The sequence below is a fragment of the Dendropsophus ebraccatus genome, chromosome 11 (genome assembly GCF_027789765.1).
Source record: "Dendropsophus ebraccatus isolate aDenEbr1 chromosome 11, aDenEbr1.pat, whole genome shotgun sequence".
Taxonomy (NCBI): Eukaryota; Metazoa; Chordata; class Amphibia; order Anura; family Hylidae; genus Dendropsophus; species Dendropsophus ebraccatus.
Genome location: NC_091464.1, coordinates 48,578,034 through 48,682,676, shown reverse-complemented (window position 1 = coordinate 48,682,676; position 104,643 = coordinate 48,578,034). Strand labels below are relative to the sequence as shown.

The following is a 104,643-nucleotide window of genomic DNA, read 5'->3' as shown; positions in this document are numbered from 1 at the left end:
TCCCTGCAACCTCAGACAATTACATTACTTCACTGGCTGACAGATCCTTGTTATATCTGTTACTGAAAGGACACTGAGCTGTTATCTCCCTGCAACCTCAGACAATTACATTACTTCACTGGCTGACAGATCCATGCGTATCCCTGCGGTCAGCCACATCCACTAAATACTCTGGCTGCCTGCTTCTGGAAAAACACGGCGCTACGACAGCACAAAGACATTGAACTCAACACATTCTACAGTCGCTGATAACTGCGCCACACCTCGGATTGTCTGAACCCAGACGACAGCTGCGTCCAACTTTGACTGCGTGTTCCCGAAAGATCACAGTGAGGCCACATTACAAGGCCTCTGAGCCACACTCAATCTCTCACCGGCAGTCAGACTTCTATACCCATCACACCCTCGGGCTACCCGCTCTCGACAGTTTGGAGTACGGCCCTTGCGGCATCCTCATCGGTGACGGGGCGCCGAGAGAACCTGGCTCCCATATGTGTGACAGTGATGAATCCGGATCCTCTAAACATCTAATCTTCATGTAAAAGATCACCATTCGACGCCTGGGCGTGTCCCGCACACGCTAAACTTACCCACCCCCCGTAGGGACATGGACAAATTCCTCTTTAAGCAAACAGTGAACAAACCAACCCTCAGACGCCGGACTTTCTCTGAATCCTCACCCGACCACCCTGCTACAATGGCCTCCAAACAAATGTCTAAAAACAAGAAAGACAGAGTGCTACCTAGATCGTCCACGGTGTCTTCCCAACGCTCGGCAAAGGACTTATTCAGCCCTCCCTCCCCGGTGAGGGATGACATTACCCCTCCCAACATGTCCCCCAGTGACAGTCCGGCCCACATGTCGGAACATGAACCCATCAATGCGACTTCAGTGGCACAAGAGGTCTCCCGCTTACTAATGCCTATGATCGACAAACGCCTTGATACATTGCACGTAACAATCACCTCTGCCCTAACGCAAATCACTGAAAATTCGCAGAAACTGGCTGACTTGGAGGGGAGGATAACTTCTTGTGAGATGTCCACCTCTACTCTGGAACAGGCTGTTACACGACACCGTGAAGCCGAGACAGCCTTGAGGGACAAACTAGATGACCTGGAGAACCGAGAGCGTAGGAATAATCTCCGGTTTGTGGGCATTCCAGAATCCTATGTCGGCCCGGCCCTCATGCAGCTCCTCACATCCACTCTCCCGGCAGCACTGGGGATGGAGGGCCCGGCGGACGCTCTCTCCATTGAACGGGCTCACCGCATTGGCCCACCTAGACCATCGGGAGATAGGAACGCTCGCCCTAGACCGGTCATCGCCCGCTACCAAAATTGGACGGTAAAAGAGAGCGTCCTACGCGCCTTCAGAAACAAGAGAGCGATCAGGATCCAAGATTTTTCCGTCCTGGTTTTCCAGGACTTTTCTGTGAGCGTTTCACTAAAGCGCAAAAGCTTCACCCCCATATGTCGGTACCTGCATGACCGCGACATCCGCTTCCAGCTCCTCTACCCAGCAAAACTACGAGTCCAATCAGAAGGGAGACAACTTGTCTTTGAGGACCCCGCAGCGGCCCGACATCACTTCCGCATGGGGGAGGGGGACCACCCCGGTTGATTGCATTGAGGGACTGCCCAGGCGATAGATATTGCCTTCCCACATGGGACGGAACGTTTCTTGTTATTTCATGAAGATTTCTCAGTTAACAGTAGTCATGCTGCTAAAAAGTTTGTTAATGTTTGTTCTTTGTTGTTTTTTCTCAGTGAGGCTCACCTGTATTCTGTTTTGTAGATTTTGCGATGATACTCCTCTTCTCGCTAGTGGGATCTCCGGCTCCACCCCTTACGGTTCCCGGGTGGTCTCTCGTCGCTTGCTGGGACGACGGGGGATACACAACTGTATGTCTTATTGCATCATACATTACGCGATGCTTGCACCCTCATGACCACCCCCGACACATATACCACCCCACCCTCTCTGCGGTTCCTGAGCTGGAACGTGGCAGGACTTAACACGCCTATTAAACGTAAAAAAATCCTCACCCACCTGAAGCGCCTGAAACCGGATATCATGTTTCTTCAGGAAACACATTGGAAAAAGACCTCTCCTTCTGCTCTACGGGCGGCTTGGATTGGGTCTTGTTACACAGCTAGCTTCTCTTCAAAATCTAGAGGAGTGGCAATTCTTTTTCGTAGGGGCCTTCAGGTGGTGGTGGAAAAGGAAATCGCAGATGAGGGGGGCAGATATCTGCTGCTATTGGTTAGGATTGACAACATACAATACACCCTGGTAAATGTATATGCACCCAACCAAACTAACACTTCCTTTTTCTCCAAACTGAATACATTCCTACTTCAAGGTAGTTACTCCAATCTGATTCTGGGAGGGGACTTCAACACAGTACTGTGCCCCACATTAGATAAGACTTCAAGTAGACACCACCCCTCCCCTTCCACCAGGGACCTTTTGCACCTTGTTGAATCCCATTCTCTGTACGACCCGTGGCGCCTGGCTAACCCTACCGCTAGAGAATACACATACTACTCCCCGGCCCATGACAGCTTCTCCCGAATAGATTGCTTCTTGACCTCCTTCTCTCTCATGGACTCCATAGTGGCGGGCACACTTCATGCTATCACCATCTCCGATCACTCTCCGATAACAATGTCCCTGCAGGGTATCGCGTCTCACACCAGGACCAGGTTTTGGAGGTTCCCCACCTATCTTTTACACTCAGAGGACTTCCGGGACTTCTTAAGAACGTCTTGGGCTAACTTTATAGACGACAATCTAGATCACATTGATGACACCCCTCTGTTGTGGGCCACCTCCAAGGCGGTGGTCCGAGGCCACATCATGAGTTATATCTCATCCAAACGCAAACAGGCCCACGTGAAATTCCACTCTTTGTATAGAGCTCTGCTCCAGGCACAGCAAACCCACGCTCATGACCCATCCCCACTCTCCAAAACACTAGTTACGGAAACACAACAAACTTTAGACGCGTTCGTCCAGGGACAGGCGGCGTGGCTAGTGAGAATTGACCAAAATAAATTCTTTAGACAGGCCAATAAATCCGGACGCTTACTGGCCCGCCTGACTTCCTCCAAAAACAAATTCAACCCGATCGCGTCCGTGCGAGACCCCGACACAGACGCAATTTTTACCAGAACTAAGGAAATCAGTGAGGCAATGTACACTTATTTTGAAGACCTTTATAGGGCCAACCCCACAGACATGTCCAAAATTGACTCATTCCTAGATAGTCTGACCCTGCCATCCTTGACAGAAGACCAACAATCCCTCCTCAATGCCGAGATAACGGAGGCCGAGGTGACTGATGCGATCAAGTCCTCCCCTTGTAACAAAACGCCGGGCCCGGATGGCTTCGGCAATGAATATTACAAAATGTTGCAGGTGGACTTGATGCCAGTACTCACTCGCCTATATAATGACGTGTACATCCGTAACGCCCCGGTGGATCTTTTCCTGGACTCGAGAACTATATTACTCCCGAAGCCGGGACGAGATCCTCAGCTGCCTCAATCATACCGCCCCATCACCCTGCTTAACAGCGACTATAAATTTATGGCAAAGATTTTAGCGACTCGCTTGCAGCAGTTTCTCCCTTCCCTCATACACCCTGCTCAACGAGGCTTCGTCCGGAATAGACAGGCAGTCCGCAACATCCGTACTGCTATCTCTTGCCTGGTGGAAGCTCGCAACCCATCCTCCCCCCCGACCGTGTTGTTAAGTTTGGACGCGGAAAAGGCCTTCGATAAAGTCTCCTGGCCCTTTCTCCACTCCACCATTCGGCGTAGACAGGTCGGCCCGACTTTTTCTAACTTTATTTCATACACCCAAACAGACGCCTACTCCAAACTGACGGTTAACGGACTCAACACCCGGCCTTTTGACATCTTTACGGGAACCAGGCAGGGCTGCCCTCTCTCCCCACTTCTCTTCAACCTCTCTCTGGACCCCCTTCTATACTATCTATCTCCTATTACTCTCTCGCCAGCGGCCCCCCCTTACTCCCATGATCTCACTATGGTGGCATTCGCGGATGACATCCTTCTCGCGGTGAAAAACCCCTCTTCTGTTCTCTCCCCTCTGCTGGACGACCTCCAGACTCTGGGCCGGCTTTCTGGGTATGTTTTAAACCTAGACAAATCGGAAGCACTGATGCTTCGAGGACCTGTACGACCACGCTGGTCTTGCGTGTATCCGTTTCGTTGGTGCTCCGCGGAGATCAAATATCTTGGAATCACCCTGACAAAACACCCTGCCCTTCTATATAAAGCTAACATTGCCCCGTATATTTCTTCTTTAGAACTCTCGGTAGCGAACTGGCGCCACTTGCCCTTGTCTTATGTGGGCAGGGCACAACTCCTTAAGATGATAGAGTTCCCTCGGCTCCTCTATATCCTGCATTCCCTCCCAGTGTTCCTTCGCCCCGGGGACGAAAAGAAAATTAACTACTTGTATCGCTCTTTCATTTGGAAGGGGGGACGCCCCAGAATACCCTTTCACCTTCTGAAACAATCTAAACTTAATGGGGGCTTGAACTTCCCGGACATCCGGGCATACAACATTGCGACTCTTCTGCGCATCGCCATGGACTGGCTCTCTCATACCAATCACTTCACTGACACGAAGAGAGATCAACAATTTCTCCCTCGCCTTTCCCTGACCAACTTTTTACACCAGCCCTTCCACTCTCTCCCAGAGCCTTGTAGGCTCAATCCCCTACTAATGGCCACTTGGAAGGCATGGCGCAGGATGAGACTACTTAAGGGACTGCACCCTCGCTACTCACCATTTCTCTCTCTTACTCACAACCCTGATTTTCAGAACGGCTCCCCCCACAGAGATTTTTTTCACTGGCAGAGAGGAGGGCTTAGTTCTGTCTCGCACTTTCTGAAGCCAGATTCCCAGGCCATTCTCTCTTTCCCTGAACTTAGAGAGAAGTTCCCACACTTAGATATTCACGTCTTTCCATATCTACAGGCCCGCAGCTACATATCTAAGGTAACTGCGGAAATACACTCATTAGACTGGTCCCCGTATGTTAGAAAAGCCTTGACACACCCCCCCACCATGCGAGGCCACACCTCCTTCTACTACAAATTCATTCACTCCCCACTGGACTTGGGAAACTCCTCGGCCCCACTGAACAAATGGTCACAGGACATACCAGGTCTGTCCACTCCTACACTCCTTCGTGCCCACGTGAGAGCCCTTAAATATTTACCCCCCAGCCGCTATCTGGAGATGCAACTGCAACTGCTCCATAGATCATATATAACCCCGCTTAGAGGATGCAAAATGGGTATCTACCAATCGAGTGCTTGTTTCAGATGTCGGGAGGAGGGAGCAGACATCTATCATTGCTTGTGGGGATGTCCGGTGATTCGCTCCTTTTGGGAGAGAGTCGGGTCGTTCTCTACCACCCACCTGGTCAACTATATTCCACTGAACCCACTCTGGGCCATATTTGGTTACATAAACGCAGACGACTTTCCTTGCTCGGTGGGTGGCAGAAAACTTTTATACATGCTCTCTGCTGCGGGTGTGAAAACCATACTCCACACATGGAATCACACAACGGCCCCGCCATTCAAGCTGTTCTTGGAGAAACTCTCCTTCATTATGAAAATGGATTGGGTGGAGGCCTCGCAAAAAAAGGAAACTCAGGTGGAAAGATTCTTTGATTGTTGGGAAAGTTACATAGCAATATTACCATTACAGATTAGACGCTCCATTAAGGAATGTTTTTGCATGACCAGCTGGTATCTGAAACGTCTGGTGGCGGAGGACCCGCCTATTGACCTGGGGTGAGCCGGAGTATCCCAAACACATGAATGCGGAGCTTACTCCATATTTCATGTAAGAGCTTCACTGATTGGTTTTTGTGCGTTGTTTGTTTTTCTTGGGGAGGGGAGGGGAGGGGGAGGGGTTGGGGAGGGAGGGGGGATTAGGGGGGGGCACAGTTGATTTCCCTTGCTATTTCTTTGCTCGTTTATACCTCCAGTACTCAATGGCAAGTTATGTTCTTGTTGCCCTTTTCGGTTTATGTCATGATGTGCCTGAAGTTTCTTGCTTGCACCTATCAACAACGCACAGCGAGTATATGTGTCTGTTCTGATGTTTTATGTGAAAATTTAATAAAAATATCTAAATACAAAGACAAGTTTACCTCAGAAGTAGATAGCCGAGGGATAAGCTGGGAACCAGGTGACATTTTTTTTTTATATGGCCGTAATATTGCTTTAATGCCATATCCTTTACTATACCATGCATGAGCACTGCCACCCTGTACTTAAAACTTAAAGCAAGGATGAGATCTCATTGTCACATTTACCTATGGACACAAGGAAGAACACATGAAAGTTTGTGGAGGCTACTCCATTTTTAACTCTAAAGAGGCTAATAGGTTTGGGAATACAAATTCATGTACAAGATATAGAATGTGCTTCAGAGACAGTGGGGACATTAATTCTCTGAAATAACAATGCAGCCTAGCTACCTAGATAGATGGTGTGCAGCTTTTTTCCCCCCAACCCCCCATACATAAGTACGCCTGACCTGGCACCTATAGACCACATGAAAAGACTGTGTTCTGTCTGTTTGCTGGCCATATTTCACAAACAATGGTACAGATAGGTAAGGAGGCCTTGAAACTGCAATCCCCTTAGGCTTGACATTTTAGAAACAAAGAAGCTTTTCAGGTCAGGACAAAATTTACACCCAGGAAGTCTTGGGAAGAATTGCATAGAAACCGGGAATACGCAATACTGGTAGTCTTTGGCAACTAATGGACTATAAACGTGGCCATACATCTTCAATAACTGTCAGCTATCTCTCCCGTCATCCCCACATGTGAATGTTCGTCACAGCCTGTGTTCTCTATGGGGTGGGGAGGGGTAAACCAAAGCCAGACAGCCCTGGAAAAGGGAAAACATAGGGGTTGGGCACTAAAATTACATCACACCTGACCCCTATCTCTAGGACATCATCTGTCAGTAGAGTCTCAGGATACTTGTAGCCCAATCCACTATGACCAGTAGGTTGAGCCCACCTATGTAAAATGTATGGGGACCTTAACGTGAGATCATGCAGTCAGGAAAAGCTGGGTAGCTACTACTTAATTAGACTAATTAGCCACAGATCTGCAGTGATTGATGGTCCATTAACACAGAGCGATTATCGTTTACATTTTCGTGATAATGATCGCATTTGAGCTATAATCGTCTCGTGTAAACACTGCAAGTGACAAGCGATAAATCGTTCATCATGTTCTTTCAACATGTTCTCAAATCGCTGTTTGTCGTTCACTAAAAATAAGCAGATCGCTTCTTCTTAACAGTCTTTTAACGTTTCACCCTATGTGTGAGATGGGCTTAAGCGGTCTTAAAACGATCGCAATAACGATTTTTTCAAACGATATATCATTCTGTCTAAATGCTGATTGTTATTATCCTCTCACTGTAAAAGGACCATGAACCTAGCCCTCTGGATTTAGAGGGTTATGGTCCTATTACACAGGATGATTGATTAATGTGCAAAAAATCGTTATATCGTTCGAATTTAAACGCTAATCATCCTGTGTAATTGCAGGCAACAATTGAAAAATTGTTTGTGTGCCGTTGATTGTTGATTTAGATCTGAACCTAAAATCATTGCTAATGGTTCGCTGTAATTCCACATTTGTTCGCTGTAGTTCCGTATTTGTTCACTAATCGTTCAGTGTAATTGCACATTGTTCATTCTTTTGCTGGGGTTAGATGGAGTTAATGATCATAATAACGATCGCAATAACGATCATAGTAACGATTGTAACTAATGACCATTGTTTTGTGTAATATGGTGAACGATTTCAGGTTAACGATAAACAGTCTAATTTGCAATCGTTTATCGTTAGTCATTAATCGTTAAAAAACGCTTCGTCTAATTATCTAATAGGACCCTTAGGCTAAGGGATAATTCGCCTTTACTTACACGTTCTAGGGACACCCCCTAGCATCGTCAATATCCAGCATCCTCACCAATCAGGTGTTTGTTTAGCACTGGCATTACACAGTGAACGGGAAGCAGTTGTCTGTGTATTTTTTGCGACATGTAACTGCAGCAAGAATAACATAGGAATGACAATATGTGTTGAATCATTGTCTTTTATTAAGAGCTAAACCCAATGGAAACATATTGTATATCTTTTAGAGTCCTTTTTCAGTACCCTACAGCTTAGAAAAAAAGCGGCATGGCTAAAAATATGCCAAACTCCAGGCTTGCATTGAATGTCAGGTTTTGGGTGTTCAGACCCCCACAATCACTATAATGAGATTGAGGAGTAACTCATAGTAACTCTTTTAAGTTATCTGTAAAAAACACCAAAACCAATCCATCACACATGAGTACATTCCAATATGTATGTATAATTAGAAGGTAAATGAATCAGATTCACGAGATTTTGCTTCATTATATCTCACTGCTTTAGTAAGAGAGCAACAACAAGTACCCATTATTGTTCACGCTTTCAAGAAACTAGTTGTTAGATCTACAGCCTATTAGAGACTCCGACATTCTGACCACTTCTTCTGTAGAACAATATAAGCCAGTAAAACGTGTTCTCAGGGGACTTGCCCTATCCTCTAAATTTCCTGAAACTCTGGGACCCCAAGCTTCAGTATCAGCACAATAAAGGGGCTCCTGGCTTCCTGGTAAAGCTGAGTCCTATGCATTGCCTATATAGTCACATTGGCTCATCCATAGGGGCAGTGTATCTGACAATGTAGCTCTGTTTTATTCCCTTGAATGCATAATGACTATGAATGTAACCAAATCAGAATAGTAAATCCTTGACCATAACCCTTATACCAGGATACATACCATACTGTAATGTTAGAATCCATAGGTCTGGAAAGCACAAGAGCAGAAACAGCAACAGGAGAAGGTGCATTGTCCAGAATTTCATCCGCTGAGATCTCAGGAGTCATTTTGTTGACTAGTAAATCCAGATAGCACATGTAAGACTATATACCAGTCAAGAAGCCTCAGCTTGTTGTAGTGAGCAGTCCATCTCCAGCTCTGCATATTACAAGAGCTCTCCAGACTGTACCTGATAAAAGTGGATAGAATTACACACAGGAGGCATGATGACTTGGAAAGGATCAGCCTCTTACCCACCTAACCTGTTTATGGTCACACCCGAACATAAAAGACTGCTATCAGTCTCCTTGTCTTCTGGTCAGCCCGGCAGATATGGAAGGCAATGATTCCCAACCTGTGGCTCTTCAGCTGTTGTAAAACTACAACTCCCATCAAGATGGGACAACCAAAAGCTGACCAGGCCTGATGGGGGCTTTAGTTTTGCAACAAAAAAAACAGAAGTTGTTATATTAACTTTAATAATATGTTATGTCATATTAAACAATGTGTTCTGTAATATAATAAAAGCATTGCTAAGTTCTTGTGACTAAATCATTTTCAGAAATGTCCAAAAATAATAAATAATAAAGGGAAGAGGTATACTCCATCATCTTCTATCATCTTAGCATTATTAAAAGAAAAACAAAAAAAAACCCCAGTAAAACAATAAAAAAAAAACAAAAAAAAACTTTATTTCATTTTACTAAAACATTGTAGAGGGTGGTATAAAGAAATGTGAATATATGCATTATCTATAGACTAGGAGGGATGCAAGAAGTTAAAAAATGTGATTGGTGTTCTTCCCCAAAAAAGTGCTCGACATAAAAGTGTTAGATTGGTGTCTGGGGTGTGGGAGACGGGATCCTCTGTGACCTTCCACATCCTGTAATTATTGGGGAAATGCTACAAACAGTGATGTGTGGAAAATAACACCCTATGAACCAGACTGATGCATAATGTTTTTTGTTTGTTTTTTAAGGCCATGGCTACACTGCTACTTTGTCTTGCAGCTTATTATTGTAACAAGCTACAGCTGCGGTCTATAGAACAGTAATACATAAATCCCGAGAGCGCTGAGCCTGTCCATGAGAACAAAGTGATACCTACGCCAGCTCAGAGCTAGCATAGGTTTTCTGCCAGAAAAATGATAAATGCGCCACACAAATCAAGCACCAGAAAATGCCTTTTGCGCCACATGATAAATGTCCCCCATAGTGTTTAATTAGCGTTATTTTACAGCAAATTGAGCAATTCCCGACAAAATAGTGCTAAATAACGCTTTGGGGGCTAAATAAGTGTTTGGGAGTTCTCAAATCCGAACTTACTTTAAGTTCACTCATCTCTTCTTCTTATCACTTCTCTGTATGTATACATTAACAAATTAAAGGGGTATTGCCAATTCACATAGTCTGTGTATGGGGAATTAAAAGCTGATTGTGGAGGTTGTACTATTGGGACCCCTACTGGTCACAAGAATGGAGGACAACTGTTGTCTGAATGAATGTACACCATGCGCTGAGCCTGTGTTCAGAAGCCTTATAAAGAATGAATGGAGCTCTGGTCATGCGCATGTGGTGTGCTCCATTCTTTTTGGTCTGTTGTCATTATCAGTGGGGGTCTCACCAGTTAGACCCCCACTAATCAGCTTGTTATCTCCGGATAAGTGTCCTGTGGATAGGAGAGAACTTTTTATGTTGCAAATACCCCCTTGAATCTGGTATGCAAAGAAAATCTGATTTACTAACAAAGATATAGCTAGAGGCCTGTGGCAGTGTTCACACAATGAGATGATATGACAGACTGCTACATGTATATGTAATATGAACTCATAGGAACATACTCAAAGACAGAGAGAAAAGTTAGTGCATAGTTTATGTCTGTATGATACGTATGCGTAGAACAAGCAAAGATGAAAGTCCAATAAATATAAATAAAAATGCTAAAGCAGTATGCTCGGGTACTCCCTAGGGCTGCATCCAACTTCAGCAGCCACCGCTGTTGACGGAGGCTGCTGAACCAGAGCGTCTTGAAGTTTACTGAACTCTAGGCACTTACTAAATAATTTAGGCTTTATTTCCAAAATTCCATAGTAAAAAGTAAGTGAGAGAAGTAAAGTTGCAGCCCTCAGCTGTTTCATGCACTGTTCAAGGCCTTGATGAAGAGCAACAATGTGTGAAACGGTCATATAATACCATTATAATAGTGGAAAGTATTCTGGAACATACTTTACCTGTGTGTGGGTAGAACACTTAGAGGGAATGTATCACCTAGATTTTCTTTTACTGCTTAAAGTCAGATACAAAACATTGTTCTTTTATTCTAACTTGTTTCTATTTTCTGGTTGTATTTTTTTTTTTCATTTAACTTTTTGTACATTGTTATGGGGGCTGCCATCTCGCCTGAGCTGTTTTTAACAGCATTTAGAGACAGTCTTTACAGCAAGCCTTTATGGACCTAGATGACAATAGACAGAGTCTGTCCCCTCGAGATGAAAGTGAAACATTACTGAGCACCCTCTGTGAACTTTGAAGAGGTCATTACATAGGATGCTGCTATTGTCTCCTCTATCTACTGGTGCCATTGCTGTATGGATCACTGTACAACAGCCTCCTCTTATAACCACAGACAGAACAGGAAGTCTAAGATCCACCTAGTGGTGAGAATAAAAATTGCAAGATTTTAGGATTATTTTATAATATAAAAATGGAAAATTAGAAAAATCACTAAAATTATTTACAAATAAATTTAATATAAAAACATTATTTCAACAATAAGTCATTTGATGACACGTTCCCTATTTAAAGTGGGGGTGGTTGGTGGCGGGACACGGGAAGGGGGCGATTCACAGACATAACATACATTACAAGGCTGGGTTCACACTATGTATATTTGAGGCTGTATTTGTGAGGCTGTATAGCAACCAAAACCAGGAGTGGATTGAAAACACAGAAAGGCTCTGTTCACATAATGTTGTAATTGAGTGGATGGCCGTCATTTAATGGCAAATATTTGCTGTTATTTTAAAACAACGGCTGTGGTATTGAAATAATGGCCGTTATTTACTGTTATATGGCGGCCATCCACTCAATTTCAACATTGTGTGAACAGATCCTTTCTGTGTTTTCAATCCACTCCTGGTTTTGGTTGCTATGAGGACCTGACATGAGGACCAAATACAGCCTCAAATATACATAGTGTGAACCCAGCCCCCAGTTGTATAACTTTGTAATGTGTGTTATTCTGTGAATAATTTTTTAGCGCTGCACTACCCCTTTAAGAAACTTTTTACATGATCTATACAATTCTCTGTATTGTATTGGTTGGTCTGGGTGGTCTGGGTGTTCAAACAAGAGCAGATCAGAGCATCTGCCAGCAGTGACATCACTGTGCTTACACTGGGCTGTAAGTACAGGCTTTTACCAGTTAGACTAAAGTCTGTGGACATATACTGGCGGGCCTGGGGATATTGTGCTGTATCTTGGGGCTGGAGCAGTGGAATGCAATAAGAGTGACCTCTATGGATTCAGGGAAAGAAGCCGTATTGTGCACTGCCTTTAGTTTAGGCATTGAAAAGCTGCTGAAAGTTCTGCTTTAAGAGGTAAATGTGAATAAAGTCACAGGGATTGAACCTTTGTGAAACTTTGCGACACTGTTGTTTGCTTTATTAAAATTGCATGAAAGAATTAAGCCCCTATTACAGGGGGCAACGGAGGGGAGCAAACGAGCGCTGTCAGCACTCGCTTGCTCCTTGTTCCCACTCGCTGCTGCCGCTAATACACACGGTGGTAGCGAGCCGGTAAGTACAGGGGGGGACCGCAGGGAGGGGCTACCCAGGTGATCGCTAGATAGGGCAGCCCATACCATATAGCAGCGGTCTACTGCCACCGCTCCTATTACACTGGGGGATGGCAGCAGATCGTTGCTATATTAGTTGTTTGTCTTTCAACATGTTGAAAGACAAACAACTGTATCGATCAGATGACATCGTCTAGTCGGCTATTCGTTGTCTTCTATTACACAAGATGATTATGAGCCGTAATGGCCAATAATCAGTTCGTGCAATAGGGTCTTTAGGCATCCTCCATGCTTTCTGGATATGTGGCAGTGAGCAGTGTAAGTATCTCCTCTTGTTGTGTATCATTGATATGTAAATGTTGCTTGAAGTTTCTTGTTGAACTTTATCCAATTTTCCCACATAATTTATACATTAAACTTGACAAATGTGAAACCTTTTATATCAATTGGAAGATATCATTCCATAAAAGTATTTCCACAATTCTATCTTTTATTGTTTCGTGATCCTGCTATGCAGATAATACAGGGTGGAAATATAACATTCTTTTCTGTTGTTTCATTATGTCACGTCCCAGGCTTCCTGAAAGGACTCTACCTTCCCATATACAACACAGCTATAGACTCCATGCATCCATGATTCATCCATAACGTGTCTGTAAACAGAAAAGAATGTCTCCTAGCTTGTCCTCTGTAGGGTTCAAGAACATGCTGGGCACAAGCAGGGTGTCACACCTACTGTGTATAAATATACTGTACACATACTGCACATGTGTGTACAAACAAGTGAGGACGCAAATAATGTATCATACTTATATCATACCTAGTGGAGAGATAATATTTACCCCTTATAGAAGTTTCCAGATGTTACTAGTTTGCTTAGATGTGAGAAGCACAGAGGAAGAGGAGCCCTGCAACCTGGATAGGTATGTATTCCTCTTTGCATATCATCAGCCGTGCACCGCTATTACACGTAGTGGTGCACGATCGGCGCCCGATGTTTATAGGTCAGAACCTATATCAACTATCAGCCGATGGCAACGATCATCAGCTGATCGTTGTCTTTATTACACGGAACAATAATCGGCCAGATAGGGCCGATTCGGCCGATTATCGTTCTATGTAATAGTACCCTAAGATGTTTGTCTCACAGATTCAGCAGAGAAGTGTGTTGTGACCAGAAGACGTCACCATGAGCGTCTAAGTGAGAAGGTTGATGAAAAAGGAAAACTGATCAGAGAAGACATCACTTGCGAGTGACTGGATGTACCGTAGCTGTGCTGTAATCATTATATGGTCACTGTATAGGGGTCTGGTATATAGTATATATAGTGTCTTGTATACAGTGACAGTATGATGATACCAGTCATTAGGTGTGGTGATATGTGGTCATGATGTCATATTATTTGTCCCCTGTATAGTGTTGTTATAGGTAATACAGTGATTCCTCAACTTACAATAAATAGTAAGAGAAAAAACTCACAGGAAAATACTCTCAGTGCCAGCGCTGACCGTAAAGGAACGTTAAAAAGCAGCTCCAAACTAGAAGAGCAAACACAAATTTAATAAATAAAAATATGATGAAAAAAAAAAATTATATTACAGATGTATATTGAGTAAATGGCACTGTATACACACTACTACAGTAGTATACACACTACTACAGTACTATTTTCCTGTGAGTTTTTTCTCTTACTATTTACTGTTTAATATACGGGCCCCGTTTGGGAGCACCCCGTCTTTCATGGTACAGCCAGCTTTGCAGACCTATGTATTCATATACATTTTTGATATATTCTTTCTGACACACTGCTTTAACACTGGTGGATTTGGCATTGGAGGATCCACCCGTTCATCCGGTGCAGCGGTACCCCTAAAGGGGTGATATGCATGGTTATCAAGTGGCCATCAGGTGAGTGGCCATTTGTATTATTCTCTACATCTGAATCCCCGAAGGTATCACATGAGGCGCCTGTGCCCCTCTTTTTCTGTCATATTTTCTCCTCAACTTACAATGACCTCCGGATACAGTATTTTCAACATACAATGTTCCTTTTTGGACCATTGTAACTTGAGACCAAACTCAATATTAGGGTGATATTTTGCAGCTTCAGAACCAATTACTAGTTTCCAATAGAGTTATGGACTCAACATACAATGGTTTCAACATACAATGGTCGCCCCAGAACCAATTAATATTGTATGTTGAGGGACCACTGTATTGGCTTTGGTATACTACAAAGGCATCTCAATAAATAAGACTATCATCAAAAAGTTTTCCCCAGTAATTTAATTCAAAAAGTGAAACATCTATATTATATTACAGAGTGAACTTTTTTTTTGTGTTTGGGAAAACCCACAATTGATAATCTCAGAAAATTAGAATAATTAACCAAAAACACCTGTAAAGGCTTCCTAAACGTTTAAAAAGGGCCCTTAGTTTGGTTCAGTAGGCGACACAAGGAAGCCATTGACACACTCCACAAGGAGGATAGGCCCCAAAAGGTCATTGCTAAAGAAGCTGGCTGTTCACAGTGGCACTCAGGATAACCGCAGCCTTGATAAGATTCTTTAGATAAGGCCATTTAAGAAATTAGGGGAGATTCACAAAGGGTGGATTGCTGCTGGAGTCAGTGCTTTGAGAGCCACCACACACAGAGATATCCAGGACATGGGCTATAGGTGTTACATTCCACGTGTCAAGCCACTCTTGACCAATAGACAATGCCGGAAGCATCTCACCTGGGCAAGGAGAAAAAGAACTGGACTGTTGCTCAGTGGCCAAATGTGTTGTTTTCAGATGAAAGTACATTTTGCATTTCATTTGGAAATCAAGGTTCCAGAGTCTAGAGTAAGAGTGGAGAGGCAAACAATCCAAGCTGCTTGAGGTCTAGTTTTCTTTTACAGTTGGTCTTATATAATATTCTAATTTTCTGAGAAAAGTCATAATCATCAAAATTAACAGAAATAAACACTAGAAAAAGGTCAATCTGTTTGTAATGACTCTATATAATATAGGGGTTTCACTTTTTGAATTGGATTACTGAAAAAAATAACTTTTTGATGATATTCTAATTTATTGAGAAGCACTTGTACTTGATTTAGTAGGAGTATGGTTGTAATATGTAGTCACTATGTAATGGAAATATATGGTCATGGTTAGGCAATATCATGTAGCCTTGATATAGAAGTAGTCTCTGTAATCGTATGATGATACTATTTGGTAACGGCATGACTATAGAGGCATATAGTAGTTTGTGTAATTTTCTGTATGAAAACCTGATGCTGAAAATTTTTTGCATCCCCATTCCAAGGTGAACTATAGATATGGCATAGGGAAGACATTTTGTGAACAGCTGGGAGCCCATGGTATTAATCTTTATACACCATAAACTGTGTACAGTAATGGTAGGCACCCAGACAGGCATCCTGAACAACCACATTCTGGAGATTTTGCAGAATACTAAATAAGGGTATGTTTCCACTCCAAAATAAAGGTGGTAATTTCAAGCGGAGGCCACATGGCCTCTGCTTGAAATTTCCACCTGTATTCCTTAATGGGAACATACCCTAAATGATGTATGCCGTTCCTGTACTTGAGATCATTCTGTAGGTTTGCTTTTTGTAAACTCAATAGTAGTAAAGTCTGACATTGACAGTGTTGTGTCTTTCAGTAGAGTAAGGGCCCTATTCCACAGTAACGATAATCGTCCGGATCGGCCCCATTTGGCCCGATTCTGCCGATTATCGTTCGGTGAAATAGAGAGAACGATCAGCCGATGATCGTGTCATCGGCTGATCATTCATTTAGGGCCAGACCTAAAATCATCGTTTCCCCACTGCGCATCGCTACGGTTGAATAGCGGTGCACGGCGGGCGACAGACGATTTGACAAGCAGCAGCAGCAGCATACATTACCTCTCCAGGCTTCTCCGGGCTGTCTTCATCCCAGGGTCCCGCGCTCTCTATCTTCTGAATGGCCGGTCAGCTGACAGAGCGCTCAGCCAATCACAGGCCGGGACCGCCGCGACCTGTGATTGGCTGAGTGTGGCCTGTCAGCTGACCGGCCATTCAGAAGATAGAGAGCGCGCGGGACCCTGGGATGAAGACAGCGCGGAGAAGCCTGGACAGGTAATGTATTACTGCTGCTGCAAGGGCTGCAAGGACATCGGTAACGATGTCCCTGCAGCCCTCGCTCAACGATCATCGGGTTGTGGAATAGGCCCAGTAAACGATCGGCGATCTAGCAGATCGCCGCTCGTTTACATCGTTGATCGGACCATCCTCGGCCCGTGGAATAGGACCCTAAGACAATGTTGAGTAATTTATTTGCATTAGTCCAGCATATATATTTCACCTTCTGCTTTATGTTCTGTCAACGTAAAGGCAATGTATTTTGGTCTTAACATACAATGAGGAAGAGCCCTAGTTGCATTGGTTGTCTATGTTGTAATGATCCTGCAGATCACAATAAGAACATATGACACAGGATGTGGTTACACCAGTCTATCCAGTCTACACTTCCTTAGCTTTCCCGTCCTCATGGGATTCCTGTTCTGTTACATCCTCAGATATAGGTTGCAGGGATACATCAGTCTCTCCTGGCTCTTTGACTCTTTTCCCTTTGATGCTGAATTCTCTGATATGTGGTACCAAGGCCTTCCATGTTTTTGCTGAAAAAGACAATAATAAATGATGAAAATAATTATTTCTGACATGAAGAACATTATACATCCTTTATGACCATCTAGCAGATCATAAGCTACATGGCAGAGATAGCATGTTAAAGGTCTTGTTCACATTTGTGCCATGGTTTCCATTTATAAAGTAAGCCATAACTCTAGAGATGAGTGACCTGACTCAAAATAACTAGAGATGAGGGAACCTGGAGCATGCTTGAGTCCATCCGAACCCGATCGTTCGGCATTTGATTATAGCGGTGGCTGCTGAAGTTGGATAAAGCCCTAAGGCTATGTGGAAAACATGGATATAGTCATTGGCTGTATCCATGTTTTCCAGACAACCTTGGAGTTTTATCCAACTTCAGTCGCCACTGCTAATCAAATGCCAAATGATCGGGTTCTGATGGACTTGAGCATGCTCGAGGTTCACTCATCTCTAAAAAAAACATTATGGCAGAAAGGAGAAGGGCAAGGGTCACATGACCTTGGGATAGTTCATGATGCCTTGCAAGCAGTTCTCCCAGTGTAGCCAGTGTAGGGCTGATGTGAAAGCCGCCACAAAGCCTATGCATATACAGTAGCTTTAGCAGCCAGAGATAGCAGGTGTTAGAAGAAATGCAACAAACCTGAATGTGTAAACACAGCCACACTTAGTTATAGACATTTGTCTTTTTTCAACCTTATAATGTAACTATAGGTGTCTATGGTCATGTTGTCAATCAAGGTACAGCATAGTTTGCTAATCTTGCCATTAAAAGTGACAGACACCTTACAGGGAAACTATTAGCAGGTTAGTTGAATCTAACCTGCTGATATCTCCCTATATGACATGTGACTCTGAGGAGGGAGGTAAGTTTGCCGTTTAATCCCTAGGCTAATAAGGCAGTTTGGTTGGGACTACCACCCCTGTGCACTGATCTGGCTCACTTTCTGCCAGCCTGCTCTGCTGATATTTATTAGAACAGATGTACTCCTGCACTAGTGCACAAAACCACCTTAATAGCTTAGGACAGTGGTCCCCAAACTACGACCCGCGGGCCACATGCAGCCCCCTGAGGCCGCATCCACGCCGCTGCCGCCGCCATCCCCAGGCCTCAGTTCGGCGAAGCGCTGACAGCAGGTCCTGCGATCAAGTGACAGTTACGTTGCTCATGCACGGCCTGCTGCATGACAGCACTTGTCTCAGCCTGCCACAGCGGGACGCGCATGAGCTCGGCTTGCCTCACTTGCCTTGTCATCCTGACAGAGCTGCCTCCTCCAAGCAGAACAGATAGCACCCGGTGTGGTGAGTATTCCTGCAGGGGGCCTGGAGTGCTGGTTGAGGGGGTAAGGGTGATGTGATGGGGGGGGGGGCTGAGAGGGAAGTTGAAAGTGGGAAGGGGGGTGAGGGGGCTGGTTGAGTGGGTGGAGGGGGAGTGAGAGGGGCTGGTTGAGGGTGTGAAGGGGGAGTAAGGGGGGCTGGTTGAGGGTGTTAAGGCGGAGTAAGGGGGATGGTTGACGGTGTGAAGGGGGAGTAAGGGGGGCTGGTTGAGGGTGTGAAGGGGGAGTAAGAGGGGGGCTGGTTGAGGGTGTGAAGGCGGAGTAAGGGGGATGGTTGAGAGGATGAAGGGGGAGTGAGGGGAGGCAAGAAAGAGGGATGCTTTTACTTTTTTTGGTGGTGGTGGGGGGTGCAATAGGGATGGTGTTAGGGACAGTGAACTGTGAAAAGTTTGGGGACCACTGGCTTAGGATTTAAAGGAGAAGCCCAGCCAAAACATATTTAGTATGTTATTGTCCAACAAAAATTATATAAATATAGAATCTAAAGCTAGCCATACAGATCTGAATTTGCGTATTTTGGCAGGACCATCTGACCACCTAATGTGTATAGTGGAGTCCCGGACACAGATTATGACGGGGGAGAGAACAATTATGCACTTTCTACTTCACTATTGAAAACACATGCTTGCTGATGGTTCTGTCATTTGTTCTGAATCAGATAAACTATATTATATGGTAGAAAAAAGTACCATATATTCTCAAGGTATTCTGAAATGCTGACAAAAATGAGTACGTTAGACCATATTATTGACCTCTATAGACAATAACCACATGAGATTCTAACCAGCCAAGCTGTTCCCTTGTCAATGCTTTTTCCTTGAGCTGGGCCAGCATGTCTCTGCTCCTATTTGAGGAGTCATGGTAAATGTAGAGCATGCTATTATACAGGTGACACTGACATGTTTGTATCTTATACTAACGTTATTTGCTTTAAAACTGACAATTATATAAACTGCAACACATCACATGTGGTATATAGAGCAGCTTGAGAGGCACGCAAGAAACCATATGTCAGGGCCACTTAAAATCTGCATTAGAAGACATTTGTTGGATGTCAGTACTGACAAGGTGAATGTCTCTGCACTTTGTCCATGTGGGGGATGTAATGAATGTCCTCTTTGTAGGCATAGAAAGAGTCTCCAACCAGTAAAAGGTGGTGATGATAGAAAATTAGTAATTACCAGGGCGCCACATGATTTCATGAAGTTATTGAATAAGAGAGTATAATTATCTAATGTTATGTAATATACCTTTAGGGTAGCTTCACACGTACCATATTTTCTGCTGCGGATCCGCAGCAGATCCGCAGCAGATTTGACTAAATGAATGAACACAACATTAAATCTGCACTGTAAAATCCACTGCGAATCTGCTGCAGATTTTACAGTGCGGATTTAATGCTGTGTTCATTTATTTAGTCAAATTTGCTACTGATCTGCTGCGGATCTGCAGCAGGAAATCAGCTGCGATGTGGTACGTGTGAAGCTACCCTTATGGGGAAAAAAACTAAGAACAGAGCCACACATTAACATATTAGACCGTAATCTACTTCTTTTCAGCCAAATTTACCAAAACTAATACAAGGGTATAGATTTTGATCAAATGATATAAGTCCACTTTCAACTTCACAGCCAGCTCATTGCTCTGTTTTGTGTTTCTGTTCTTCCTGGTTTGGCATTTACCAGAATGCAATGCTTTCCCTCATGTGATCATCACAGCCCCCACCCATTACAATCAATAAAATTAGTGCAGCAGCTGCTTCTGGCCGGTCAGAGATAGTGAATCAGTCAGGGGATTGGGTTATCCAGCCAAGCCTCCTGGGACATCACGCCCTGCCTCCTGTCTGCATCATCAGCCTGTGCTCAGCAAACACACACAATGTGAGATAGAGGTGAGAGGAATGAGTTAATCCATCCAAAGTTTGAAAGAAAAATAAATCCTTTTCCATCCAAAGTTTGAAAGAAACAATAAGACTTTTTCTCATGGAACTTTCACTGAACTTGTTCAAGGATATACAGCTGGTTTCGAGATTATGGAACTCTCCTATGTGACTGAACCTGTTCCCAGCAGATAATAAATGTTATTCTATAATTCTCATAAGCAGATAACAAATGTTTTTTAGCATCCTTATGTATGTATCAACATCCTTATGTAAACAATTTATCTGTCAAAATATATCCGTAGTTATTAGTTTTTGAAGTTGATGACGTATATAGTGTATGACTTTGCATTTTACATTCATATCCATTGGTTTTTTTCTGTATAAACAAAGGTGGGTTCTCAGAGATAGTTGGAACATTGCTTACCTTAGAAAACTTCTGATATGACACTAGAAAGAATGTTTTGTCTCAAGAACTATTTCCCTCAGAGACATGTTTATCAGTGTTTAAGGACATTCTCAGAGGAAAGTTGCCTGTCTGTTACAGTGGGAATAATGTGAAAGTATTATTGCACAGAATGTGTTGTTCTAACCTTTTTGAATAATAATAATGGATACTAATATAGATGCTATTGCGCATGACTGAATATCTAAATCACTAGAACCGCCTCATCTATGTCTTATTAGCATTTGTTACCACCCTATATTTTATCTGTCTATAAAATGTGATCACCATAATAAAAACTGGGGCCATTTACACCAGACTTGTTTGCAAGATACGTTGTCTGTGTCCTCATTCTAAGTGCATGGTGTGGGAGAGGGGATCCGGACCCATTCTCCAACTCAATTAGGAAACAGCCAACAACAGTAGGCCTTCTTTGGGAAGGCACCTCGACATTATTGGCGCCCTTTGAACAGGGACACGCCCATTACATCGGGAGATCGGATGACCTGCACTGCTGTACCAGGAGAGAGAGGGGTGAACAAGGAGACCACAAAACCTGGCCAGGTAAGAGTAAAAATTTGTTTGCTCTTTTCTGTGCTCTCCTCCTTCACATCTTTCTTACCTACCTCTGCAGAGTAAGTTATCAAAGTGAACTCACGATAGGCGTGTTAATTTGAACTTTGTTCTCCTCTTGTTGGCTGTTTTATGTCTGTTTGTCCTAACCTGTGAGGGATAGTATATAGTAGGCGAAGAATTGCTCATTCAGGCTAAAACTGTTACTCAGGGCCCGGCCGTGGTTGTCACACAGATCCTCATAAACACGGAGCGTTGTGCAGTGGGAACAGTGCCAGTGCTAAAACCACCTTGGAATGAGCCTAGTAGCCTAACTATACAAGGACGCTGGACAGTGGTCTGGTTGTTTCCAAGGGAAAGATCTGTAATATGCTAATTACTGTCCTCTGTATACTTGGGGTAACTTGTTTTGCAATCTACATAGCAGCAAGAGTGTATTTCAACATAAGAGAAGGGAGCCCTGAACCGTGGAATATTCTAAGTCCCAGCTTTTGGTAGTGATCCGTGGTCATAAGTGTACAGGACACAAGAAAGAAAATCATCAGTTGATTATTCTGGGTGCCTCCTGTCATAAGTGTACAGGACACAAGAAAGGAAATCATCAGTTGATCATTCTGGGTGCCTCCTGTTATACGATCACGAAGTAATATAAAATGGGACACACAGAATCAAAAGGGGTTTCTGCAACCCACATAGTGACCTGCCGATATGGCAAAGAACAAGCAAAAAGGGCAAAAGCAATGTTGAAATATTTTAACATCCAACACGATGCTGTTTTTAACCCCAATACTTGGACTAAAGTCCAAGAAACAAGGGGAGGATTAATAATTGATAATGGATGGGAAATGACAGTTACCCATATGAAAGATCTATCTCAACAGGCAAAAGACCAACAATGGATGTATGACTGGACAGAGGGAACCTGGGATATAACCCAGAGGGGAGATAACAAAAAGGGACTGAGCCTTACTTCAGCTCCAAATCCCCCCCCCTTCTTACACAAAAACAGTAAACGGACCCCCGGGATGGGTATGTGTCAATTGTGGTCAACAAAACCCAGACTGGGAAGACACTTGCTTAGCATGTGGGGCACACAAGCCTCATCCTGATGCTTTGCACCCTGTGATTGAGAGAAGGATATTTATTAAGGAACCAATAGATCCTAATAATCCTGATGCTCCACGAGATTACCAACTAAGGACATTTGATGAATATAAACCCTGGCAACCTGGGGATCAAATGTCCCTGTTGCAGAATGCACCAAATCCTGGAATAGCTCCTGTTAGTTTCTGGAGGTACCTAAATCAAATTCAAGGTACATATAGAGCCGCTTGGATAGACATGATGGATCTCTGTAGAATGAAAATGAGCCCGGTTCAATTTTCCCAACTCCAGGCACATATTGGCAATCGTGTACCTCATGACATAAGGTCAATGGCATCAGGAGAACAGTTTATGCCACATTTAAATGTTTTTTGCCAAATGCAACAGAGACAAAAGGGATCCGCAGGACCAGTAATGCAAGGTCCTCAGGAATCAGTGACTGATTATTCTTTCAGACTAAACCAGTCATATCAAGATGAGGGATTGGATCTACAAGATGCAGCAGTCAGAAGATTGCTAACAAGAGCTTTCATAGATGGTTTAAGACACCCAATTGCAGATAAACTGAAATTATGTTGCCCAGAGTGGAGACAGGCAGATAATGTGGATGATATGGTTACAAAAGCATGTGGAATCCAATTGGATTTGCAAGAAGGAAAACAAAAAAGAGTAGTGGTAGCTGCGGCCAATGAACAGCAACCTGGCCAGAAACCACGGAGAGGTCCCACTTGCTACTATTGTGGTAAGATAGGACATATGATCAAGGAATGCAGGAAAAGAAAACGGGATAATAAAGAAGAAGAAAAGGAGGAGTCAGAGCCAAAGAGACAACAATGACTATATGTGGCAGAGGATAAATACACTAGAGGACCATTTGTCAAAATACCCATACAAGTCTCTGGAGTTCAAACCCAAGCTCTAGTAGATTCAGGAGCCTCAAGATCAATGATACCCTCTGATAAGTTGTCTCCCAATGATATATCAAATGATGCAGTGAGTGTAGCTGGCTTTGATGGTCACCTACAACAAATTTCTCTTACCCACCCACTAAAAACAAAAATAGGTCCACATATATTGGTATCCAGATTTCTTGTGGGTGGATCTGGGACAATGGCACTTTTGGGTGCTGATCTTCTGTCCCGCCTGCAGGGGAACATACAATATATGGAAGATGGGAATGTTATGTTGAAAATTCCCTCAGACCTACAATCTGAGGCACTGTGTCAAATACTCAGCCTTGAAGAGCAGAATGACAGCATTCCTGCTACTTCACAGTCTGCACCCCTTGATTCCTTACCTCCCATTTTATGGGCTAAGGATAAAATTGACGTAGGAGACATGCCAGTAGCACCAGTAAAAGTGAAATGGAAAGAAAATATCACACTGCCTCAACTTCAACAGTACCCTCTTAACTCTGCTCAAGAAAAGTCATTATCTGAGCAAATAGAACCATTGTTGCAAAGGGGGGTACTGATTAAATTAAAATCTGCAGCCAATACTCCATTATTCCCTGTTAAAAAGAAGACCATCAAGGGACAACCAACTGTTTACCGAATGGTTCATGATCTAAGAGCCATAAATGCAATACTGGAACCCCTTACTCCAGTAGTCCCAAATCCCCATACGCTGCTCAATCAAATACCATCTGGAACACAGTACTATACTGTCATTGACTTGGTCAATGCCTACTGGTCAGTGCCATTGCACCCTGATTGCTATCACCTGTTCACATTCACACATAAGGGTGTCCAATATGCGTGGACGAGATTGCCACAGGGAATGGTTCACTCACCAACTTTGTACTCTGCAGCAATGGCATCTGTCCTAGAAGCCTTTCAGCTGCCACCAGAGACAGTGCTCTTACAGTATGTTGATGACTTACTTCTTTGCTGTCCGACAAAAGAAGTTTGTGAAAAAACAAGCATGGAATTACTGAATTTCCTTGTTACAATACACTGCAAAGTGTCCAGAGACAAATTACAATTTGTCCAAGAGAAGGTCATTTTTCTAGGACATTGTCTATCAGCTGGCCAGAAACATCTGAGTCCAAGTCGCATACAAACTGTACAGCAAGCTAAACCTCCAACCAATGTGAAGAAGCTTCGTGCTTTTCTGGGACTCGTATCGTACTGTAGGCAGTGGATACCAAATGCTGCAAAACTAATGCAACCATTGTATGACTGCACAAAAGAAATTCCTTTCAAATTTCCAGCAGAAGCAGCAGCTGCATTTCAAACTCTCAAGCAAGAATTGTTGAGAGCCCCTGCCTTGAGTTTGCCAAATTACGAGTATCCTTTCTTTCTCTTTATTAGAGAAATAGATGGGTACGCTTTGGGAGTCCTTACTCAGAAACATGATGGCAAACATAGACCTCTGGGGTACTATTCAGTCAAATTGGACTCAGTGGTCAAAGCAGCTCCCACTTGCCTAAGGACTGTTATATCAGTACAAATCATGGTGGATAAAGCATCAGATGTATCTTTAGATTATCCTACCACCATTCTAACTACTCATGACGTCTATGCCATACTAACACAGGTCCAAACTAAGCATCTGTCAATGGCTAGACAAGTCCGTATGCAATGTGCACTTCTCCTTCCTCCTAATTTCATCTTTCAAAAACTCACAAGTCTAAATCTGGCTGAACTTCTCATATTCACAGATTTGGACAGGGGGGAAAAGGACAGTGACAATGGTGAAGAAACACTTGAAATCATGGAACACGACTGTGCTGAACTAATAGAAGCAGAGTCACAACCTATTCACAATATTTCAAGAATCCCATTGCCAAATCCTGTGCATGAATTTTTCATTGATGGCAGCAGGTTTGCTGATGAGCATGGCAAATTCCATACTGGATATGCTGTGGTAACCCTGCATGAGACAGTGATCTGTGGCCCTTTGCCGCCAGGCTGTTCTGCCCAGGTTGCAGAATTAACAGCACTGAAAAAGGCCATAGAACAAGCAGGAGATGATGCCACCAATATCTACACTGATTCAGCATACGCACATGGCGTAATCCATGACTCAGGCCACATTTGGGCAGTGAGAGGGTTTTTAACTGCAGCAGGGAACCCTATTAAGCATGGGACTCTGATTAAAGAACTCATAGAGACAGCTGCAAAAACCAGAGATCTTGCAGTGATAAAAGTGGCTGCTCACACACGAGCAGATACCAAGGAGGCCAGAGGGAATGATTTGGCCGACAAAACTGCAAAGAAAGCAGCTCTCCTTCCACTAGAACCTGATGAAGAAGTGGATACTGTGAGTGATCAAACAGAATTACAAAAAGTCATTCAGTCTATGACGGAGGAAGAGCTTGACGAATGCAAAAAAAAAGGGGTGTTGGTGGATGGAATATGGCATATTGAAGGGTTACCAGTTTTGCCAAAAGCCTGGTTTCCAACCCTTTACTCAACCTTACATCTACCTAGCCATGTCAGTGCAAATGTGATGTTGCAACAAAGCAGAAAATTCTGGTATGCACCAGGATTCAGGCATTATGTGAATGAACGCCTAAGGGTATGTCACATTTGCCAGGCCAATAACCCTGGACAGACAGTAAAAGTCCCACAAAAACATTTACCAAGGGCTTATTATCCCTTTCAGAGACTGCAAATTGACTACATCCAGATGCCAAAGTCTGGTCCACATGAGTATGTACTTGTCTGTGTGGATCTCTTTTCTGGATGGCCGGAGGCATATCCGGTAAAGTCAGCCAATGCCAGAAATACAGCAGCTAAGATTGCTATGGAACTGGTTCCAAGATTTGGCTTACCAGAAGTCATTGAATCGGATCGAGGAACGCACTTTACTGGTCAAGTGTTCCAAAATGTGTGTCAAGCTTTGGGTATAGACTCAGCACTACACACCCCCTACAGGCCACAGGCCTCAGGAAAGGTGGAAAGGCTGAATGGTACCCTTAAGCTGAAAATACAAAAAACAATGCAAGAGACACATAAACCATGGCCACAGTGCTTACCAATTGCTTTGTATTCAGTGAGAACAGCTCCTCAGGGCAAGACTAAACTCTCTCCATATGAAATATTGTTTGGGCGGGCACCACAGTTGGGGTGTTATCTACCACAGCAGTTGGAAATGAATTGCGATAACCTATCTGCATATGTTATCAGTTTGCAAAAGCAACTAAATAATAACCATTCTCGAGTTTTCTCTTCCCTTCCAGACCCTGAGGCTGATACTGGAAGCCATAAATTACAACCTGGTGATCTTGTCTATGTAAAGAAGCATACTCGAAAAAGTCTTGAGCCCAGATTTGATGGTCCATTCCAAGTGCTTTTGACAACACCTACATCTGTCAAGTTGGAAGGAAAGGAGACATGGATCCATGCCAGCCATTGCAAACTTGCATCATGATTTTGATCCTAACTGGGTTGAGTATATCCTTGTTAAAAAAATCTGAGTCTCGAGAAAACATGTTACTAACACATCACAAATTACTTAACATGGAACTAAATGTATCTGACTGTTGGATATGTACCCACTCCCCAGTAACTGCATCTTCTCTTGCTTATCTAGCTATTCCTGTCCCATTTGAAGAATTTCTTGATGTTGATTCCTGTTGGGACCAATTAGCTAATAATGATACACAGTACAGTAGTCAGTGGAATGTCAGTGTCACAATTCCAATAGTAGGGTGGATATCTTTTCCATGGTGGGCAGGGGAAGTGAGGTCTCCAACCAAAGGTTACCAATACCTAGCATTCAAAGGGGGTAGTTGGGTGAGGAGAAACTCTACTCAAATAATACACATGGGAGATGTGCCCTTAGAGAATGTAAAAATAATATTCAATAGGACAGATGCTAGTAAAGGGACATCAGATGTATGGAAACCATCCCTACTAGAGAGAAAGATCATAGATTCCAAATGGGAATGGTCATATTTATTCAAAGGTGGTAATGAGACAACCTGTCAGAATGAACAACATAATTTGTGGTGTGATGATTCATCGGCATACAGTCCAAACGATCCTACATGTGGAAACCCAGATGCTGGATATTGTAGCCCTTTGGGACAAGAACCTGAATGGTGTGCAATAAAGAGTGTAAGCAAGTTGATTGATCTTGCCCATCATCTAGTTTTACAGCATTTTCACCTATGGGACCTCCCAGGAGGAGTGTATTGGGTCTGTGGAAGGAACGCCTACAAATGGCTCCCTGTGGGGATAAATGGTACCTGTACAGTGGTAAGATTGACACCTGCTACCTTTATAGTACAGACTGACGACCTCCCAATAGGTAAAATCCCTAGACATTCACTGACAAAAAGGGCCAAGGACAATAAACCGCGACATAATGGAAGACCTCATCTAGTGCAGATGTCAATGGCCAACAAATTCTTTAGTACTTTATTTCTGTATCCTATGGTGATGCAAACTTGGGACAAATTAGTTGAAGCCACAGACTATTTAGATGATCAGATATTTGACATACTGGATATACTTAACACCTCAGTAGCAGTGCAGAGGCAACTTATGGTAGTTACTAACCAGCACACTGTGGTACTTGATTTTCTGACTGCTGCTCAAGGGGGGATGTGTCAGGTAGTTGGCCCTACATGTTGTCATTATGTAAATGATCAGGGAATAGTGCAAATCACAGCAGGACTGGATAAAATTGCACAACTAAGGAAAAAACATGATGAGATGATTCTGTCAGACCAGGATAAATGGTGGTCAGGGGCATTAGCTAGCTTAAATCCTGCAAATTGGTTCAATGGTATGGGAGGATGGTTCATGGGAATACTACAAACAGTTTTTCAGATCATGTTGTTTCTTTTATTGGTCTATTGTGTAATCAAAGGATTATGCTGTTGTTGTCAGAAAGTTACAAAGACTAAATCTTATACTCTATAAGTAATGATGTTTGTTTCTTTTCCTTCTAGATTGGCGTTATGATGAGGAAATTTCTTGGAGGAGGATATGCCCATGTGGCTCTAGGTGATGGTGTTGGACCCAGAAGCATCCGCACCCTGACAACCCTCGCCGGTCAGAGAGTGTTTAGGGTGCATACTGGGATTTAATCCTGTCCAGGACCCAGATTTCTTCATCATCGCCAAAAAGGGGGGACACTGAGAGGAATGAGTTAATCCATCCAAAGTTTGAAAGAAAAATAAATCCTTTTCCATCCAAAGTTTGAAAGAAACAATAAGACTTTTTCTCATGGAACTTTCACTGAACTTGTTCAAGGATATACAGCTGGTTTCGAGATTATGGAACTCTCCTATGTGACTGAACCTGTTCCCAGCAGATAATAAATGTTATTCTATAATTCTCATAAGCAGATAACAAATGTTTTTTAGCATCCTTATGTATGTATCAACATCCTTATGTAAACAATTTATCTGTCAAAATATATCCGTAGTTATTAGTTTTTGAAGTTGATGACGTATATAGTGTATGACTTTGCATTTTACATTCATATCCATTGGTTTTTTTTCTGTATAAACAAAGGTGGGTTCTCAGAGATAGTTGGAACATTGCTTACCTTAGAAAACTTCTGATATGACACTAGAAAGAATGTTTTGTCTCAAGAACTATTTCCCTCAGAGACATGTTTATCAGTGTTTAAGGACATTCTCAGAGGAAAGTTGCCTGTCTGTTACAGTGGGAATAATGTGAAAGTATTATTGCACAGAATGTGTTGTTCTAACCTTTTTGAATAATAATAATGGATACTAATATAGATGCTATTGCGCATGACTGAATATCTAAATCACTAGAACCGCCTCATCTATGTCTTATTAGCATTTGTTACCACCCTATATTTTATCTGTCTATAAAATGTGATCACCATAATAAAAACTGGGGCCATTTACACCAGACTTGTTTGCAAGATACGTTGTCTGTGTCCTCATTCTAAGTGCATGGTGTGGGAGAGGGGATCCGGACCCATTCTCCAACTCAATTAGGAAACAGCCAACAACAGTAGGCCTTCTTTGGGAAGGCACCTCGACAGAGGCATGGAAAATTTGTCTCCTAGGGGGGATAGCAGCAGGAGCAGGAGACAATGTGGATTGGCCATTTTTTTCACTTCCTGGATTTCTATCAGCTACCAATGTGGCAGAACCGCATAGATACAGTAATACATTGTATAGACACATCTACTGTATATAACTTTTAATGTACTTTTAATAGAAAACAAGTTTTTCTTTTCCCGAGTTCCCCTTTAACCTTAAAAATGCAGCACTGTGCAGTGACCATGTGCACCCTCAGAGCAGTCCAGCAACCCTACAGCTGCCAGACTAAAGCCTGTATTGCACGTGGTGATTATCATTCAAGGATTTGCTATAACGATCGTTTGCTAGTGATAACTACCGATTTTGTAGCAAACAATTCTGATGTTATTACATTCACAGATTACTGTCATGAACAATCATTTTAATGTCCTTATATCATCATTAATTGTTCCTCAGGACAGCCCCCACAACATGTTTTATTGGCGAACAACTTATTACACAAACAAATATGCGAACGATCGGCGAGCTACCAATGACAATTTTTCAACATGTTGAAAGACAAAAATTATCGATTGTTAATTAGTCGTTTGAGTGTTGGGTGTTATTACACGGACTGATAATCACTCATTTTTTATCGTTTTAGTGAATTTTTAAGCAATAATTGCTCCATGAAATGGGGCATTAAAGGACAAGTGCCATGAAAAACTTTTTCCCAGTAATTGAAGCACATTACAAAGTTCTATAACTCTGTAATGTGCTTCAATAACCTATCTGCCTCCCTTCCCTGTCTTTTCCCCCCTCCACCCCCCACCAGGAAGTGTCCTAGCTCACACAGACCTGATTACTGCCGTCACCGTCACCAGGCAGCTCCTTCTTGTGAGGATGAGTCATCAGCAGGAGGGCTGCTCTAGGTCCTGTTACACCAGCCTCCCCCTCCCCAGTCCAAGTGATGGCTTGCAGTTGTTCAGCCAATGGGAGCTGAGCAAGCTGAGTCACCTGACAAGGCAGGAAAGGGGGGGGGGACTGCTGTAACAGGAGAAGGAGCTGAGAGAAGAGTCATTAGGTCTGTGTGAGTTAGGACACTTCCTGGTGGGGGGTGGAGGGGGGAAAAGACAGGGAAGGGAGGCAGATAGGTGATTGAAGCATATTACAGAGTTATATAACTTTGTAATGTGCTTCAATTACTGGGAAAAAGTTTTTCATGGCACTTGCCCTTTAATCCCCCAGCTCCTGCCTATGCCACTGTACATGTACAGCACTGCAGCAACAATGGCCACTTACAGCACCGTTCATTTTAGGGATTGCGAAAGTCTCTGGACCTGGACCCCCATTGATCAAAACTTCTCACATCACTATGTTCTTATTTTTATTTTTTTTAACTATCATTTAACCTTACCAGTAATTGTGAAATTTGGTTCTTATAACAAAACAGTATAGGGAATACTATACATATAACAAAGAAATATGCCCATTCTGCAAATCAGTGGCTGCAGTGGGTCACTGCCATGGACAAGGATTTGCTATGTAGGCACTTACTTGCATTGAGAGAAGACACGGACAAGTGTGGCACTGTTTCTGCAACAATCAGTCATGTATCCTAATCCTAGATAACCCCATTGTCATATATGACTAGAGATAGGAAATATTTTAAAAGAGTACAGAACAGTGGCTTGGTAACAGAGAACATACACTTCACGTACTACATTCCACTGAGAAGAACATGATGGTAATGGTGAAGGATCTAATTACTACCTAGTAGACTTTACAAGCTGTAACAGGACATCACACTTTACCTCTGCGTATTCTCATTGAAGAGTTATTCGGATTATTTTTCATGAGTCCAGAATTTCCAGGGTCTTCATTGATTATCCCTAAGTTTGTGTTCCATCTGGTCCAGTTAACCTCATCAACTCTGCCAGTAATAAACATGAAATGTTTAGTCATCTAAAAAAATTATGCAGTTACAGTAATTTAGAATGGAAAAAAAAAACTGTTTAATATGTACCTATACATGAAACAGCCACAACATAATTGGGGTATGGTATATCTCAACATGTTATCCCCTATGCATAGGATGCAGGATAACAAGAGATCCCCATTCTCTATGGGACCGCTGAGCGTTTCGTCCAACGACTTGCCATCTTCCCATAGTGTTCACACAACGTATATTTTCGTAAAATCATAGCAGTTGAACAACGGCCATGATTATTACGAAAATATACGTTACCTTGCTGTCTATGGGATCCCGGCCCGGCCGGAGCGTATACACATAGGGGGGATTTATGAAGTCTGGCGTTTTGTACGCCGGGCTTACAAATTTTCCCGGAGCTCAGGGGATTTATGTAGAGGCGCATTGCCTCTACATAAATCCCGATCACTCAGAGCCCGTCCGTGCGGAAATTTTTAAACCTACCACAGCTCAGAGCTAGCGTAGGTTTCAGTATCATTTTTCACTGAAAAAATGATAAATGTGGCGCACACAGAGGCCGTGCCCCTTTGCGTGCAGTTGCCCTCCCCCACCCCCCACCTCCCGTAACGCCCCTTTTCACCACACTGGTGAAGGTGGCGCAAATGGGGCAGATGCGAAAAAAATATTCACAGAAATACCGTTTGCGAATATTTTTACGCCTTTTCATACATGTCCCCTATAGTATATGCTCCGGCCGGGATCCCTAGTGGCGCCGCAAACAACTGACATGTCAGTTTTCTGCGGCCACTATTCATTGAATATCGGCCGTAGAAAACCCTGTCAGTGCACACTATGGAGCGAGCGGCTCGGGCCACACGCTCCATAGCGTACAGTGGAGAGTTCTGATGCGGGTGCGCATGAATGCGCCCGCATCAGGACTCTGCGGCCATAAAGATCATCCGGCCGGTACTGCATTTCCGGCCAGGATGATCTTTTCAGAGACCGACCGCTCCGTGACCGCTACGGAGCGGTCGGGTCACGGAACGGCCGGTCTCATACGTTGTGTGAACATAGCCTAAGGATGTTGGAATTGATTGTAAATTCCTCCAGAGTGGTGACATCAATTGTGTTGTCCATACAAGTCCCATACGGTTAATTAGTCATTTTTCAAAATTCTTGAGTGCACATCCCTTTACCCATGCAGCAATATGGAAACTGTTGATGTATTGCTGCCTTACTAGTTGGAATTGTCATTCAGAACTGTGGTTTGCAATAAAACATAAAAGATTGTCAGCAGAAAAAGACCACTGGGTCCATCTAGTCTGTCCATTTAGTATTTCCCTTCCTATTATCTTAGTATAGATATATGTTTATCCCAGGCAGGTTTAAATTCTGTTCTTGTACATTTACCAACCACCTTACCATCTGCTAGAAGTTTATCTACTACTCTATAAACTACTATAAACTTTTGCTATTGAGCAAACAATTGCAGAGTCCTAGAAGAACCTGTCGATTACTCCTAGAGGTCACAATGAGAAATGTGTAATAAACTTACATTTTACTCATTACCCTCCTGCTTTTACCTATGACCCCTTCACTTGTTTTTCTGTATTCCTGCCTGACTTTCACTTTCACTTGTAATCTCCTGTTTTTCCTAAATTTCTCCACTTAATCTGCTATATAAGGGACAGTGATCAACTACTACTTTCATGCGTAAAAGCTTTATTTTCCTACTATATAGGATTGTATGATTGTTGGATTTACACAATAAAGCTGCCTTAGGGAAATTAGGCTAGCAATGCCATCCAGCAACCATGTGACATATATATAAAGCACTACTGCACCCAGTTTGGCCAGTACCACATAACACCAGTTACGACCCCCTTGGTCATCACAACTACATCTAGATTCTTAAAGCGACTCTGTACCCACAATCTGACACCCCCCCCCCCCTGCCAGACCACATGTACCTTCGGATAGCTGCTTTTAATCCAAGATCTGTCCTGGGGTCCGTTCGGCAGGTGATGCAGTTATTCTCCTAAAAACAACTTTTAATCCCACAGCGCTGTGTCTAACAGCCGGGGCTTACATTTGTATATGCATTAGGCTGGCACACCTCTCCGTCCTTCCACCCCACCCTCTACATTATTAGGAATAATCCATGAACATTTACTGCTGTTTGAGCTATGCACAGGTGTATTAACGATCCAGCCCATGTGCCGGGCTGCCATAGGTGGGAAATAGGAAGCAATCTGCCTGGAGTATTCCTAATGATGAGTAGGGTGGGGAGGAAGGACAGAGAGGTTGTGCCAGCCTAATGCACATACAAATGTAGGCCCCGGCCGTTAGATACAGCGCTGCCGGATTAAAAGGTGTTTTTATGACAAAAACTGCATCCCCTGCCGAACGGACCCCAGGACAGATCTTGGATTAAAAGCAGCTATCCGAAGGTACAAGTGGTTTGGGGGGGGGGCAGATTGTGGGTACGGAGTCGCTTTAAGTCAATTGATCTAAATGACTATAGGGTTTAAAGAGTCACTGTCGTATTTTTTTTTTTTTGCAGAAATCAATAGTCCAGGCGATTTTAAGAAACTTTGTAATTGGGTCTATTAGCCAAATCTGCCATTATCTGCATGTAAAAAGCCTTTTCCCAGGTCCCCCCCTCCTTCCTCTTTTTCATCCACTCTGAAAAATCTGAAAATTGTGACTTGTTGCAGGAGACGTACCCTGTCTGCTCTAGGGAGAGGGGAGGGGGGAGGAGGAAGGAGGGAGTTAGCCGGCAGCAGAAAGCAGATAACAGAGGATTACAGGCACGGAGCTGGGTGACAGCTGTAATCTGAGCTCAGACAGGTCACTGGTGATGGTCAGAACAGATAACGAGTGAGGGATTTGTAGATTAACTCTTTGTTGTCCTGTTTTGGTCTTTTCTTTAGCTCTCTCCATAGGAGAACAATGAAGACAGGGGGGAGAGCTTCAAACTGCTTTTTCATGATAAAAATGCATTTTTCGGATAATAAACCCAATTACAAAGTTTCTTAAAATCGCCTGGACTATTGATTTCTGCAAAAAAAAATTTCACGACAGTGACACTTTAAAATCTGAGGTCTGGATTCATTGGGGGGTCTGTAGGAGGATTCTGAGGGGCTGATGAAGGAGACATAGACAACACAAAAAAGTTTGGCTCAGTGTTCTATAGAATTAGAATTATAGTGCTGCTGTTGGTTCAGTTATACCTAGTAATACAGCTCTACATAATATCACCACCAGGTTAGGGGGGTATGTGGTCTCTATTAGGCAAACCTAGAGAAATATACAGTAATGTCAAATTCTCTTACCTGAAGCAGCATCTGTAATCCTCCTTTCCGTCAGGTGTCAGGCCCACCAGGACAGATTTTCCTGACCGATACCTATTTGTGAAGTAGGTCAGGAAACTTTTTTCTATATCAAGAATAGTAATGGCTCTCTGGAAAGTAATGAATGTCATTTAGGGCCTTGTTGCTGATACCATGTATCTGTACTGCGTCATTGCTTCTCACTAGTTCAGTCACTTCCAGAGCATAAAATTGTATCATGTAACAAAATATATGGCATCAAAAGAAGTATAAAAATATTCCTCAGCACTTTACACAGCCTGTATTCACTCACACCAGTCTCTTTCCTCAGTGGTCATTACAATGTAATGTCTCCAACACATACATGAAAAGCCCCTATTACAAGGGCCGATCAGTAGGAGCAAGTGAGCGACGGCCTGTCAGATGAGCGTTCGCTTGCTTCTCGTTACCCACTTGCTGCCAGTGCTATTACACATGCCGACAGCAAGCCGGTAAGTGGGGGGGTACGGGGAGCTGTGGGAGGGGGCAGCCCATAGGAGATAGCGGCGGTCTGCTGCCACCTGCAGAAGGCCATTGTTATAGTTGAAAGACAAGGATCAGCCAACATCATGCATGTCGGCTGATCGTTGCATTTTAACAATAGCTATTACACCAAGCGATTATAGTCCGTATTTGGCCGATTATCAGCCATTATGTCCGATAATCACTTGGTGTAATAGCCACTGTTAAAAGGCAACGACCAGCCAACATGCACGATGTCGGCTGATCCTTGTCTTTTAACATGTTGAAAAATTTTTCAATGATAACAACGGTCTGCTGGCCATCACCCTATGCAATAGGAGTGGTGGCAGCAGACCGCCACTATCTCCTTTGGGCTCTGATGGGCTTTCCCGCAGCTCCTAGCAGCCCCCCGCGGGAATGAGGAGCGAGTAAGCGCTGATCTGACAGGTCGGCGCTCGCTTGCTCCTCCAGATCGGCTGTTGTAATAGGTCCTTTAGAGTTATAAAGTGTAGCAGCTTATGGTCCTAGTTTCATGTACTTGGTGCACTGATGTATTATGTATATTAAATCCTCATAAAAAGATATAGAATAATAACCACATCAGGCACTTGGGGATGTGAGTAAAATATATCACCCAATATAACCAACCAAAAGAATTTCAGTTGTATCCTAATACATATCTGCATGCTAGCTGTTATTCTGTGTATTCAGATGCATCTGACATGCTTTCAGATGATTATATCTTTACCTTGGAGGCTATTGCTGTTATTGTTGTTATTGCTTCTAGTGTTATTAATTTTAATAGGATATTTTTTTTTCTCACATCCCCAAGGGCCCAATATGGCTATTATCCTACATCTTTTTATGAGGATTTATCTAATGTATGTAGCCTAATAAGACAGAGCATTTTATGTGCCATGTGTGTCCAGTATAATCTTTTATAGACGTGTTACGGTTAGTTTCATAGGGAGCCAATTAACCTTTCTTATGTTTTCACATCGAGGGAGGAAACTATAAAGCTGGAACAGAATAGGGAGAGCAAGGAAAGGGTTTTTCTTTTCCTTTTTTTTATTGCATCCTGGTCAGCAAGGCAGAAATGTTTTAAGCCGTCACTTTTTTTTTTTATACTTATTCTTTTTATGGAGTTTCTGGCTATAATGTTTTATGACCTATCAATAGGATAGATTACAAAACATTGATGACCTCAACATAAAAAAGAAGGGAGGATATAAAACCTTTCTAAAAATACCAAACCAAAGAGTCAACTTCACAAAGTGAAAAGTTTCTGATTAAATTAATGTTCTGTCTTCAATAGTAAGAAATAAGCTGAAATCCCACATTTAGTTTTTGATGCAATTTTTTGGGCCCGAATTAGAATTGAAAAGGAATGGCCCGGAGAATCATCTATGAACAGGCCACAGAGCATGCCCTAAAACCAATATAACTAAATAGGGTCTATGACAGTCTATTGTACCCCAGTCAGCAAACCCAATAATTGCTGTAAAGCATATTTATAAATCCTGTTAAAGAGAATCTGTGAGCTGCAATTCAGTTCCTGAACTGCTGACACTGTTAGACAGCTGTTAGGTCTAGAATACACATGGTACCTTTTATATATTTTAAAGCAAATATTGGTGATCTAAAGCGCTGTAACTGGTACGGGGATATTCTATTCCAGAACAATATATATATGCATCATACAAGAGAAGGGAATATGATGTGGGGACCAACAAAGCCAGATGGATGCTTGGTGTGTAACTGTGGTATTATCTTGATAACGGTGTACTGGTACTGCACGTAGCAATGCACAAGTGTACTGGTGGATTTAAGGTTGTGGCGGTGTCCTACCTGTATTTCACCATGTTTTCTTCCTATGGTAATCTTGCTGTAGAGTCCATCTTGTGAAGTGTAGAAAGGAAAGTTCTTGCTATCAGGGTTGGGAGCGAGCCCCGGCCGGCGGCTCTGCTGCTACCTAACACTCGGCGCGGTGGAGTGAGTTCAAAGGAGTCCACGTTTGAGTGACGTCACTGTAGTGGATACGGAGGCCGATGTAGATCTCTGACGAGGGCGACCGCAAGTTCACTGAAACGCGTTAGATGTCTTTTTGCCATACATCGGCCTCCGTATCCACTACAGTGACGTCACTCAAACGTGGACTCCTTTGAACTCACTCCACCGCGCCGAGTGTTAGGTAGCAGCAGAGCCGCCGGCCGGGGCTCGCTCCCAACCCTGATAGCAAAAACTTTCCTTTCTACACTTCACAAGATGGACTCTACAGCAAGATTACCATAGGAAGAAAACATGGTGAAATACAGGTAGGACACCGCCACAACATTAAATCCACCAGTACACTTGTGCATGGCTACGTGCAGTACCAGTACACCGTTATCAAGATAATACCACAGTTACACACCAAGCATCCATCTGGCTTTGTTGGTCCCCACATCATATTCCCTTCTCTTGTATGATGCATATATATATTGTTCTGGAATAGAATATCCCCGTACCAGTTACAGCGCTTTAGATCACCAATATTTGCTTTAAATTTTCACATCACCATAGAGGACTCGGAACCCTCTAGATCTATATAGCAGCACAGTAGCCAGGTACCTGCAGTGCAGCGCCGTTTAGTGTGAACCTCTAGGAAGCACACACTTACTGTATTATCCTTTTATATATTTTCCAGAACATAGATGAATGTTTTCATTCTCCCACGCAAAGTGTTAGAGAGGTGTTCCCAAGCCCCTAATCTGCCGAGAGCTGGAATGTCTCCTTGCTCCCCTTCTCAGACCTATCCCTCCTTGTCAGTAACTCAGCTTCCAGTTGACTGACATTCAAGCAGGGATAGGGATTAGAGGGGGAGCAAGGAGGCATTCCAGCTCTCAGCAGATCAGGGGATTGGGAACACATGTTTAACCCTTTGCACTGGAGAATTAAAGAATTTCTCTATTTTTTGGAAGCACAAAGGGATACAGCATAGGCAATAATAGTGCATAAAAAAGGAAATAAATTAAATACTAACATCAGAAAAAGAGACATTAGAAAAAAATTGAAAAAAAATTACAATCTACAATATAACAATATAATTTAGGTAGGGACAACTTCAGTCTAAATAAAGCTATATAAAACTTTTTTTTAGTTTTTAGGTAAATGATAAGGGTGCCACATCTTAGAATCCCAGCGGGCAGGGACTGAGGGGAACATAATAAAGAATTTACTTACCTGCCCCCGGGCCCCCACAGAACTGCGTCATCGTTCCCATACCCTCGCCAGCCCCTTAGCTCTCGCAATGTTACGTCCCAGCTGAAAAAATGTCTATTGGACACCGCTGCAGTCACTGACTGGCTGAGCGGGTACTTACTGCCTGGATGGGACAATGCAGGAAGCCAGGAGAAACTGAGGACTGTAATGCAATCCCCAGCCGGTAAGCCAATGAGAAAATATTGATAGACTGAACCGCCAGCCAGGGAGAGGATATTGCTGTTGCGATCTCTCCCCAGCTATATCTTCAGATCACAGCGGGCCTCAGCAGTGGGACCCACTCTGATCAATAACTTTTGACATGTCTGATGATCCCATTTAAAATGGTATACAAATGAATTATCTACATATCTATTTAAAGTGTTTTACAAATGAATCCTATACATATCAAACATTGTAAACAAAAAAACACAAAAAAAAATGAAAGAAGAAAATATGAAGTTCAGAAAATGTATATGTCAAGAGTTAAATTACCTGTAACTTCCAAATGCCTTTGCTTTCCTGAGCAATCTTGTTTACGGTTTCCCCCATCAGCGCTATGAGCATGTTAAGCAGGAGGATGTAAGTGAGAATGACATACGTAATGAGCAGAAAGATAAATACAGTCTTGTACTTGTAGTTCTCAGTGAACTCCAGATCTCCCATTCCAATGGCAAACTTGAAGAGTTCTTGGGATGTGAAATATAAACTATTATATAAACCTGGATCGGCTTTACAGCAACGTTTAACAAAACAAGTACCATTATTTGCTTCATTTCTTCCGTCACCGTCTTCTATAAGAGTAACCAGGGCTGCCAGGCAATGTGAAAGCAAAATTACATTTAAGTAACAGTAACAATAACAATAAATAAATCTTTGGTGGAGGTGATTGTCAGGATTCTACAGGTTGTTAAATTCAAGGGTTACATTTTTTTTCTCCCTGCACTGTAGATGTTTAGTGTGTACTCTGTGTGTTATTATATGTGATTAGTATAGTGATAGGAGATAGGAGTTGGGCATGTAGGATGTTCACTGTTGGACCCCTATGTTCTTGGAGAGATAAGCTGGTGCTAGAGCTCTCTGGCAGCAGCTTGCCCCACCCTTCCCCATAGGCAACACATAAAGGTTTGGCTGTGCTGAACATACATGCGTACAGGGAGGAGGGGAGATATAATTGTTGGCCGAATGATCACTTGGATAACAGTTATTGAAGGGGTATAGACACTTCTAGTCTTTTTGAACAGTTCTAAGATACATTTTTGTGACACATACTGTATATATTGAAAAGAGATCTCCACTGCCACCTACTGGCATATTTAAAAACAATTTCTCAGTCAAGATTGTTCTAAGGCTTCAATATAATGAGGGAGATTTATCTAAGGGTATAAATATACACCTGGTATAAACTGCCCATATCAACCAAAATGGTTGCTGTGGACAGTTTACACCAGGTGTATATTTATACCCTTAGATAAATCTCCCCCTATGTGTATAATTTATATTACTTTTATGTTATTATTCTGCAGAGGAAGGATGTGTCATCTTATCAATAAGGCTGACCGGGCTGAAGCCTGGGGCTCTGCATGGTGTGGGGCCCAACCTAGTTTGCTAAGGCACTGATACTAAGAATGCATCAGCAAAAACAATGTTGAAGTGTTGTATATATGTACATATATTGCTATGGTAAAAACGCCTTAATGTGTAAGTAATATACTGGTACCTGCACCCCAGGTCTCCAGTGGTTAAAGACATTTTACTCTACATGTTCACATATATGTATCCACCACCAATCATCCTAAAATGTAGATTTTTGAGGCACCCAGATGGTTAAAGGGGTTATCTAGGATTAGAAAAACATGTCTGCTTTCTTCAAGAAACACGACTATACCTGTTTCAGGTTGTGTGTAGTATTGCAGCTTGGTTGCATTTAAACAAATGGAGGAGAATTGTAATACCACACACAACCTGAGGACAGGGGTGGTGCAGTTTTGGAAGACAATAGTCATGTTTTTCTGACCGGAGATAACAACCTTTAACTGATATCGGTTTTCTAGTTAAGTTATCTAGCAATGCAATGGTATAACTGCTTGCTGCAGTGAGAGATCCTAGGGTAGATTTACTGCTACTGCTAGGCTAAGCCAACAATGGCGGCATTTCCTCAACAGGATGAACACCATCTTGATGAATATATAGAACTAATCAAAATTCTGAATTGCTGACATTTTATATGTGTCAAAAGTCGATTAACATAATTACTTGCTACATTATATGTATATGGCTCTAACATATTCTGCAGTGGTGTACAGAGATTGACATCACTCCCACCAATCCCTCCACTAGAGCCCAGAATGTAAATTCAACCTCAAAGTCAGACTCTTAGTATGTGTTTGGAGTGCGGAATAAAACCGAGCACCCAAGGCAAACCCACACTTACATAAGAACATACAAACCTCATGTAGATGTCGCTCTTGGTTAGATTCAGACCTACAAACCCAGCGCAGTAAAGGCAAACACTGGGCCACTGTGCTCGCCAATGTGACTAAATCAATGTCACATGTGATTATTCTATAAAACCTGTAGTAAACTATGGCAGGGCAGTCGGATGGAGGAACAGATGAATTTTCAGTAAACAGAATTGTATTTTATACAGTACCTGTTGCAAACCCAATAAGGAACAGAATGTACACAAACATAAAGCGAAGCATATCCCGAAGAATCATCTATAAAACAGAAACATTTTTTTACATGAAAATTAATCTTGTCATTTCAGATTAAAATGTATAATGTAAGAACGATGAAGCCTGCAACAGAAAGGCAAGAAACACTGAAATGTAATACCTTTCATCCCATGGGTACAAAACAGAACATAAAGAATATATACTCACCTGTCCTGTGCCCCTGCAGCGTGGCATTACCACTCCTGGACCCCCACCACCCGGGTAATGGATGAGCAGTCAATACATCAGCCTGGTCGTAATGTTGCAGGATCGGGAGCTGCAGGAAAGGGGAGGGGGTCCAGGAGTGGTAGTGCGGTGCTGCGGGGGCATGGGAAAAGGTAAGTATACATTCTTTATTATGTTCTCCCCACCCCATGCCTGTACTGTAGTTTTTTACTTCACTGGACTTCTCATTTAAAGGAGTGCTAAATTTTGTTTTTAATACCTATACAAGTGAGGCTTATATACATACTTATTACATCTATCACATATATAAGGTAATGGTTCTCAGGAGTGGAGATATGTAAGATAAAGCAGGAATCATGGGGGCTGACATTTTCCCTGACTTCATGCACACTTCAATTAAACCATGGCCACTTTCTTGTTATGTCATGGCTCAATATGTATTGCTACTTGCTACACTGCCCTGTAAGCAGCTATTCCAAGCTGACACCTATGAGGACATCTTACATGTGTAATGAATGTAAAGCTGACCACTTGGATTCTCGTTACAATCATAACATAGCCGCCATCATTCCTATCTCAGAAAAACTGTAAGCAAGTGGATAGAACAAACGTCAACTGGCACGTCACTGACCTTCTCAATCATCACAGCGTAAATTCCCATTTGCTGGAAGCCTCTAGTGAAGTATAGTACATTGACCCAGCTCATTGCTAAGCAAACCACCATAAATCCCACGTATTCATGTCTCCCAATAAAGTATAATAAAGCAGACATTAAGATGAGAAGTGACTGAAAAAAGCTGGAAAAGAACAAGAGGGAAAATCAGATTATTAGGAGGGGTCAAAAGCATCATTTGCCTGCACCTCCTCAATCCCCCAAAAAGATACTGTTCAGATGCTCCAAACTCCAACACATAGGAGGTTAAATAGTTTTTTGTGTGTCCTCAGCTTTATTCAACGCTATGGAGGAGATTTATCAAAGAGTGTAAAATTTAGACTGGTGCAAACTACCCACAGCAACCAATCACAGCTCCGCTTTAGGCAGGGCTGAAAGGAAAGCTGAGCTGTGATTGGTTGCTGTGGGCAGTTTGCACCAGTCTAAATTTTACACCCTTTGATAAATCTCCCCCAATGTGTCTGCACCTGAATATGTTCACCAGTTTTCTTTCTATATATTGAATCCAAAGGTTGTCTAGTTTATTAGCCCATCTTCATATACCCTATTAATGAAATCTGTTCAGGATCCTCATCACTTGGTCACAGTCGAGAACAGATACAACAAGTGTCTATCTAATTTTAACATTTTAAAATTCCACGAAAATAAAAAATCACAGGCAGTGAAGTATATTTAACCATCCCAGTGTCCCTTGCCACCATTGCCGCCGGCCTCCTGCAGCTTCACTGTGACAGCCAGTGGCCTCCTGCAACTCCTGCAATGTCATGTACCTCGATCAGCCAATCAGTGACTGGGGCAGGAAACCACTACAGTCACTGACTGGCTGAGCAGGCAATCCATCAGCGGTCCATGATGTTGCAGCAACAGGAGAGAGACTGTGATGTACCAGGAAGCCAACTAAAAATGACATCCGGCAGCTATCCGAGAGCAGTGAGAGCAGCACTATGGGTACACAGGGACAGGTAAGTAAACTTTCTTTATTATTTTTTCCCCTGCCTGTGACTTTTTATTTAAGGTGTTCATCTATGTGTAATCACGCAATGATCAATAATGGGCCAAATGCTGGTACAACTCTGGTATTTACTCCTGCCAAATCAGCTGCTGGATAACAATCAACATGCTTAGTTTGTGAATGTGGAACCTCTATAACCAGTTTATTGTTTTGCCTACATTTTACTGCACAGAAAGAAATCGCCAAAATAGAGACTTACAACAAAACATCACTGTAGCTGTCAACCAGCAGCGTCTTCAAGGATAGATGTCTGTGCTTGAAGTACTGGATCTAAAAAATAAAAAAAATATATACATATATACTTATATATACTTATATATATTTTTTTTAAATTATAACTCTTCATACATATCAATTAATTACTAACAAATCAAAGCATTGGCTTACCCCTCTGAAAAAGAAATAGATTCCTCCGATCACAGTGATCACCTCCCCAGTGGTTCGAAGTTTACTGTCTACAGGGAACGGGGGCTGACAAACACAATGCAAACATTGTATGTTTTAACACTTAAAAATGATGACATCTATGCATTGTTCTTTTTTTTTTATTCTTTTTCTTCATTTTTTTTTCCTGATCACAAAATGAAGCAACTTTCTAAATAGTGTTCATTAAAAAAAAAGAAATTCTACTGTTTTGATGCTGTGGAGTCTGTGTCTTATGGCCCTATTATATGGAGCATTAATCTGACGATTCAGGACCTTTTGGCAGATTATCCTTCCATGTAATTAAGACAACAATCAGTCAATGTCAACAATCGGCAAATTGACGCTTTAGGTGTGGCCCTAAAATCATCGGCACATATTGTTACACGTGATAGTGATGCATGACCGATGGCTAAGAATCTGTAATTTAAAAAATAATTTATACATTACCTCTCCACACTCCCCGGTGTTCTCTTAACTCCCCCTCGCTGCCTGCAGCCTTTGGTGCACCTTCGGAGCCGGTCTCTGAAATACAGGCTGCTTAGCCAATTGCTGGCTGAGACGGGATTGGCCAATGATTGGCTAAGCGGCCTGTCTCTTTACACGCGCCAGAGGCTGTGGCAGCAAGGAGAAGCTAAGAGAACACCGGAGAGTGTGGAGAGGTAATATATGAAATTCACTTTTAAAGCAAGGGCTGCACGGACATCACTAACAATATATATATACAGCCATTTTTGCATGATAATTGAGCTGTTTAATAGGCTCAGTAAAGAGATTGGCGCTAATTTACTATAGTGATTGGGCCGTGTAATGACCGTTAGACATGATCAGAACTATGTTTTTGTGACACAAACGTCAAAATCCCAACATAGACATAAATGTAACATATATAATGTATACCCACAGCTAAAACTAGTACTGTGTTATTATTGAAATCCATGTATAACTGTATGCAGTAACCTCCTAAACTACATCTAGTGGTAGTTGCTGGTTGCCTAAAAGGTATCTTTTAAATCTTAATCTATGCACAGGATATGAAGCTCTGTGTCAAAAAACACAGCTTGAACCCTTACAAAGATATAGTCCTGAAGCTGGGAAAACTAACAATAATCACATGACCAAAGGGGTATTCCACTCAAACACAACTTTTGATATGTTGCTGGCCAGGGTGAGACTAACAATTTATTCCATACTTGTTGTAATCTATTCAGTGTCCTTCCCCCATTTCTGAGCTGCTGCTTTCTGCTGGACACAAAAATTTGTGTGTGAGCCTTTCTCTCTGTATCCCCCTCCTCCCACCTCCCTTCTGAGACAACTGATGTAAACAAGTCTGGAAAGCCTTGTCTGCAACATTGTAGCTTCTTTGTTGTGCTGGTAGGTTTATTGTGAGGTCAAGTTGCTGATAAACTCACTGTGATTAATTCTCCCGGCATTACAAAGAAGCTACAATGTTGTGGGTAAACCAGCCAGGGACTTGTTTATCAGCCATGTCAGGGGGGGGGGGGGAGGGGAGACAGAGAAAAAGGCTTCCACATACATTTTTGTGTTTTCAGCAGAAAGCAGCAGCTCAGAACTGGGGGAAGGAGACTAAATAGATAAGTATGGAAGGAACTGTTAGTCCCACCATGGGCAGCAACATATCAAAAGCTATGTTTGAGTGGAATACCCCTTTAATTAAAAAAAAAGGGTTGTTGAGAAGAGACAACATCTTTAAGACATCACTTCACATCTATCCACTCTCCATTATGATTTCCCAAAAGAAAACATTAACTTACATCACCAACAACGGGTCTGTAGTAGGCAGCTATGGTAAAGATGGTGATATAGATCACATACGCCAAGAAGTTTAAGTAGAAGATTTTCTTGACAAAACGATCCCACTTGTCTTGTAATAATCTGTTGAGAGGCTCCACTAGCAGCATCTCATGGCGATTCTGTAGAACATGGAGGCATAGTTCATGACATTACCCCAGTATCTGGCCTACAGAGTTCTTACTATATAGTAACCTCACCCATCTATGTGTTCTTCATACTCCCACTTTAAGGGAAGATTTAAGGAAAAACTTTTTAATTTCTTAAGAAAAAAAAGCTGCACTGTGATGGATTTTACTCATCCATCAACACATTTGCATGAGGGCTCCCTTTTTGCAGGACAAATATTTTTTTTATGGTATCCTTTATTTAACCATACAAAAACCCTGTTTTTTTAACCAGTCATTTTACCAGTCTCCTATTACACCCTAGCACAAAGAACCAATGGACAGGAGTGCCTCTGTGTTTTTTTTTAAAGAAAATACAGTGGGAAGCATTAATCAACTGAAAGTGAAAGATATCTCTGTGTTTATGCTCATGGTGGGAAGGCTGTCAATCATTACAGAGGACCGCCCACCGGACTCCTAAACCCAGAATAAGCAGGAATTTATATGCAAAAAAATATACAAAAAATTTTTTAACACAACTATATATCAATCTGCTCAGCTTCTCCTGGTCCAGAGCATGTTTCCTGCAGTTTAGATTGCATTACATGGTTTGGAAAATAGATACTGCATGCATAAACAATAGGCACCAGGTTTCTTCTATGCCAAAAGTCACAGCACTGCCATAATGTAAGTGTAAGTCATACTTTGGCCAACACAACTCACCGGCGTCTCACTGCTGTAAGCGATGATCTCTAGCACTGATTTATCATCTGTTGTGTCTACACCAGAAAGATCATACAGAGAGGAATGGACAGGCCCATAGGCCCATTCAGTGAACTTTCTAGAAAGGTGCCTGCACTCTGGGTTCTTTATTTCTCTCCTGAGAATATATGCAAAAACCTAAAAGCACATAAACAATTGTTAGTATATGGCCATAAAATGTTGTAATAGCTGATAAATTCAAATTATTTCTCGTAAAAATTAAGAAGCCAGCTATAGTTAAACATTTCTGCATTTCTTTTTACTAAGCTTGGGGACATCACTTTTACTATCAACTTCATCTTAAAGTGAATGTACCATCAGTACATTTGCTTTAAGTTATGCACATGAGTAGAACCGCGCCGGTGCAGGGAAGTCGGTGCTGTGGTCCTTTTTTTTTTAACTGCGGCCCAATTCCCACATTTGGCGGTGCTCTATTCCTGGGTACCGGCTGGGGGTGAAGCACTGGAGGCAGGCCGGCCCGCCTCCTCTATGACGTGGCTCTATACACTAGCATTAAACTAGTGACCGGTTCACTTTAACGAAAGCCAATGGGCTAGAATCTATATTGACTCTGAAACCACAGAAGTGAGATAGAAATTTGCTGATCTTTCTCCGTAGGGAAATGATTGTGGGGCAATTGCACCAAATATGTAGGATGTCGCAGCATTATTAGAGCTGTCGATAAAAGTTGACAATATGGAAGAAGATAGATTTAAAGGCACCAGAGGTGTAGGATTTTATGGGGAAATTTCAGTATGCTTGGAGCATTGGAAAAAGAACAAATAATCAAATGGATGTATCCACACTGTTGTTCAGTACATTTTTTATGGATATTCATCTCCCATTAGATTAGCGTGGGTAGAGATAATTGACATTTTAAGTCTCAGTTTGTAACTTTGAAACATTCCCTTTTTGTCATTGAATGCCAATGGAAGTCAGTAACAGGTGCAGGTGTTTGCCATGCAAAACTCAGGAACAGAATCTATGTACCCTCTGGGTTTTCACCCTTACTCTGCTCTAGAATGTAGAAGATAGTCTTAGGGGTACCAGATATTTAAAAGAGGTCCAAGTGCAGTTTGTTTCAGTAGAACCTTTTACATACAGTAAGCTAGAGATGCTTTGAGCATTCCTAGCTTACTATTATAAATTCCTTGGTTCTGGGAATCTTCCCCCTGCAGTGTGCCAATACCAAGGAATCTATTAAAAGTAGAATAATGTTTTTGCAGAAGCTTGGCCGAAGGAGCCAAACAAAGTTTTTGAAATGTTTGCTCATATATGATTAGAGATTGTATATTTGTTTTTGTATAGATCTATTGAGCACATTTTTTTCTGTAAGAATGTACCTCTATGATGGCAAATTTGGTGCTCTATGGCCTCTTCTTATTTACAGTGTTTATGCATAATATGGCATTATGTATATACTATAATGCTCAGAAAACTGTATATTTTAATCCATTTATATATATATATATATATATATATATATATATATATATATATATTTTTTACTTGATTCTTAGGCTCCACACAACTGAGTAGACAAATACCAGAGAGATCCCATTGTCCTCAATGGGGTCTGTCTGTTTTTTGCCATTTATTTTGTAGGATTAGCTACAAAATAGCTACTTGCAGGATTTATTTGTATGTTCAGATCCTGCAACATAAACAGAACTTGCAACTTCCCTAGCCTAACCTGTTTTAGATATCTATGTTTTGTCACTTACCCCAATTTTCCCTGTTTTGGCTGCTAGGGTCAGAGGAGTTAAACCTTTCTTATTTGTAATATCTTCTAGTCTCAGGGATGGTTTAATCTGTGCTCCCAACACCAAAATTTCTCCATACATTTTGGTTACAAACTTTGTATTTTCTACTGTGTTGTCTGCAATGTCAACCAAGGCATGGAGCACTGTGTTTCCAAAAGTGTCTCTGGCAGCAATATTGGCTGGAGAGTACTGGTTCTGTAGGAGATATTGGACAATTTCTATTTGGTTGGTGCAGGCTGCAAGGGACAAAGGCAGTTCCCCTAAAAAATACCAAAAAAAGGTATGGCAAAAGTGGTTAGTACTTACACACCTTATGACTAATAACGGCATAAAAAATTAGTTATTCATTCAAATCTTTAAAGATGTGCCATTTATAGTATTTACTAAGATTTTGTTACTTTTTGTTTTTAAATTTTAAATTAATTTGTAGGAATTTGCATGCCTCATGCACTAGAGATGGAACCAATCATCAGGTCACCATCATTGGAAAATAAAGTGCAATTCTGTGGAGGAATCAAAAATAAAGTGCAATTAGAAGGAATCATTAGATAATGTTGTAGACACTTAGGGGGAGATTTATGAAACCTCCGTATGTGGAATCCGCCACAGAGAAGGCACAGATACTCAGTGGCATACCCCTGTTGTATCCCCTGCTCGCCTTATGGGTGGGTTGAGGGGCGCGGCAAGGCAGGGAGGAGGCGTGGCCTCCAGCTGTGCCAGATTTACCATTATTCACGTCTACTCGTAGGTGTAAATCATGACGGGCATCTACACCTATTCATCATCTATCTAGCTCAATACCAAAATGTACATATTATGATACGGTACAAAGAACTTTCTCTAAAAAAGTGTGCCTTTTGTTATCTGTGAAGTACATCAGAGATGCTATTCCTTGAGGGTTTTTTTCCTTAGCCATTCTTTCATCTTTTAAATGCACTTCTAAGCAGATCAAAGGTCAACTTTAAAGGGTTCTTCCGGGATATAGAAAAATTTCAATTTCTGTTTAAAAAAGAACAAAACAACAAACAAGTTTCAAATCCCCCATCAATGGTTGCTGGACATTATAAGGTTCAGAGGTTGTGGACAGATTAGTTTTAATGTTAGATAGCTGTATACATATATGGTTTATGAGGCAGTATTTTTTTTACTGACCAGGGTCTCCATGAGAAGTCAATTGTTAAGCGGTTATGTTTTGGAATTTGGCCCAGGGGGACCATATGGCAAGGAATTTATGTTGCATGTGTTTTTCCCAGTGAGATTTCTTCCATCTTGTATATTTGGTCTACTCTCATTTTCTACTCCTCTAAAGAGGTTATTTCTGTTGATCTTTAGTGAACGGGGACCAAAAGGTGTGCCACAGAAAAAATGTGTTGGTTATCGCCCCCAGGAAGATAGGCAGCAGGGCTGTGTCGTGTGTGGTGGTGGTGGTGGTGGGGGGGGGGGGGGGGGGGGATTTGTCCCACAGATTGTGTTACACATAAGGTAAATATGCCGTCACCATGAGTTTATTGTTAGACAGTACAGCCAGGTGTGCAGGAATGTGCCTCACTAGGTGCATCCTACTACAAAATGTTGAGAAGCATGGAAAAAAGTGAGATTGGGAGTTTTGTACCATCATGTGAAGATTTTATATCCATTTTCCTATATTCTGACATACCTGGAGGATTTGTGTGGAAAGATGATGATTTATGGTTTAACTGGTGGGAAGGGTATTATAAGTCCTTTTATAAATGAGATACCACTTTCGTTGGGTATGTCGCCCTGTTTATCAAGTCTTTGAACCGGAGAGTGGTCTATTTTAGTTATGGGAACCTACTCAGCATTAAGAGAGAAGTGCATACATAGGATAGTTGGGTAAAACAGAGATATAGGCAGTTCTGGTAGGTTAAGTGGACACCCACCTTTATCAAAAAGGCACTAGATGGGTAACATCAATGCCGTAGGTACCATGGAGGCAGACCAGGCAGCTGCTACTGGGCCAGAGGAGTAGGGGGCCTGGGGCCTGCCCTGGCAAACAGTGATTTTCCTCCAAGTTACAACTTACACCAGCCCCCGCCCCGCATGATCTGGACAGCTGCCGACTGCACCAGCCACTGACCCCGCAACCCCTATCAGCCGTGACAACAACATGTAGCAGAGAGTTCCATAGTCTCACTGCTCTTACAGTAAAGGATCTGCTTCTCTGGTGATGGTGAAAACTTATTTCCCCTAGACGTAGAGGATGCCCCCTTGTCATGGACATGGTTACAGGCCTAGGGGTAAAAAGATCACTATTTCAGATTTCTGTACTGTCCACTCATATTGTAATGAGTGGAGAGGCACGAAGAGGTGGACCCCCGGATCACCAAGGAGTGCTGACATCCCTTCTCCAAGGAGCGGTGTCTAAGAAGAATATGTTTAACATAAAGAACCTTCTATGTGAAAAAAAGTTGCAGTTGATATGGTCAAAAGTCTTACTTATGACATGTTACCTCTCTGGAAAATAGATAGAGTGATGGTTAATAAAAATGTGGATCCCCAGCAGGAAAAATATTAATTTCTCCTATACCCATATTTTTATAGAAACATAGAAGCTTGTTGGCAGAAAAAGACCACTTGGTCCATTTAGATTGCCCTTTTAGTTTCCATCAATAAAATAAGATTTTTCATGCTGCAAGTTTTCATTATACTTTAACCCTATAGTGGGCAGACATACATTGTTATATTTTATAACATTGCTCCTTCTATAGGGATGAATGTGGACAGCTAAAACTTCTTACCAAAATAGAAACCTGCTCTTCCTTTGGCCTTCCTGAAGAATTCCCCATCTGCTCTTGCATGAACGTCTGCTCCATGTTGAACCAAAAGCTCCACAAGATTCATGTTTCTTCTTTCAATGGCAATATGCAGAGCAGTCTGGCCTGGTAGAACCACATGAACAAATTAAATCCGCAGGCAATAATACAAGCAAATACTTGAAACTGTCGAATCAATGAAAAAATTTAATGTTTCTTTCCCCTCTTATCAAGCTTCTTTCCTCTCCACCCCCAATAATTAACTGTGAAAGATCAATTCAGTCCTGTGTTTACAAGACAGGTTAGCATCTCACTGAGAGACCAGTTCACCTGCTGCCCACATAAGCCTTTAGAGGAAAAAAACTACATAGAAGCTAATTGTAAGTAATAGATATTACCCTAGGAATAGATTCACAGTTATAACTTTTTATTGCTGCTCTATAATGCCCTCCATGCTGCTTCTAATGGTGTGCATGGAAAAATAAAAGAACAGGATCCCCTCTTCTGTGTGCGCAATGTATGGAAAGCATCACAAAAGGTAGGCTCCACTCACTAGCTCTGGGACAACTGAAGATTTCAGATGAAGCCTGCAGAGAAGAAATCTGATGAAAAATGCTGTGAAAATGTATACAATGACCAGAATTGGTGCTTCTTATAGTACATACACACAAGACAGCTTTTTCTGGAAAGTTACTTAAAATTTACCACATATTACTCTGGCATAATGAAGGCTGAGCTGTGAGTATCTCACTATAAGGCTATGTTCACACAATTTGCAACTACGGCCGTAGTTCTCGCCGCAGAACTACGGCCGTAGCTTTGCGGGGTGGAACAATGCATATTGATGAATGGGATCCTGGCCGGAGCGTACACACATCGTATACGCTCCGGCCGGGAGCCCATGCGGGGCCGCAAAAAACTGACATGTCAGTTTTCTGCGGCCGGGATTCAATGAATTCCGGCCGCAGAAAGACCTGTCAGTTCACACAGTGAAGCAAGCGGCTCCGGCCGCTCGCTTCACTGTGTGCTATGGGAAGCTCTGATGCGGGTGCACGCTGATGCGCCCGCGTCAGTACCGCGGCCGGACGGATCATCCGTCCGTCCGGGATGATCCAGGCAGAGACCGGCCGTTCCGTGACCCGGCCGGGGTCACGGAACGGCCGGTCTCTAACGGTGTGTGAACATAGCCTAAGACAGCGTGCTGAGCCTCCCCCTTTGTCCCAGCTTAAAAGACCCTGAGGCTGTATTGCATCAACAACAGTTATAATTATTAAAACTACACATGAAGAATTATGTATGTACAACAACACAGCATGTAATAAAAAAAATATATATATATATATATATTTTTTTTTTTTTAGGTCATCAGGTGGACAGTACCTCTGTAGTATGTGTCCGTGTATGCTGAATTAACAAAGTCTTTCAGATTGTCTGTCTTTGCAGCAATGTCCAGCAACAACGGGATAGTGCTATTTTTGCCATAGCTCAAATTCAACATTGCTTTTAGCAAACAGGTCTTCCCAGTTTCTGGTTCTGTGAAAGATGAAGCACATACATTGACATGTAAATGTTTTTTGTTATACTATTTAGGATGATTCAATGTAAAAATAAAATTATTGAAAACACTTATATCTTAAAGGGGTTGTCCAGCGAAAATCTTTTTCTTTCAAATCAACTGGTGTCAGAAAGTAATATAGATTTGTAATTTACTTCTATTAAAAAATCTCAAGTCTCCCCATACTTATTAGCTGCTGTATGTCATGCAGGAAGTGTTTTTTTATTTTCAGTCTGACACAGTGCTCTCTGCTGCCATCTCTGGCCGAGACAGGAACTGTCCAGAGCAGGAGAGATTTTCTATGGGGATTCATAGAAAACCGAGACAGAGTTCCTGTCTGGCAGCAGAGAGCACTATGTCAGACTGAAAAGAAAACAACATTTCCTGCATGACATACAGCAGCTAATAAGTATGAGAAGACTTGAGATTTTTTAATAGAAGTAAATTACAAATCTATATAACTGTCTGACACCAGTTGATTTGAAACAAAAAGATTTTGCTGGTCAACCCCTTTAATTGAATGACTTGAAAAGACTAACTTTTGGAGAAGACAGACCACAAAGCTCCCAAACATCCTTTATTTTTCAAAGGATTGTGCAATAAACTGGACCTTATGAGGGTAGAATCAAGCAAATATAACATAATGGGTGGAACAGAAGAAGAGCTAAACTTGTCTCCCAAATGGGTATTCAAAAGTAATTGACTTTTTTTTACAACTTTTCACAAGGATGCCATTCTCACATCTTTGGCAAGCAGATTCTCTGAATTGTTTATAAAATTTGGACAATAACATAACTTTAATGGCAATTTACCTTGAAATTCTAGGATGATATAAAAAGTATAAAGTCTGTATTGAGTACCTTTGAACTCATTGTTAGTAAGGTGCTTATGAGTCCGTAGCAAATATACCAGTAGATCATCTAGTTCTTCACAATCTCCATATGCTGCCGCATCAAAGATCCTGGTCCGGTCATACAACTTAAATGTTCTGTCCCTACAACTGTTGGTAGACTCCACAGATGAGCTCTGTCTGTGATGTAAAAACAAGTAAACTATTTATTTACTGCACATTGTTTTTTGTGTGTGAGCTATTCACCTCTGATGTCCTCCTCCACATACAACTACTCAGAGTAAATACATAGTTCTGTACATGTGCATCTCCATTACCATCTCTGCCTATATCATTTGCTGGTGCTTAGCAGAAGTAAAATGGTGTCACACCACCCATTATGTGTCCAGCCATTGACAACTAGCCACCTAGAATTCCAGTCCATGGCCACCTAGAATTGCTATGGACTGGAACTGAATAATCTTTAGTTACATATCCAGGTCCTATTTGGGATCCGATGAAGGCCATGTCCAAGAATGGAGGCCTTGTAGCAAACTCTTTCATTCTGCCTTTATTGTGGAGCAACACACTGCCCCCTACTGGTGTAAAGATCTTGGGAGCCATCATATATAACAGTCGGTCACCCCTAGTAGTGATATGAAGGACACAGTTTGGCGATATGTACAAGAAGTGAATTACAACAGAAACATACAAAAGTAAGACAAGAGATATCAGATTGCTATACAATACAAACATTTGATAGGCATTCTCAGATTATTAGTATTATTGCATTGGAATCTGCTTACATGCAATTTGAAATTGTGCAGCTTATTTACAAAGAAACCCAATTTTAGGTACAAGAAGAACAGATCTCTGAATAACAAATTGAAGAAAAAAGTAAGCAGGCAGACATTCCTGGCCCCAAAACCTAAAGGCACTTTCACATGCATGAATCTCCAACATTGCCACAGTGTGATCAAAGGTAATGCTTTTCACCATCCATCAAGAGGGAATACGTATCCGGTAAAAGAATGCTATACATGCAATGATAAAGATTTGATATACCTGTTAATGTCCCCCTGTGGGCTGGGGTATGTAGGCCAGACGAGAAAAGTGGTGTACAGGAGAGAAAAGAAGGGAAAGAGCTTGGTAAAACCACAGAAGCCATACTTTTTTTTTAACAAGGTCACCAGGAGCGTGATCTATGGTGGTTAGTGGTGGAGCAGATTGAGTGTTGTGATGATGGTGAGAACCCAAAGAACTTGGGGTATGTAGCTTTAAAGCCTGTTTGTAGTATGCTACCATAGGTTTTACTCTGATGTTGTCTATGTATGAACCCCCAGAATGCTGCTCTGGACAGTTCCTGTGTCGGCCAGAGATGTCAGCAGAGAGCACTGTGTCAGACTGGTAAAATAACATTTCCTGCAGGACATACAGCGGCTGATAATTATGGGAAGACTTGAGATTTTACTATAGGAGTAAATGACACAACTTTATAACCATCTGAAACCAGTTGATTTGAAAGCAAAAGATTTTTTCCGGTTAACCCCTTTAATGTCAGACTCATCTGTAGGATGTAAAACCTTTTAATACAGCGCAGCAGCCGTTGATGTAGTATGGGAAATTCCCAATAGCATGATAACTAGAGATGAGCGAACCTGGAGCATGCTCAAGTCGATCCAAACCAGAACTTTCGGCATTTGATTAGCGGTGGCTGCTGAAGTTGGATAAAGCCTTAAGGCTATGTGGAAATCATGGATATAGTCATTGGTTGTATCCATGTTTTCCAGACAACCTTAGAGCTTTATCCAAGTTCAGCAGCCCCAGCTAATCAAATACCGAACGTTCGGGTTCGGATCGAATCAAACCCGAACCCGGTTCGCTCATGTCTAATGATAACCATTATAGTATTTATGTAGTATCCTTTCTTCTACAGTATATAGGTATTATCCAGTGCCCCTATGGTGAAATTATTTGGTTATTTATGTGGTGATATTACATAGTCTAGCGTTATCCAGTCATGGTATGGTGGTATTATCCATCACCGAATATATTGATGCTGAATAAGTAATGTGAATTAAATAAGTAAAAGGCAAAACACATACACACCTGGTCAACTGGTTACATGGTCGTCCTTTTTCAAATTGCACATGAAATTTTATAGTTGGAGACAAAGCCTTGTTTTCAACCTGATACACTGAGTCCATAGGAGCCATTTCTCTGTCTGTGTCTGCTTTGCCAAAACGACGTCCTTTGGTTTTCGGGGAGCTGAAGATGGTGTACTTGGTGTGCTTTAGTTTGAAGGGTTGGTGATTATCATGGACCTGTAGATTGTTGTCATCGCTGTGAGACTCATCTGCCGAAGCATTTGTGTCCTCAGTGTGGTCTGTTTCTTCAAGATCTGATGAACTTCCCATCTTCTTCATTTTTATTCACCTGTGGGGGAAAAATGTCTTCTCCTTTATTATACATTCTTGTAAAACTAAAAATACAATACAGCGGTGCCTTGGATTATGAGCATAATTCGTTCTGGGACCGTGCTTGTAATTCAAATCACTCTGAAACCGAAGCAAATTTTACTATAAAAAATAACTGAAATGCAGACAATTGGTTCCACACCCCAAAAATAAGGATTTTTTTATCCTGAATAACATGTAAAACAAAGCTAAAAACACACCAATACAAGCCATTAACCACATATACACAAAGCAATATCGCATACATATACTTTTAACTATATATATGGGAATAAGAATAAGAGTGTAAGCACTACTAGGGACAGGAACCAATCTCTATACATCACTAGTGAATATGTAGGGACTATGCAAATAAAAGGAAATAATTAACAACCATATGAACGGTTCTTCTTCAGGATTGCTTATTCTATTTTGAATTGGTCCTCATTCTTTGAAGTGACATATTCATGACTTATGTGAAAGTATTCGACTATGATTTTGAAGTTGACTTTTGTGAAATAATATACAGCTTCAGTTTACATTCTTTACGGTCCATAATAGTCCCAAAATTATTAATTTGCACCAAGAAACGTCAACATTCACATAGCGCCACAGAAGGTACCTGCTATGCCTAACAGTATCTGCAGCAGCTCCCCTCATACTTACAATCTGCATTTCCTCCTGCCGTCCTTCATGGCAACCTGTTTGCCACCACTGCCTCCTGCCTGAGACTCCTATGGGACACCGGCAGCTGGCAGCTGGACCAAAGAGTGGGGCTACAGGGCACCAGGATGGGTAAGTTTACTTTATTACTTTCCCCCACTCCCCTGCCTTCCCTTTTGTGAATTTTGCGGGACTTCTCCTTGAACATTACGTAGCACTGCAGAAGAGATGCTTTTCTATTTTCGAAGGTGAGCTAATTTGCATATTTTTTCCCACAGAGCAATGCATAGCTTGTAACACCCCATACACCTGTTTGGCGGTCTCCTCGAGGAGACACGTTATCTCTTAGGTACCGCAGCTTGGAGTCTTCAAATATTTGTGAGACCTGGGAATTCTCTAAACAGAAGTCCCTGTTAGGGGAGGGGGGGTTGTTAGTGAAAAGCTGGAACCTCCTCAGACTTATTTTAACCCATTGGACCAATGTCTGTCCAGGCAGATATAATATCAATACTACAAACTGAAAGTGTCACAGTCGTGAATTTTTTTTTTTGCAGAAATCAATAGTCCAGGCGATTTTAAGAAACTTTGTAATTGGGTTTATTATCCGAAAAATGCATTTTTATCATGAAAAAGCAGTTTGAAGCTCTCCCCCCTGTCTTCATTGTTCTCCTATGGAGAGAGCTAAAGAAAAGACCAAAACAGGACAACAAAGAGTTAATCTACAAATCCCTCACGGGATATCTCCTGGGACAGTCACCAGTGACCTGTCTGAGCTCGGATTACAGCTGTCACCCAGCTCCGTGCCTGTAATCCTCTGTTATCTGCTTTCTGCTGCCGGCTAACTCCCTCCTTCCTCCTCCCCCCTCCCCTCTCCCTAGAGCAGACAGGGTACGTCTCCTGCAACAAGTCACAATTTTCAGATTTTTTGGAGTGGATGAAAAAGAGGAAGGAGGGGGGGACCTGGGAAAAGGCTTTTTACATGCAGATAATGGCAGATTTGGCTAATAAACCCAATTACAAAGTTTCTTAAAATCGCCTGGACTATTGATTTCTGCAAAAAAAAAAAAAAAATACGACAGTGACTCTTTTTTTTTTTTTGGTGTTCTTGTTAATGGACTGATCGTTCCATGATTTCTTTTCTACATCTTATGTTACCTTTTAAAGGAGAAGTCCGACCATTTGAAAAATTGTGCAGCCAGCAGGGCAGGGGGGAACATAACAAACAATCCTTACTTACCCCTCCCCCTGCTGCAAAGCGCCGCTACAAGGCTCCGGGACATCGGCAGTGCAGGAGATCCCAGAACCCTGTGGGGTCCCGGGTACTGGAATCCTACTCTGCAGCATTGACCAGGACTGGAGAAACCTTGTATATCTGACACTTAACACTGCTGTATTAACAAAGGAAGTGTTTTGCAACAATCTGGTCTGTCTTATAGTAACATAGAATGATCTCAAGCATGCAGGTTTACATTTATAAACATAATGGCCAAAAAATCAAAAAGGAAACAGTTCTTGTCTCTGAAAGGCCTAAAACTTTAATTTTTTCCACAAATCCATGAAGTCGACGTCAAATGTATAGATCTTGTTTGATTCCAGGACAGTTAATGCAGTCTGTAAAAAGTACTATGGAACCATTACTGGATTCCTGGAAGATTGCTCGATGGCTATAACACTTACAAGAGGAAAATTATAGTAATTATATAATATACATTAGGGAAGAAATCCTGTCTATGTCTGTATGTATATATTAAGCCAAACTTAAGTACTTATTGGATTTATCTGTACAGTGCTGACAACCTTGGTCATACATTATTAACTGCATAGTAATGAAGGCAACATATCCCTCTAAATGGATATAAATAACTTGAAAGTGGTTCCAAATAGGATATAGGCAACATCCGTCTAATAAGATATAGATACAATTCAGTGCTGCAAATATCTAGGCATATCCACCCCAATCACACTCGTACAGCTCAGATAATAAACAAAACAAAAACCTAAAAGAAATTCACAATAATATGAATTTGATAACAAAATTTGATATATACACATAATTTTTTTCTCCCTTCTATAATCTAGGCTAACTGGCAGTTCTGTAGTAGAATCATAGATATTAAATTCTAATATTATGATGACTATGATGACTAACTAAGCTTTACTACAAGACCCAATGCTGCTCACATCAAATGCTACAGTCCAAGACTTACTATCCATGCCCTGCTATATCTACATACCCATACATGCATATGTATAATAATATAATAATTTGGGAAGAAATTACATACAAAGTAAAAAGTCAGGCTGAAATAGTTACCTTGTAGAGTTGCCCTCTAGTATTTCTGCCTCTACACCTCTACTGGATCTACTGTTTGTAGAGTTTAGTTAGGTAGTTGTGTCTGTGCAGCCATCAGGACCAGAACCCTATTGCCAGTCCTGTCTCAGGATGCTGCCAGATGCTTGATAGATGGGGCTGAGCTATTGCTCTTCTCTCCTTCTCTCCAGTATTCTGATATTTCACAGCCCAGAAAGCTTCAGAAAACTAATAATGTGATGACTAAGGAAGAGCCTGTAGAGTATGTTATTCCCAAGAGTTATCAGGGCTTTTACTGGGAGCTCTCCACATGTGGAGTCTACATTTAGCAGTCAATGCCCCAGTCCAGCCTGTCTCTTTACTTCCAGTGTTCATTAGGAGGAAGATAACAAAGACCTATAGAGAGGGGGTCACATGGGAACTAGGACTCTGATTTCATGCATGTTACGGAATTATAACTGTAAGCCATGCTCACAACCACATAAAGGAAAAGCTAATACAGTAATATGATCTTTCCCATAGATTGGATAGAATGATGTTACATGGAGCACTGGTGTTTTTAAAAAAACAAAATGAATTCTTTGACTGACACGCCAGTATTAAGTAAACTGTGGCCATTGTAAGATAACACAGGATTTACCAAGAGGAACCCATATGGGATGCTTTGGAAATGCTTGGAGCCAGCTAGATTCCATTACAGTAAATTGTATTAAATTTGGCATTTGGGGGGATTTTCATCTATTAACTGCAAGACCCACCCACCCTTGGATAGCACAGAATATTAAAAAATCTCTTAATTTTAAGCAAATTTAGAGACCTTTGTTTAATGTGTGACAGGAATAGATCTTCGTAAGTGTCTCCCTTGTGGTCTTTTTACACGTAGCGATTTATCGCTCAATCTTTCGTTTTGAAATTCTTAAGCAATTTTTCAAATTGCTGAACAATCCCCCTTTAAACACAATGGGGGAGATTTATCAAATATGGTGTAAAGTGAAACTGGCTCAGTTGCCCCTAGCAACCAATCAGATTCCACCTTTTATTCCTCTCAGACTCTTTGGAAAATGAAAGGTGGACTCTGATTGGTTGCTAGGGGCAACTGAGCCAGTTTCACTTTACACCATTTTTGATAAATCTCCCCCAATGATTTGTCATTCAATACCCTCACATTTTTGCTCAAGAGATCATTGCAGTCTTTAAAGTGTCACTGTCAAGAATTTTTCTTTTGCAGAAATCAATAATCCAGACGATTTTAAGAAACTTTGTAATTGGGTTTATTAGCCAAAAAATGCATATTTATCATGAAAAAGCAGTTTGAAGCTCGCCCCCCTGTCTTCATTGTTCTCCTATGGAGAGAGCTAAATAAAAGACCAAAACAGGACAAAAAAGAGTTTATCTACAAATACCTCACCCTTTATCTCCCAAAATTTGCTTCGGTATAAGGCCAGGTTCAGACTATGTAAGTGTGCGGCTGTATTTGCGGCTGTAATTGTGCGGCGGTATTTTTGGTGGTTCATGCGTACGCTGGAAAGTATAGGATATACGGCTGCACAGTGCACACTATGTATGAATCTACGGCCCGATCGTAAACGGACCCATAAAAAATTAACAAGACCATTGTTTGCGGCTGGAAACACGGCTGGTTATAAAAATAGGGGGGACCCTATGCGTTTATTTTAATAATAAATAAATAATTAAAAAAAACACGCATAGGGTCCCCCCTATTTTTATAACCAGCCGGGTTAAAAACCAAACGACAGCAGCCTGGTAACACCAGGGTGGGAAGAGCCATTGGTTTAGGCCCTCCCCAGCCTAAATCTTACCAGCCTGCTGCCGCCCGGTCCAGGAGCGCCAATTTTGACGCTCCGGGACCACTGGCACCCGGCTCTTCCCAGTACCCCTGGTGGCATTGGGTACTGGGGTAATAATAGGGGGTTAGTGTTAGCCATTTTATACCGGCTAACACTAGGCCCCAACTTAGTAATGGATTCCGTCTATTAGACGGCTTCCACTACTAAGTCTATAAAGTAAAGAAATAAAGACAAGACACAAGTTAAAAAATTTTTTTTATTCAAATAAAAACACCCCCACACCCCTCATTGACCATTTTATTAAAAAAAAAAAAAAAAAAATGCTGGTCATCGACGTAGTCCACGGAATCCGACGTAATCCCCAGGATACCGATATCTGAAAAACAAAAAGGGAGAAACACACAAAAAACACACAAACAGGAGCACAACACCCATCATTGTGAGCGGTGTTGTGCTCCTTACAGTATGCAGCATCTTTACAGATCGCTGCTTACAGTCTGGCCCCCAAGGGGTTAAGGGAGGATGTATTGCATCCCCCTTAACCCCTTGGGGGCCAGACTGATGTCAGACTGCACCCATCCCAGCAAGGAAGGGGTTAAGTGACCCCCCTTCCTTGCTGGGAGGGGTGCAGTGCAGGGGAGGGGGTGGGGAGAGCTCTATACTCACCCCGATGTGTCCTCTTTGCTGGTCCGCAGCACAATGAAGTCACTGTACTGTGGACCGGCTAATTATATGTGTGCTGAGCCGATCAGCTGAGCGCACATATAATTCTAAATGTTTCTTCTAATAATGCTATTGTCATAACATAATTAGAAGAAACATTTGATGTTTTCATTAAAGTAAAGTGATGATTAGCACAGAATGCTCTTTTGCCGGCAATATGAATTAACGGCTTATGGAGCTTCCTGTACTAATTAATATTTAATTAATAAAACACATTTTCGTTGAAATAAAATCAGTTTCGTTGTTCAATAATTTAATTCTAACGAATCCATCATTGTGCAATTAAATATACTGTCAAAAAATAAATATATATATAAATATACATTTATTTATATATATATTTATTTTAACAGTATATTTAATTGCAAAATGATGGATTAGTTTAAATTTAATTATTGAACAACGAAAGGGACTTTATTACAACGAATTACAATGTGTTTTATTATTTTAATAGATTAACCATGAGAGACATCGGCATTAGTGCAGAGGATCGCAAACCCCGGTAATAGCAATTCATGTAAACTGTGTTCCCTGCTTTCCCAGATGCATCCAGAGGTGTTTGCATCACTTTCTTAAGATTTTATTTGTTATTTTTAGTTGAACCAGATTTCCAAGTAAATGACCGTATGTTTTGAGCCGCATGTCTATTTTTTCCCACGGCCGTAGTTTCATCCGCACATTTACAGCCGCATAAAAAATACAGCCGCACAGTTACATAGTGTGAACATAGCCTGCGAGTGGATTTGAATTACAAGCGCAGGTCCAGAACGAATTATGCTCATAATTCAAGGCACCACTGTATATGTGTATATATATATATGTATATATATATAGGCCGAGATTTATCAAAGGGTGTAAAATATCAACTGGTGTAAACTGGCCACAGCAGCCAATCACAGCTCCTCTACCATTTTACCAGAACTGAAAGCTGAGCTGTGATTGGTTGCTGAGGGGCAGTTTACACCGGTGTATATTTCACACCCTTTCATGAATCTCCTCCATAGTGTGTGTGTATCTGTATGTACGCCAATAAATTGTACAATTTTTGCAGTAAGGCCATGGCAATAAGCAGAGGGGGTTGGTTGTTTCTAAGGTTCATCATTGAAAACTGATTAAACGTATAGATCGCATGCTGATAACAAAAGACAAAACATCAAAACATGCACCACCTGCAGGCACTTCTCGCTGCTTATTCTAGTGAGCAGTTAGGGGAATATCAGAAGCAACACAAGACTATATTACTTTACTGAAAGAGTAGTAGATGCGTAGGTGCTTGGAACAAACGTGCAGCAGGTATGGTTGGTAAGTCTATAGTAACAGAGTATAAACCTGCCTGGTATAAATATTTATCTGTATTCCAACATAATAACAAAGGAAATAATATAAGGGCGAACTGGATGGTGCTTTTGTGCCGACGTTGTTATGTTTCCATGTATATTTCTTTACCCACAAATATAAACAAAAAGCAACCGAAAATGAGCTACAATATGCCATAAAACACCACAAAAACCATATAAACCAGCCAGATAGACCATAGAAAAACCAACAAATATGGCTGCAATTGTGCATTTTAGATAAATTACTCTCATTAAGTTTGCAGATCTAAAATAAATAAGTCAAGAACGTACAGAGGTGCTGAACTCACCATAAAGTAATATTTTTTTACATCTAGTTATGACTGACTGCGGCCAGCAAATTGGGCCTTAAGCAAAGCACAGATGACGTCTGAGAATGTTACAGATGAGCTTCTCACATAAGGGAAGATGGATCGAATCTTTACCACCAAAGCATGTGACCACCAAGAGGAATTGTGGTTTAGCTAAGTGGCTTTTAAGGTTTTGCAATCAATCCAGGGGATGGGGGGGGGGGATGTAGGAATGTTCTTTTGCCTCAGTTAAATGACAATAATATTAGTGGCTGAAGCAGATGAGGAATGAGCTTAGGTAACATGGGAGATGGCTAACAGTTACTGACGGTGGTAGGAATCTGGACAGCCGCATGTAAAGGACTGCTGGAATCATACACATAGGGAGACTATAATACACAGGATAGTAGTAAAAGCTGGTAGAATTCAGTTATGAGGATTAGGCCACTGTGGTGTTGATTTATTAATTAATCCTTTCTAATAACTAATAAATAGTAATAAATGTTTTTTATTGCAAAATTTTAATGTGTAGAAATCCAAATTATTAGTGATCCACGTTGGCGATTCTAGTACAAGAGAAAGGGCCTCTTGTACTTACTGAACATTGTGGGGGAGATTTATAGTTAGTGGTGTACACCATGGAGAAGGTGCAGATACTTATCTTCTCTATGGCGTACACCTGCCATAATCTCCGCTGTTCCTCCTCCGGGGAGGGGGAAGAGGAGGAGGGAAATCTCTGCATGCTCTCCTCACTGCTGATCTTCCGTACAGCAGCAGTGTCCTGTCACCTGGAGGGGGAGGAGGGAACTCTCAGCATGCCATCCAGCCCGCACAGCATCTGGGGTAGGAGGGAGGCATCCTTTGTCTGGGGTCTGTATGGGGCAGCGTTGGGAGATTGCCGCTCAGCCCCTACGGCTTCTGGAGTATGTAGGGGATAGGAGGGAGGCATCTTCTGTCTGGTGTCTGTAGGGGGCAGTGTGGGGGCTTCTGATGCCACTCTCCCAATCTTGTACAACTATAACTCTCAACAGGCGCTCCTGGCTGCTGTTCAGCCCGCACGGCACAGTGAGGGAGGGGGGAAGGTAGTTAGATGCATCTCTCTCCCTGTGCTGCCCAATGCAGTGCGGGCTAAGCAGCTAGGAGCGCCTGCTGAGAGTTTTAGTTCTACAAGAGTGGGAGAGAGGCATTTCCTTGAGATCTGTCCAAGCCTGTGTACATCTTACATCCCTCTCTCTATGGTAGTGCTTCTCAATTCCAGTCCTCAGGCCTCACCAACAGGTCATGTTTTGAGGATTTCCTTAGCATTTCTCAGGTGATATAATTATAGTCAGTGCATCAGGTATTATCACAGGTGTTCTTTGTATGGGATATCCTCAAAACATGACCTGTTGGTGAGGCCCGAGGACTGGAATTGAGAAGCACTGCTCTATGGTGAATACATGCAGGCTCAGCTACGGGACTACACTGCATAGACACTACACTACATAGACTTCTACATATACTGCGCCCTCTGCTGGACACTTCATGTGAATTACACCTGATTCGTGACATCACGTTTTTTTTACAGAATCTAAAGCCTGCCTGAACTACTAAATTGAGGAAAATAGCACTTTAGCACTTTATGTGCATTTCCCATAATTAGTGTACATTAGGAATTTGTCTAACTTTTCTTAGGTAATAACATATTAAAAAATTCATTTTGGCTGGACTTCTCCTTTAAGTGTCACTTATAATAGGTTAAGCAAAGGAAAAATAATTTTTAAAAAAGTCCCCCCAAAATGATGACTTTGTTACCAGAAACTGAATTTGATCACGGCAACTTTTATATTATGAGTTTTATATTCCCCAAAATAAAAATTTAAACCAGGGAAAGTGTTTTAAAGTAATTCTATTTCCTTGATATCCTATTTTAGATTGGATGGTGACATTGTTGTTATATTTTGTATGTACAAGTTTTTTTTATCCCCACCAAGTATAGACTTTTCTGGAATTATTCTCAAGATCATCTGGGGTCTGAAAACTCAAGCCCCAAACAATAAAACCTGTGTCTTTACAATATATCAAAAGTCTCTTTTAATGACAGGTACAATTTGATACGGGAAACAGATCACTGATCTCAGGGAGATCAGCGAAAGAGAACACTGTCGGCTGCTGGTTAAAGCGCTCAATACAGTGAAATCCTACATGCATTGCTCCCTGGGAAATAAAAACATGCAAAAAGAGCCCATGGAGCCTCATTTAAGAGTCTCAAAACACAGGACTAGCCAGACATCCCTCCAGGAAGGGCCCAGCTGAGGCATGGCTCCTGTAGGGAAACCACCATATTAAGTGGCCCTATAAGTCAATGTAATGACAAGGGAAAAACCAAGGCCAGGTAACCATCCACAGACAGCTGTTTCAGGGGGTTGCCCCTCATCAGTGTTGAGCAGGATTCTGGCTAGGTGGGAGCAATGCTTAGTTAAGTCATATGGGAAACAGATCACTGATGCCAGGGAGACAAGCCATAACACTGCCAGCTGCTAGTTAAAGCACTCAATACAGTGAAATCCTCGGTGCATTGCTCCAGAGTGAGAAGCAATGCATCTTTTATGTCGTGTGGTAACAAAATAAAAAATGCAAACCCATATATTGAAAAAATATTTTAATTATAATTAAAACAAACCATGCAGCGATTAAGCCTGCAAAATACAGAACCAGACACAGGATGCTATAAAAGCAAATATTGTATATTTCCTGTATTAAAGTTTCAATTAACAGGCTTCTGCAAGCAACTGATGTCTATACATCTTCATTTACAAATTAAGGCCACAGATTGGTAACATATCTAGGCTATGGCTGCTGTTGAACCATTACCATAGCTGCCCCTACAGCAGAATCAACATCCTTTCCATAGACTATAGGGAAAGGGAAGACTCTCTCCACCTCCTGCTTTAAGGCAGCGTTCCTTGCTAGTGCGCTGCCGCTCCCAATGATGCGCTTGATGCCAGACTCTTTCAGACGATGAGACGGCAGCATAGAGTGAATATTCTCAATAATACCACGGCACAGAGCTCTAGTTACATGACCAAGTGACAGGTTAGCGGAGGTGAGGTTGGAAACCGAAGCCTGACTATGCGGAGAATGCCTCTCTCCATAGAGTGTAGGACATATGGTAAGATGGGTGTCATTTACAGACAACGCAGCACTGATCACCTTGGAGTACATATTGGAGTCAGAAGATTCAAGACCTGTAAGGAAAAAAAAACATTCATGTTTATTAGGAGCAAAAGAGTCAAAGTAAGGTAATCAGAAACATCACGTCAGGACTACTCACTATTCCTCAAACATCCCCCCCAGTGACATACAGTATTGAAAGAGATCCCTGGAAATACTTATGCCACTGCAGTAAAATTATTCAGATGATCTGAACAAGCATGTTAAATGAGGTGTCTGGCATCAATATTATGGGCCAGCTTAAATAGTTTTTTCCAACTTAAAGTGTGATGAAATCACAGGACTGGGGGGATACAGGAGACATGTTATTATCTATTCTGTCTCCTTCCGCCAGTTCTGATCCTGCTGCTTTGTACTAAATTTAAAGAAATCTATGTGTGAGCTGTTCCATCCGTCTTACACCCCTCCCCACTCCATTCGGAGACAGCTAATGTAAACAAGTCCCTGACTGGCTGTATCTACAACTATGTAATGCAGGAATGGTTAATCAGTGAGTTCATTAGCAACTAACTCTCCCAGCATTACAAAGCTGCAGATACAGCCTGCCAGGGACTTGTTTACATAAGCCGTCTCGGAAAGGGAGGAGAGAGGAGGGGTCTCAGAGCAGAGACGGACAGAAGGGCTTACACACAGATTTCCTTGTCTTCAGCAGAAAGCAGCAGGAGAAGAACTGGGAGAAGGAGACTAGAAAGATAATAACAAATATGGAATGAACTGTTAGTCTCACCATGGGCAGCAACATATTAAAAGTTATCAATGGAAATGGAGAGGCAGCCAGCCTGCATTGAATACACGTAGTCCCAATCTTAATAAAGTTATGTTTGAGTAGAATACCCCTTTAAATGTGAATCTAGCCTCTTATCATAGACAACCACTTTCAGGCTGGGTTTACACATAGCATTGACATCAGTTATTGAAGGTAAAGAAAAACTAAAGATTTCTTTTACGATAATAAACATGTCTTAGATATTTTATTCAGACTGCAATTAAAACGTTACTGAATTTCATTGAATTTTAGTGGCAAAATCTGTTGGCACAGATAACCCACAGAAAAGCTTTTTATACAGAAAAACAGCAGAATGCAGTCACTGCCTGACAAGACATCAGCTCATGATTACAGGAAATGGGAGACGTCTTGAGACCAGATTGCTCTTATCTAATTGTGTTAGATCCTTTTCATTTACAGGCAGATTTTCTGTGTGAATCACCAGATAATTTTCAGTGTGGCATGTATCATAGTATTCAAGAAGATGCTATTATACATACACACACACACACACACATATATATAATATATATATATACATATATATACACACACACATACACATGTACACTGTACCTACAAAAACCTGTCTATGCCCATGTGAGGGATGGAAATAGTAAACCTTGAATGTATGTAGGATGGTGTTTGTAGAAGTTGATTATACACCTTGGAAGGAGATGAAAATGGTTAATTTGTTGAATGTATGTAGCATATTGTTTGTAAACAACCATTGTTCAAAAACCTTGAAGGGAACAATTGAGACCATAAGCTCCAATGATACCATTGTTGTGGCATCTTATGCCCCTATTCCACGAGTCGTTTGAAGGAGCAAACGAGCGCTATTAGCGCTCGTTTGCTCCTCGTTCCCCGCTCGCTGCCGCCGCTATTCAACGCGGCTGCAGCGAGCGGGTGAGTGCGGGAGGGGGCGGCGGGGAGCTGCGGGGGGGCTGCCCGGGGGATCGCTGATCGTCCGGGCAGCCCATAGGATACAGCAGCGCCTGCTGCCGATGCTCCTATTCAACGGAGCGACGGCAGCAGATCGCTGCTATATCAGTCGCTTGTTTTTCAACATGTTGAAAAAGAAGCGACTGCAACGATCAGCCGACATGAACGATGTCGGCTGATCGTTGCACTCTATTCCACGGGACGAATATCGTTCGTAGCGGCCGATATCGGCCGAATACGAACGATATTGCTCCTCTAAACGACCCGTGGAATAGGGCCTTTAGAGTCTGGATAATAAGTTACAAGTCCAACTAACATGTTGTTTAATCAATCTTAGCCACGTGCTGGGTAACAGAATATGTAATTGACAGTCTGATCAGAATAAGAATTAATATGTATGTAAGGCTAGGTTCACACTGCGTTTTTGCAATCCGTTTTTTTTTTTTTTTTAAACGGATGAAAAAACGGATGCATTTGTATGTATCCGTTTTGATCCGTTTTTCCATTGACTTCCATTGTAAAAAAACGCATCAAAACGGATCCGTTTTTTTTTACAGACACAGTGTCAGTGTAGTGTCAGATACGTTTTTGTGTCCGTCAAAAAACTGATCCATTTTTTTTTTTACAATGGAAGTCAATGTTAAAACGGATCAAAACGGATGCACACAAATGCATCCGTTTTTTGCAAAAAAACAGATTGCAAAAACGCAGTGTGAACCAAGCCTAACATCTACCCAATAGGAATTAGGAAACAGCAGAATCAAGGCGGTTGTGCCGAAATGTCAGTGTGGTGAGGGATCACCTTACATGTTTTATGTCATGGATTCTATTACAATAAATAAAATTTGGTGCTAAATCGAGTTTTCTTTGCTACAAGTACGTTCTTGGTTGAATGCCATCCTTTTTTCTTTACATGTAAATATAGGTTTTGTCCAATAAACTATGAGCTTGTTTCACAGAATCTTGTGTCTGTGTCATGTTTCCCAAGCTTTAACAAGTAAGATGGCTCAAATGAGTAACACTGCCAATAAATAGTAACTTGAGGGAGAGAAAATACACAAAGGCTGCAACAACACAGGGACAGGGGGGTTGACTGTAGGGCCCAGTACACCTGTCACACATCCCCTACCACAAACCTGTGAGCCAAGTGACACAAGTAAAGAACAGCACTGTACATGTAGTAGTATTCTGTACTGCGGAGCGGTATAACTAGGTAGCATGTCTATGCACATAATTCAATAATTTATCTCTGAAACGTTTAATCTCATTGGTTGGATCTTCCAGCCATTTCCATGTGCTGTAGATCCAGGCTGTCTATACAGTTGTATGCTGAGTATGATTTTAAGTTACAATGGTCCAGGAAAAAACACTGTATGTTAAAAATATAGTAGCCGAAAGGCTACTTGTAACAGCCTTATGTATGGTAGGTCTAAGATGATATATATATATATATATATATACACACATATATATATATAGTTATATAGTAGCAGGTTGAATGGGTTAATCTGGCAAGGCAGGTATATTCCTCACCGGCTACCAAGAGGTTAATCTGGGGGCTGATCTCCCCACAGGTGCAGGGGGATTAAAACCCTAGCTAGTGTGATGGGAGTTGGACTTGGAAGCAACATGGTGTGGACAGTGCTCTGCTGCTGGTGGTCCTGGAGCTGTGTTCCTAAGAGAGACTGCTGAGTTAAAGATGGGTGAGAGATAACCCTGTATCTGCTGTGACTGTACAGGACTGTATGATTTCTGTAAACTTCATTTATGCCATTTGAAAGACTTATTTCTGCTGAAGAAAGCTGTATTTTGTTTCTGGAGTCTCTATGCTTGGAAATAAAGCTGCTGATACGTCTGGGTGACAAGAAACCTTTACCTGAGCTGACCCCCCAAGCTGCTACTATATATATATATATATATATATATATATATATATATATATATATATTCCAAACATAGAAAAAAAAACAGATGAGGGCACTCACCAGATTACGTGATGATCTTTACTTTATTTCTTTATGTGCATGTTAAAAAATAAAGGACATCCTGGACAACGTGGTGAACGCCAAGCACTTATGAGGTAAGGTGGTAATTGTAGCCTGAAGACGTCTGTAGCCTGTAGAAGGGCGCATGTGCGTGAAACAATTGTTACCACCTTACCTCGTAAGTGCTTGGTGTTCACCACGTTGCCCAGGATGTCCTCTATTTTTTAACATGCACGTAAAGAAATAAAGAAGATCACGTAATCTGGTGAGTGCCCTCATCTGTTTTTCTTCTATCTTTGGAAACTTTACACAATACTAAAAATTGTAGTGAGCACCGACCAGTGATCCTAAAAAAAGTATCAGTCTGAAATCATTGACGATACTCACACAAACAAGCCAAAAAAATAGCAGTGCTGGTGTCTAACAATCTAACTATATGTGATATATATAATATATATATATTATAAAATCTTTCCCAGGTGTATAATTTACATTTAGGGGCCAAATATAAATATCTGCCCATGTACAGTATGCCCATTGTTTTAGGTAACTTTTCAGGAAGTGAGAGGTTTATAACCATTATAGAGCAGGGAGTAGAGATGAGCGAACCTTGAGCATGCTGGAGTTCATCCGAACCCGAACATTCGGCATTTGATTAGCGGCGGCTGCTCAAGTTGGATAAAGCCCTAAGGCTATGTAGAAAACATGGATATAGTCATTGGCTGTATCCATGTTTTCCAGACAACCTTAGTGCTTTATCCAACTTCAGCAGCCACCGCTAATCAAATGCCGAACGATCGGGTTCGGATGAACTCGAGCATGCTCGAGGTTCGCTCATCTCTATTCATTAGGTAAAATGGCTCTATCTTTAACCATATTGGAAAAAGCAACACTTGTGCAACAACTGTATTGAGAATAAAATGTATCTAAGCTTATACATGTGACTTGTTAGAGGATGTGATTGGTGGGGATCTGGGTGCTGAAACACCCACGAATCTCTACTGGGGAGAGATCTAGATCGAGATTCACAGTAAACTTGTGCACGCTCTTTGCAGTCTCTGCAGTCACTCCTCTTCTACTTCCACCCTCCCGTCTCTATAGGCTTCTTTCAGCAGCATGAAACCTGACCTCTGAGTAAGTTTGAGTTATTAAAATGACTGCAAAGTTGTTAAATTGACAATGAACATTTTAACCAGACAATGTAACTGTACAGACCAACAGTGTCAAACCTGCAGCCCTCCAGCTACTGACAAACTACAGTTCTCACTATGCCTGGACATCCAGAACCAAACCTTTGACTGCCCAGACATGATGGGTGTTGTAGTTCTGTAACATCTGGAGTGTCACAGGTTTGGAACTGGTGGTATAGAGAGTTCAGTTATTACCTAGCTCAGCCGTCCACTGAACTAACATCTTAACAAAGGATGCGAAAACATTCCCTCCATTCAGAGAAGCCGCAACTGCCAAATACCGATCCTTAAAGTAAGGAAAATACGTCACAGCTTCAGGAGGACTGGGGTGGTCTTCAGGGTGGAAACCCTCAGGCATGGAGAATGTCAGCTGGGCAGATGTGCTAATATTCAGGACTTACAAATTAGAAAAATATTAAAATTAAATTCAGTTTTAAATAAATAATAGAATACTATACACATGTAAACATGTCAAATCTCAATATAGAACCAAAGTAACCCGCATTCTATAAGTGTAGCTCAAGTAAGTTAAATGCCAGCCCCCGTGTCTGAAATTTAGAAAGGACAAGAAACTGAGAAAGAGATGCTACGGGAAAGGAGGGGAAACCTTGGAGACCAAAGTCTCTCCTGCAATCTCCTGTGCAAGAGGGGCTTTGGTGCCCAACTTGTGTTATTTCCCATTTATTAGCTCTGAATATGGGGGGGGGGGGGTTGCATTCAAAACGCACTTTACTTCAAAGAAATGACACAGATCATGTTCCAAACAGAAAGAAAAAATGTGATTATCCTATAAATTGTATTACTGCTCGACACAAAAAAACCCAGAGAGGCGCACAACCAGTTAAATGCTAGCATCGCATGAATTCAAGACTCATCCACTATCAATTTATTTTTTTCCAGGAAATTAGTTTAAAAAAAAATCTGCATGACGATATGGCTCCCAAGATAGATATCTGTGCCCTGGTCTAATAATCCTCGAGGTAAACAGACTGGCCGGACATTATTTGGGGGGGAGGGGTGAAATAATAATAAGTAGTAGACACTGAAGACTCTACAGACGCGGTTAGTAAAGTGGCACGTTGGCACATAGCCATAATCACAATGAATATTACCACTGATAATTATGGTTTGTACACTTATATCTGTATTGTTTGAATTATTGACTGTGATATCTATGAACCAGAAAAGACCTCAAGTGCGCTTATTATTCAGGCTTCAAAGGATAATGTTCATCAAATATTTAGGGATGTTGTTGTGTCAAGACAACCTCTTACCATATGCCCTGTGAAGCCACACAGATATCATTCAGGCGATTTACTTACTTTGCAACCAACTTTATTAGCTAATATGGACTATTATAGGAATGGAAATTTAATCAAATGTTCAACAGCTCATATTGCCGGCCATGCAGTTATGCCTAGATCTAGAGTTATCCCATATACACAGGACAGGGATGCTAGCTGATCCGTGAGGACTGACTGCCACGACTGTCTATTGGGCTTCTGAACATGCTAGATAGTATTTCTAGCCAAAACCAAGAGTGTGCCTAAACCCCAGAAAGACATTGAAAATGCACCACTAGGGTTTTCTCTGCATTGGCTCCACTTGTGATTATGGCTAAAAATACTGCCCAAATACTACATGTGATTCCCCATTGGTTGTGCTGGTCAGCTGCTCACTGTAAGTCCAGCTTCTCTAACCTACAACAAGATAAATGGTGTCTGGCCCTCTACAACAATAAAAATCTGCAGTACGTTGTTTAAAGTCCATTAAAAAACCCGAGAACATCCTATTGTGTCCAAAAATATAAAACAGATTTATTGTAGGATCTGGATACTGGCCCAGGGACCTGGACATTTTCATGTGTACAATGTATTACTCCCATGCGGGCATAAATAGCATACCTTGATCAAACTCTTTTGAATAGACCTGACTTTTCTAAGCCCTAATCTGCTTGGGGGAACTGAAAGGAGTTCTAAGCAAATTATAATATGCACTTTAAAAAGTGCAAGCAAAGTCCTAGCGTATGAGATTATATCAGACGTATATTGAATTGCATATGGCCCACAGCTCTAGAGCTAGATACTGTACAGCATACCCGTACCTGCATCTGTGCTGCCAGGTGAAGAGCTATAGACTGAACACTGGAAATCTCCCAAAGCAACACCGACTTCTGCCCCCTGCGGGATCCCACACCACTCATAGGAAGTCCTCCCTGCTATACACCCAGCATCCACGACATTAGGGAGAATATGTATAGGAAAACCCCACTCCTGTAAACTAATATGGGAAAAAAATCACTTATTAAATCACTGAGAACAATCACATGATAAAGAAGCCATGACAAATAAAGCAACAAACCATAAAAAAATAATCCAATATAATAGTGTGTAAAGGGAATCTGTCAGCTGCAATGTAGGTTCCAAGCTGCTGACACTGTTAGAGAGCTGTCAGGTAAAGGAGACACATGTTACCTTTTATATATCTGTCTGTGCTTCCAGAATGTGGAAAAATGCTTTATTCTTCTGATGGCTGAAACAAAACCTTGCTCCTTCTCCCATCCCTACTTGATTGACAGCCAGCTGCAAGCCTAGCCCTATTTCCAAAACTTGCACCTGTGCAGTCTAGGAAAACAAGATTTGGAGGTTGAGCCCTGTCTGTCAATCAAGCAGGGGTAGGGTTGGGAGAGCAGTAGAGACTAAGGCCCCATTCACACAGAGCAAGAGGGGCGGAATTCCGCGGCGGAGTTGTCCAACACGGAATGCCGCCAGCCTCCCAGTCATAATGACACTCTATGGCATAGGTCTCCAAACTGCGGCCCTCCAGCTGTTGCGAAACTACAACTCCCATCATGCCTGGACAGCTAAAGCTTAGGATTTGGCTGTCCAGGGATGATGGGAAATGTTGTTTTGTAACAGCTGGAGGGCCGGTTTGGATAACCCTGCTCTATGGGAGGCTGGTGGCATTCCGCGGCAGACAATTCCTCCCCTCTTGCTCTGTGTGAACGGGGCCTTAGGGGGAGATTTATCAAACATGGTGTAAAGTGAAACTGGCTCAGTTGCCCCTAGCAACCAATCAGATTCCACCTTTCATTCCTCACAGACTCTTTGGAAAATGAAAGGTGGAATCTGATTGGTTGCTAGGGGCGACTGAGCCAGTTTCACTTTACACCATGTTTGATAAATCTCCCCCTAAAACTAGCACATACAGGTATATAGAAGGTACCATGACCTAAAAGTTATCAGTTATCAGTGTAAGCAGTATGGAAAGTGAATTACAGCTGACAGATTCCCTTTACACAGTCAAAAAAACGATTCGTTTTGCCACTTGCAGTACTATCTTCATCAGTAACTACTTGCCTATATAGAATAGATGTCATTCCGGAGCAGGACCATTGGGATGATTTCATGGTTTATTATAATCAGCTCTGGAGTCCTCAGCTGTTTCATGCACTTTTATGTCATTAACAAAAACAATCTCCTGCATTATCCTAAACTGCACTAGTTACAATATAATCAGGAAGTGCTCTGAAAGCAAAGTTCTAAATGAAGGCACTGAACATATAACATTTACAGGGGTTATCTAGGATTAGAAAAACATGGCGCCTTCTTCCAGAAACAGCACCACTCTTTGTCCTCAGTTTGGGTGTTGTATTGCAGGACATTTGTTCTAAAGTGAATAGAGCAGAGGTGTAATATAGCACACAACCTGAGGACAGGGGCGGTGCTATTTTTGGAAGAAAAATGATTTGTTTCGGCCATTGAATCCCGCTACCTAAAAAAAAGAATGATGCATGCCTAGGGTTGTCTGGAAAACATGCACACAGCTATATGTCTCTTAGGGCTGTATCCATGTTTTCCAGGCAGCGGCATTCAATGGCTGAACAATTAGGTTTGGCTGAACTTGCTCATCTGTAATGTATAAGGCATGGGTCTGCTTACTAAAAAGATCCTTACAGATACCCAGCCCTACTGTATATAAGAAAAGTAATAACATTACACCACAACTTACATATCCATGTTCCAGGTTTTGGTCCTGGTACTAAAATATCCCCAACTAGCAGCATTCTGCACAGACATCAGAGGTTTCTGCAGCCCGCACAGCATTGAGACAACATAGTCCTGGATTGTACCAGCTGCATCATATTGCTGAAGGAATTCAGGCCTGAGAAGAACAGAAAAGTACATGTCATAAAGCACTGATCAGTGAGGGTGCCATGGGGCCGACCTGTCCAGACTGTGCTCCTAGCTAGTCTATAAACAATTATGATGATGTCACAGTCCTTGTGACAACACAGCAGTCTTCTTTCATTCTGTGATGCCTTTAGGACACAAAGTTACAGGCATTTGACCCCAGTATCTTGTATGGCAGGGATATCACACTATGACGCCTGTTAGACTTGTGACAGATAGATAGATAAAGTAAGCCTTGCTACAATAGACAGAGCCAACGGACAGTAATAAAGTCATCCATCCACGTATCAGTATACATGTAGCTAAATCTGGTAAATCTGAACCTATGTCCAAGATAAGGAAAGAAAAGAAGAGATAAGTGTGACTTCTAGCACTACACAAAGTAGGAATCTTCACCATTGCATCAGATGTTAAGATTATTATTATTATTACCATCATCATTTTCAGCTTTTTATATAAAAGCAGCTTAGGTTTTAACAGACAATATACTTTACCTGTTCTTTAAATACCAGAACACAGTAGCACAGCCAAAGCCTGAGGCCACATTCAGATGGGACTGTGGCTGAGGTAGAGATGACAAAAAGTCTGCGGTACATCGTCCATCTTCCCAGGTGACAAGCTGACTCACTTCTTTGGGCTCAAAGACTCTATTTTCGCTGTTAATCCAGTGACATCCTTGTAAAATAATCAAGAGAAATATATATTTATTACAGCAGTGTAAGCTTATGGTCTTCACATCACTAGTCTAAAAAAAGACAACACAAGAGTTCACTAACCCCTTAAAGGGGTTATCCAGCGCTACAAAAATATGGCCACTTTTCCCCCTACTGTTGTCTCCAGTTCAGGTGCAGTTTGCAATTAAGCTCCATTTACTTCAATGGAACTGAGTTTCAAAACCCCACCCAACCTGGAGACAACAGTAGGGGGAAAGTGGCCATGTTTTTGTAGCGCTGGATAAAACCTTTAAGGTCAAAGCCAATTTTTGTTTTTGCGCTTTTGCTTTTTCCATTTTATGTTTAAAGTCCATAGCGCTTGTATTTTTTCACCTAGAGACTTATATGAGCGCTTATTTTTTGCGAAACCAATTGTACTTTGCAATTACAGGTATTATTTTTGCATAAAATATGCTGCGAAAACGGAAAAAAAAATCATTTGCGCTGTGAAATTGAAAAAAAAACAAACCTAATTTGTTTTGATTTCGGGGAGTTTTGCATTTACGCCGTTGGCCCTATGGTAAAACTGACTTGTTATGCACGTTCCTCAAGTTGTTACAATTACAACAATATATAACATGTATAACTTTTATTGTATCTGATGGCTTTTAAAAAATTCAAACCATTGTTAACAAATATACGTTCCTTAAAATCACTCCATTCCCAGGCTTATAGCGCTTTTATCCTTTGGTCTATGGGGCTGTGTGAGGTGTCAGTTTTTGCGCCATGGTGTGTTCTTTCTGTCGGTACCTTGATTGCGCATATGCGACTTTTTGATCGCTTTTTATTACAATTTTTCTGGATTTGATGCAACCAAAAATGCGCATTTTTGCACTTTGGGATTTTTTTGCGCTGACGCCATTTACCGTGCGAGATCAGGAATGTGATAATTTAGTAGTTCGGGCGATTATGTGTGTGGCGATACCAAATATGTTTGTTTATTTGTTTATTTATGAACGGATCTCCCCCCCCCCCCCACAATCACATCGCGGGGGGGGGGGGGGGGGGAGATCCGTCCCACTAGACACCAGGGATGTGAGTAATAAAGCCCTTCAATGCAGCTGTCAGGTTTGACAGCTGCATTGACGTGCTTAATTAGCCGGCGCGGCAACGGGACCCGCGCTGGCTAATAGAGGCACTGCCTGGCTGCAGATTGCTGCTGGGAGCGGTGCCGTTCAGAGTGGGGTCCCGGCGGGACCCCGCTCTGGACACCCCCCACGGCATCATGATGTACCAGGTATGTCATGGGTCGCTAAAGGGTTAAAGAGTCACTGTCGTATTTTTTATTTTATTTTTTGCAGAAATCAATAGTCCAGGTGATTTTCAGAAACTTTGTCATTGAGTTTATTAGGCAAATATGCCATTATCTGCATTCAGAAAGACGTTTCCATTCACTGCAAAATATCAGGAAATTGTGGCTTGTTGCAACAGACACAACCCTGTCTGTTCTATAGAGAGGGGAGGAGGTAGTTAGTTGGCAGCAGAGAACAAAGGATTACACAAACACTGTGCTGGGTGACAGCATATTCAGAGGTCAGTGCTGACTGTCAGAGGAGATAGCCTTTAGATTAACTCTTTGTTGTCCTGTTTTGGTGCCTCATCTCTCTTCACCCCTCCCCTCTCCATAAGCAAGCCATGAAGACAGGGGGGAGAGCTTCAAACTGTTTTTTCATGATAAAAATGCATTTTTCAGCTAATAAACCCAATTAAATAAATAAAAAAAAATACGTGACACTTTACGTTCAATCTTTAACCAGTCTGTGGCCGTCCAGGTTTGTTCCCAACTTCAATGCTCCTAAGGGTCCACTTACACAGAAAGATTATCTGCCAAAGATTTGAAGCCAAAACCAGGAATAGATTTGAAAAGAGGATAAATCTTAGGCTTCCTTTTATGACCTGATCTCTGTTTATAGTCTGTTCCTGGCTTTGGCTTCAAATCTATGGCAGCTAATCTGTCAGATAATCTTTCTATGTAAATGGACCCTAACACCTTCTAACAGCTTAGTCAGAACGGTCAAGATCAGGGACAAAACGACCATCCTGCTTCTCTCAGTCCAATGATGCGCCCCATCTGAAAGTCTGTCAACTGGCCAAAATGTTTTTTAGCACATGTCTAGCAGTCAGTGATCTCTCACTAAGTACACTGCAGGAGATGTACAAACTTAATTTTCAGGGGATTTTTGTAACACTGATACCAAATACTTGGTTAAATGTTTGAAAACAGTGCTACCTGTCTATATATTTAGATGGACCAACCAAGTGGTCTTTCTCTGCCGACAATTTTCTATGTTTATTAGATGATAGATAGCTAATAGATAGCTGTAGCTTATCTATTTCCTGCTGGAGTCTGGTGGCTCACAGATATAGAGGTAAGAGAGCGCACCCTTGTGGAAGAATCTGAACAAAACAAGAGCTCTTCATTGTGGGTAAAAACATTAAAATGGAAATTGGAATAGATCTTGCTGACAGTTCCTATGTACCAAGGCCAAGGCAATGCAGGAATTGGACAACTGGTAGCTAAACCCTTAGCAGGAGAATAATATTGGGTTATGGCACCAGAGGTTGATACATGGGTTATAGGGGTAGACAATCCTACTTAACATTCTTATTACATGAAGCAATTAACAAAACTTGGCCGTTCCTAATCGTTCCAGACAATAATCGCTTAGTCTAATAGGGCTTGTTAAGATCATGATCAGCCAACATGCACAATTTGGGCTGATCATGATCTTTCAACATGTCGAAACGATCAGCACAGCGACGGTCTGCTGCGCGTTACTAGAAGCAGTAGCCCCCCCCACTCAATGTCTGTGCGTGTAGGGCCTTTAGATCAGTTCACACAGGGTAGTTTGGTAAAGTCAGTCATAGAAAGAAATTCTAGGAATTCACAGCAAAACTTACAATGAGCCCCTAACCAGGTCAGACCTAGAGTAGATATCCCCCACATTTCTAGTTAGAATAATGGTGGAAACTTGTAAAGAGAGACTCGCCACAACGCTGCCGACATCTCCTGATACATCTGTATCTGCTGTATGTTCTCACTCTTCAAAGATCATAATGCACAAAATGTATTAATTCAAGCAACATTTCAGAAATTTAGCGTAAAACCAAAGAACTTTGTTTTCACGTCAATATTAGAGATGAGCGAACCTGGAGCATGCTCGAGTCGATCCGAACCCGAACTTTCAGCATTTGATTAGCAGTGGCAGCTGAACTTGGATAAAGCCCTAAGGCTATGTGGAAAACATGGATATAGTCATTGGCTGTATCCATGTTTTCCAGACAACCTTAGAGCTTTATCCAAGTTCAGCAGCCACTGCTAATCAAATACCGAACGTTCGGGTTTCGGATCGACTTAAACCCGGTTCGCTCATCTCTAACCAATATACATCTTCAACAAATTTATAGTTTTTGTGTAAGGACTGAGCAGTTTGTCACAGACCCCATAATAGTTTAGTGATCTGCCTTCATGGAAAGTAAACCCTTGCTGAGCCCTTGCTTTAGGTACAAGACCTATCTATATCACCCAGACATCACACCTTGGTTTGTTCTCCACAATAAGACTCCATGCATTTGTCCGGAGACTCCAATTCGTGACACTTTTCGCAGCCCCTCTTTAGGCAGAGCAGTCAAGCAGTCATTTAGAGCTTTTATTATCTGACAGACATCTTGTTCTTTCCCCTGAAAACAAGAATGAGAAGTGATCTCAAAATTTACAGAAGATGTTGGTCATAAAAAGTAAAATAAACAAATTGTATATATACAGGCAAACTCCCTGATAAGCCCAGCCTTTTTAGAAGACACCACACTTAAATTAACATTAGATTCTTTGGAAGATAGTTCTGGGGACTCAGGATGAGATGGGGAGTCATGCCAGAGACCAGGAATGAGAGGGAAGGCATATAGGGGACAATGAATGAGAGGGAAGGTATATAGGGAACAAGGAATGAGAGGGAAGACAGAACGGCCCAGGAATGAGAGGGGAAGGCATACAGGGGACAAGGAATGAGAGGGAAGGCATATAGGGGACAAGGAATGAGAGGGGAAGGCATATAGGTGACAAGGAATGAGAGGGGAAGGCATACAGGGGACAAGGAATGAGAGGGGAGGCATATAGGGGACAGGGAATGAGAGGGAAGGCATATAGGGGACAAGGAATGAGAGGGGGAGGCATATAGGGGACAAGGAATGAGAGGGGGAGGCATACAGGGGGACAAGGAATGAGAGGGGAGGCATATAGGGGACAAGGAATGAGATGGGGAGGCATATAGGGGACAAGGAATGAGATGGGGAGGCATATTGGGGACAAGGAATGAGATGGGGAGGCATATTGGGGACAAGAAACGAGAAGTAAGGCATATTGGGGGAAAAAGAATCAGAGGTGGAGGCATGCGAGGAACCAGGGACAAGAGAAAAAACCATGCCAGGGACCACAAATGAAAGGTGGAGCCTTAATGCCAGTATACAGTAAGTAACACATCTGATACAGCTAGTTCAACAAGAGTTTAATTACAAATAGTAAATTATCATCATTATTTCTATTACTTATTGTGAGAGTGAAGTGTTGCACATAAATCACTTTGTTTGATCATTATATTGGAGTACCGCAGTGATTTTGTTTTTGTCTTTATGTGTATATGTATTTTTACTACTAGCTATTACTTCCTAGTAGCAGGCATGGATCAGTAGTTGCAGTCGGTTAGGATTATAATTTGTGCAGATAAGGACTCTGGAGAATCCCATTTTTGCAGTGGTATATTAGTATATTAGGAGTGTCTGACTATAGCACCTACAGGCTGATCTTTGAGTCGTTTTACAGTCTTTCCTTTAATTCTGGATGAAGATCTTGTTTGCTTGAACTCTGTTACACAAAACATTAAGCAGGCTCAATGTCATGACCGGTGTCTTATTTTCTTGGCCAAGACCTGTCCATGTAATATACATTCTGCAGAACTACTGTTTCCAGGCTCCTCGGATCTTAAGTATAGTCTACAAATTCTCCTATCGCACAGCAAATTAGCTTTCTTTATATCAGTGCAGGGGCTCCACATAAACTTCTCTTCTTCCCAATAACTGTCGAGAAATGTCTACACGGACCGAAACATCAAGGATATCCATATGTGTTACATTCTCAGTAAGAGGACTGTACATAATAATGATTGGGTGCCAGGCATGTAAATTCTTTGGGCGGCCGGTGGTTTTAACTTTCAGGCTGGGTTCACACTACGTATATTTCAGTCATTATTGTGGTCCTCATATTGCAACCAAAACCAGGAGTGGAATAAAAACACAGAAAGGATCTGTTCACACAATGCTAAAAATTGAGTGGATGACCGCCATATAACAGTAAATAACGGCCATTATTTCAATATAACAGCCGTTGCTTTAAAATTACAGCAAATATTTGCCATTAAAGAGTCACTGTCGTATTTTTTTTTTTTTTTGCAGAAATCAATAGTCCAGGCGATTTTAAGAAACTTTGTAATTGGGTTTATTAGCCAAATCTGCCATTATCTGCATGTAAAAAGCCTTTTCCCAGGTCCCCCCCTCCTTCCTCCTTTTCATCCACTCTGAAAAATCTGAAAATTGTGACTTGTTGCAGGAGACGTACCCTGTCTGTTCTAGGGAGAGGGGAGGGGGGAGGAGGAAGGAGGGAGTTAGCCGGCAGCAGAAAGCAGATAACAGAGGATTACAGGCACGGAGCTGGGTGACAGCTGTAATCCGAGCTCAGACAGGTCACTGGTGACTGTCACAGGAGATATCCCGTGAGGGATTTGTAGATTAACTCTTTGTTGTCCTGTTTTGGTCTTTTCTTTAGCTCTCTCCATAGGAGAACAATGAAGACAGGGGGGAGAGCTTCAAACTGCTTTTTCATGATAAAAATGCATTTTTCGGATAATAAACCCAATTACAAAGTTTCTTAAAATCGCCTGAACTATTGATTTCTGCAAAAAAAAAATTTCACGACAGTGACACTTTAAATGGCGGCCATCCACTCAATTTCAACATTGTGTGAACAGATCCTTTCTGTGTTTTTAATCCACTCCTGGTTTTGGTTGCAATATGAGGACCACAATACTGACTGAAATATACATAGTGTGAACCCAGCCTCAAAATGTAAATCAGCAGTAGATGTGATATAAAGCAAGTTTGTAATTTACAGTCATTACTTTTTTTCAGTTATCATGGAAAACATGGCACTTCCTGTTTTCTGACTTTTTTTTTTTTCTCATAAAACAGGAAGCAGTCAGAAAACAGGAAGTCCTGTGTATCCCAGGCCATCTGAGCGCTCACAGAGAGACGTCATGTGACTGACAGATATATTGAGCCGTGACTCTCTGTACTGGCCAGAATTCCTGTGTTTAGTCTGTTTTTTTTAACCAACAAAAGTCTAAAAATCTGCCTTCAGGAGACTGGACCTGGATTTCTGGTAAGTATACCTTTTGTTTTACAGCATGATAACAACAAAAATGCTTTATATCACATCTACTGTTGTTTTAGATTTAGAAAGTTATAACGACAGGGATGCTCTGGTGGACAGGGGGTGGCGCACACTCCTCCTGGCTGCATATTAGGACTCTCAGGAGTCAGTACCAGAGCAATCTGTACTACAAATGACAATACCACTTTAGGCTTAGCCCAGGCACAGCTTGGAAATATAATTAGTGCTAGACTGCTAGGTGGTTTGTGTCTATTCAGAAGGAGATGTCCTATCAGCAGGTGTAGTGTGGATGTCCCCATAGGTCTATGCACACACTGCGGCTGCACTCAGTGTGTGTGTGTATGTATGTATATGTGTATATATATATATATATATATATATATATATATATATATAATATGACACACATTGCCTTATGAAGAATTACATACAATTCTGCTGCTGTAGAACTAGAAGTCGCAGCATGTCCTATGTAACGGCAGCAGCAGCCGGGCTGTCCTCACCTGGGCGCCACACTCACTCTCCCTCCCCGCCCCGGTGTCCCGGCTCTCGCTGTGCAGCACCTCCCCGGACACCGGCTCCAGTAACACGGCCTTCACCGAGCTGGTGCCCACATCAATGCCCAGAACTACACGGCCGCCCTCCAGAGCCATCTCTAACTGTCACTAACAGGAGGCAGTGCCTGCCAGCACCGCCCACCACTACCATAACTGCAAGCTTGCAGTAGTTTATTGTCTTTGAGACAGCGGCCATTTTCTTGAAGCCCCGTCCGGCACACCTGGGCCAAAGAATGTTACTGAGTCACATGACTTAAGAACGTCACATGACCATGACCTGCTGATGTCGAACCGGCTACACTGCACTAGCGTATAGTATCATGAAAACAAGGAAGTGGGTGGGGCTTATTCAGAGTAGTCGACAGCTGAGAAACTCGTGACCTGTATGGAGTGACGGGTCAGAGCTGGACGAGGAGGGGTCTGCGCTCAGGTCAGTGTCCTGGAGGGATAGGACAAGTCCGGGGGGGGGGGGGGGGCTCTCTGCCCAGATGTGATCAGGATCGGCCATCGATTGCTCTGGACTGAGCTTGTTGGCAGCCACCTGAGGACGGCTCCTAATGCCCAGACCTCACCAATCTATCCTGTAGATGGGGGGACATAGATCCCCTGAATCCTAGTGTCATTCTGCACAGCTTTCATTCTTCCCTATGGTACAGTATTGCATTTTCTGCACCTCTGCATTTCCTATATGCTATAATATGTGAGGTGTCTGAGCACATCACCTGGGTATATAGATCAGGTCTATTAGAATGGAGCTGGGTATATAGATCAGGTCTATTAGAATGGAGCTGGGTATATAGATCAGGTCTATTAGAATGGAGCTCATCTCCCTCCAGAGATGTGATTTAGACTGTCTGCAGAAATCTGAGGCCATGCTCGGGCCTTGGCTGTCCAGACATGATGGAGATTGTAGTTCTGCCATAACTGGAGGGCCGAAGGTTCCCCATCCTTGATGTTTTGCAGAGAAATTTGAGAGGTTTTGGGTGTTCAGACCCTGAAGGAACAACAGAATGATCTGGGCGAAGTGCACGGTTCTGTGCTTCACTTCCCATCTCGCTGCCTCCTTCTTCCCATAGACTTAAAGTGACTGTACCACCAGGCCCAGGCTGAAGCACTGGAGGCGGCCGACCCACCCTTAGTGGGAAGAAACCCCAGCCCCTCCATGATAGGGTTCCATTGGAGTCACGTCATGGAGGGACTGGGGTTTCTTCCCACTATGGGTGGGTCGGCCGCCTCCAGTGCTTCAGCCTGGGCCTGGTGGTACAGTCACTTTATTGTAGGCCCGATATTAAAGAAGTGAGGGCCGACCTGTCAGGTCAGTGCTTGCTTGCTCCTAATTCTTCGCTTGCTGTCTGTACTATTACACACATCGAGTGGGGAGCTGCCCATAGAAGGTGGCCCTTGGAAGACAGCATCTGTCGGCTACCGCCGCTACTGTCACACAGAGCGGCAGGCAGCCATTGATATTGTGACCGGGATTTTAGAACATGATGAAAGACAACAATTAGCTGACATTTTGCATGTTGCCTTTCAACATAAGCTATTAAACAAAACGATTATTGTCCGGAACGGCCGGTAATCAGCCAAGTACGGTCGATATCATTGCTTGTATTAGGGCCCTTACAATGGAGCCCCTGTAGTGAGATAGAGAAAGGAGTGGAACACACAACCACACACTTGGAATTAAAGCTGCTTGCAACTTGTGTATAACATGTCTGTACAATAAGAATAATTGTAGTAGGGGGGTATAATGGTAACTACTGTAGCTGGAGGAGGTGTGATGTGACGGCTATGTCCGCAGTCTGCCTCCTGGCATAACGTATTATGTATTGATATAACCTGTAGTAGCTGGGGGAGGTGTGATGGCTATGGCCGCAGTCCGCCTCCTGGCATAATGTATGATGTATTGATATAACCTGTAGTAGCTGGGGGAGGTGTGATGGCTATGGCCGCAGTCTGCCTCCTGGCATAACGTATTATGTATTGATATAACCTGTAGTAGCTGGGGGAGGTGTGATGGCTATGGCCGCAGTCCGCCTCCTGGCATAATGTATGATGTATTGATATAACCTGTAGTAGCTGGGGGAGGTGTGATGGCTATGGCCGCAGTCCGCCTTCTGGCATAATGTATGATGTATTGATATAACCTGTAGTAGCTGGGGGAGGTGTTATGTGACGGCTATGGCCGCAGTCCGCCTCCTGGCATAATGCACTGTATTAAGTTTATTTCTGCTTCACAGGAGAGGCCATACAGCCATGGAGGTAACAATGAATCCAAAGTTTACAGTACTCACCGGCTTCCTATTCAATTTCTTATTATTCTGTGGTAAGTGACTTCCTGTAAGAGTTTATCTGGACCCACTGTCCCTCCTAACCTGACATTGGGAGACGCCACTGCATGCTGGACATTATAGCTAGAATCCCATATAAGCTGTGTGACCTGCATGGCTCCTGTTCTCAGTAATAGGACTGTACATGAGATTTACTGGGTGCCAGACATGTAGTTTTGTCTCTTCCCCTGTCAGATTGGTTGGAGATTATACCTAGACAACCCCTTAGACCCGTGTTGTGTTATAAGAAGCTGTTTCTGAATTACAGGTGCTGAGAGTCCCCCATCACTGGTGTGGTTTAATGCCGGTCCAAAGATTTCTATCCCAGATGTTGTTACCATAGAAAATGGAAGCTTGAAAAACCTAAGCCTTACTGTAAAGTGAGTGTATTATCAGACAGTTCTTTCCTTTGTGCATTACTTCTCACTTTGGTTCAGCAATGTTCAGAAGCCGCATATAAAATCTGTAGAGCACCGGCCACGCGTGCACCGGAGGAGGCATCGGAGGATGTTACAGTGGTCGGACCTCCTACCAATCTGCCTGTTAGCCTCTGTCCTATTGATGGGGGGATATGTTTTGTAGTTGGGAATGGTCCTCTAAGGGTGAATTCTCACAGGTCCGAATTGCAGAAGCTTATTTCTGCAGAAGATTTACAAACAATCTGCAGAGAAAGCAGCAAGAGAAATCCATACACAACTGGGTGGATTTTTTTTTTTTTTACTGAATTTGAAAAAGGAATTAAAGGGAACCTTTCACTCTAGCACCCGGCATAGAGCCCCGATACTTACCCCCTCCTGCCGATGCCACTCCCGCCACGTAGAAATCGCCACCCGCTCGTCCGCATGCTCAATATGCAAATGAGAAGAGAAGTCCGATGTCCACAGTAAATCACTGCTTCATCGATTAATTATCTCTTATATAACAAAAAGAAAAATAGTCCCATTCAACACAAGCAGCAGATCTTGCTGACTACAGTCTGGCCGAGAATCAGAATGACTTACTGGTATTGGATCCCATTAGGTTTATTGAATGTGTCTACTGAAGCCATGTTGTATGTATGTTGTGTATTTTTTTTTTTTTTTCTTTTTACAGTGCTCCAATGAATGAAACTGCACTTTTTACTTTCAACATTACATACTCTTCAAAGAACTCCACAATTGTCCGTCTTCCAGCAGAAGTAAGTAGCACTCCTAAGGTTGGACTGCACAGGGAAGTATCGCTGCTTGTGGGGTACATTGATGAACACAATGAGGGAAGTTACTTAAACTCTCTCATTTATAGATGGTACAGTCCTGGATGAGCAGTCTATAAATGGGCCAGATTTATCTGAGTGTATCCGGCTGTTTGATAAATCTGGTGCATTTGTGTACTGTCCAGTCTTGACCAATTAATATGATAATTTCATTGAATCTGTACACTGCAAGCTCTGCTTTCAGAAGCAAAATCGAAAGGGTGTAGCACTCAGCCAAGTAGTTGTGCACCTTCTTTCTTGCAATATTTGGGGGTGGGAACAGCCATACCACTGCTGATCACAACTTTTGACTTGTCAGTTAGTTAGAAGTGTAGGTGCGGTTTGGAGCGGTTTGGAGTATATCTTCTGTTAGTCACCAAGCATGTTTGCAAGAAGTCTGGGGGTGTTCTTGTAGCCATCTTGGCTCCTTGACCAGGAGAGCTTACCAAGGGACATGAAAGATGTGAAGTTATAGGGGGTCTACCATAGTGTCTGCAAGTTAACACATGCTGCCTATAAATAAGCCATATCCTTTTGCTTTTTAGCTGCGAAGGTCACATTATGTATTTGCTGAGTATAGAAGAACAACCTGAAATGGGAAGGAAAAAGTGTAGTCTTGGTATCATTTTATCTTGAGGTTTTATGTGGTGACTTGTAACTTGTTACTTTACTTCCTCTAATACAATTTCCAGCTAAAAGAGAAAAGTGCAGTCTACATGTTCTAATATAAGGAGGCGCCAAGAAGGGGATTACATCAAGCGGTGTAATATGTAGCTTTCCAGAGATACCAGTGATACTGCTACATGGTCTCCCACATGTTCACTGCACCCCAAGTGTTTATTCATGCATGTTCAAAATAAATACAGTACATAGACTTAGACTATGTGCATACTTAATGTTTGGGCTATATTTTCAGCCTAAAAAAGCCTGTTAATCATGCATACAACATAGCAAATTTTCGCATTTTTTTCCCCTTTTGCCATTTAGTCCTTGTCTTTTGAACAGTTTTGAAATGTTTTGTAATAGTTTATTTGTTGTTACAGTGAAAGAAATAATAGCAACTAGAATTTGCAAGCCAGACTATACTGGCTGTAGACCCCTGCTCTCCTTATCTTAGGGGTGGGAACTATGCATTTTTTTTTTTTTTTTTTTTGGGGTATATCCTGTGGGACACTATCAATTCAACCATACAACGGTTTTAGTGATCAGCAAACGGTCATAGAACTGTTGGCTGGATATTAATGACTTCTTATACGTTCTACAGTGTAGGGTGATGTTCATAAGCAGTGTTAAGCCAACTTGCCGAACTGTTCAGGTTGGCAACACTCTCCGAACCCGATTGCTCAGAATTTGACTCCCGGTGTCTGGAGAAACTGGTTGCCACCCTAGGGATTCCTGGAAAACATGGATTCTGGACTCTTCTTGGCAGGAAAATGTATTGTTTCACAGTTCCCTCTTCTGATGTCTGAGAGTAAAAGTATATAGCAGGATGGTTGTCTGTATATATGAACCTTCCCTGATGTATAGGTTGTATCTGCTGTCACATTATTTCCATCCTGTATAAATCTTGTCTACAATTTTCTTTGTTTTTCTTCGCCTTCAGATTATTTTGTTAGCAAATTCGGACCATGCTGTTTTTAATGTAACAGCGCAGGATGTAGGACAGGTGACTGCTTATCTGTACAGCAACAACTCCCGAAGCAACAGGTCAGTTTAAGGATCATTGATTCATGTCTGCTTTTGTCATGCAAAGGAGCCCTCCTCCAGTAGGAAGTGAGCTTGCTCATTGGTGCCACCTATTATATACAGGAAAAAGTGGGCACCACAAAATAGCTGTGAAGAAGTAGGGTGCTGCAAATTATATCCAGAAGAGAGTACTTGGAGAAAGCAACATGAAAATATACATATTGCATACCCAATACATAAAAGAGCTAGTGATCCACTGAAACATATCAGAGGTGATCAAGAGAAATTGGAGATTCCATAGGTAAATTTTTAAGTGTCATATCATGCAGAATTTTAGTTCGTCCTTGTTCCTAATAAAATTCTGTTTTCACATTGTGCGATATGGAGTGAAGATTGATCAGGGAAAACTCATTTTTTTAAAATTTTAACAAAAGGCTGCAACATGACAAGATGAGCGAATTTACAGTATTAAAAAAAGCAAAGTGCATTGTTTGGCTTGGCAGTCATGGGGAACTAGGAGAAGTTTCCCAGGACTGAATCCAGCTTTTCCAGGCACCCAGAGCAGAATGGCACACAGTTCAAAGGCAGCAGGCTAATAAGCCAAATTCCAAGCTAACAAAGCCGACTTTGCTAATACTTAAGATTCACTCATCTCTAATGACAAGTAACACTATAACCTCTCAACTTCTCTTTGTTTCCAGGCCAAGAATCCGTTTCCTTGTGATCCACAGCTTTGCACTGGAGGTGATTGAGCAGATCATTGGCTGGATATATTTCTTGGCTTGGTCTGTGTCTTTCTATCCACAAGTATTTGAAAACTGGAAAAGGAAAAGGTGATCAGCAGTTTTGAATATGTAGCTGTTCTTCTCTCTCAGCCTTACATTTTTGCATTGCCGATTTATTGGGGGAAAACCCTTTGTATACCCCGTAAACTGGACATGTCATTGCCACATAGAGGGAACAGGATTTAGACTCTTATTCCTTTATTTCCTGCTGCCTATACAGTATCAACCTATTTTCAGCCCTTCACTATTCACATCTGTGCCAAACACTTCTGCCTTTTCTATATAGAGATTGGTGGGTGTTTCAGCACCCAGATCCCCACCAATCACATCCTCTAACAAGCCACATGTATAAGCTTAGATACATTTTATTTTCAATACAGTTGTTGCTCAAGTGTTGCTTTTCCCAACATGGGTAAAGATAGAGCCATTTTACCTGATGAAGAACACAATAGACCCATTATAAGTAGTGTTGAGTGGACCTGTCAAAATATTCGGGCTCAGTAACGTTTTCCAAACCCGAACGCTCAGCATTTGATTTGCCGCGGCAGCAGAAGTTTGATTCCATCCTAGGGCTGCCAGGAAAACATGGATACCGCCATCCAATTTGACAGGTCTGCTCAACACTAATTCTAAGTCAGTGTATTCCTTTGCAAAATAGACCAGACATGCAAGTTTCCGTGTGAATTCTGTTGATTTGCCACATTTAACATTTTGAAGAATGAAATTCATGGTGAAAATCTGCATATTGCACCGCGCCCTGAATTTTCCATTGCTATTCTTTTTCACCTAATGTGATTTATGTATTTTATGGTGCGTTCACACCTACAGGATCTGCAGCTGATTTTCTGCAGCAGATTTCATTTAAATAACTGAACACAGCATCAAATCTGCTGCAGATCCTGTAGGTGTGAACGCACCCTTACAGTAAATTATCTGATTTCTTTTTTTTTTTTTTTTGCGTTTGGCTTGATAGGGGAAGTCATGTCTAGAGGCCGCTTCTAGGTCTTGCCTTCCTCTCTTTTCCACTTTTAATACAAACAAGTATATGTAAAATTCTTTGCATCAAACCTTTTTTTTTGTACTTTCACTATATTTAAAAATGTGGAATGCACAGTTCACCCTTTCTTGCTTCTTAATGATGATGTATAGTTTTGGGGGGACATATAGACGCAGCATCCTCACATCCTGTCTCTATATTTCAGTGTTGTCGGCCTGAGTTTTGACTTCTTGGCATTAAATCTGACGGGTTTTATTGCATATAGCGTCTTCAATGTGGGCCTCTTCTGGATCCCCTTTGTGAGGGTATGTCATCAGTACAGGTCAAATAGAAACTAGACAGGCGCTTCTTGGTGTGATAAGTCAGACAAATGAACGTGCTCATGAATGATCCCACCACCTGATGTAGTTGTGCAATATCATAGGCACAGCTCTCCAAAGCGCATGTATAAAGTGCGGTGCAGCTCTTCGAGGACCACTACTGGCAGGAGGACTTCCTCATAAAATGAAAGTGCAACCAGCCAAAAATACAAAATAAAATAAAAACGTACGTATGCTGCTAAATGTGAATAGGACATAAACATGCGTAGCAAAAAAATGTGTTTAATAAAAAACAACACGTTTCAGCTCAGTGTTCTCATAGAACCTTCATCAGGAAGTCCTCTTTTATCTGCCTGGTCCGGGTCAATATTCCTGCTTGATCTGTACAGTTTATTCATTTCTTATGTGAGTTTATAGTCTAAATACTAAATGCACATGTATTTGTTACAGGAACAGTTTCTTCAGGTCTACCCCAATGGTGTGATCCCAGTGGATGCCAATGATGTGTTTTTTAGCTTACATGCGGTGGTCCTAACACTTGTTATAATCATTCAGTGTTGCATTTATGAGGTGAGTAGGAAAAGCCGATTATTGGGGTGAGAGTAAAAGTGCTTGGCAAATTGCATTGGCCTAAGAAGAATTATTCATAGCGCTTAGTTCCCCCTTTTTCTCCTCCATCGACACTGTGTGACATTTGCACAAAGCCATAGTAAGGTAAGTTTTATTACAGCCCTTATAGTTGTCACAATACTTTTGTCCTTATAGTGTACCAGCTAGGTGTCTTAAGTGATAATTTAAAGCGGAAGTCCGGCGATTTGTGAGCTGGCGGGGGGAACATAATAAACAATCACTACTCAGGGCCCTATTACACCAGCAGATTATTTTACAGATCCATTCCTGGCTTTGGCTTAAAAAAAATCTGTCAGATAATCTGTTGGTGTAATAGGGCCCTTACCTCTGCCCGTTCCTTAGCAGATCTGGCATGCCGTGCTGGAATCTCCCTCGGCTAGGAAGTCACAACCCGCTTGATGGACTGCCCACTAAGAAGTCCATCAATGGGCAGGACACCGCTGGAGTCACTTATTGGCTGATGGGGCAGTCCGGGTCGGGTATTTTCCCCCGAGTCATGACGACATTAGAACGTAGGGAAAAATGCCTTTCAGCGGGGTCCCAGAGCCTATGAAGCCGGGACAGAGAGCGGTAAATATTGATTGTTTGTTATGTTCACCCTGCCAGCTGAAAAATGTTAAAAATTGCTGGACTTCTCCTTTAATGTCTAGTTATCGTTCTCAGTGTGATTGAGAGTCATTATACTATATACACATAGGCTGGAACATATACACTCACCGGCCACTTTATTAGGGACACCTGTCCAACTGCACGTTACACTTAATTTCTAATCAGCCAATCACATGGCGGCAACTCAGTGCATTTAGGCATGTAGACATGGTCAAGACAATCTCCTGCAGTTCAAACCGAGCATCAGTATAGGGAAGAAAGGTGATTTGAGTGCCTTTGAACATGGAATGGTTGTTGGTGCCAGAAGGGCTGGTCTGAGTATTTCAGAAACTGCTGATCTACTGGGATTTTCACGCACAACCATCTCTAGGGTTTACAGAGAATGGTCCGAAAAAGAAAAAACATCCAGTGAGCGGCAGTTCTGTGGGCGGAAATGCCTTGTTGATGCCAGAGGTCAGAGGAGAATGGGCAGACTGGTTCGAGCTGATAGAAAGGCAACAGTGACTCAAATAGCCAACCGTTACAACCAAGGTAGGCAGAAGAGCATCTCTGAACGCACAGTACGTCGAACTTTGAGGCAGATGGGCTACAGCAGCAGAAGACCACACCGGGTGCCACTCCTTTCAGCTAAGAACAGGAAACTGAGGCTACAATTTGCACAAGCTCATCGAAATTGGACAGTAGAAGATTGGAAAAACGTTGCCTGGTCTGATGAGTCTCGATTTCTGCTGCGACATTCGGATGGTAGAGTCAGAATTTGGCGTCAACAACATGAAAGCATGGATCCATCCTGCCTTGTATCAACGGTTCAGGCTGGTGGTGGTGGTATCATGGTGTGGGGAATATTTTCTTGGCACTCTTTGGGCCCCTTGGTACCAATTGAGCATCGTTGCAACGCCACAGCCTACCTGAGTATTGTTGCTGACCATGTCCATCCCTTTATGAGCACAATGTACCCAACATCTGATGGCTACTTTCAGCAGGATAATGTGCCATGTCATAAAGCTAGAATCCTCTCAGACTGGTTTCTTGAACATGACAATGAGTTCACTGTACTCAAATGGCCTCCACAGTCACCAGATCTCAATCCGATAGAGCATCTTTGGGATGTGGTGGAACGGGAGATTCGCATTATGGATGTGCAGCCGACAAATCTGCGGCAACTGTGTGATGCCATCATGTCAATATGGACCAAAATCTCTGAGGAATGCTTCCAGCACCTTGTTGTATCTATGCCACGAAGAATTGAGGCAGTTCTGAAGGCAAAAGGGGGCCCAACCCGTTACTAGCATGGTGTACCTAATAAAGTGGCCGGTGAGTGTATATTCGGCATGTTACCTATGAATGTGTGGAAACTTTTTTTCTCTGTTTTTACTGCAGCGAGGTGCCCAGAAGGTCTCTAAAGTGGCGGTGGGTGTTCTGATCATTGCCTGGCTCTTCGCTTTTTCCATGCTGTTTGTGGCCGTGGCTGGGAAAGTGAGCTGGCTCCAGTTCTTATTCTGCTTCTCCTATATAAAGCTGGCAATTACATTGATGAAATACTTTCCACAGGTAACATTGTACGATTCTGAGTTGTCTGTGTAACATATACATTTTATGTCAGATATCTTGCATTTATTAATACCAATGCAGTTTGCACAGCAAATAGGTAAGCAGCAGACAGTACGCTTTTAATGCATAGGTGTTTCTCATTATAGCCAACTAAGATCCTGTTCACATTTGTTGCTTTTTAATACATTCAGCATATACATCAGTAAAAGTTCATCTGGGGTATGTACCTATAGGATCCCATCCACCTGACAGAAACTAAAAGGGTGTCAATTTTTGTCAGCATGGACTGTATCGGTATATCTTTTTATAAGGCAGGGTTCAGACTACATTTTTGCAAAAAACAGATGAAAAAACGGATGCATTCGTGTGCATCTGTTTTGATCTATTTTTTCTTTGGCTTCCATTATTTAAAAAAAAAAAAAAAACTGATCAAGACAGATCTGTCTTTTTTTAACGTAAACAAAAAAATCTGTTTCACTTTTTAGCTCAGTATACTTGTATAAATGTACAAATAAATGTAGCCATACAACCGTACAGAACATCATGTGAATAAGCTGGAGACAATAAATTATTGTAGCCATAACATTATACATACATACAGGCATGGTAATGGGCTGGAGACAAAATAATAAGTGCTCAGGATTGGATTAAAAAAAAAATTGTACTCCCCCTTCACTGCTGCTGGTCCCCACTGCGGCCCACTTTTTGTTTGTGTCTTAACACAAGGAATTGGTCGCTCAGCCAATCATTGCTGCAGCCAGTGATTGGTGGAGTCAGCATTTGTCCCAGCAATGACTGGGATTGGCAGAATGTGAGTACTTTTTATTTTATTTTTTTATATTTCCATCCTTTCCATAAAATAATAATTCTCCAGACAGGCAGGTACGCAGGTACAATGTCTGCAGCAGTAACAAGTATAACCTACACACCCCTGATATATTTGGATTATATTTGTTTTGTTACTTAGGCTTACATGAATTTCCGTCGGAAAAGCACAGAAGGCTGGAGCATTGGAAACGTGCTGCTAGATTTCACAGGCGGCAGCTTCAGTATTATCCAGATGTTTCTACAATCTTATAATAACGGTAAGTCCAAAAATTACAGAGATTGCAAGAGTGGTGTGCAGGTATCCTGTCCTCTGGGTGAGCTGGGGGTCGGACTGCATTACTAATAGAGTATTACTACACACAGCAATCCCCTGCTGCTACATTCCGATGTCATACACACTGTGTGCATTGCAATGCTGAAATAGTAATAAAGTTGACATATGAGATAAAGATTTCATAGTATTTTAAGTATATTCAGAGTACTAAAGCTAGCCACACAAAATAAAGTAAATTTTATGGGCCACCTTAAGAATTTGCAACTTTTTTACACTGGAAACTTGGTGTACATATTTGATCCATTGTCTTCAGTGTCGGCAGATGCTGAGGTGTCACATAGGTGCCCTTCCCCCGCAGTAAGCCTGTGTATCGTAATAAGGTATCAGGGGAGATTGGGACAGCTTAAATTGTTAGATTAAGAAGGACAGATGTCAAGAGGTTTAGTGACAGATCCTTATATTCCCCAGGGGGGAGGATATGCTACTGTCAGAAGTGTTCTGTCAGCGCCCTTATTCACTCTCCCCACACTAAATACATGGGCCTTGGACTGACTTGTAGGGATCTAAAGTGTTCACCAACAACTATCTGAAATGTATGGCCATCAGGATGGTCTGGTGATATTAAATGCATGTCAGTAAAAATTATCTTTTGTTTCCTAAATATATATTTATCAGTTATGGTCCTTCCATGCAAATTAATGTTCCCACACACTTTAGTCAAAAGTTGACCCAAAGTGGCTGTATCTAATGTGTTTGGGGCCTCCAGACTCTCCCCTGCCAGATGATGATGGGGAGATGAAGGTAAGGCATGTTGGACTTCAGCTGCCCAACCCTATTGGTCTGGTAAGCTGTCTGTTACCGGCTTACCCTTGAGAACATTGGCTGTGCCGAATGTTCATGTTTATTTGCATGGAGAGATCAGGACACAGCTGTCAGCGGTGACGGTGTATGGCCACCTAAAACTCCAGTCAGAACTTGCATGTTAGGATTATGAGTAGGTGATGAGTTTAGACAGCCATAATGAGGCTTATGTGGCGGCCACTTTAACTTTTGTTGAACCGCACTTGTATCACTATGATCAGACCTCAGTTTGCTGGACACTGCATCTGTAATATAGATATTAGCATGCTTCATTATCCATCTTTCTCAGTGCATGGTTGCAGGTGCTTATGGCCTTGGTCAGTAATCGTAAGTCTGTGGCCAGGTTTATACCCTGTATATAAACATATAAAAAAATCAGATATGATGGAATGTGCAATGATGTGTGTGATCCAAGCTGATATTGTCCACACTACAGTATCACAATAAAATGATTTTTCTTCTCTTTCAACAGATGAATGGAAGTTAATATTTGGTGACCCCACAAAGTTTGGTTTGGGCCTTTTTTCCATTATTTTTGACATTATATTTATAGTTCAGCACTACTGCTTGTATAGAAAGACACAAGGATACCAGAATGTCTAGTGATGGGACGACATGCCCGCTCTTTTTGTAAAAGGGATTTCTGATTCTTGAGTGTTGTGCCTTAACTTATATAAAGCAAACTGGAAACTTGAACTCCACACCAGCCTTCCATACACAGTTGAGTCACATTATTCTGATCATAAACAGCTAGATATGCTAGGAGTCTCAGCCAGGTTCTGGTAGGCAGCTAGAGCCAGGCAGACCACAGTGCATGCCATAGCTGCTGGAGGGTATGCGAATGATGATCCATAGAGAATATAAGCATCAAATTATTCTACAAATGCTCATTGGGCTAAATCTGGGGAATTAGGGGGTCTGGGTAGCACTTAGAAGTCTTGGTGATGCACTTCGGATCAGTCTTGGACATTTCGAACAATGTGACATGTTGCATTGTCATCTTGGAATATCCGCTCCATAGAATGCTGCTAAAACATAATGCTGCCACGACCAGCTTGTGTTCTTCCAGCACTGGTTGCAGAGAGATTTGTCCTCTGATGGTTTATGTATGATCCCAACGTCCATCCATTTGATGAAACAGAAAAATGTGATTCATTGGTGAAGGCAAACCTTTGTCAGTCAGCAGAGATCCAATTCAGCTTATGCCTTGCAGATAGTCTCACACTTTATACCCAACCCACCTGTGACTTCCTTCATGAGCTGTACACTGATGCTAGGAAACAGTCATAATACTGTGACTCCATTGTGTATAAGAACCCACAAATGGCTAAGGCCTTATGCACACATTCAGTGTTTTTTTTTTTTTTTTTTTTCCTGGCCCGTATATTCTTTCCACTATCAGCGTTTGCAAACGGCCAAAAATACAGATTGTGCATGTGCAATCTGTTTTATTTATTTTATTTTTTTTGCGGATCTGTTAAAGCTGTAGTTCACCAATTTGAGTTGATCAGGTTAAAAAAAATAAAGATGTAACCAGTTTGCCTATTACAGATCCACATTTTGCGGACAATACGGATTACAAAAGGTTACAATCCATAAAAATTAGCGGATCCCATTGACTTCTATTGGTGAATTTGTAGAAGAAGAAAAAAAAATAGGATTTGCACTAGGACACTTTTATTTTTTGATGGATCTGAATGTGGACTCATAATCTACTGATGCTGTAAATAGCCCTATAAAAATTAATAGGTAATAACTCAAGTGTGCAATTGCGGACACAATTACGGAAAGTGTGAATAAGGCCTTTAGGCTGGATTCATACAGCAACCCAAGGACCTACATGATTCAACTGAACCAAATTGGATCACTGCAGAACGTCATAGAGATCTTGATCTAAGCTCTTTTTGGTTCTGATATGAACACTAGACTGTATTTTGATGTGTGAAACCAATCTCATCATGGGGCCACACAGACATAGGTCGCTTTATCAATATTTTATATAAATATTTTTAATGCAAAGCCTAAAGTAGGTTCAGACCATAAAAGACAATGCTTTCCATAATGGTTTTTCTCTGTAGGTTCCTCTCCTGCTTTTAGCATACAAATACCAATGCTGTGTGAAAATGCTCTAAGGGCCGTATTCCACAGTAACGATAATCGGCTGGATTGGCCCGATTCGGCAGATTATCGTTTGGTGAAATAGCGAGAACGATCAGCCGATTGTGTTATCGGCTGATCGATCGTTCATTTAGGGCCAGACCTAAAATCATCGTGTGACCGGGGTGGCCGACCGACGATTTGACAACTAGCAGCAGGAGTATACATTTTCTGTCCAGGCTTCTTCTCCGCGCTGTCTTCATTCCCGGGTCCTGCGCGCTCTATCTTCAGAATGGCCGGTCAGCTGACGGAGCGCTCAGCCAATCACAGGCCGGGACCGCCGCGGCCTGTGATTAGCTGAGTGTGGCCTGTCAGCTGACCGGCCATTCTGAAGATAGAGCGCGCGGGAGCCGGGACGAAGACAGCGCGGAGAAGAAGCCTGGACAGGTAATGTATGATGCTGCAAGGACATCGGTAACTATGTCCTTGCAGCCCTCGCTCAACGATCATCGGGCCGTGGAATAGGCCCAGTAAACGAGCGGCGATCTAGCAGATCGCCGCTCGTTTACATCGTTGATCGGGCCCTCCTCAGCCCGTGGAATAGGTGATATAATTATACCTGAGTGCATCAGGTATTATTACAGGTGTTTTTTTATGGGATATCCTCAAACATTACCTGCTGGCAGGCCATGAGGACTGGAGTTGAGAAGGGTACATTCACATGTGCATCAGCCGCCGTAAACTTAATCCCTATAAACAAATGTGCAGTGCATTTATAGCAGGCATAGGGAACCTGCGGCCCTCCAGTTAAAACAAACTACAATTCCCATCATGCCTGGACTGAGCTTTGGCTGGAGGGTCCCCATTCCTGCTTTATAGCATGACAATGTGTGAATTGCCACCTGAACAGTTTGGGTCTCCACTGAGTATCTCTACTTTATAAATACCATAGATTTGTACAGCTACCACCAACATTCGTACCATTAGGAGTCACAACATAGAAGTATATACATTTTTAAAATCAGTTCCAATGGAAAAATGGGCAGTAATTCCCATTTGGGAATGCCTATAGAGTGACATATTGAAGGCATAAGCATAAACAGTCCGCCTACTACATAACTGCAATCACTATGTGAATAGAACCCTAACCTCTAGGTTTTTTTTAATTTTCTGAGATGTTTGGCTTTAAATGTCAGAATGTTTTTTTAATATTTTTGTATGTTATGGCTATGTTTACACAGCGTAAAATAAATGCAAAATATGACAGCAAAGTAAAAGACAAAGGTCAGGTCTGTGTACAATAGTTTTTCACATTGTGTGCCCAGACAACTGCCTTTCCATAGACTTTAATTGAATTCAAAATACAGCCATGTTTTATACCTATTGTCATATTTTGCTTTTATTTTACAGTGTATGAATGCAGCCTCACACTTGTAAATGAGACATTTGTGCAATGTATTTTGCTGTTACTATAATGAAAACCTGCACTTTTTAGGAGGGAACAAAGCAATTTCTATAAGACAGCTATGATATAATCAAATACCTCTATTATTCCGATTGTTAACCAAGTTGCCAAATCCTTTTATAGACTTCATACAACCAAAGTGATTTTTCCTTTCCAAACCACTGGAAATGGTTTACTTAAAGGGAAATTAGTCATCAGGTTCAGCAAATCTTACCTGCTTATATGTTCATGTGACGCACGGGATACTAAAGATGAGGGCAAGTTTCTTACCTTCATTCTTAATTTAATCCCGAGGATACTAAGGCGGTTTGGTGCACTGGGGGGCAGGGTAGTCCCTCTCCCAGTGCACCAAACAGCCATAATAGCCTCAGGAATAAACTACAAACTGCTCAGAAACTGCACCAAGGTTTAAAGGTAAAAAAAAAACAAAAAAAAAAAACATCAAACTCAGCGCCCTGTGTGCAATAGAGATAAGCAGGTTAGATTCATCTAACTTTCTGATAGTTTCCCTTCAAGCTGTATGTGAATGTTATTATTCAATAAATGCGCCTGGTAAACTACTGTATTTGGTTAATTTTTTTTTTTTCCTTTTTACATTTATACACAGCAGTTTAATAGTCGTATGACAACACGGCTGGTCTTAGGGTAGATGGCGCCCTGTGCGGAATTTGCTTTTGGCTCCTCCCCCACCCGAATACAGCGTTATCAGAATCAGTGCTCCACACACAGTATAATACCCTGAAAAGTGCCCCTGCACAGTATCAAGAGCCCCAATACATACATAGTTATTTTATAACGTTCTTACCACCACACAGTGATTACATATTGCCTCCAAACTGCCCTGAAAAAAAAAATTACCAATGATACCATTACATAATACCACTACATAATACAGTCTTCTGAAGTCTTCCCCTGGCTGTAAGGGTACTATTACACAAAACGATAATTGCCCGAATCGGCCCAATTCAGCAGATTATAGCTCCGTGTAATAAAGACAGCAATGTCATCGTTGTCATCAGCTGATCGTTGATATAGGTTAAAACCTATAATTGTCGGGCGCCGACTGCGCATCGCTATGTGGAATAGCGGTGCGCGGCCGGCGACTGACGAGATACATTACCTATCCAGGCTGCAGGGCTGCTGCAGTCCGCTTCTTCCCGGGTCGCACGCTCTAGCTTCAGAGCGGCCTGTCAGCTGACAGGCCACTCAGCCAATCACAGGATGGGACCGCTGCGGCCTGTGATTAGCTGAGTGGCCTGTCAGCTTATAGGCCGCTCTGAAGGTAGAGCGCGCGGGACCGGGGAGAAGCGGACCACAACAGCAGCCCTGGAGTGTGGATAGGTAATGTATACCATCTAAGCAAGGGCTGCAAGGACATCGGTAACGATGTCTTTGCAACCCTTGTTAAACGATTATCAGGCCGTGTAATAGGCCCAGTAAACGAGTGCCGATCTAGCAGATCGGTGCTCGTTTACAGTTATTGGGCCCCCATCGGCCCGTCTAATAGTACCCTAAATCCTCTCTCCAAAATCTGCTAGAGTAAAACATTTAGTTAGGTCCCCTGCAGCACTATATAGTAGTTATGCACTTCTGTGCCCCCATAATTTTAAGGTGCTCCCACATAATTACATATGCTCTGTGCCCCAGTATAGTAGTAAGGACCCTATATAATATAGGCTCTTCTGTGCATCCTCATATAATAAGGCCCCTGTGTGCAGCCCCAATGTAGTATAGATCTTTGTGTGCTACCCAAGTAATATATACCCCTTGTGTGTTCCCCCATTAGTATATACCCCTTGTGTGCTCCCCCAGTTGTATATACCCCTTATGTGCTGACCCTTTGTATGTTAGTCCCGTTCCCATATAGTAGGCATCCTCCATAGCAATAAAAAAAAAAAAAACACTCACCTGGGTCGCATGAGTCTCCTCTTCTCTGAAAGTGGCGCTAGAGTGACATCACAGGGAGAGACTGGCCTGTTGTGACCGCAAGCCAAACACTGACTCCGGCCTCAAGAGTGGCTGACAGGAAGGGAGCCAATAGCTCCCGCTCTGTTAGTGTAGCTGCTTTTAGCTACGAGCGCTCATAGTTACAGTGCAGGGCGCTGATGTCGAGCCCTGTAGGGGACAGCATGAATAGGTAAGTAGATTACTAACCCATCTTGATGGCGCCCCCCAACATGCTGGCAGCCGGCATCCTGTGTGACCGACTGGTAACCGACCCTGTAAAACAATCGGTACCTAGGTTGTGCTGCAGTTTTATGCATCTGTATAATATATTTGTCAACAAAAAAAAACTTTTTGGATGTAGCATGGTTGTTCTGGAACACAAATTAGCAGCACAGGCCATCTGAAGCAAAAAAAACCTCTACAACAATTCACAATTACATGCAGGTTCAAGGCCACTGGGGGATAACAAAAAACACAAACAAAAATTTTAAAATCCAGTCTGCATTTTATTTGATGCTTGTGTATAAACAGTAAAAAAGCTACTAATCTATGCCTAACACATAGAAAGTCCGGCACGTTTGGTCAGCTAGGAGTGCAAAATTAGTGCAGTATAAAGTTATATCATTTACAGTGTCCCTTCATGAACAAGTGGTTTCATCTGTACAGACTATACAAATAAACAAGACATGGAAACAGATCAACTTGAAAAAAAAAAAAAAATTGATCAGCCCAACACAGCAAATCTAGGATAGTAGAAAAAAAGTCATTCTGCATTCATACAGTGTTATTACACAAGCGTACTTTAGCTCTGAATAGAAAAGGTCTATATCTATGTAACCTGATCATTGTATATATGCGATGGTATACATATCTGTAGAGTGTCTAAGGCCACATAGTCTATGTATTATAGTAGCAAATAATGTGCTTGGTTAGATACTAGAAGTCTAAAGGAACAATGCTAAAATACTGTAACCTGTATCTAATCTCATGTGACCTACAACTAAATGAGATCTCAAAAGGCAATACAACATGGTGCAGCTGTTCTGACCGCAGGTGACCATTGCTTCAGGCAGAAAACATGGACATCACTGGGGGTTCCCTCTAAGTCACCTCTATGACTTAGAGGAGACGTAGGCACTTTGGGACCTGGACTATCTTGATGGCTCACAGCAACCAATTAATTAAATGATTATCAATAACAAGGCTATGAAAAAAGTTTGGATGCATCAGCCCTTTAAAAGCAAATATTCACTTAAAAACATGGACATTAATATGTGTTGGAACTGAGGCACTGCCACTTTTTAAGGCATAAAACAGCATTTTAAACACCAAAACACAGCCACCAAACATATTTTGCGAGCTTTGGCCTCATAGACTAAGGCACAAGCATTAAGTCTGCATGGCAGCACATAGAGTCCCTGTGGTTATATACTAAGCCTTTGGCACTGCATGTTATTCTCTATATACAATCCCTCTGTAATATGGTATCTGATAAAACGTACCACAAATGCTTTCCTTTCTGAGGTTCTTCCATATAGTATGGAATCCAGAAATATCTACAGATTCTGTATTACAGATCTAGTATAATGCTATGTGCATTGGCTCTAAGCCTTCTGAATCTGAAGACAAACCGAACTGAATATTAAGGCTGTAAGTGGTCACATAGTCTAACGACCCCTGGTTATTAAGTAACATGGTGCCCTACGGGTAAGTTCACAACGGTTGTATTTTGAGTCTGTTAGATTTGTAGATTATATTCAGAAAAAAAGAATTAAAGCACATTCACATAGGAATGTCCTTGGCACATAGGAAAAAAAATATTCAAATCAAACCCAGACCTCCAATATGACTGTGTGAATCCCGGTACACGTGCTAAATGTTCTGACCAATTGCTGAAATTTGTCTTACTGCAAATCTTGTATTAACAAATCCTATATACTCCACACAATTTGGTGACTGCAATGACAAATGGGACAAGCTACACTTAGTACAATATGTGTTAGTCTTTGGGATAAGTATGGTTGATAGGTAGTGTTCCTCAACCCCTGACTGCCAAATGACATAAGTCCCTTGTGATCACATACAAGCTGTGACTAGTGGTCAAAACGTAGCTGATACAACAATCACTACTGTCTGGGTCCATTGTGTATCCTCCAGTTTCTAGTATAATAATTGGTCCTTATAAAGTTCATGGTTGTGCACAACAGCAAGTGGGAATGAAATTTTTGGTATTGATTTTGAATGGTAGTCCGGTTATTTATAGAGATTGGTTGGAAAAGGGGGGATTTGACTAGCGTTTGACCTATAAGGGCAGCATGGTCAATAGCCGCTTTGACATACTAGGACAATTTATGGTAACATACAGACAGTGCTCACATGCAAAACTGAAATAGTGGTTCTTACACACATAATATGGTGGGCTTGCCACCATAATACAGACACAAAGATTTGTCAGCATTAGGCTAGTGGGAGCCCAGCCTTACAGTACCAGAGTAAGTACCTGCGGATAAGTTGTTAGGCAGGGGTGTGATTGGAACCCTGACTGAAAGTGAGAACAGTAATCAAATACTCCCTAGAATAAATGATGGTCTATTCATTCTCTATAGGGCTGTTTAACATGGCAGAGTTCAGAACTCAGCAATGCTTGACAGCGCCCTAAAGAATGAAGCGTTGGCTGTGCACCATTCATTCAATTGTCAGGATAGGGGGTAACACTATAGGATGGGAAGGGAAGCAAGAAAAGATTGTAATTCTTGATCAGACAGGTCCACTTTAACGTGTACGTGTCGCTTTTGACATGTAGACATGTCAAAAATGTTTATTGGTTAAGGGTCTGAGTGTTCAGACGCAAACTAATTGCTGGCATGAGCGTGAAGAAGCGCACTGCTGAGTACTTCTTTCCCTATAGACTCAGGGGCCTATTCAACAGGAGCGATAATCAGCCAAATCGGCCCCATTCGGCCGATTTTTGCTCCGTGGAATAGAGAGGACGATCAGCCGATGATCGTGTCATCGGCTGATCGTTCATTTAGGTTCAGACCTAAAACCGTTGTCGCCACCAGCGCATCGCTATGGTAGAATAGCGGTGCACGGCGGTGACCGACGATTTCAGCATAACCATACATTACCTGTCCGGGCTGCAGGTCTTCCTCTCCCGGTCCAGCGCAGCAGCATTGGCTTCGGAGCGGGGCTGTCTGAACTGACAGACTGCTAAGCCAATCACTGGCCGGGACCACCGTGGCTGAGCGGTCTGTCAGTTCAGACAGCCCCGCTGCAAAGCTGCTGCGGCTCGCGGGACCAGGAGAAGACCTGCGCCCGGACAGGTAATGTATGAAGCAAGGGCTGCAAGGACATCGGTTTCACAATCATAGGGGCCGTGGAATAGGCCCAGTAAACGAGCGCCGATCTAGCAAATCGGCGCTCGTTTACGTAGTTGATCGGGTCCTGCTCGTCCGGTGGAATAGGTCCCTTAGATTAAGAGTCCATCTCCTGGCATGAAGCTAAGAGAGAATGCACTTAGAGCGCACTTCTCCTTGTTAGTTCTACCGATTGGTCTGGGTTTGTACATCCAGATCCTGACCACAGCTTTTAACATGTCTATTACAAGCCCAAATTTTTTTTTTTTTTTAAAGTGACAGTGCTAATTTATTATGTATGGCAGTAAAAAGAACCTGAAGATGTTTACTAACAGAATGGAATGTGTTTAGAACAGCACCCTATATTGTTTTAATAGGCAGTGTTATTATGCAGACTATATCACTAGTAAATCGTAAAAGGGAATGCACAACACATTTTAGTGTATATAAAGTGGCTTAAAATACAGTACAATAATAGGTTACATTTACATACTTTCTCCAAATCAGACATGTCAGAAAAGTCAGACCATTAGAGGACTAGCAGCTAGGGTCCAGCTGAGAAAGAGGGTTACAGTTTCCCTTTTCTCTCTGGAGAGGTCAATTGTATGGTCACTGTCCATTTATATGAATGGGAGATGTGATGCTGAATTAATAGTGATTATGGGAGGACACTGTTCACATAATGCTAAAATCAATATACAATGGAATATAACATATGTGGTATTGTGTGCTGCTTCAGGTACTGGTCAGAAGCAAAGTAGA

General features: G+C 42.1%; 3 protein-coding genes across 5 annotated transcripts; 1 reads left to right on the top strand and 2 right to left on the bottom strand.

The window, feature by feature from the left end:
- Positions 1-17,087: 17,087 nt before the first annotated feature.
- Positions 17,088-58,884, bottom strand: TRPV1 (transient receptor potential cation channel subfamily V member 1). Its single transcript, XM_069946296.1, has 16 exons — positions 58,738-58,884; positions 55,414-55,740; positions 53,336-53,505; positions 52,301-52,453; positions 50,906-51,046; positions 48,108-48,406; positions 46,345-46,521; positions 45,478-45,636; positions 43,667-43,750; positions 43,479-43,549; positions 42,226-42,391; positions 41,345-41,411; positions 39,187-39,503; positions 34,954-35,081; positions 31,503-31,621; positions 17,088-17,400 (listed from the first exon to the last, which is right to left on the bottom strand). Exons 2-16 carry the CDS (start codon positions 55,728-55,730, stop codon positions 17,243-17,245), a joined length of 2,526 nt encoding a protein of 841 aa, XP_069802397.1. The 5' UTR covers positions 55,731-55,740; positions 58,738-58,884; the 3' UTR covers positions 17,088-17,242.
- A 6,650-nt stretch (positions 58,885-65,534) lies between these two features.
- On the bottom strand, positions 65,535-83,123 carry SHPK (sedoheptulokinase). 2 transcript variants are annotated; one of them, XM_069944382.1, is made up of 7 exons: positions 82,861-83,123; positions 79,455-79,596; positions 75,697-75,877; positions 75,021-75,173; positions 73,114-73,289; positions 71,205-71,405; positions 65,535-66,137 (listed from the first exon to the last, which is right to left on the bottom strand). In XM_069944382.1, exons 1-7 carry the CDS (start codon positions 83,008-83,010, stop codon positions 65,740-65,742), a joined length of 1,401 nt encoding a protein of 466 aa, XP_069800483.1. In that variant the 5' UTR covers positions 83,011-83,123; the 3' UTR covers positions 65,535-65,739. The 2 variants fall into 2 exon arrangements, with proteins under 2 accessions (XP_069800483.1, XP_069800484.1); XM_069944383.1 differs by having other exon boundaries at positions 82,789-82,869.
- A 48-nt stretch (positions 83,124-83,171) lies between these two features.
- CTNS (cystinosin, lysosomal cystine transporter) lies at positions 83,172-97,442 on the top strand. 2 transcript variants are annotated; one of them, XM_069944384.1, is made up of 11 exons: positions 83,172-83,344; positions 85,155-85,240; positions 85,513-85,624; positions 86,337-86,421; positions 88,079-88,182; positions 88,863-88,994; positions 90,149-90,248; positions 90,714-90,833; positions 92,883-93,053; positions 94,021-94,138; positions 95,489-97,442. In XM_069944384.1, the coding sequence occupies exons 2-11, from the start codon at positions 85,171-85,173 to the stop codon at positions 95,617-95,619; spliced, it is 1,143 nt and encodes a 380-aa protein (XP_069800485.1). In that variant the 5' UTR covers positions 83,172-83,344; positions 85,155-85,170; the 3' UTR covers positions 95,620-97,442. The 2 variants fall into 2 exon arrangements, with proteins under 2 accessions (XP_069800485.1, XP_069800486.1); XM_069944385.1 differs by lacking the exon at positions 83,172-83,344 and adding an exon at positions 83,419-83,564.
- Positions 97,443-104,643: the final 7,201 nt, after the last annotated feature.

Coding starts and splice junctions, on each gene's coding strand:
- TRPV1 (XM_069946296.1), bottom strand. CDS start 55,730: ATGAAGAAGATGGGAAGTTCATCAGATCTTGAAGAAACAGACCACACT. Junction 48,407..50,905: donor AAGAGCAGGTTTCTATTTTG/GTAAGAAGTTTT, acceptor GGTATTTTTTAG/GGGAACTGCCTTTGTCCCTT. Junction 31,622..34,953: donor GATTACAGATGCTGCTTCAG/GTAAGAGAATTT, acceptor TATTACTGGCAG/AGTTGATGAGGTTAACTGGA.
- SHPK (XM_069944382.1), bottom strand. CDS start 83,010: ATGGCTCTGGAGGGCGGCCGTGTAGTTCTGGGCATTGATGTGGGCACC. Junction 71,406..73,113: donor ACCTGGCAGCACAGATGCAG/GTACGGGTATGC, acceptor CTAATTTGTAAG/TCCTGAATATTAGCACATCT. Junction 66,138..71,204: donor TCAGTGGACGGCTGAGCTAG/GTAATAACTGAA, acceptor TTTTCCTTACAG/GTCTTGAATCTTCTGACTCC.
- CTNS (XM_069944384.1), top strand. CDS start 85,171: ATGGAGGTAACAATGAATCCAAAGTTTACAGTACTCACCGGCTTCCTA. Junction 88,995..90,148: donor GAAAACTGGAAAAGGAAAAG/GTGATCAGCAGT, acceptor TCTATATTTCAG/TGTTGTCGGCCTGAGTTTTG. Junction 94,139..95,488: donor TCTACAATCTTATAATAACG/GTAAGTCCAAAA, acceptor CTCTTTCAACAG/ATGAATGGAAGTTAATATTT.